Source organism: Phyllostomus hastatus, unplaced genomic scaffold (genome assembly GCF_019186645.2).
Source record: "Phyllostomus hastatus isolate PE091 unplaced genomic scaffold, TTU_PhHast_1.1 phas_contig_137, whole genome shotgun sequence".
Lineage (NCBI taxonomy): Eukaryota > Metazoa > Chordata > Mammalia > Chiroptera > Phyllostomidae > Phyllostomus > Phyllostomus hastatus.
In genome coordinates, this window is record NW_025333583.1 from 152,666 (window position 1) to 279,539 (window position 126,874).

The window sequence follows — 126,874 nt, forward strand, 5'->3', positions numbered from 1 at the left end:
TTAAAGGACTTCTACAAGCAGGATGCAGTCCACCCAGTCCTGAGTTCTGGGTGCTAAAAGGCTCCCCTTTGCTCACATTTCTATTAGTCATCTAGTAGCGAGAAATCACCTAGCTTTTTGCTTAAGCCAGACTGCTGAATCACATGGACATGGAATGGGGATTACAACCTTTGCCTCCTTAAATCTTTGCAGGTGGCGCCAACCTATATCATTCCCTCCTTTTCCAGGGAGTACGATATTGCCTTCAACTTACTATTTTCACCAAAGAAAACTTCAGTTTCAGAGCCTTCCCTAGGACAGTTGTTATTTACTAGGTTAAGAAATGATAGGGTGAAAAACCAGGTTGGCCAACTGCTATGTGTGTCCTGATTATACATTTGAAATCATGGGAGATGACTGCTGGGTGGTTCCATGGATTGAGTGGACTCACTGTTAGATGGACATCACCTTACTTTCATAAATGTCTTCTAACAGGGGCCGTTATGATGTTTTGGGTTCCTAGATATCAACTGAGACACTCTATTAAAAACTCTTAATATTTCTGTGTATTTTCTTTATCATGCATTTGGCTATTTGAATAATTTGCCATAGGTCTCCTTGCTGGAGAACTCAAGGAAATTGTTACTGTGTACAATCTGCACACTCCTTTCTTGTAAGAACTGCCCTCATTTCCATCCACAGACTATGGGGCAAGTATTGGCCTAGTCCATGCCTAGGACTGGTTTGCTAAGACCACCGTGTTAAGGTGGGCTCCCTAAAAGCAAAGCCTGAGATAAAGTCTCTTGAATAAGTAATTTATTGTGAGAATTCTCTTGGGAGGAAGAGGGTAAGGGAAGCAGGATACCATGGAGGGGAAAGCTAAGTAAGGATGTGCTCACAGCGGGACAATAGCTCTAGCCTGAATCCCTGGGGGCATGGGAACACAATCACTGCACATAGTTGGTTCAACCTTGGGGATGGGGACCAACCCCCAGGTCAAATAAATGTAACTTTCAGGTGATTATGGCTTCATTTGCCCAAAGCAATACCCTGGGGAGAGGTGGCATGGCAGCCAACCCACATAGTTGCCAGGGCATAAGAAATCTGCCTGATGGTGAAAGACAAATACCGTATGATCTCACCTTTAATTGGAACCTAATCAACAAAAAGGAACAAGCAAGCAAAATATAACCAAACGCACTGAAATTGAGAACAGGCTGCCAGTGATCAGAAGGGACAGGGGAAGGGATAATGGGAGAAAAGGGTGAAGGTTTTACAGGAACAACTATAAAGGACACATGGACAATAACAAGGCAGGGTGGAACCAGGGGAAGGAGGTGGGGGGAGCTGGGGGTGGTGGAAAGGGGGTGAGGGCAAGGAAGAAAACTGTACTTGAACAACAATGGAAGAAAAAAAAGAAATCTGCCTGAAAGTAGGACTTTTCAAGATGCGAACAGCATCAACTACATCAGTGCACTGTTCTAATTTGTCTCCTGAATAGCAAACTGTTTTTTTGAAAGTCTTCTTAAAATCATCCTTAGTGAATTCTGCATCATTGCACTGGAAAAAAAAAACAAAGATAATAGCACTCATTATCAGTGTCCTTAGATACCTTGCAACTGACAATGATCGGGACTCTTAACCAGGTTAAGTCTAAAAACACATGCAGCTAAGAGTAACTTGTTTCCTAAGAGCGTGATTACTTCTAGCTGACTAGACAGAAATGGGAAATCATTACTACACTGGAGGACTCTTACTCATTAGGTTTGGGTTGTCTCTTTCAGTGAGAATTAGAAAAGTAATCTAAGATCTTAGTAACAATCAAATATCACAGATGTCTATGTACAACCAGTAACCTTCCTTTCACCTTGTCACTTCTATTCCCCTCTTGAGTCCCCTGTTAAGTATATAGTCCATTCACATGCAAAGGACTCTGCAGTTTGGGATCCCTGAGAGTTCTGAGTGAGTATATTTGGGGAGAGGCAAGAACAACAGAATGACTTTAGGGCAAAATTCTCTCCTTAGGTTTGGAGCAGAAGGAAGTGACTGTTCTCTGTGGGCATCTGTCACCATTTCAGAGGGGAATGAACCCTCAGGGGCTGGGGTTCTGGCTACAGAGAAACCTTCTGACTAACTGTTACTCTCCCTGGTGAGCATAAATCCTGAATTTTAAAACTTACTCACTTCCTAAACCCTTGCTTATATGGCCTTTCATACGATGAGAGAAACTCTAAAATTTCCCAGCACCAGGAAATGAAGGCAGAGTGACTTAATGGGAGGAAAATGAAATGGAAACAAGGGAGCCACTTACCCTGGGGATAGTAAAGAATTCATTCATGGCCAGCACAAAATATCCCACACAGGGCGTAGTCTCCCTTATTTAGTTTCTCCTTGATTTTCGTCCAACTTCCTAAGTTTCTTTAGGCATCGAGAAGCCTCTTCAACCTGGTGAGAAATATATCAATAAGAGAGTTACTGACATAGTGCAATGGCTGCCTATTGCACTGTGAAAGATTCCCATCAAATCCAGCAGAAATCCAAGGTGAAGATACAGGCAGCTCATGCTTTTCTCTCCCAGGGGACTTCAGATCACATATCGCACAAGTGCCCATGTCAAAAGTCAGGTAATATCATGGTGGCCTATATTGATGGTTTGCTGTTGTTACTCACATAATTTTCATGTGGAATATTTGGGAAAACTTTGCTCTCTAAAGGGCCATAGACATTTAAGAGGAGGAATGCACATTTCTGCAAAAGAAAAAAGGCAGTGAATTAAAAACAGCTTGGAGAGAATGAGCCCATAGGCATGTCCAGACACACGCATGCCTACCCCAGTCTTCTGGAAGTTTCCCCAAACTGGTATTGCTCTTGGACACTAACAGGTAATGGCTGAGTATTTTCCTGCAAACAGGTCTGGTGAGTTTGCAGCATGGTTGAGGTGCTATCAGAAAACTAGGTACCACTTGGCATCCACCCCCTCAACCTGTGATTGATGGACTTCTTACATGTGAGGAGAAAGGAGAATGCTTAGGGTTCAAATTCAACTTACCAGCTTCTCTTCAGGCCCCATAACCTTCACCAGGACTTCAGATTCCCTGTAATGTTGCTGTATTGGAGGGTTTCCTATTGTGCAGTATGTGCACTTCCAAGCATTCCTGAGATGTCAGATATAAATGAGCAAGGAAAGGACCAGAAACTGTCACTATCACTATGGCTACCACTGTTCTCCTTTCACGAATGGCCAGTAGGCAAACAAGAAGGATGGATACACTTCTCAGGCTCTCTACAATTTTTATGTGATGACCCTCCTCCCATAGAGGGTAGTCACAGGGGGTAAGTGGGTGGAGGGCAGTTTCAGGGTGAGTGGTGGGTTCTTCTTTCCCCATCTGAGCTGCTGAGAGCACCAGGAACACTACCCACCAGGCCAGAGTGTTTGAAACTGTGCCCTAACTCCTGGAGGCCTCAGGCCTCCATTAGCCTGTTGAGAACATGCACAATGAGGAAACCAGACCATGTATCCTTCCTTTTCTAAATAAACACAAAACACAAAGAGCTGGCATTTCCACTTCTATAAACAGGGGTCTGTGCTGGGAGAGTTCTGGAAAGGACAGTGACATTATGAAGGCAAAGGACCCAGCCATTGGCCTCAGCCTCCCAGAGGCTAGAGAATGTTTCCCTCCTGCTGCCAGCATCTTTCAACAGCTCCTGGGATCATACTGCTGACCCCTGTACCTCCAGCCCAGCTCTGTCCCCATCAGGACACAAGGAAGAATCCCGCAGGGGGGAGTGAGCATTGCAGGAAGAAGGGTCTATAAAATGAGAGAAGGGGTCTGCATCTCACAAACCTTCTAATCTCCACAGGTGGGAGGTGACAGCCCTCATGAAAGACTCTGGGACAAGTACCACAGCCAACGAGCTTTCCTCCATCCTGGCAGATCACACATGTGCCTGAGTTTTCCACCTAGAAGATAAAACAATGACCACATCCCCATGAGCTTCTGACAACCAGCACTGTGGGAATCTAGGACTCATGGCCTTTGTGCGAACCTTCAGGGACTCCTCTGTGTTTCACTGAGCTGTGAAGGAGAGCACAAAATGGGGGTTTCAGAAGAAAGATTCTTGTTCTGCTGTGAAGTTCAAGAGAAGCTTTTGTGACCAGACTGGAGAAGTTTTTTTTCTGTTAAACCAGAGATCCTAACACAGAACCACAGGCAACAAAACAAGAGGATGATTTCATAAGAATCTGAATCATCTCATTACCTTGCAGATAGAACAAGGTTCTGAAATAAAGTGTTAAGTCCATTTGCATACACCACAGTGACTAACATTACTGTTGGAAAAGGGGTATGTTGAGAAACTAGTAAGATGGGATAAACATTTGAGAAAGCACTGCATCCTGTATTCTTGGCTGTAGGCTTCCTTGAGTTGAATGGCCTGTTAGGGCTTCCTGGACTGTAGATTCACTGCCCAGAGGGACCCAGGGCCTGTGGCACTGCCTTTGGGTTGGAAAGACCATGACACAGATGGCCAGGTGGTACCTGGGAGGATGGAGGCCTTTGGCTCTAAAAGCCTGAGGAAGATGCCCCATGACTCAGCTTGGCATGTAAGGTGTGGAGGCTCCATCTCTCTGTGGCCAGGCAGTAACAATTGCATTGTTGCATAAACAATGTGAAGGTCTTCTTCCCCCCACTAAAGTACTCAACTAAAACTGTAGTGTTACCTGTCTCAATATAAATAACTACATTTCATTTTATTTGGAGAAGGTAAAATTTGACAGCATTTGCATCCAAGTCTTGTAGTACAACTCCTTCCCATTAAACCCAATTAAATTTATAGAGCAGATATGAAGATACACTGTATTATATACAAACACGTGTTTTCAAGACAAAGAACTGGCCTGTGGCTGAGCCCTTTGTTAATGAAGGAAGCACAGTGTAAGGACTAATATTAAAGCTCACTGTCAGGTGCTGCTGTGACATCTGGTAACACTGAGATGGTCTTAGAGGGCCGGTCTGCATGTGCCTCTACCCACCCTGCTGTCCTGGACAGGGTCCCACAGCTAAATAATGCTCCTTGTCAAGGGACTACCACTGACCTGCCCATGTTGGAATATCAGGTTTCAGTTCTCTGTCAGCCATGGAATTTTTCACATAGACCAGCCACAGCCTCCTATGGAAACATGGGATCCCCCTCACCCTCCCAGCCCCTGGTTGTCTACTCAGCTATGCAGGGAAACCTTAGTGAGGCCTGTGGGTCTGGCTCTGCCCTTCTTCCTTGGTCTGGGAGTAGACATGACTAATAACACCGGTCAACCCATCTGTGCAGTGACAGATGCCATTACTTCCCATCTCTCAAATGTCTGGTGGACATCCCACCCTCATCAATAGGATGAACAGGAGGTGATTACAACAAAAAAAACACTTTGTAGTACGCTTTTAAAACGAAAAGTCAGTAATTACATATGAGTGTGGATCAATCAGGAACGATATGAGCCCCTTTTGCTTTCTTGGTTCTGCCTTCTGAGAAATTCCAGGTAGTTTGAGAATCACTTGAGGGTTATTCTATCCCAGATGGAAACATCCTATCTATCCCATGGTCTATTGGAGAAATTCCTCCCCTCTTGTAACCATCTGAGGTGACACAAATGAGATTGGTTTGGGGACTGGCCCCTGCATTGATGAGTGCTGGGTGGAGGGAAGTGGGCTATTGAGGAGCAGGAGGAGGCAGGGATGACAACATCCACCCTTGTCTACTGTGACTCCTTCTGCTTTCTCCAAACACATGCATTCTGTGCCATCTTTCTCCTGGGATTACTCCCTCAGACTCACTGCTGTATCACTTTCCCTTCCATCCTTGTCCTCCTCCAACATTTACACAGAATCCCTCAGGTTCCCATCATTGGCCATTCAAATGGCCCCAGATGATCAAATCACTCTCAAAGCTGCAGTTCTATTGCTATGTCTCCAGCTCCCAGCTGTCCAGCCTGTCTCCTGCCTTTGTACACATCCCTGTGTTCACCCAGCATCTTCTCCTGGGCCCTTGGATCACACCCCAAACTCATGCAGTCAAAACTGAATGTATTCTCTTGTCCCCACATCCACTACCTGTTCTTTCTTGATGCTTCCATTTCATAAAACTACAACTTCCACAGAAAACCTGAGAATCCAACCTGGGTCTGTACACTTCTTCTTATTGCAAATAAAAACTATCCCCACTCTTTCTCACAGTAATTTTTAAGCTTCCAGTGTTGGTTCCATTGTCTCTGCAGGGACCATCACAAACAGGGATGCTGAGACCCTAATGAACCAAACAACCACAGTACACAAAGAACAGAAAGGTCCTTCTTGAAGCCAATGGGCAGAGTAAGAGTAATTTGGTACACAGCCATGTTATTTCTCTTAATGTAGGAAGTAATAAAGATAAAAAGCCACTAAGATGTATTTTGAATCTTGTTCAGGGATTTGGGATAAATAGTCTTCACTTGGGGGAATCAGGATTCTGGTCATTTCTTTTAATTTAAAATATATCCAAATATGAGAAAGTGCAAGAACCAAGGATGTTGGGAACTACCCTGCCTGGTTTCAGAAGCTGTAAGCTCCCCATGGCTAAGGCTGAGTGAGTGACCTTTCAGACCATAAGCCACTAAGGAGACAAAGCTTATCTCCCTGGGAGGAGCCCTGCTTCTGCTCCTTTTTCTTTACCCTGCCTGGCGCCCCAATGCTTGGTGGGTTAGGCAATGACAGGGTAAGATTTCCCAAGGGGGCAACGACCTAAGACAGGCACTATCATGGGGAGGACCCAGGGAAGGACTTGGGGGGCTATAGCAAAAGGGGGTGATGAACCCTCACCCCTCGGCTTTCACATAGCCTGAGTCCTCATTCTGTCTGTGAGAAGTACCCTAATCTCTTGGCTGCCTCACTTCCCCTGCCTGACTTAAGCCTGAAACAATGAGAGAGGGTGGTGCCACCCTGTGCTGGAAAGGGCAGGTGAACAAGCCTAAGAAAGAATACATAAAATCCAATGGGAGGGAACTGGGGAGGGTTCGGTGGGTGGGCTGGAATGGGAGTAAAAGGGAGAAAACTGTACTTGAACAATGATTAAAATTTTAAAAAAGAATACAAAAAATCCTGTGAAACCTGCTTTGCTAAGAATGTTCTCAAGTAAATGATACTTGTCTAGGCAGGAAATTATTTTGTTCCCCAAAGTTTTGTAGTCCTTTAGCTAACAGACCCTGACTCAGAATAAACCCTTGTAGTTCTTTGTATGCTATCTGTTGTTTGATCCTTACTGCCTGACAATGATTAATGAACCTTACCTGTATTCTTGTATAAATTGAACCCAATAAAATCTCGTCAAGGCAAGGGTTGGCACACTCTCCTCTTGAGAGAGTAGCCATCCCATCCCTTTTTCTCCACAGGACTCGGGAGTCCATGTGAATTTGTCTCGTATCTCATCCAAACACTGCAGACACTGTGAGCCGGTACATGCGTCACCAAGGGACATCTTGTCAAGAGCTTCCATTCCATGTTCTGGGAGAATCCTGAATCACATGCACAATGGAGACTGAGACTGCTCCAGCATGGAGGCCTGAGACAATTTCCTTCTCTTCACTGTAGGGACTCACAGTCCCTCTCACTCTCCAGAAAGTGGCAACCCTCTTCCCAGAAGGACAAGGAAATAACAAACATAACCAGTGCATAAGAATCTTGCATCCCCAATCTTTTAATCAAGACCAGACTCTTATCCCTTTGGCTCTTTGTTTCTCAGCCCATCTGCACACTTGAATTGTCAGAGGAAAGCATGTAAAGTAATAACGTCCTGGTTCCAATGTCTGAAATTCCGATCAATTGATCTGGGTGGGGCTTAGGCATTGGCACTCTCCTTAAATCATATAACGAGTAGCTTATGTATGAAAATCATCTGGAGACTGTTTAACAATTCTAATGTTTGAGTCATAATTCAGAACAGTTAAATCAACATTTTGTCTAGAGTGGGATTCAGGTAATGTCATTTTCCAAAGGTGACTCTAGTACAGCCTAAATTGAGATTTAGCCTGAGCCACTGTGGTTATTAATGCATGAGAATCTTATAAGTCAGTGTTGAATTGGCCTGTAATATCTATCCTGGGAAACATTATGTTTAACAGGAGTGATGCTACTCTTCCTGGAACAGTTGTTTTCTCCTCCCCACAGACCGTTGGTTACTGGCAGTATGACAGGACCCTCTGGGTCACCATCTCTTATTCAGGGTCCTTGGAACCATGCACATGTCCCAGAGAAAAAATCCACCACCACCTGCCGCTCTTTTAAGCCACCACCCTAATGATAAAATGAGTGCAAGGTCCTCCATACTCTAATTCTTCTTCCAGAAGGTCACACCCCTCTCCATTCATCCAAATTGCAAGATGGAACCTATCTGACTTTTCACAGGAAACCAACCACTGCACACTACACTTGCAGTGCTTTTGTACCTTCAGTAGAATGACATGGCCTCTTTTCCGTCAGGCAGCCTCAGCTTTTATCTCACCCAGGGCAGAGAGGTCACACACTAGTGTGATCCACTGTCAAGTGACCTGAGAAATGATCATGTCACTGCCTGTCTCTTGGGTACTCTAGAGTCCCTGATCCCCAGTACTTATTGTTACATACTAGATAATTGAAGTTGAAACAATCCTCAAGTGCAGGGATATTATTTCTATCTTCTTCATGGACATTGGGCATTTCTATGCACTTCAGTAACTGTATGTTGAAGGAATAAATAAATGAGTATGGTTTCACTTAGGAAAAGAGAACATTTGTTATCTTTTTAGTAAACATTAGCATATAATAAATGGTTGTTCTGGCTGATTATTTCAGATTACATGACAACACACAGCAGCTGTCACCAGAAAGTATAGGTAGCCCTCTGATGACAGGAAGCTGTCATGTGGTGCCAAGATTCACATTGAAATTTCCAGAAACCAGGGTCTCCACCAACAAGAGAAAATCTGGGAGATACAGAGGACCCACCAAGGTAGTAGTGTATCCTGAGATCTGCCAGTTTGAGTCACGTTGGTTCTTGATCAAAAGACAGAAAATATATGAAAAATTGAACCTGGTTGCTACAAAGTGTTGCACCCAGAGATAAGGATAGGACCTGTGTGTTGGAAGTTGCTAGCTCCTTCAGGTAATCCAGATAAAGTAACTCTATACCCATAGAGAATGGTAGAGACTTTACAATAGTCATTGACTAGACCCAACAGTAATTTCTCTTTACTAAACACAGTGGGTGAAATGTCCCAATGGCCAGGTGTTTGAAAGACCCAGAACATCAAATAATGTAAAGTCCTGGACCTCACATTCCCAGTGTTAGATGAAGTCCCAGAGGCCAGCTCTCTGTAAGTTAATGTAGAATTCTGTGAATGTCCTGGGTGGCCATTTCTACCTGAAGAGTGCAAGAAGGCACCTTGCCCCTTCCTCTCCTTCTCAAGTTCTCATTCATACCAGATGTTGTGAAAAGTACCACTTTGTCCTGAATCTACACTGCATATTACATATTTTTGTTGCCTCCACGGTCTTCTTCCACAGAGGGAGAAACCACCTTCACAGATGGAAAGGAAGCCTGCTCAGCCTCTGAGGTGGAGCCAAAGGGGGCATCAAAATAAACAATTTCCAGGTCAGCCCCTCACACAGGCTACATCCACCTCCCAAGAGCTCCCTCCCCAACAGCAACATCCTCATGAAAAATTTGCCAATAATTTCCACTTTAGAAAAGAATTATGTATGTCTATTTGTTCATTTTACTGAAGGATGGAAGAGTATGTAAGTAATCAGAGAAGAAATATGCTCTTAGTTTCCTGTGTCATGAAGTAGTATATGGTTTTGTATCTGTCCCAAGATAGACTATCTACTGGATGGGTTCATCTGGATGATGAGGAGCAAACTTTTTCTTCATTACATTTCATTAAAGTTAGGAAATAGTAACCTTTATCAAAAAAATCTGGGATGGACTTGAAGATGACCCTATGACCTTGTTAAGAAAGGTTTTTATGCATTCCATAATCATGTTTGCTTTTACAACTTTGACAACTTTACAACATCTACATGTATAGCTAAAACTCAGCTATATGAGATCTATTTTAGATGGCTCCTCATCATCCCCATCTGAAATGATTTACAACCCACAGATAACCTTGCATGCAACCTAATGTTCAAAGGAGCAACTCTGAAGGCACACGAAATATGTTCGTATGTATGTATGTATGTACATACATAAATAAATAAAGGCACAGGAGAGGAGAAAAAGAAATAATGTTAACTATGTACTGAGAAACCATAAAAATGATGCAGTACATATAAAATTAGTTATGTAATGAAAACTTGTATAAAGTAATAATTACCTTTTTTGTAATGGGAGGTGGATGGATAAATCCAAGCTGAAAGAAAAAAGATCCAAGTTGATGCTTAGCCTGTGTTTAAGTTTTGTGAGTCTGGCATTCCCACCTCCTTATAAATATTTCTGCACAAATGTCCAACTGTCATCTCAAAGTCCAGGTGTCTCATTGAGGAACCATCTCCCTCTCCTCACCTGTTCTTCTAGGTCCATCCACAGAACCCAGAAATACATCTTTGGAAACTTTTCCCTTGCTTTTGTGCATTTTAAAATAACTTTTCAGAGGTTTTCCTTCACAATCTCTTTGGCACCTCTCACCCCCTCTCCATTCCCACCAGTGCCACTCACACCTGCCTCCTCACACCAGGGCTATTCAACCAACACTTGGGTCCCACACCTACAGAATGTCAGACACCTGGACAATGTTGGGCACATAAAGGACAAACCCCAGAAGGGTCTAGAAAGACAAAAGGAATCCATGGAAAAATAAGAATAAGACAATGTGAGAAGGACCTTACTTGAGAGTTCAGGGGGCCCAGGGAAGGGGTGACCAGGCAGGTCAGCCAGGGAACATTCAGACAGGAGTGACATGGGAGCTGAGCCTTGAAGATTGACTATACATTTATTGGGCTGAAAGACAGTGAAGTCAGTTCAAGTCCCCATGTTGTTTGAGATACTGTTTTACAGATGTCATATCAAAACTCAGGACAATCCCTGGTTCTGCACTGTGTATGTTATGAGTTTAAACTTCTTAGCTTGACATTAAATCTCTCTGCCAACACCAACAATTGATGGATTTTGCTGTATCTCATATAATCTGTCTATATCAACTCAGATCATGTTAATTATGGTTCTGGTTTTACAACACTCTTTCTCTGGAGTGTGTTCTGCCTACTTCTTTGACTGTAGACAGTCCTCTTTCTTTCAGTGCCTAAAGTTATCTGCAAGCACCTGGGTCAGAATGACCTTTCCGTCCTCCAGGCCCCTTCATGCATACCAACAGAGCCCCTTTGACAAATGGATGGGTTCCCTTGTACTGAGGTATGAGTGTGGGGCACCTCTTCCTGTGAAAAAGATAAAGTCTGGGGCCCCAAGGCTGCATCCACAAGTCAACATATATTTGGTGAACAAGTGGTGACCTCCTCTTTGACCACAACAAAGAAAGTCACACCTTCTGTCCCCGTCACTGAAATACCTCTATCAGAAGTCTTAGGGGTTTTCCACCACAGGTCAGGTTGTTCCTCCAGTTATTTGCTGTTCCGTAGCCTCCTCTGATTTCAAACTCCCTGGGGGTGAACCAGTTTCCATCTTCAGTTCTTATGCACTTCCTTGTGGCTCCTGTAAGACCAGGATATATTGATCCTGACACCTCTTTGTCCTCAGTGCTCAGAGGTTGGCCTCCCACCATTTGGATCTGATGTCACCCATCTGGGTTCAAGATCAATAGCAGGAGCTTTTGATCTCCCCTTTCATGCTTCAGGATCCCTAAACACAGCCTGTAAATTGCCTCCAAGGAGACTTGTGGCTTTCAATTAAAATCTCAGTAGGGGCCCTGCAGCTCACAATGGCACTAAGGCAACATCCATGTCCTGTGTTACAACAAGTTTCTTTGACTTTACCATCATTATTGAGCAGATATGTTTCCATCTTTGAAATCATGGGTAGCTGATACTAAAATAATTGTGAAATATTAATCAGTAGAAAGTTTAACTGATATGTAAAAGATATTCACATACTTCATGACATTATCATTAGATAAAAGAAAATTAAACCACAATCAAATTCTACAGTCTAAGCACTAGGGTGGCCACTACAAAAAGACAGACAATAACAAGTGTTGGTGAGAATGCAAAGAAATTGGAACCCTCAGATTTTGTTAATGAGAATTAAACTGGTACAATACCTTTAAAAATTGTTTTTTTCTCAATAAGATAAACAGAGAATTACCATATAATTCTGCAATTCCACACCAGGGTATATACTAAAAAGAATTTTAAAAATATGTTCACAAAAAGCTTTATGTAAAACAGTATTATTCATGATAGCTAAAGAATGAGAAGACCCTAACTGAAGGCTAAATGCAATATTGCATATCCATATTATGGCTCACATAGGACAATAAAAAGAAAGAAGTATAATACATGGTACTGTGTGTATGAACCTTGAAACTTCATGCTAAGTGAAGGAACCAGTGACAGAAAGGCAGATGTTATGTGAGTCAATTGAGATAAAATGCTTAAATAGGTCCATTTATAGGTCAGAACACAGATTAATCAGTGCTTAGGGTGGGCGATGAGCCTGGGGTGGGAAAGGGCACTGACAGCTGAAAGGCATCGGGTTTCCTTTGGTGGGGACTAAAATGTTCTAAAATTAGATTGTGAAGATGGTTTTATAGTCTTGTGAATGAACAAAATTTAAAAAAAAAACAGTAAAATCTATACTCTAAATGGTGAATTATACATGTGTGAGTTATATCGCAGGGAAGCTGTTTCAAAAGTGTTATGATACAAACATTTATTTATATTAGTGTTCTCATACCCATATTAAAAATAATCTGATATGAAGTTCATCATATATACAATTAGTAAAAACTTTTATAATGTTAAAATCACAAAACACTTTACATTCATCTGTAAACAAAATCTCAAAGTCACAGCAGGAGGCAGGCTTGTAATTATTTTCCATTTCTTAGATGGGAAGTTTCAGGCTCCAGAAGGTCCCAGTCTTCACACTGTCACTCTCAGCAGAGCTGAGGCTGGGATCAGGTCTTCTGACTCTAAACTCTGTGGTCTCCTCACTGCATCTAACACCCTGTCCTGGTGGTGATTATCCAGGTGGGATACAGGACATGAACACAGAGACTGAGGACCTCTTCCCTCTTACATCTGACTCAAAGTAAAATGTGCAATATTTTCCACCCAGAGACTGACATTCCTTCACTTGTCTTTGGGCATCCTCACGGGCACTTCCACGTGGGGGTGAGCACTTGATATGCAGCACTGCTTAAAGTGCAAAAACATCATCTTAGGGACCGTTTCCTTCTTCTTTCAAGCCACAGTGAGGCCTCAATTCCTTGAATGACAGGAAATTCACGTGGGTAATTATATTACTGCATGTGATTCCTTCACAGAGGGCCTGCAAATTAAAATAAACCCTGAAACCTACCTCGTTCCAATTTCCTCTTAATTAACAGCCCCATGTTCTCTTTACAAGTCACAGGAAGTATTTCAGCTTGAAAATCCACAGGCACACCTGGCTGCTCTCCTGTCCCTGAAAGAGAAGATACTTCATTCTGTCTCATTTTACAATTGCACATGGAAAACTTCCTGTCATGTAGTTGTTGTTTCTATAAAGTCATAGAGATAGTTGGGGAACTTTATTCCACAAATCTGCAGTTTCAGAGTCTTTCTTTCAGTGACATTTCTTTCATTGACATTGTGGTTTCAGATACACAACCACAGAATGTCAACTTTGATTTCACCTCTCAGAACCCCCACAATCAGAATGTTTTAGCAGAGACAGCAGGAGTCAGTGCAACTGTCTTAGCTCCCCATGCAGTCAGCCCCCTGATACTTATGTGACAGTGGTACGTACAGCTGCTGTCCTGGTAGAAGGGAGCTCTGCAGCTTGGCGACTTCCCTGCACATAGGTCACTGGAGACCAAGTCCAAGACTGTACCTGTCTCTTCCTGTGTGAGCTCTGACTCTGGAGCAGAGGGGACAGTGATGGTGTGACCTAATGGAGATGGTGTCTACCTGCTGTTTGTGTTCACTGCTTTGCCTCATTTCTCCCCCAAATCAGCTTTCTCCAAAGCTGAAAGGGGAACCCAAGGAACTCTAGACAACTGCAAATTGCATGGCTAACTGGACCATTCACCACCTGACAATGTTGTGCCCTTTGTTAAAAGCCACAATCAATGCTCTGATCATCTAACTTTGTGATCTCCTCTCCTCCTGTCCACACACTTCTCTCTTAGGGCTCTTTGGTCACCAAAGGCAGCTGTCCCTAAAGAAGGCAGAAAGGGAACAGCTCCTTCCTTCATTGTGATCAGGACAAATGTGGTGGGCAATCAATGGGGTTACAGAGACCAATTCTGAAAATTCTAGATTGTGTTCTGAACCTTCCTGGGAATGATGCCTTGTTCTTTCCCCAATCAGCCTGTGGAGCACCTTCTTTGGTGTCCCTTGAGGATTCTGACTTAATTTTTGTTATATTTTTGAAAATCCCTGTTCCCTGCTTGCATGTGATCCTTCTGAATGGAAAGTCAAAGTGACAACAGGAGATTACTGGAAAGGAAGACAAAGTTAGAGACAGTGGAATAGTACATACAGGTTTCATGTCAGTGAAGGAAGAGCACAGACCCAGGCACCTGAGGACAAAACACCTGGGAGGTAGAGGACGTGGAGAGGCATTAATGATATTTGTCTTCTGGATCTGCCCTGAGTCCTCATTCCAGAAGGAAACCACCAGGTCCAGCTCTTTCACCATATGGTTGCTGAGTCTGCCACTCAGCATCAGATATGAAGAGTCCAGGGCTGCTGCTAACACCTGTCATCCCAAGTATAATGACTCTGGACAATGACCCCACACTGATTCTTAGTCATTCTCCAGAATGTTATCAGAGAACAAATGGTATCTGGCTGGTGTCAGGGACATAGGGGACAGATTGGATACACTTTCCTTAGGCTGTGTCCTTCCCCTCATCCTGCCCCTTCAAGGGCTAGAAACGATGAACAGAAGCAAAACCTGTAAGACCTATAGCTGAGAAACGGGCCAGGCTGGAGGCCATGTCCATCTTCTCTCTGACTGATGTACATACATCTCCTCATAGACCTCCACAGTGGCGAATACATTTTGCTCAGGGCACCACGTTCACATGCCTCTCTGATACAAACACAGTGACTTGCACCATAGGAGTGATCACAGGAGCCTAAAACAATTATGGTTTAGATTTGTTGAATGGTGCAGGAACCAAATCAACTGGATTGGATCTCAGCCTCCTTTGGTGATATTAATCAGATTGACTAGTGAAGTAGTATCCTCTTGGGGACACTGCCAGGTTCCACTATGTGTGGTGAGCTTGTTGGGAGGCAATTTTCTGAGGCATTTCCATGTACCTCATGGTATCTTTTCAAGGATTTTTGAATGACAAAGAGCCTTGGAAATTAGAGTCAATGTAGTGAACATTGTAAAAAATAAACAATTGCTGATTTAACAGATATAAACTAATCATATAAAGACAAAATATTCTTTTTTGTTGTTATTCTTTTTTGACTGTATGGAAGTTGGTAGATTTCTGTTGTGGCTGTAATAGATTCACATAAACTTTGCAGCTTAAAGCAAGTCAAATTTTTACCTTATACTTCTAAAGGTCAGAAATCTGATGCAAGTCTCACTGGCCTGAAGTAAAACTGCCCTCAGGGCCTTGTTCTTTTCTGAAAGCTGTAAGAAGGAGTTTATTTTTATGCTTTTCCAGCTGTAAGGGCTGCCCACATTTCTTGAGTCACTGCTTTCTGCTCTCGTCTCCAGTGACAGCCAGGTCCTACATTTCCGATCGTTCTTCCACAGGCATAAAACACTCTGCACAGCTGGAAAGTTACTGATTTTTAAGGACCTATCTAATTTGATTAGGCCCACCCAGATTATCCAAGATAATCTCCCCATCTCAAGACCATTAAGTTAATCACATTTTCAAACTCTCTGGTTGTAGAGAAACAAAGTATGGGTTCCATGGATTACACATAAACAGCCCTGTTTCTGTTGGTATAAAATTCTCAAGAACCAAATAGGTCTCCCATGTATGTCATGGGGATTTGCTGTGTTAGACAAAAGATTCCTCCACGGATCTTCCCTACATAATCACATACCTATTTCTGGCTTCTGCTGAGATAGCTGAGGGGATCTATGAGTCACACACAAAATCTCATCAAAGAACCTTCCTGCCCCTGAATACTCGGATCTTTCAATACTTCTGGGGCTCTAACAAAACATCATTGAACCACACTCTCAGTCATTCTGTAGAGTACACCTGCTTGATGGTGAATATTAATTTTAGCATCTTTTTCAACCCAAGTAAGCTGAGAATAACCCAAATCATCAAGTCCTGATGCCTTTTGGTTGAGCAGTTCTCCCCTCAGTTTATCCCATTTTCTTCTCACATTTTACTGTAAGCAGCAACAACAAAAAGACAGCTGCATCTTCTTCACCTAGAGATCACCTTAGTGTATATCCAGAAAGTTCTCCTTCCCACATATCTGCAGGAAAGGATTTTGGCTAACCTTTCTGTCTGTATATCATGAAGGATCCTCTTTCTCCAGTTTCCAAAAACATATTCCTATTTTCCTTCTGAGCCCTCGGCAGTCACACCATTAACCTGCATAGTCCTACACGTTTGTGCTGTTCAGGCTGATTTATGTATTCTCTGAGACAGCACAGGTTTTCTTTCCCACAGCCTTCCCTCCTCCTGAGTCCTCCGTAGGTCTTCAGCATCCACATTTCCACTCACAAACTGCTCAGTCTAGGCTTTTTCTATCATCCTACTTAAAATACTCCAGTGGCTCTGGCCACCACCCAAAGCCACTGCCACATTTTTAGGACTGTTTCACAGCTGTATCCCACTATTAAGAACCAAATGTATCCATGTGTATTATTTACATATGGATGCCTTAACAATTTACTACAAATAGTATCTTACAACAACAGAAATTTATTATCTAATTAGTATCATTTAATATTCTGACATGGCCCAACCGGGTGTGGGGTAACACAGAACATGGTCCCTCCACAACCTCAAAGAACAGATAGCTGCCTGGCCAGCAGCCACAAGGAACAAGAAAATGAAAACTCCGTATCTGGATGCCCCAGCCCTCTCAAGGCTCCTGTGTTAATCGTAACAAGGTAGAGCTTTCATTGCCATTACCACGTCACCAACCCTATGAGAAATGCCAAAGCCTGAGGCTGGGTGCAGCCTCTGTTGCCCTATCCACCACCATCAGTGCACTCCCCTGTAATGTGAGTAACAAATGGCATGTTCTCATGTGCTGGTCTCCAGGTGGTTCTTCCCCGAATATCACCAATACAAGTGCAGCTCCCCTGCTTGCAGCTCCTAAATTATACAAGGCTAAAATCAAGTTTTTAGCAGAACTTCATTGCTTTCTGGAGGCTGTAGGGCATAATCTGCTTCCTTGATTTTTCCTGCTTCTTAAGGTCACCCACATTCCCTAGTCTCCCGTGCATCTGAAGAGCCAGTGATATTGTACCTCTCTGATTGTTCCTCCAGAGTCACTTCTTCCTCTCTCCACAGCCAAGAAAGCTTCTCTACTTTTTAAGGGCTATCGAGTATATTTGGGCCACCCAGATAATCCAGGAAAATCTGCCCCATCTCAAAGTCCCTAGTTTAATTACACCTATAAAGTCTACTTGCCATGTAAAACAAGAGATTACAGGTTCCAGGGATTACAACATGGACACCTTTGAGAAGCCATCTCTTCAAAGATGTATTGTATCTACTACAATATTGTAAATAATAATGATGATGAAATTCTGGTATTTAAAAACTCATTTCTCATATTAAAAACAAGTAAAATCCACAGTGAAGATGGAGGCATAGGTGGACATACTTTGCCTCTTCCCACAACCAAAGAAGAAATTACAACTAGACCTCAAAACAAAACGCATGCAGAACCATCAGAAAATGGAGCTCGATGGAAGTCCAACAACCAAGGATTTAAAGAAGCCTCGTTCATTCAGACAGGTAGGAGGGGCGAAGACGTGGAGACAGGAGGAGAGGGGGTGAAACAGTCAGTCCCACATTCATTTGCAGTGAATAAAAATTGGGAGGGATACCTTGGGAGTGAGGGACCCCAACTCCAGACCAGACCACACAACCCAGGGTTCCAACACCAGGAAGTTAGATCCCCAGAACTTCTGGCTAAGAAAACCACTGGGGGTTGGGGAAGCAGAAGAAACTGCAGATTTGCAGGAAGATCTGCTTAAAGGGCCTGCATGGACTTGGAACATTCGCATACTCACCCACTCCAGGATTCACCACCAGGGCAACAGCTGGAAGGGTGTCAGTTACATGCAGGGAGTGGGTGAAGTGACTAGAAATGGGGCGAGTGCCAGGCAAACCTCCAGAAACGAGGCAACAACATTGTCCCCTCTCTCAGCCCTCCCCACACACAGAGCCACAAAGCAGTGAAATGAGTGGCCCCACCCTGGTGACTACCTAAGGCTCCACCCCACACAACTTACAGGTGCCTTTTGGACAGCAGGCCACAGTACTAAGGCTGGGAGTCAAAGCAGCTCTACCTAATACACAGAAACAAACACAGGGAGGCAGCCAAAATGAGGAGACCAAGAAATATGTCCCAAGTGAAAGAACAGAACAAAACTCCAGAAAAAGAACTAAACAAAAATGAAGATAACCAACCCACAAGATGCAGAGTTTAAAACACCGGTGATCAGAATGCTCAAAGAACTCATTGAGTATGGCAACAATATAAAAAGGAAGAAAGAAATCTTACAGTAAGTGAAATAAAGAAAAATCTACAGGGAACCAACAGTAGAGGGGAGGAAGCTAGGATTCAAATCAACAATTCGAACATAAGGAAGAAATAGGCATTCAACCAGAACACCAAGAAGAAAAAAGAATTCAAAAAAACAAGGATAGTATAAGGAGCCTCTAGCACATCTGTAAACACACCAACATCCAAATCATAGGGATGTCATAAGGAGGAGAGGAAGAGAAAGAAATGTGAAATATATTTGAAAAAATAATGAAAGACAACTTCCTTAATTTGGTGAAGGAAACAGACATACAAGTCCAGGAAGCACAGAGAGTCTCTAACAAATTGTACCCAAAGAGGGCCACACCAAGACACATCCTCATTAAAATGTCAAAAGTTAAAAAAGGGAGAGAGAATCTTAAAGAAAAATGAAGACAGTTACCTGCAAAGGAGTTCCCATAAGACTATCAGCTGATTTCTCAAAAGAAACTTTGCAGACTAAAAGGGACTGGCAAGAAGTATTCAAAGTGGTGAGAAGCAAGGACCTACCACTTGATTACTCTATCCAGAAAAACTATCATTTAGAATGGAAGGACAGATAAAGTGCTTCCCAGACAAGGTAAAGCTAAAGGAGTTCACCATCACCAAGCCATTATTACATGAAATATTAAAGGGACTTATCTAAAAAAGAAGAATATCAAAACTATGAACATTAAAAGACAACAAATTCACAATTATCAACAACTGAATCTAAAAAAAAAAAAAAAAAGCTAAGTGAACAACCAGAACAGGATCAAAATCATAGATAGGGAGATCATTTGGAGGGTTATCAGCTTGGAGAGAGAAAGGGGAGAATGGGGGGAAAGGTTAACAAACACAATTAGTAGATAAAAAATAGACAGGTGGATTTTTTGAGTAGTATAGGAAATGGGGAAGCCAAAGAATTTATATGCATGATCCTTGGATGTGAGCTAATTGGGGGACTCCTGGAGGGAAGGGGGGTGCCAGGTGGAAGGGGGAAAAAATTGAAATTGTAATAAAATTATCAATAAAATACACTTTAAAAATTCTTAAAAGTCACATCGGTAACCCAGTATCTCCCAAGTTTGTTTCTCAAAACTTTAGCTCCTTTAACTCTACAAAATAGTCATTGTCATTGTTTTGTAGTCACTATTCCTTTAATAAAATACATTTATAACTCCTGACTGCTGTGGCTCTCTGGGTCAGGCACCATCCCACTGACCAAAAGGTCGCTGGTGTGATGCCCAGTCAGGGCCATGTTTGGGTTGCAGGCCAGGTCTATGGTTGGGGACGAGCAAGAGGCAACTTATTCTCTCATGCATCAATGTTTCTCTCCCTTTTTCTCCCACCCTTCCCCTCTCTGAAAAATAAATAAATATATAAATAAAAATCTTTTAAAAAATTAAAAATAAATAAAAATAACAAAAAGTACAATCTTGTCCACTCTTACATGTTTTTTTCTTGGCTTCTTGTGGAGTAGACGTTTCTCTAAGATCCACAGTACCTAGAAAATAACAGGTGGTGGTGAGAATAGTGAAATGAAAAAATAAAGGTGCAGATCTTTGGATGATTCACACTGTAGAAGGCTTGAGTTTACATGGTGTTTGATTTATTGTTTCTCTCTTCCTTCTAAAGGATCCTAAAAACCTACTGAATTGAGAAGTAAGAGTCCAGGGCATTAAAAAAACACCTTAAATATCTTCATATTTCATATTATAAAGGGATAAGAATAGATATCCTGTCCTGCCTCAGTTTAAGGTTTTTGTTAGATGTCAGAGCATCCTCAGTTGGGTGTTCAAAGAGCAGTGGAGTTACACTAATTGCTTTCCATATCAACAGTCTTTGGAAGCAAAAGAAAACACAGCTGTTAACGTATATGAGTTGTGATTCTTCTAACTCTGTACATTGAAGAAAGATTTAGAACAAAAGGCATGATGATGATCATTTCTGCCTCTTCTCATCTTAAGGAAAGATATCACCACTGAATGAAGCAAACCACAATCTTTAGCCCATATGCAGAACCAAAGAAGTTTTGAAAACCAACATTTTTTCATTGGTTTGCAGCTAACTGATTTGGAAGGGAATCTGGACTTAGCTGCCATGAGTGCATGTAAAATTTTTATTTATCACACTTGATGTGAATTCACACAATTTCCAGAAGCATTAATATTTGAGAATGAGATTCTGCTCTAGACCCCTTTGTGGCCTTTTATAACAAACAGAATATAAAACATAGTGTCATTCTTTTCTTCTCATTTAAACTTTATTTTATTATTTTATTACTTTACTTTATTTATTTTATGTTATTTCATTTCTTTTCATTTTATTTTATTTTATTTTATTTTACTGTTGCTCAAGTACAGTTGCCTGCATTTTCCCCTCACCACTCCCCCAAACCCCAGTCAGGGGAGGGAGGTGGGGATGGCATAGTGTCTTTCTGAAACAATAAAACATTATTATTATTTTACATGTGGCTTCAGAAGTTTTGAATAGAGGATTTTGGATGTTTGCTAGGAGTCCAGGCTATTATTTCAGCCTCTTCTGGTAACTCTTCATGTGATGGGTAAAGATCCTGAAAAACGTGTAGATACAGAGAGCAAACTGATAGCTGCCCAACTGTGGGGGAAAAACAGTTATCTCTGGCCTCACTTTCCGGTCGTTGTAAACATAAACTGATACTGCAGTTTGCAAAGGCATGTTCCAATGTCACTATATAGGACAATGTTGTGGTGGGGGTCATCTGTCAAAATCTATAAATGGAATTTGATAGTAATGATGGGGCTCAGCCAGTGAAACAACAGTTTATAATGCCTCTTGCTCACTCCTATTTTCAAATTAATTAGATGAAATTAAATGATCAAAGTGGTTCCCTAGAAGTAATCGAATCTATATATATGGAAAATATCAGCATAAGATTCATCAGGAATACAAAGTTCCACATTTAGAGTCGGGATTTTTGTTTTCCAGGAATACAATCCTAAAATTCTTCTTTAGTGCAATTCAGATTCATGAACAGGTGGCTTCTTGGGTCTCTCCTCCTTTGCTTGATTCTAAGGAGTCAGGTTATTGATCACTGCATGTAAGCACAGGGTTCTTCAGGTGTTTCAGTGTATGCCCAAGAAACCGACTCAGTAGGAAATTCCTTGATAAAACCTGCAAACATCTTGAAAACCCATGTATATCATGGCCTGTACATAGGCCACCTAGACTGCCTTGTAAGTCACCTTCTTTGCAGGTTAGTGATGTGCCATTTACTGTCCCCAGAGCAGAGACCAGTCCCTGGCAAGGGGCCCCTCTGCTCTGTTTGGGCCTTACCTACCTACACTTGTCTCTCTTTCCTGTCTTACCCCTTCTATTGTCATTTCACACTTCCTTCATCTGCTGTTTCTTTGTGGGCAGACCTTGGAAATCCCCTCCTCCTGCCCCCTGCTGTGCCTTGAAATCATCTTCTCTTGTGTCTGAGCCATAGATCTATTTTGAAATCACTTTTAGAGTAGTTTGCCTACATTGAGACAGAAGTCAGACTGTGCACTCTCTAAAAACAGCAGCAAACTTTCATTTTACATGGATAGACATAGTGAGCTATTAGAACAAACGTATTACTTACAATATTGCTCTTTTGTAACATCAAGATCATGTCACATTTTTATTTGTTTGTAGGTCTTTTCCTAGAATGTTTTCCTAAATAGGCATGTTTCCAATATCTGCTGAGAAAGTAGAAAGGGACACCAACCACCAGTCTGTGCACCAAAGAGCTAGAGAGTGTATCATCACTCTTGCTGCCCAAGGTTTAGGAGACAACATTTTGGTAACCATGTCAAACTGCAGCTTTACCAAGGAAATGATGCAGAATCAAGAAAGCTATTATCTCCAGGAGACTTTCTGGAAGACCTGGAAACATTTCTGTGATTGTGTTTCCTCATCTAGAAACCAGAGTAACACTGTCCATCCTGCTTACCCCTCAGAGTTGCTGTGAAGGAAAAAGTAAGACACTTTTGCAAAGGTCCTTTGAAAAGTCACTATAACACTTGCTGAAAAACCCTGTAGAAATAATACTTTGGGTTTCAAAATACCTTCTCCATTTCTGCTAACACTAGCTAGCTGGAGGAACTGACCCTTGATACTATTCAAGGTTTGTGATCAGATGACAATGTGACCTTCCAACAAAGAAATATTTAGCTTTCCTTTCTCTATAGAAATCACTGTGTAAATCCAACACTTTATAGTCATAGAATTAGTTTTCAAACAAATTTATTACTTTGCTAGCCTATTTCTACTATAAAATCAATAGATGATGCATAGGTAGATTAACAGGACCTGTAAATTAATAGGCCTCATCTTCAAAAAATGTAAATATAATGATTTCTTATTACTTTGCACATCCCCAAAAGATCAAGATAAATAAATGCAGAGAATGGGCAGGATAAACTGGATCAATGGTGCAGAATGAACTCAGAACAGATGCGTCGGGAAAGAGTAGGCCTTGGTTCAGTTTCCTGCAGCCCAGGCCTTGAGCTCCCACCTCCTTACCAGGTTTCATTTTCGGTGCTGAGGTAGCAAACACTTTCCTAAAATTCTGCTCAAATTCCTCCGCCAGGTCGATTCCCATTAAGTACAAGGCATGATTCTGAAAAACATGACAAAAATAATGACTTCATTATCACTGTCATTAGATACTTTGTGATTGGGAATGATCACAACTCTTGCCTAAAACACTTAAATTGCATTAACCAGGTTAAGATTAAAAACTCATGTGGCTAAGAGTATTTTCTGTGTCCTAAGTGAACAATTATTTACTACTAACTAGGCAAAAATGGAAAATCATTACCATGCTTGGGGACTCTTATTCATTTGGTTTAGGTTCTTTACTTTAGTGATAATCTAAAAAGTAATCCAAAGTCTTTGTAATCATAAAATATTACAGACGTCTAAGTACAATCAGTGATATTTCTTTCAAATTGTCACTTGTATTTCTCTCTGGTGACTCCTCTTAACTATATGGGTCGTTTACATACCAAGCAACCTGGAGTCTGAAATTTCTGAGAAGTTGAATTAATAATATTTGGGGGACGATAAGAAGGGTAATATGACTTTAGGACACAATTCTGTTCTCACTTTGTTCGGAGCAGGGAAGACACACTATTTTCAGTGGGCACCTCTTGCCTTTGAAGAGAGGAAAGAGCTCTTAGCGTTCTGAAATTTTGGTTGCAGGGACTCCTAGGGACTCACTGCCATGCTCTATCTTGAGTTTTAAAAGTCCCTCGCTTTTCGATATCTTGCTTGTATAGGCTTGTTAGAGGGTGAGATAAACTGTAAAACTTCCGTACACCAAAAAATGAGGGCAGAGCAACTTAATGGAGAAAACAAGGAAATGGAAGCAGGAGAGACACTTACTTTATTAAATGCCCTGTGATTCTGAAAGATGAGGCGCATGTCCTTCATAAAGCTGCCCACTTTGGGGTAATGCCGCTCATTTAGATTCTTCTTTATCTTATGCAGCAGCATAAAATTATCCATGCCTCGATAAGCCTCCACACTCTGGTGAAAAGTAAATAATGAGAGAATTTCTGATACGGCACAGTGTCTGCCTTCTGTGCATTCCTGAAAAATCCAGCCAAAGTGCCAGGCAATGATAACAGCAGCTCATGCTCTCACTCCCATGGGTTTCAGAGCACAAATCCCACAAGAGCACATGCCAAGACCAGGCAACACCTTGGCAACCTATAATCACAGTTTGTTATCATTACTTACATGCGTATCTTGTTCCATTTGCTCAAGAGAGATATTGTCTGAGTGGCAGTAGATCTCCAAGAGGAGGAACTCACATTTCTGCAAGAGAAGGAGGATTTGAATGAAAAGTAACTCAGAGTGAATGATCCCATATGTATGCCCAGGCAGAGGCGTGGCCACACCAGTTTTCCGGCAGTTTCCTCAAACAGGTAGAGATCTGGGAATCAGACATGTAATTCCAGAGCTATTTTTTCTGCAAGTCCTAGTGAGATTTCAATGTGGTTGAGACCTGGTAAGAAATGCAGACAGCTCTTGGTGCTCTTTCCTTCCCCCTTTTTCTGTTTGACTTCTCACATGTGAGTGGGAGAAAGAAGTTTTGGGGTCAAATTCAAATTACCAGCTGCTCCTTAGGCCCCATCGTCATTGCCAGGACTTCCCATTCCCCATGAGATTGCTGACTTCCTGAAGACTCCTTTATCCTGCAGAAGGTGCAACTCCATGGGCTCCTGGGAGGCCTGCAATAAGTGAGTAAGGCAAAGTCTCAGAAACAGCCACCGTTCCTATGGCTGCCACTGTTCTCCTTTCAGGAAAGGCTGATGGACACAGACTGAGAACGAAGGGGTCACTCCCCAGTCCCCAGGTCCCCCATGTAGGGCCTGAGACAATGATAACAGCAAGGGTGCCAACTGGGGGTCAGTAGGTGGAGATTGGCATCAAGATGAGTGGTGGGCTGTCCTTTCCCCACTTGAGTTGCTGGGAGCACAAAGAGTCCTGCCTACTGGGCCTGAGTGCTAGAGACTGGACCTTAACCCCTAGGGGCCTAGGCTCTCAATCAACCAATTGAGAACATGGCAAGAAGTTTGTGTTTCTCAATAAGCGCAGAACACAAGCAGCTGGCGTCCACCACTGTGACCAGGAGTCCATGCTTAGAAAGCTCTGGAATGGACAGCAGCAGTTTGTCAGCAAAGGACTCAGCTACCAGCCTCAGCCTCCCAGAGGAGAGAGGAGAACAGACACCCCCTGCTGCCAGCGTCTTTCAACAGCTCCTGTGATCACACTGCTGGACCACATACCTCTGTCCCTGCTGTGTCCCCATCAGGACACAAGGAGGAACCCCACAGGGGGATGGTGCAGGGCAGGAGGAAGGACCCTTTAAAGAAGACAGGGGGCTGCATCTCACAAACCTCTCATTCTGCACGGGTGGGATGTGACAGTCCCCATGAAAGAATCTTGAACAAGTATCACAGCCGAAGAGATCTTCTCCATTGTGGCAGACCTCACATGCCTGTGGCTTTTCAAGCTAGAAGGTAAATCAATGTACCCACAGTGAGACCACAGAAGGCCACCACTATTAGATTCTAGAATGCACAGCCTTTTGTGAATCTGGAAGGAAAGTGATGTTCTTCTGAGTGGAGATTTCAGAGGAAGAATGATTTTTCTCAGTGAAGTTTAGAGGAGGGACCTGTGTGCCAGACCAGAAAAGTTTTTCCTATAAACCAAGTGATTCTAAACAAAACAAAACAATGATGTTAACAGAAAGTGAATCATTTTATAACCTTGTAGATAAACCAAGTTTCTGCCATAAAGTGTTAAATCCATTTGCCTACAACACAATGACTAAAATGATCCCTACGAAGGTGGTACATTGAGAAATTAATAAAATGGAAAAAACTTCTAAGAAAAGCTTGTCATCCTGTTTGTTTGTTTTTTGGCTGAAGTTTCCCCATGAGTTGAAGGGCCTGGCAGGGGCTCCTGGACATGGATTCTGGGCCTGGGGAGTCCCTGGACCTGTGACAGTGCCTCAAGTTTAAAAAACCCTGGAAAAAATGACCAGGTGATGGAAAGAAGGACGGAGCTCTTTAGATCCAGAAGCTGCAGAAAGATGCCCCATGACTCAGCTTGGTATGTAAAATGTGGAGGCTCTGTCTCTGAACACCCAAGAAGCGTGGCAACTGCTTTGTTTAGTAAACAGAATGGTGAGTCCCCCATCCCACAATCAATGAAGCTGGATTTCTTACCAGTCTCAATCTGTGGCCTTAAACTACATTTAATTTAATTTACAGAAGAGGAAATTTGACAGTATTTGCATCCAAGTCTTGTAGCATAACTCCTACTCATTAAACCCAAATAAATTTATAGAGAAGATATGAATATACATTGTGTTATATATAAACACATGTATTCATGATAAGAAACTGGCCTGTGACTGAGCCCTTTGTTAATGAAGGAAACACAATGTAAGGACTAATATTAAAGTTCAATGTCAGGTGCTGCTGTGGCATCTGGTAACACTGAGATGGCCTCAGACAACCTATGTGCATGTGCTCCTCCCCACCTTGCTCTCCCAGATAAGGTCCCACAGCTAAACAATGCTCCTAGTCCAGGGACCACCAGTAACCCTGCCCATCCTGGAATGTCAGGTTTCAGTTCTCTGTCAGCCATGGAATCTTTCACACAAGCCAGACACAACCTCCCACAGAAACCAGAGGGCCACCCTGCATTCCCCAGCACCTGGTTTTCAGTTGGTTCCAGAGGGCAACCTTGATGAGGCCTGCAGGAGGGGCACTGCCTTCCTTCCTCAGTCATGGAATGTATGAGAATAATAAACACCTGTCCATCCATCTGTCCAGTGACAGATGCCATTACTTGCCATCCCCCAGACTGTCCATTTGACATCCCTCCCTCATCAATGGGATGAAAAGGAGGTGATTAAAACAGGAAGTCAGTCCCTGAAGTCACAGGAAGCCATACAATAGGGAACTCCAACTGTGAAAACTGTGTGAAGCATTCTCTAACACGACCAAAACATAGGCCAGTTCAAAACAATGGGTGGTCCTCAAAATTGCAGGTATGGAAATATTAAAGGACCTCAGAAAAAGGAAGAATAACTGGGAAAAAATTAAAAATTTAAAAAATAAATAAAACACAATGTCACATTTTTTAAAAGATAATTAGTATTTACATAAATTAGGAACTATTAGGAAGTATATCTGCCCCTGGTTGCTTTCCTGGATCTGCCTGGTGTGAGGATCCAGTTTGAGAACCACTTGGGGGTAGTTCTATCCCAGACACAAACATCCTGACAATCGCCTGGTATTCCAGAAATGCCTACCCTCTTGTGACCATCTGAGGTGACAGAAATGAGAATGGCTTGGGGACTGGCACACACATTGACAAGTGCTGGATGGGAGGGAAGTGGACCATCGAGGAACATGAGGAAACAGGGATGACAGTGTCCAACTTTTTCTACTGTGAATATTTCTGGTTATTCTGAACACAAGTGGTGTCCCACTGTTACTGTAAAACAGTCAGTAGGAGTGCCAGAGAGCCTCCCACATTGGCCAAGATGGTGGGAGTGGGAGATTCTTACACTGAGCATAGAAACAGTTAGCCAGATAATTGGATAGAGAAAAGCCCTCTCCCCAGCATTTACCCCTAATCTTGTACTAGATTGGGGTGGCACCAGGCAAAGGCAGACCCATATACCATAGTAGCTTAAATGGTGCAGGGGAAGGTGCTAGACCAAAGAGACATGTCAGTCTAACCTGGGGAAAGAAGGGATTGATTCGAAATGAACCCTCCCAAGGTGCATAAAAGTTTGGGAATTTTATTTGTCATTTTGAGAAAGCACCTGGTCTGTCCTACACCCTAGCTAATCTAATCCCAAGGAACAAGCTCTCTCTCTCTTTCTCTGGATGTGCACTCACAGATTGGATTTTCCTGTTCTCTCTGAGGTCATGTGGCCTTAGCAGCCACATTCCCCATGGCCTCCATGAGGAAGTCAGTCTCCCTCTTATTCATTCTCTGTCTCTGTCTCTGTCTCTTTCTCTGTCTCTCTCTCTCTCTGTCTCTCTCTCTGTCTGTCTCTCTCTCTCTCTCTCTCTCTCTCTCTCTCTCTCTCTCTCTCTCTCTTCTCCACCTGGTGGTACACTCACCAGTGTGTTCGCATACTCTCCTCCAGAACTGCCTGCCCAAGCAGCCCTAGTAGCCACATAACCCATGGCCATGTGGGCTCTACTCACAGGCTATAGGTGGGAGCAGCTGGGAACATGCTAAACTGCTTGGGACTAAGACCACTTATCAGCCACCTGAGGGCTCCAATAAAATGTACTTGAAAACAGAGCAGGTATTCTGGACACTGGCTTTTGCATTGGCCTTGCTCAGGACAATTTCTTGCATGGAAGAAAGAGATGGTCGATTACAAAGGAGCCCACCATTCTCCAAGGTGATATAGCACCTGAAGAAATCCTGTGCCTTTTGCACCAGCATCTGCCTCATTAGTTTTGCCTTTGTAGCAACATGCAGCTGAACCTCTGTTTTTGTTCAGTTACTCCATCATTCTCCTGGATTTACTCCATCAGCCTCACCATTCCATCTCTTTTCTTTCCAGTCCTTCTTTTTGTCCATTTTGAGAGAATCCCCCAGGTTTCCATCTTTGGCTATTTAGTTGGCCCTAGGTGATCAAATCACTCTGAAATCCACAGTTACCTTTCTATATCCACAGCTCTCAAATATCCAGCCTGTCTCCTGCCTTCCTGCACATCCCTGTGCTCACCCAGCATCTCCTATCAGATCTTTAAAGCACACACCAAACTCATGCAGCCAAATCTTGTCCTAACGCCCACTACATGTTCTTTCTTGGTGCTCCCATTTCCTAAAATGTACAATATTGACCACAAGCCTGAGAATCCATTCTGTGTCTATTGTCTTACTCATGTTCCAAATCCTATCTGTCCCTATGCCACACAGTAATTTGTAAGCTTCTTTTGATTGCTCCATCATCCATGTAGTGTCCACTGCATGCAGAGATGTTGAGACCCTGGTGAGTATTTCCACCCTAATACATAAAGAAAAGTGGTTGGTTTCTCCAAGTCTATCCTATATCTTGGTTGAGTACACAAAGATCAGAAATATGCCTCTTGAAGCAAATGGGAAGAGGAATTTGGATCATAGCTATGTCATCTCAGTGCAGAAAGGAATTAAAGATGAAAAGTCACTAACTAATAATTATTTTGAATCTTCTTCTTCACTTTTCAGTGAAAATTCTTGTGTTGGGCAAATTTAGATTCAGGTCATTGCTTTTGCTTTTTGAAATATTTGTAAAACATAAGATGAAGACCCAAGAACCATCTTGCCATAGCTCCCATTCAGTTTTCTGGTTGAATCTTGAATCACACTCCCAAATGGGATGGAAACTGCTCCAGCACAGAGGCCTGGGGATAGTTTCCTTCTCTTCACTGTGGGGACTCACAGATTACCATCATCATTCTCCAGGTCATGATAGCCCTCTTCCCAGAAGAACAAGGAGATAAAAACTGTAACCAATGCATAATAATGTTTCATCCTTGATCCTTAATCAACTTAAGGCTCTTTTCTCTTTGTCTCTTTGCTTCTTATGCCAGCTGCACATATGATAGTATGTGAAATGCTAGAGTTCTGGTCCTAATGGAAGAGATTCTGATCAATTGGTCTGCATTGAGGCACAGGCATTGGTACTCTTATTAAGTCATAGACTGAGTAACTCGTGTAACAGAATTATCTATAAAGTTTTTAAATTGGCTGTCAGGCACAGTGGCCAAGTGGTAAGGAGTCAGTCTCATACAAAGTTTTAAACAATCATCATGTGCAAGTAATAGTTTAGACTGATTAAGTTACAATCTCATAGAGGGAGGGATCCAGGCAATGCTACTTTACAAAGGTCTTCAGGTGATTCTAGGGCAGCCTAAGTGGAGATTAGGCCTGAGCCAGTGTGGTTAGTAATGCATGAAAATATTATAAGGCGATGTCTATATGCCTGTAACATCTGTCCCAGGAAAGATTATTATTAACATGAGTGAAGGCATTCTTGTTGGAACAGTTGCCTTCTCCTTCCCATGGGCTTGTGGGTACTGGTAGTATGACAGGACCCCCTGGGTCTCCATCTATCACTCAGGGTCCTGGGAACCACACAAGTGTCCAGAGAAGATATCTACCACCTCCTGAAGCTCTTCTAGGGCATCACACTAAAAATAAAAGGAATCCAATATCTTTGGTACTGTAATTTTTCTTCCAGAAAGTCACCTTTATCTGGCTTCCATCCAAATCCCAAGAAGGCACCTGTCTGACTTTTCATAGGAAATGGACTACTGTGCGCTACACTCACATTGTTTGGGTATGTTCAGTGAAATGTCTTGGCCTCCTTCCCTTGAGGCAGCCTCAGCTTATATCTCCAGCCAAGGCAAAGATGTCATACACAGATGTAATCTACTATAAAGTGACCTGAGAACGGGCCATGTCACTGCCTGCCACTTGGGCACCCTACAATCCTTGCTTTCAGTAATACTTCTATAGTAGACAATGAAGGTGACACAATCCTTGAGGTCAGGGATATTATTTCAATCTTCCTTATGGGCATCTAGCATTTTCATGCACTCAACTGTATGTTGAATGAGGAAATAAATGAGTATCATACCCCTTGGAAAAAAGGGATTACATGCTATTCTTAAGCAAATGTTAGCATATAATAAATGATTATTTTGGTTGAGTAGATAAGATTATTTGAGAACACAGCTGCTGTCACCAGAAAGCATCAGTGGCCCTCATCAAGAGATAAAAAACTGTCATGTGGTACCAAGTGCCACCCCATGAACTGGGGTTTCCATCAGCAAGAGAATTTTAGGGAGGCAAGAGGAATCACCAGGTAGTAATGTGTGTTGAGATTTACCACTTTGAGTCTCCTCATGGAAAATTGTTCCCTGTTGCTACAAAGTGTTGGAACCATGGAAAAGGATAGACCCACTGTGGGAAGTTGTTAGCTCTTTTAGGTAATCCAGATAAAGTAACTTTAGACACATGGAGAATAGTAGAGATGTTGCTTTTCAAAGTACTCACTGAATAAAGTATGTTAAATATATTTCATCTCAGTAAACTCAGTGGATGGAAAGTCCCAAAGACTAGTTCCCAATTTGCAGATCATCTGATAATGTCAAGGCCTGGACCTCACATTCCCAGTGCTAGATGGAGTCCCAGTGGCCAGCTCTGTGTAAGCTAATGTAGAATTCTGTGAATGACCTGGGGGGCCATTTCTACCTGTAGTGTGTGTGAATGGCACCTCACACCTTCCCCTCCTTCTCAAGTTCTCATTCATACCCAAACTTGAAAATACTATCATTTTGTCCTGAAACTACGCTTCATATTATGTGTTTGTTCAGTCTTCTTCCACAGAGGGAGAAACCACTTTCACAGATAGAAAGGAGGCCTGCTCAGCCCCTGAGGTGGACTCAAAGGGGTGACATCAAAGTAAACAATTTTCCAGGTCAGGCTCTCACCTAAACTACATCCATCTCCCAAGAGTTCCCTCCCCAACTGCACCATCCTTATGAAAAATTTGCCAATAATTTCTGCTTGAAAAAGAATTCTGTATGCTTCTGTATACATTTTATTGAAGGATGAAAGAGTATGTAGGTAATCAGAAAAGAAATATGCTCTTAGTTTCCTCTCTTATGAAGTAGTATATGCTTTCATATCTGTCCCAAAATACATTGTCTACTATACAGGTTCATCTGGATGATGGGGAGCAAACTTTACTCCATCGGACTTCATTAAATTTAGGAAATAGTAACCATTATCAAAGAAATCTGGGATTGAGTTGAAGAGGACCTTGTGACCTGATTAGAAAAAGTGTTTTTGTGCATTCCATAATCATGTTAACATTACATTTCACACCCTAACAATACCTTTAACTACAAGAGTCTTTTTTGATGGTTCCTTATTTGAACATCTAGTGGTTTAGCATTCACAGGTAACATTGCATACAAACTAATGTTCAATGCAGCAACTCTGAAAAATGCAAAATAAATAAATGAAATAAAGGTAGGAGAGACAAAAAGAGGAAACAATGATAATCACTCAATTGAGAAACCATAAAAAATGTGCAGTACCTATAAAATGAGTTAGGTATTAAGAACTAGTATAAAAGGATAATCACCTTTTTTTTCTTGCTGTACATTGTTGGTGGTATAGGTAGCTTTCCCTCCTGAAAAATAAGAAGATACAAGTATATGCTTAGCCTATGATAATATTCTGTGAGTCTGGTATTAACCTCCTTGTAAAAATTTCTTCTGGACATCATACTATCAGCTCAATGGCAAAAATCTCTCTCTCCTCACTTGTACTTATTCTAGAATTCATCCATAGAACCCAGAAAACCATTTTCAGAATGTGTTTCCTTGCTTGTCTGTTTTTTCCCTAAATTTTCAAAGATTTTCCTTCACAATCTCTTTGACACCTTTCCCCTCCTTTCCATTCCCATCAGTACCACTCAGACCTGCCTCTTCACACCAGGACTGTTCAACTGACATACACATGCCCCACACCTACATGGTGTCAGACACATGGATAGTTTTGGGCAGACAAAAAAGGACAAACCCTAGGAGTGTCCAAAGAGACAAAGGGAATGCATGGAAGGATAAGAGTAAGACAGTGTGAGAAGGGCCTCAATAGTGAGTTCAGGGGGCCCAGGGAAGGGATGACCAGGGTGGATCAGTCAGGGAATACTCAGACAGGAGTGACATGGGAGCTCAGCCTTGCAGGTTGACTATACGTTTCTTGGGCTGAAAGACAGTGAAGTCATTTCAAATCCCCACGTTGTCTGAGATACTGTTTTAAATATGCCATTTCACACCTCAGGAGACCTCCGTGGTTCTCTGCATTATATGAATTTAAACTTTCTAGCCTGACATTAAATTACACTGCATACAACCCCAGTTTGATGGATTTGGTCAAAGCATACACAATCCATCTACCTCAACCCACAGAACTAAGTTGATCATGGTTATGGTTTCTATGCCATTTTTTCCCCAAAGTGCCTTCTGCCCACTTGTTTGAATGCAGACAGTCCTCTTTACTTCAGTGCCTAAAATTGTCTGCAAGCACCAGAGTCTGTATGACCTTTCCCTCCTCGAGCTCCTGAACCTACCCGGAAAGAGCCCCTTTGACAACTGATATACTGCCTTGTACTGAGGTGTGAGGGTCAGGCAACTCTCCCCTAGGAAACCATAAAGTCAGGGGCCTCAGGGCTCTACAGATAGCTCAACCCATGTATTGGGTAGTCGATAGGTGACCTTATGTTGGACCACAACAAGAGACGTTACACCTCCTGCCCATCACTCAAATACCTCCATCAGCCGTTTTAGGGTTTTCCCACCACAGCGCACAGTGTTCTTCCAATTTCTTGAACTTTTATAGTTCCCTGCAGCTTCAAATTCCTGGGGGGTGAACCAGTTTCCATCCTCTGTCTTTATGCACTTCACCGTGGATCCTGTAAGACCGGGACAAGTTGATCCTAGCACCTCTTTGTCCTCAGAGCTCAGACACTGGCCTCCCACCACCCCGGATCTGAAGTTACCCAATTTGGGCTGAGGATCAATATTAGGAGAGTCTGACCTTCCCTTTTATACACCAGAATTCCCAAACCCCATCTATATATCCCCTTTAAGATTTCCTGATTTGTGCATACATATCTTTGACCTTTATGAAACAACAACAAAAGTGATCATTAGGAGCTACTTAACATCATGCAAGTATTCTAAAATTACCTACAAGGAAAAGAATGTGACTCTGCAAAACAAGACAATTTCAATTTGCTATTGAATTCTGGAGACAGAGAACAGGCCAGACTCTCTGGTGGCTGTGGGGCAGTGTGCAGGCAGAACCTCAGCGTGAACCAAGACCTCAGGTGGGAGCCCTGCTGCTCAGAATGGCACCCGGGCAACACCTGTGCCCTCCATTACAGCAGCTTCCCCATCTAAGTTTAATGGCATTACTGAGCAGTGAGTTTCCATCCCTAAAATCACAGGTAGCTAACATTAAGTAATTGGGAAATAGTACTCAGTGGAAAATTTAAGTTAGATATAATAGAAAGTCATGATAACATTAGTCATTAGAAAAAGGAAAGTCAAATCCACAATGAGATACTACATTATAAGCACTAGGATGGCCATAATGAGAAAGACAGACAATAATAAGTGTTGGTGAGAATGTAGAGAAATTGGAGCCCTGAGACTGCCGGTGGGAACATAAACTGGTGCAATGCTGTAGAAGATAGTTTAATTTTTCCTCAGTAAGTTCCACAGAGAAGTACCATGTAACCCAGAAATTCCACTGCTGGGTATATACCTGAAAGAATTTTTAAAAATATGTTCACACAAATAGGTTATGAGAATGTTCAAAACAGCACCTTTCATAATAGCCAAAGAGTGGGAAAACTCCAACAAATGGATAGATAAGCAAAATATGGCACATGCATACATGAAATTATATGTTATTTGGCATCAAGAAGAAGGAAATATATAATACATGCTACACATGGGTGAACCATGAAAACATTACACTGTGTGAAAGAACCAATCACAGAAAGGCACATGTTATATGAGTAATTGATATGAAATGCCTAGATAGATCAGTTTATAGGGCAGAAAATAAATTAGTGGTTGCTTAGGTTTGGGCAGTGGTGTGAGATGGGAGTTGACACTGACTACTGAGAGGCATGAGTTTAGTGGAGGACAAAAATGTTTTAAAATTAGATTGTGATGATGGTTACACAACCTTATGAACTTATAAAAGAAACAAAAAAACAAAAACCCAACAGTGAATTCTACACACTAAGTCACAGGTGGCAAACACAAGGTCTGCGGGTTGAATCCAACCCTCCACCTTGTTTTATCCAGCCCAGAGACTTGTTTCTGCTCAGCGGCAGCACTAAACTCTCACTTAACCATTAAAGGAGCAATTACATTTATACAGTCCTAACATTACATCCGGCCCTTTGAAGGCAACTGCGAGGCTGATGTGGCCCCCAGTGAAAATGAGTTTGACACCCCTGATCTAAGTGGTGAATTGTATGAGATATATCTCAGTAAAGCTGTTTAAAAACCTAGTTATGATGCAGACAATTATATTAATTGGTTTTCACTATCCATTTTAAGAGAAATTTCCTAGTAAGTTCATCACAATAGACAATTATTGACAAGCTTTCTAACGTTAAAATCGCAAAACATGTTATATTCATTACGTAAACTAACTCTCAAAGTCACAGCAGGAGGCAGACTTGTAATAGTTTTCCATTTCTTAGAAGGGACGTTTCAGGCTCAGGAAGGTCCCAGTCTTCACACTGTCACTCTCAGCAGGGCTGAGGCTGGGATCAGGTTTTCTGACTCTAAACTCTGTGGTCTCCTCACTGCATCTAACACCCTGTCCTGGTGGTGATTACCCAGATGGGATACAGGAGATGAACTTGCAGGCTTAGGGCCTCTTCCCAGTTATATCTGATTCAAAGTAGAAAATGCACTATTTTCCGCCCATAGACTGACAATCCTCTTTGATTCTCTGGACATCCTCATGGGCACTTCCACGTGGGGGTGAGAACTTAATATGCACCACTGCTTACAATGTAAAAATATCATCTTAAGGATCCCTTCCTTCTTCTTTCAAGCCACAGTGGGGCCTCAATTTCTTGAATGATGGGTAATTCACATGAGTAATTCCATCAATTCTTATGATTCCTTTACAAAAGTATTACAAATTAAAGTACACCATTAAACCCACCTTCTTCCAACTTTTTCTTATGTAACATGCCTTTCATGTCTCCACAGGTCACAGGAAGTATTTCAGAGCGAAAATCCACAAATTCTCCTTCATGCTTTTTTAGCCCTGAAAGAGAAGAGTTTTTCATTCTGTCTCATTTCACAACCACACATGTACAACTTTCTCCCGTGTTAAAGTCATGTCTATAAAGTCATAAGGGTACTTAGAAAACTTTATTCCACATATCTCCCGAGTTTCAGTCTTTCAGTGGTATTTTTGATACATAACCAAGAATGTCTACCTTCATTACACCTCTCAAACCCCCCACAATCAGAAAGCTTTAGCAGAGACACCAGGCATCAGTACACCTGTCTTAGCTCCCCATGTAGTCAGCTGCCTTACTCTTAAGTGACGGTGACACATGCAGCTGCTGCCCTGGCAAAGATATTTCACTCTCAGTAGGCTCCTCTGCATTCTCTTGGCTCTCCACATTCTGCACTGCATTCTCTTTTTCCTTTACAGGTAGCTTTATACATTTGTGCCATTCAGATGATTTACGTATTCTCTGAGACAGCACAGGTTTTCTCTCCCACAGTCTTCCCTCCTCCTGAGTCCTCCCTAGGTTCTCAGCTTCCACATTTCCACTCACAAGCAGCTCGAGGCAATCTAGGCTTTTTCTTAAAATCATCCTCCTTAAAATACTCCAGTGGCTCTGGCCACTGCCCAAAGGCACTGCCACATTTTTACTGATGTTTTATAGCCATAAGACACTTACAAGAACCAAAGTCTCTATTATTTCCATATGTTGCCCTATTTACTATAAATAATGGCTTAAAACAACATGTATTTATTATCTAATCAATTTCAGTTAGAATTCTAGCACTGCCTTGGGGTGCTAAAATCAAGTTTTTAGCAGACTTGCTTGCATTCCTTTCTGGAGGCTGTAGGGGACAATCTGCTTCCTTGATTTTTCCTGCTTCTTAAGGTCCCCCACATTCCCTCATTGCCCCTCCATCTGCAGAGCCAGCGATATTGCACCTCTCTGTTCCTCCAGAGTCACTTCTTCCTCTCTCCACAGCCAAGAAAGGCTCTCCACTTTTTAAGGCCTATGGGAGTGTATTGGGGCCATCCAGGTAATCCAAGATAATCTCCCCCATCTCAAGGTCCCTAGTTTAATCACATCTGTAAACTTCATTTGCCATGTGAGATAACAGATTACAGGTTCCAGGGATTATGACATAGACGATTTTGAGGAGACTTCGTTCCACCTACGACAGCACTGTAAATAATAATAATGATGAAACTCTGGTATTTAAAACTCATTTCTCACACTAAAAGCAAGTAAAACCTTATTCACTCTTACATCTTTTTTTCTTGGCTTTTGGTGAAGTAGGGGATTTTCCAAGATCCAAAGGACCTAGAAAATAACAAGTGGTAGTGAGAAAACAGAAATGAATAAGTAAAAGTTACACATTTAGGATAATTAATAAATACTGCAGGACACTTGAGTTTATAGGATATTTGATTTCTCGTTTCTCTCTTCCTTCTAAAGGAAACTAAAAACCTACTTATTTGAGAAGGAGTCCAGAACTTTAAAAAACACCTTAAATACCTCTGTACTTCAGTTCATGCAGGAATAGTAACAGGTTTTCCATCCTGTGCAGGTTTTAAGATTTTTGTGAGATGTCACCTGAGTCCCCAAAGAGGAGAGAAACTACATTAATTGTTTTCAATGTCTGCAGGATTTGGAAGCAAAGGAAAATGCAGCCAGTAATCTATAACCAATCAACTTGTAAAGCTTATAACTCCTCACATTGTTAAAGGATTTAGAACATAAAGACGTGGTGATGATCATTTCTGTCTCTTCTCATCTGAAGGAAAGAGATCATTATGAAATGAAGCAAAGACCCACAGTCCTTTAGCTCATATGCAGAATCTAAAAAGTTTTGAAAACAAACATTATTTTCATAGGTTTGCAGCTAACTAACTTGGAAGTGAATTGGCACTTAGCTGTCATGAGTCCATGTAAAATTTTTATGTATCACACCTGGTGTGAACTCACATATTTTACAGAAACATTAATGTATTTGAGAATGAGGTTCTGCCCTAGACCTTGTTGGGGTCTTTTGTAACACACAGGACATAAACCACAGCATCTTTCTAAAACAATAAAACATTATTTGACTTGTGGTTTCAGAGGTTTTGAATAAAGGATGTTGGGTGTTTCCTAGGAGTCCAGGCTGCTATTTCTGCCTCTTCTGGTAAATTTACACGTGATGCATAAAGATCCTTAAAAATTCATAGATACAGCAAGAAAACTGATGGTTCCCCAGCAGTTATCTGGCCCAACTTTTAGGTTGTTATACACATAACTAAATACATCTATCTATCTATCTATCTATATAGATATAGATATAGATATAGATATAGATACACACACACACACACACACATACATATATATATTTGCAAAGCCATGTTCAAATATCACTGTATTGGCCAGCATCATGTTGAGGGTCATCTGTCAAAATCTATAAATGGAATTTGATAGTCATAACCAAAGGCTTTTCCTTATGTTAATAACAAAAAAATAGAGTCTGTTGAATTTTGAACAGGTTTGTGACAAATTGAGCAATAGCTGACTGTCCAAATGTCCTCTGTTCTGGACAGATCAGGTGCTGAGTGCGTGACCATCTCTATGTGGTCCAGTACTTGGGGGATGATGTCTCTGAGCATGTAGTCAGTAAGGAGGCACTGCTGTCCTGCCAGAGCCATCTTGTTAAGCCTGAACTTAAGTGATTTCTTTCTTTGCAGTTTTATTTATTTCTATTTATTTTTTTTTATTTTTATTGAAGTATGCAGGTGACATTGGTTGATAAAATTGTAGAGGTTTCAGGTGTGCAATTCTATAACACATCGTCTGCATATTGATATTGTATTGTGTGTTCACACCCCAAGTCAAGTCTCCTTCCGTCACTATTTATCCCCCCTTTACCTTCTTTTACCTCTCCAGCCTACTTTCCCTCATACTGTTGTCTGTGTCTACATACGAGTTTTTTTTATTAATCCCTTTCCCCAGCCCCCTCCCCCCTCCCCTCTGACATCTTTCAGTCTATTCTCTGTATCTATGAGTCTGTGTCTATTTTGTTTGTTAGTTTATTTTGTTCTTTGCAGTCTTCACAGTGGCCACATGAGAGCAAGGCAGGACTGGGCTCCCGCATGTGAGGTGTGCTCAGAGGAACAGGAGCCCTGACCTCAGGCTCCTGCTGTCCTGGAGCCCAGCCATGGTGACCCTTACCCTGCTGGTCAGCACCACCTCTCACTGCAGAGCTCCCGGCTTCTGGGCGCTTCTCCTGTGCACTGAACCCTGAAGACCCTTCAGGACTTCTCACTGCAGAAGGAGCAAATGTTCCTTGAAGGTCTCAGTGTGTGACAAGGAACTCAGGAAAAAGTTGGGAAGCTCTGAAAACCCAGGGCTAGCTTGTCCCCTCCCTCAGTCCCCCCATGATCTGTCTTTTGTATTCACGTGACCTGTAGGTCAGAACTTTATCATCCCTGTCCCCTGGGCCTGGGGTGGAGATATCTCTCTCTCACTGGACTCCTCTGCATTCTCTTGGCCCTCTGCATTCTGCACTGCACTCTCTTTCTTCCTTTCCATGTAGCTTTATGGATTTGTGTTTGTGTCTATAATTGTGTTCATTATTAGCTATGCTTCTGTCCCAAGGTGGTCTTACAAATTTGGCATTGAAGGAGGCAGACCTGTCACTTGGCTGCTTCCCAGGATGACTTTGTGAAATAGAGCCCTGCTCTCTTCTAAATTCTATTGTGTTCAAGTCATTGACCTCTCTGGGTTTATTTGGCACAGGCATTAGCCTAACTAACACAAAAGTTAAAATATGAATGATCTTAAATTAAAGCAAATTTGCGTTTTACTATAAAGGATACAGGAAAGAATTAGGGGAAACCTTTTGTAGAAAACACTGTTGATCTATAACCATGAAAAGTTCTTATTTGCTCTTACCTCTTTTGAAACGTATGTTTCCAGATGTAGGTGATTTTCTTAAATCCATAGACTCTATAAAGTAAGAGGGAGAAAGCAGTTATTTGTTTGCAACAGTCTTAGAAATTCTATGTCAAGTCACACAGCAGATAGGGTTTGTGATCATCTCAATGCTGAGATGAGCATTTTCCTCTTTTCTTCAACTGAACCCAGTTCTGGTGCCCAGGGTCACAATGCTAGGATCCTGTCCTGCTCTGTTTGCTTTCCATGTGAGTTTGTAAATGAATTACTTCAAACATTACCATCTCTAGTGTCCTAATCTATAATGCTGGGATAACCTAGGTACCTTACCACCCTGCTAAGGTTTTTGTGAAAACAAAAATGAACCTTTATTTACAAATCCCTGTAAAAAATCAAAATGTAAGCCAATAGTTTAAGTATCATTTGTATTTGAGAGTGTTGATCTGAGCCAATTTTTCCATTAATAATTGAATTTCAGCACAAATTATTCTGTCAAGATATTTTAAGTTTAGTACTAATGACATATTATCAGAAAATACAGGAATTCTGTGCTCACTCTGCTCTACAGAATATGAAGCATGTTTGTAGAGACTAAGCATATTATTCCAACTCTTTAACATTAATACATATGACAATGTGTAGTAAGACTGCCATTTACTAGTGTAGTGTATTATGGCTGCATTTTTAATGTATCAATTGATTGGGCTCATCTAATTAAATAACAGTTTATAATGCCTCTTGCTTACTCCTATTTTCCAATAGAACCAAAGAAGTTAGATGCTCAAAATGCCCTAGAAGTAATCAAATCAATGTACATAAAGACTGTCAGAGTAACATTCATCAGGAATACAGAGCTCTGAATTTAGACTCTGGATTTTTGTTGTCCGGAAATACAATCTTAGTATTCTCGTCTGGTGCAGTTCAGGATCCTAAATAGGTGGCTTTTTGAGTCTCTTCTTTATGTGATTCTAAGGAGTCAAGGTTATTGATCATTGCACAAAGACAGTATTCTTCAGGTATCTCAGAGAGTGACCAAGGAACCAATCCAGCAGGAAATTCCCTAATAAAACTTGGAAACATCTTTCTTGGAGACCCAAGTACATCATAACCTGTACATAGGCCACCTGGTCTGCCCTCTAAGTCACCTGCTTGGTAGGTTAGTGGTCCTTTCCCTGTCCCGAGAGCAAAGACCAGTCACCAGCAAGGGGCCCTTCTGCTCTGTTTGAGCCTTACCTTCCTAAGCTTGTCTCTCTTCTACTTCTTACCCCTTCTATTGCCATCAATATGTCAACAGGTCTTAATTCAGCAGCAGAATTAAGTTCATATTCCTGCAGCCCAAGCCTTGAGCCCCAACCTCCTTACCAGGTTCCCTTGTCAGTGCTGAGGTAGAGGCTTGGGGGAGGGCAAGCTTGTCTCCATCACCAAATTTTGCGGAGGCCTCAATGCTGATCACTACACAGAGAAGCAAAGCTTTTAGTGTTTCAGGGTGGCACCAAGGAGCCCACAGACAGAAAACCCCCTTAAAGACAGTACTAGGAAGACCTAGAAGCTACTGAGATTCCTGGGGTCTGTGCTTTAAGGTGTGTGACCTGCAGGTTGCTCCAGGTCCTACCCAGAAGGTGGTGAGAGGGCAGCTGTGCCCATCCTGCAGCTCCTGTCAACCCCACAGTCACTCTGCCTCCCACCTCCATCCTCACTCTACCTCTTATCCCCTCCCCCATTCTTCTTTTCTCCACTCTCCTTCTGTTACCTCGTACCTCATTCTACCTTTCATCTTTTATCATTCCAACATATCTAAATATCTATTAAGCTGGAAAGATGGATCAGAAAGAAGTATACGTAAAGCCTAATTTTAAAAATGGAATCAATCAAATTATATATATTTTAATATTATTTATTATTTTTTAACTATTTTTTTAAGTTTTTATTTATTTATTTTTAGAGAGAGAAGGGACCGAGATAGAGAGAGAGAAACATCAATGTGTGGTTGCTGGGGGTTATGGCCTGCAACCCAAGAATGTACCCTGGCTGGGAATCAAACCTGCGACACTTCAGTTCGCAGCCCACGCTCAATCCACTGAGCTACGCCAGCCAGGGCCCAATATTATTTATTATTTTTAAATGGATTTATTGGGTTGATGTTTTTTCACAAAACTATGCTGCTTGCAAGTGTGCAACCCAACAAAACATCATCTGAGCACTACCCTGTGCACCCACCACCCCAAGCAAAGGCTCTTTCTTCACTTTCCACTTGGTTCAGCCCGATTTTGCTAGTTGTGCCTGTTTCTGGTGAAGGTGAAATTATCTCTTTATATTTCTCCTTGTCTTCATGTTTAGCTTTTCATGAATCCCCTTTCATGAATACCTTGGATGTCTGAATTATTTCCCTTTTCTTTAAATCTTACCCTAATACCTTCCTGTCTCTGAATACAGAAATATAATCTATGACATCAATATGTTACCTGCTCTGTTTTAGATATTTGTGAACTATAAGGGACATTGTTCTGCGCATTCCCTCCCATTCCTATTTGTAACCAAGGCCAGTAGGACTGCCTCCATGGGCCCTATGATGTGTCCCAGACCCTCGCCTGTACTGAGACTCACATCACACACTCTTTCAGTCAGCCTTATCTATTATGTCAGATGCCTGGTTATATTCAGTCCTTGCTTGGGCTTCCCATTCATGTCCTGAATTTTAAAAATATCATGAAAAATATAATGAAGGCTTTTCCTTCATTATATCCACTGGATCTGCAGAGCAAGAACTGATTTGGTTTCCATGGTGGGGTAGCTCTGCTCCTGGAGCACATAACAATTCATGAAGAATTTCATTGTCTCCCCAAAGGGAGTGAACACCCTTGCTGCAATTATGCCCTTCTCCCTGTAATCCCACTGCAGGGAGGGCTCCCTAACCCTCACCTTTCCTGCTGCTCAGTTCTGTCCTTCCTTGGAGCCTCTTTTAACCCCAGGTTTTTGTGCTTATTTTGGATCTACTTTTCAGAAGACAGGCTTATTTCCCTGGGGCATTTGATGTTGTGGACACCTTACTTTCTCAATGGTATTAGGATCAGCCCTTTGTGCTTTCTTTGTGGAGACTGTCTCCTCTAATCAATGTTTAGTCCTCTATCAGTTCTTCATTCATTGTTCTTTACTCATCCTTGACATAGTTCTCTTTGTGTCCCCCTATTTTTTCTATTTATTGGTGTTTATTTCCTTCTGTATCTTGCTATATTTGTACTTACTTCTCTTCATATTTATCATGGTTACTCAGGCTCAGCGGAGTCTAGTGTGAAACAGAGGAGGTGCCCTGGACACAAGGAGGTGCTGAGAGGGAGCTCTTCCTTAAGTGTGTCCCAGGGTCACCCTGCCTCACCCCAGACCTGGCCCTGCTGGCTCACCTGATTTTTCACCTTTTCCATTCTCTATTATGTTTCTTATTTTATCCTATCCTATTTCTGTTTCTTAATCATGTTTGTGACATGAATGCCTCTTCTCTATTGATTTTGTCATTCTTTATATTTTCTTCATTTCTAGCACTCCAGTCATCACTGCAGTCTCCCCTGAGCCTTTACTCACAATGTGGGGTTCCTCCACTTGCCAGTTCCCCTCCACACTCATCAGACTCAGCCACTCTGTCTACCTGCTGGCCCAGACTCTTGGACACATTGTTCATTTGCTTGTTGGCTATCTCGTGCACTGCTGTTGTCACGGGTTATGTGTTTTCTCTTCATATTTATCTGTTCTGTTTCAGAGAGGTGCTCTGAGAGTTCATTTTCAAGTGGGGCTGTACCTAAACCACATTATGACTCATAGATATTTTATTCACTCTCTGCATCAATCAGGGTACAACAGGAAAATACAAAGTTTATAAGCTTTTAGAGCCTAGGTCATTTAATCCAAGGAATTAGTTATACAGTTCATGGAAGAGCTGAGAAGTCGAAATGGAAGAATGCAGCAACTCAAAGATGGTCAACAGGAAGCCATGGGAGGGACCAAGGGTGAGGTCATGTGTCAAGATTAGTGGGTAAGTACAAACTGGAGCAAGTCTGCTCTGCTTGGTGGGAGGTACAGTCATAGGAGATGCTCTACTGCCAGAATTGCTGCCCAAGACAGTGAATGGGAAACATCAGGTTTCTCTTTTGCTTCCACTCTACAACCTCTTGCTAGGGTCTCCCAGGCTAGGAACCCAGCAGGAAGCAGTACAAGAGAGCTGGCAAGCAAGTCTGCAGTGGTCTGTGGTCAGGGTTAGAGAGCAGAGCAGAGTAGGAAATAATAAGGAATGAATCCCTGAGTAAATCACCCAGGACCTGTGCACCCAACTTCCCCACAGTGAACCTTCTCTGCTCATTATTGATTCCACTGACCCATCCCACTCTGCTCCCACCAACCTCAACAGTGTATAAATGGAAGAATATTTTTTCAGTGCCTTTGCATTTTTTCATTTACTTCCTTTTTCTAAGCAAAGTAATTTATGTAATGATGATTTTAAAATTAATTCCCTCAATTTTAAAATATAACATATGCTGGGGTACATAATTTGTGTCACATCTACAGTTCCTTGGGGCCTCTTCTTGGGTAGGGGTGGGGCATTAGACACAGCCTTTTCCACTCCTGTGCATGTCACAGTCAACTGTCCCTGCAGTCAGACCCTTGGACATATCCATTGGTGGTTTGTTATGCATTGTTTGGGTTATGTCATTGCCCCCTACCCACCACCCCACCCCACACACACTCATTGAATCCCTTCTCTGCTCATTACTAGTCACAGTTCCTTCCTCTCAACCCTCCCTGCTCCCACCAGAAGCACTGGTGATGAACTGCTAAGAGTATGGATTGATGCATGTTGGATGCATGTTAAATGTTACCTTTTTGTCTAACGTGATTTGCCAAAAGTATGGTGGTGCTTTCAAAAATCACTCTGTAAGGCATTTTTCTTTTATAAAAATGGGATACTTTAGAACATTCTATATTAAATACCACACCCCACAGAAGATACAGATTACACCTTCCATGGTGCAAAAGTTTCCAGAATCTTCTCATGTCACTCATTTGCAAAGTAGAGTCAGTAAGTAAAGACTTGACATTTATTATACACTAGTGTGATATAAGGTGAGGAACCTATGTCTCTCAATTTATTTTCCTGGGCCTGAGGTTGGTATGGCTTTAATCACTGCTCCACAGCCTGGGGGATAATTAAATTCACCAGGGACATCAGTGAGAAGGGAAAATCTCACCGTTTGCTACAGTGGTGAATAGCTTAGACTTTGGCCCAGATACAAATGATAATTATCAGTGTAACACTGATGAAGTACCAGGCATGGCTGTGAATGCGTTATAACATAACTTGTTTAAAATCCATCCATCACACTGTGAAGGAGGCACTATTATCTCCTCCACTTTATATATGATAATACTGCAGGACAAAGAGGGTAAGTCACTTCCCCCAAGGTCTCAGAGCAGAATTGGAAGCCAGCTGTGGGTCACGACACCTCCTGCTCTGACACTGCCCCATGGCAGATTTCAATTCCCAGTTTCAGTGGCTAAACTTGCACAATTAGCCCAAGTCTCCAAAATGATTTTTTCCCCTCTGAAAAACCCAGATGACATACCATTGTTTTAAGTGTTTGAGAAGATTATATAAAATATTGCCTATATTACTGTGAGTAATATGATGACTGATAGAAAAAAATAACTTTTCAGGATTCATGTCTTAAGTTTATTCTATTTTAAATATTTTAATTAGTATGGAAAGGTCAAGAATTGTAAATAGTGGTTATTAGTTGCTAAAGTACCAAAGTGTTTGTTCAGAGGCCCATCTTGTGTTTTTAGAGCAACTCCTGGCCCAGCCACTCTGAGGATGATGGAAGAGGGTTAGCATGGGAGGCCCATAGTCCTACGTAAAGGATTCAACAGGAAATGGACTCTGTCCCCAAGGAACACAGTCATCACTGCTAACCTGTCTCCTGCAATGCTGGCCACCACTGGATGTGATGTCAAACAGCTGAGGCCACAGCCTATTTCAAGCAAGACAGATGCAGAGGCCATGAAGCCTGGCACATGGACAATAGGTTCAGAGCTGTCAACAGTTGGCAGCAAACACACGTGAGAATGAGAGAACAAACCGTCCCAGGCAACTCAGTATATGAAGACTGTTTCCTAAATCTTGGGAGACAGCACATGCCAAGATGGACAATTCTGGGTACTCTGTACTACAAAAAAGCAGCCTTCCCACCACAGCCCATGCCAGAATGGAACAAGAACAGCCAGAAAGAACAGACCTGTACAACTGGACAGATCCGGGAAGAGCCAGGACAGACTTGAGGATGAGTTTTCACCAGTTCCTAAAGGAAGAAATTAGAACTTCATTTCAGAAATGGAACTATAGGCTGTGCCATTCTCCTCCAGTCCCATTTTAATAACAATATTTATAATGTAGGACTTGACAACCTTTTCCCCCAAGTATCAATACAGAGCTATGCCCCAGCGTCAGTCAGGCATCTCACTATGTCATCCATGAGCCACTTGGTAACTAGTGATGGCTTTTATTGTCACCTATGGCCACAAGGATGTGCTTTTGTCCCCAGTGCTACCCCTGACAGGAGGCCTTACCTGACTTGTCCACTTCTTTCACACACACCCTCCCTCTGCACATCTGCTCGTTCTGCTTTATTGGTCTTTTCATTGGGATTCAGTGTCTGATTTTCCATCACTTCCTCCAACTCTTGGTACTCTCCTTTCTGTATCTTTCTTTCTGCATATATTTCTCTATTTTTGTCTCAAGTTTCTGTCCTTTCCATGAGACTATCTGGGCATGTACAGGGTTTAGAACATGGACTCTGGGTTCACAATGCCTGTGTTAATCCTCCCTATTTGACCCAAGCCAACTGTATACATGGACTCTTTAGATTTCCCTTTCTTTTTCTGCAAATGATCAGATAGTGTTACCACCAACCAAGGGTGTCTGTGAGCACTAACCACAACTACCAGAGTAAATGTTCAATAAGTGAGTTCCTAATAATATGGTTGCTTATTGTGTCCTTTATCCTTTTCTCCTACTTTTCCCCCCTCCCTTTTCTTCAAAATACAACCATCCCCTCCTTCACATCTTACCACTTCCTGTCTTCTTTCCTTTTGTGACTGCCTATGTCCTTTAATGTTTCTGCTCTTAAACAACATCTCTGACCATTAATCAGTTCCTTAATCTCTCATCATTAAAGGTCTAATCTTTGCTACTAAGGTCTAATCCTTGGACTCATAGACTCGAATCTTTCACAACTTCACACTGATCATTTCCTACATGGGTCTTTGTTAATCCCAGTTACTTCCAGGTCAGCATTGTCTTTAAGTCTAGTTTACTAACACACTGGGTTCCTAACCTTTGTCTTGGTTATTGGGCCAATGGTGTCATGTCAGAATCACTACTCAAGGATCAGCTTCTGGTCAGACTCCCATATGAACACCCCTTCCTGCCTTCTCTAGCCTCCTCAGGAGTTCTCCCCTGAGTCCCCAAATCTTCTCAGGACTCAGGGCCCACCTGCCTTTCTCCTTTCCTCTTAGGAGATGAAAATGGGTTTTTATTTGGTTTCATTCACCTTGTACAAGCTTTAGTTGGATATTAGGGTTGTCTGCACTCTTTCCTTCATCACTTTCTTGGTGAAAAATTTTCTTTTGGATCTCTAAAGAGAGAGACAAAAGAAATTAGGAATCTCTATCACAGCCTGAGGATATCACATCATATTTGCACATTTAAAGATTTCCAGTCAAGATGGAGGTCTAGGTAAATGAGGCTTACCTCCTGACACAACTACGCCAAAATTACTATAAAACAACCATCACTCAGAACTGTCCTAAAACAAGTTGAATGAAAGCCTGACAACTCCAAAACAAAAGAAACAATAGCCATCCATATTGGTAGGAGGTATGGAGATGTGGAGATGTGGAATAGGCTGGACTCACACCCATGTGTTATGCATAAAAATTTGGGAGGGATATCTGTGGAGCAAAGGGTACCAGCCCCACATCAGGCCCTAAGCCTAGTGTTTCAGTGCCAGGAAGATAAGTCCCCATAACTTCTTGCTGCAAAAACCAGAGGGAATTAAGTTGATGAAAGAAAATGCTGGATTCCCAAGCAGTACCTCTTAATGAATCTGCACATGGACTTATTCATAGTCACTGCCTGTGAGCTCCAACACTGGGGTAGCAAGTTGAAAAGCACTAGTGGCATGAGGAAGGAGCTGAAGTGTCTGGCATCAAGGTGAGCTGGGAGACTCTGGGAGCTATTTCCCAGGCAGAAAGGCAGGAAGAAGTCATTGTTAATTTTCTAAACCCTCCCCCACAAAGCCACAGAGCCAGCAGGTGGGTGCCATATCTGAGATTCCAACAGCCTGGCTCCATCCTGGTAATATCCTGAGGCACTGCTCCACTCAACTTATGGGCCCAACCAAGCTGTTAACAATGGCTTTTCCATATAAATGGCTGGTCTTGGCTTATGCTTCACAACTTCCTAAATCCTCTCAAACAAGCCACAGCTGGCCTCAGCAAGCTGCTAGCTCCCATGCCTCTGGTTAAGTGGCCCCAGGCCTGGTACTGTCAGCAGCCAGCCTGCTTTCATAACTTGTCTTCACCAGAATCTCTAAGCCAAGCACAAGTAGCAGCCATCTCAGATTGCTTTGTAGCTCCTGCAGGGTGGCCCCAAGAAGACCATAGGTGGTAGCTGACCTTGGCCTGCACAATCCAGGAATCCCCCAACCTGTGTACCTAGTGGACAGCTACAGACCACATCGGAACACCTCCATGTTATATTTGCACAGCTAATCTTCCACAGAGGGCAGAGTTTGGTGGTTAATGGTCATGGCCAGTCCTTGCAGCTGAATGGCCTGGGTAAAACTCTCCCATTGGCCTGCCAACAGCAATCAAAGGTCAACTACAAGAGAAGGCTCTACTCAACCTATGTAGCCTTACATCTAAATACCCAACATGGGTGATAACGGAGGCTGCACCACTGGAACCTACAGGACACCTACTACATTAGGCCATGCTACAAAGATTGGGAGTCATAGCAGTCCTAACTAATACATAGAAACAAACACAGGGAGGCTTCCAAAATGAGGAGACAAAAAAACATGGCCCAAGTGAAAGAGCATATCAAAACTCTAGAAAAGGAACTAAACAAATGGAGTTAAGCAATCTATCAGATGCAGAATTCAAAACACTGGTTATAACAATGCTCAAGGAACTTAGTGAGGACCTGAACAGTATAAAAAATATTCAGTCAGAAATAAAGGATACACTTATCGAACTAAAGAACAATTTACAGGGAAACAACAGTAAAGTGGATGAAGCTGAGTATCAAATCAGTGATTTGGAAAATAAGGAAGCAAAAAACAACCAATCAAACTATAAGACAAAAAAAAATCCAAAAAAATAAGGATAGTGTAAGGAGCCTCTGAGACTACTTGAGGTGTTCCAACATTTGCATCATAGGGGTGCCAGAAGGAGAAGAGAAAGAGCAAGAAATTTGAAGTATATTTGAAAAAACAATGAAAAAAAAACTTCCCTAATTTGGTGAAGGATATAGACACGCAACACCAGGAAGCACAGATAGTCCCAAACAAGATGGGTGCAAAGAGGCTCACTCGAAGTCACATCATATTTAAAATGCCAAAGATTAAAGAGGAAATCTTAAAAGCAGCAAAAGAAAAGCAGTTGGTTACCTACAGGGGTGTTGCCACAAGACTGTCAGCTGATTTCTCAAAAGAAACTTTGCAGGCTACAAGGGATTGGCAAGAAATATTCAAAGTCATGAAAAGCAGGGACCTACAGCCAAGATTGCTCTACCCAGCAAAGTTATGATTTAAAATCAAAGGGAAGATAAAGAGCTTCTCAGGAAAAAAAAAACTCTAGAAGTTCATCATCACCCAACCATTATATGAAATGTTAAAGGGACTTACTTAAGAAAAGGAAGATCAAAACTATGAATGATAAAATAACAATAAATACATATTTATCAACAACTGAATCTAAAACACAAATTAAGTGAACAAGAAGGACAGAGACAGAACCATGGATATATAGAAAGTTTTGATGGTTACCAGATGGGAGGGAGTTGTGGGGAATGGTGAAGAGGTGAGGGGATTAAGAAGTACACATTTGTAGTCACCAAATAGCCATGGAGATGTAAAGAACAGAATAGGAAGTTGAGTAGCCAAAGAACTATACACATGACCTATGGACAAGAATGGGGGTGGGAGGATTGCCTACAGAAGTTGGGATGCTGGGGGGATGGAGACAAAGGGGGAAAAATTGGGACCAGTGTAATATCATAATTAATAAAATATAAATTTAAACAATTTGCCCATTTAGGAATTTTTAGCCTACTGATCACTCAGAAAGCAATTCCCTCCAGGTCAGTTTTGGCAATATCCCTGGGACATAAATGAGAATCCTGAACAAGGGAACCTTTACATTTCCAACACAGAAAGGAGCCCCTCCAGTGTCAGGATAAAGCACTCTGGAAATACCACGAGCTTCTCATTATTTTTTTAATTAAAGATGGCTGGAAAAGCATATATCAAATAAAAATGGCAGTGAAATATGTTCTCTGACTACTGAAACTGTAAGGAAAAAACAGCTTTTCATTGAGAGGACCAGTACCTTATAAGTGACTGCATGTATTTTTAAAAAGCACATAAATTTTTAACTAAAAGGCTGTACAAGATAAGAGTAGAGTTTATTGGATTGGGAGGACGATCACTTCCCAAAGACACATCAGAGGACACAGGAAGAACTAGAAAGACCTCCAGGGGACCCAGGTCCCTGGACAAAGGAAGGACACCCTTTGAAGCTGCCAGAAGTGAGTGAATATTGTGGCACTAGAGGATGTCCTAAGAGCCCCAGCAAACAATGGACCATGGCCCAGGAGGCTCCCAGAAAGCAATGCCCAGTTCACCAGGCAAAAATTCCCTGCATATAGGTGACCCAGAAAAGTAACAGGAAGGAAACAATCCAAGAAATTCAGGGTTGGTATCTGTAGGGCATCAAGGCAGAAGGAGTCTAGGAAAGATGTGGGTCCATTCTTCCCAGCTCTGATGGCAAGTCAATCTTCTGGAGCAATAAGCCTGTACTTATAACCTATAAGGCTATAGTATCTCTTTAATGTGTAACAAGTAAACTGCAAATTCCTTAGCTCAGATGTCTAACCTTCCAAAATCTTTTTCAAATTTATCCCCTTTGAATCGACTCCCACAATCTGCTTCTCACTCTCCAATTGAGAGAAATCTAATTTCTCCTTGTTTTGCAGATACTAAGGATGCTTTCACACTCTATACTGTACCCAGATCATCTACTCTCCTCAGTTCACATAATTCTCCTGTGAATTCTCCATTGGTATTTGGAGATCCTGGTTGATACTAGATGGCGGTGATATTTTTCCAGCAAGAAAAAAAAACAAAAGGATTGGAGGAACAAAATATAACCAGGACAACCACCCAAAAATTATTGGAGGTACAGTTTCAACCACAGATTCAGGCTACAGTGAAAAATTATAAATTGTGAGTCTCAGGAAAAAAGTGGTGAATCAATCACTTTGGTGAAGCATCAAACATAGTTTCTGTCAGAGCAATTGACTTTGAGGTTCTTTGATTAATACTTGTTTCACCCCTTGTGGAGAAAGAGCTAATACAACCATTATCCTTGCTTAAGGGAAAATTTGACTTGGGTTAATTTTCCTGCTCATTACTCAAGACACCTGATGAAGGTGGTCTCTCTTTTCTGTATTACCAGATCAATGCCAGGTTTAGGGTGAAAAATAATCTATGACTGGACTCAGAAGGACTCCATGTAAACTATAAATTATAGCAGGTCTTCCTCCAGTATGGTGACTCTTGTAACTCAGTTGTCCCTCATGGGGTCCCTGAAAGTAATGACTACAGAGTTGTTACATGAGACATTGAGTCCCCTGGTTATGGCGCTGCTAAGCCAGGTGGATCCTGCACCCCCAACTAAGATGTCACTTAAGATGGGTAGTGGTCAACTTGGTGGATTGTTGTGTGGCACCTGCGAAAAGAGCAGCAACTGGTGGTGCCTTACTCAGATGCAGTGGTTCTTGGCATTTGTTTTTCCAAGTAAATCTGATGCAACTGGGAATCTAATTGTTCTGGGAGTTTAAATCAATGCCTAGTTAAGCAGACCTCCACGTTTGTGTTTGGCTGGACTCATTAGACCAAAAATTCTGAGAAGTCTCATGATATGTCTGTTTTCTTAAATGCTATATTGTCACTGACCAGCATCATGTGTGACACATGGTAGATGCTCAGTATATATTGGCCAAAAATAAATTGGACAGCAAAAGGTAGACTATAAATCTAATTACCATCTCTGAAGCCTTTGTGAATGCCATTTAAATCTGGGTAGCTGTTCATGATGACCTTGTTGAACAAGATTTCCAGAAGTGGCAGGTGATATTTCTCTTCCAGTTCACTGAAAACATCATACACCACCTTCGGTACAGGTACCTGGTTTTTGCAAGATTTTCTAGACTCCTTAAAAAACAGTGAATGGGGAAATATATAAGTAAAGAATTCCAAGTTACAGAAGAGCCCTAAGAAGTGATATCATTTCTAATGTGTTACAGTTTCCCCACATAGGTATTTTCTCATGTTCAGTTTTAGAATCTCTCTATGTTTGTATGGCTACTAAGTGAAATAAGTAAACTTTTCCTCATAAAAATACCCATTTGTGAATCTCATCTCCTCACTCTCATTTACATTACATGGAAGGAGGAACAATTTTGAAGAACAAGAATGGGTTCAAAGTTAGATGATGTGTAGCCCTTTCAGAACCTGGCCAAATGTTTTAACAATCAACTTAGCAGGTGATGGGCTGATGTTCCATTGACTAGACAGCCCTGTCCCTTCTGCAGCAATGAATTGGCCTGCAAGGGATCAGGGAAACCAGGTGGTGATTTTCCCTTCCTGTGAACTTTGCTATGAATTAAGCCTATTCATGGGGAAAGAGAAGACTTGCATCTCTGTATCTTCACCTACATCTTTTGCTAAAATTAACCTAAATTCCAAGATTCCATCAATACCAAAAGAAAACTTAAAACTGTTGAAGAGAGAATAACAAGCATCTACTTTCAAATTTGTGCTAACAAGACATCAGTTCCCTGTGGATTTTAATGTTCTCAAATCTAAGTATTTAAATTGATGTTCATTGAAATGAAAGGCTGTGTAAATTAGTCCATTAAATCAATTCATTAAGTTTATTCATCCATTCAATAAAATTACTTTGAATTACTAGTTTATGCCAGATTGTATATATAACTCCTACAAGGTATTATATTGTACATCTGTGGAGCCCACAGGCTTCAGATCCAGCCTATCTCTGGCGTTATTCACTTCGACACTAGGGGGACCACGGATCTCCATTCCTTCATTCAGAAAGAGGACTGTCTCTAGGGATACCTGCTTCTCTTCTCCCTTTTTACATTACAGGAACACTTAGAGAAGTCCTTGAGAAGGCCCCCACTCATAGCAGACTCCTCACTTCCCTAGTGGAGCCCTGACATTTGATCCTAAATCAAAACATGTCTAATTTGGGGCTGCTCTACCAGATTGACATAATAAACCTCACTTACTTCATACTTTTCATTGGTGATCAATCCACAGTCACGAAGCTTCTCAAAGAAAGGAAATATTGTTTTTATTGCATGTGAAATATCGACTTTATGTTCCTTGAAGAGTTTTAATGCAATCTCACACATAAGTCTCCGGTCTTCTGCAGACATCCTAGGGAGAAAGGATACCATGATAAAATGGTCATCAAGATTTGAGATGCTTGTGGTGGGTTTAACACTGTATATATGAAGGATAGAATGTGAAGAACCAACATGTATAGAAACAGTGGTCTTGACTAGAGACGAGGACAAATGGCATTGATGCAGTCAACAAATACATAATAGAAGGAAGCCTGGAGGATCAGCAAGACATACAGATGATTGAAAATGTCCAGACTCTTCAAATCAAAGACACTGTGAACACATCTTCTTCTAAATATATCTGTAATATTTTTTATTAAAAACTTCTATTTGACATAGTATTGGAATTTCTTGCCACAGCAATGAGAAACATCAAAAGAATAAAAGACATACTGGCAAAGGAAGAAGTAAAACTTTTGTTATTGGCACATGACAAGTATTATATTAGAAAACTCTAAAAACACTACCAAAAAACTATTAGAACTAATAAATGATGTCAATGCAGTTGAAGGATATGAAGTCAATATACAGAAATCTGGTGTGTTTCTATAACAAATGATCATAAGAAGAGATTAAAAAATAGCCCCTTTACAACCACATCAAAAAGGATAAAAGAGGAGCCACGTGCCAACTGGGAACGTAAGATGGCAGAGTAGCTAAGCATAGTGGTTGGTACTGAGTCTCTGGGCTGACTTTGGTTGGGGCCTTGGCAGCAGCAGTTATCACTGAGCAAAGAGGGCCTAGGGTAGTTGGCCAAGATGCCAAATATCAAAATCTTGAGTGGCAGCTCCAATCAGGACTTGTCCCAGAAATTTTGCTGATTGCCTGGGCCTGGAGCTAGGCAAGGTGGCAACTAAGAAATTCAGCAACCAGGAGACCTGTGTTGAAGTTGGTGAAAGCATTGCAAGTTCGATTCCCAGTCAGGGCACATGCCTGGGTTGCAGGCCACAGCCCCCAGCAACCACACACTGATGTTTCTCTCTCTCTCTCTTTCTCCCTCCCTTCCCTCTCTAAAAATAAAATTAAAATAAAATCTTTTAAAAAGAGAAATTTGTGAAAGGGTACATGGAGGGGATGTCTACATTGTTCAGAGTGGCTGTGGCATATTAACAACAAATCTAATGGAGCTTTTGATCATGATTAATGTCTGTAAGTTGCTTCAGCTAGCCGGTTACTGCAGTCATCCAGTGCTTTCCTTATGCCCAGCAGAATAGGAATGATAAGATCCAGGCTCCAATCTCAGCCAAGCTTGTTGCAAATATGCTGTCTATAGCAGGTGCAGGATCATATTATCACCATGGTCCTTCATGCTTCTCAAACTCAGGGATTTTTTGATATCCCTGTGGACAATTTGTATGCAGAGCCAGCTGTCCTAAAGTGGACAGAGAACATATCTGAGTAGAGGAACTGCATTATTGCCTCAGCTGATTCTGGGGGAGCTAAGAGAGTTACTTCTATTGCAGACTGGTTGAATGTTGACTTTGCCTTGACTCACAAAGCACAGAAGAAAGCCAATGAAGTAGGCCACATGGGGCTGGTGGGAGACGTGAAGGATCAAGTGGCCATTCTAGTGGATGACATGGCTGACACTTGTGGCTAAATCTGCCATGCAACTGACAAATTCCTTTCAGCTGAAGCCACCAGAGTTTATGCTATCTTGACTCACAGAATCTTTTCTGGCCCGGCCATCTCTCGCATTAACAATACATGCTTCGAAGCAGTAGTGGTCACCAATACCATACCTCAGAAGAATAAGATGAAGCATTGCTCCAAAATACAGGTGATCTACATCTCCATAATCCCTGCAGAAGCCATCAGGAGCACTCAAAATGGGGAATCTGCTTCCTACCTGTTTAGCCAGTCCTATAGTGTCCATTTATAATAGGATAACTTCTGAGGCTTTTAAAAAATAAAGTGAACCCCAATCCTTGTTAAAAAAAAAAAAAGAAGAAAATACATGGAGATAAATCTAACCAAAGAGGTCAAATACCTTTATTCTGAAAATTGTAAGTCATGATGAAAGATGCTGATGATACAAATAAATGAAAAAATATGCCATGCTCATGAATTGAGAGGATTAATATTGTTAAAATGTTCTTACTACCTGAAGTAATATACAGATTCAGTGCAATCTCTATTAAAATACATTCTTCTAAGAATTAGAACTAATCCTAAAATTTATATGGCAGTCCAAAGACCCTAAAATGCCAAAAAAAATCTGAAGAAGGAACAAAGTAAGAAGTATCACAGGCCCTGATATCAAACTAGACTACAAAGCTATAATAATCAAAACAGTATAGGACTGGCAATGAACAGATACAAAAATGAATGGAATAGAATAGAGTGCCCAGAAATAAATCCCCACTTACATGGCTAATTAATCTAAGCCAAAGGAGTCAAAGATATACAATGGGTAAAAAGAGTCTATTTAATAAGTGGTGTTGGCAAAATTGGATAGATACACATATAAAATTTGAAATTTTACCAGTTTTTATACCATATACAAAAATAAACTCAAAATAGATTAAAGACTTCACTCTCAGACTAGAAACCATAAAACTTGTAGAAGAAAATATAGGCAGTAAACCTTTTAACATCACTCTTAGCAACATCTTTTTGCATATATTTCTTCAAGCAAGGGAAAGAAAAAAATAAAGGAATGAGACTACATCAAACTAAACAGTTTTTTCAGAGAGAAGGAAATCATTAACAAAATGAAAAGACAACCTACTGAATGAAAGAAGACATTTGCAAATGATACGTCTGATAAAGGATTAATATTTAAAGTACATCAAGAACTCATATGAGTTAACACCAAAGAAACAAACAATCCAACTTATAATGGGCAAAGAATGTTTAAAAAGCTATCTCTCCAAAGAGGACATACAGATGGGCAACAGACAAGAAAAGGGGCTCAACATCATTAATCATAAAAGAAATTTAAATTCAAACCACAGGGAGATATCACCTCACACGTGTTAGAATGGCTATCATCAATAAATCAACATGTATGCAAATCCTGGCCAGGGTACAGAGGAAAGGGAACTCTTGTAATCTGTTAGTGGCATTGTAAATTAGTGCAATGACTATGAAAAGCAGTATGGACACTCCTCAAAAAATTAAAAATACAGCTGCCATATGATTCAGCAATTCCACTTCTTGACATTTATCTAAAGAAAATAACACTCGATGAAAAGATATATGTTACTCCTATGTTCATTGCAACATTATTAGTAACAGCTGAGATATGGAAGCAACCTAGATGTCCATCCATAGAGAAATGGATAAAGAAGATGTGACATATGGGCATATAATAATACATGCATATACAATGGATTGTTATTCAGCAATAAAAAAGAATGAAAGTTTGCCATTTGTGAAAACATGGATGGACCTAAAGTGTATTATACTAGGTGAATTAAGTCAGACAGAGAAAAACAGATACTGTATGATATCATTCATAGGTTAAATAAAATAAAACAAAATAAATGAATGAACCAACAAAACAGAGTCCTAGAATGTACACAAACCCACCCACCCAGGAATCGGCTCCAGAAGGACCCAATTTGCTTGAGGATAGAGAAGGAAGTGACTGGAAGTCAGCCGACAGCTGAGCAAGCAGCACTGTTCTCTCTGAGACCCCTTCTACATAGACAGCGCCACAATGCAGCGATGTGGGTTGTCCCACCCTGGCATATACCTAAGGCTCCACCCCTTACTACATCACACACATGCCCAGACAATAAAAAAAAAAAGGCCCAAATGAAAGAACAGATAAAAGCTACAGAAAAAATACAACTAAGCAAAGAAGAGATAGCCAACTTCTCAGATGCACAATTAAAAACACTGGTAATCAGGATGCTCACAGAATTGGTTGAGTATGATTGCAAAATAGAGGGGAAAAGTGAAGGCTATGAAAAGTGAAATAAAGGCAAATGTACAGGGAACCAACAGTGACAGGAAGGAAACCAGGACTCAAATCAACAGCTTGGACCGGAAGGAAGAAATAAAAAGTCAACTAGAACAGAATGAAGAAATAAGAATTCAAAAAAATGAGGAAAGGCTTAGGAACCCCCAGGACAACTTTAAATGTTCCAGCATCTGAATCATAGGGGTGCCAGAAGGAGAAGAGGAAGAGCAAGAAATTGAAAACTTATTTGAAAAAATAATTAAGGAGAATTTCCCCAATCTGGCAAAGGAAATAGACTTTCAGGAAGTCCAGGAAACTTAGAATCTCAAACAAGTTGCACCCAAGGAAGCACACACCAAGGCACATCATAATTACATTACCCAAGGTTAAAGATAATGAGAGAATTGTAAAAGCAGCAAAAGAAAAGGAGACAGTTGCCTATAAAGGAGTTACCATAAGACTATCAGCTGATTTCTCAAAAAGAAACCTTGCAAACAAGAAGGGGTTGGAAGGAAGTATTCCAAGTCATGAAAGGTAAGGACCTACATCCAAGCTTACTTTATCCAACAAAGCTCTCATTTAGAATGGGAGGGCAGATAAAGTGCTTCCCAGATAAGGTCAAGTTAAAGGAGTTCATCATCACCAAGCCCTTATTATATGAAATGTTAAATGTTATATGACTTATCTAAGAAAAAGAAGATGATCAAAACTATGAACAGTAAAATGGCAACAAACTTGCAACTATCAACAGCCAAACCTAAAAAAAAAAAAAAAATACCTAAGCAAACAACTAGAACAGGAACAGAATCACAGAAATGGAGATTACACGGAGGGTTATGAGTGGGGAAGGGAAGGGGGGAAAGTTACAGAGAATAAGAAGCATAAATGGTAGGTAGGAAATAGGGAGAGGATAAGAATAGTGTAGGGAATGTAGAAACCAAAGAACTTATATGTACAACCCATGGACATGAACTAAGGGGTGGGGGGAATGTGGATGGAAGGGGGTGTGCAGGGTAGAAGGGAATAAAGTGGGGGGAATGGGACAACTGTAATAGCATAATTAATAAAATATATTTTAAAATATAAGTAAATAAAGAACAGTGATACCATTACCACCATACACACACAAACGCACACGCGCACACACACACACACTATATATATAATATTAGCTAACGCATTAGGACAGGAAAAAGAATTCAATGGTAAAACACTAAAATAAGATACAATATTATACGATGTAAGAATATAGATGGAGAAACAAAACAGACCTAACTAAATTCCCTGACTAGAAAAAAAATTTTCCAAGAAGCATGAATTGTTAAAAGGTACAGAAAATTAACAAATTGTATTTGCAACAATGTCCATTGAAAAGAGCCTTAAAATGATGCTCAAACACACTCATATTGATAAACATCTAAAAGTTCTGAACCTATAATATAAAAGAAGCTATGATGTTTTACTGAAGAAAATTAAACAAGATCTAAATAAACGGAGATGAGAAAGTGCCTCCAATTAGGAAAACATAGCAATTTTAAAATGTCAATCCTTCTGAAATTATTGTAAAAGGGTGGTACGCTTGCAATTTGTAATCCAATTGAACCTAGATAATGAAATTTAAAAATTTATATGACAGAAGAAATACCTGAGTCAAGCAAAGAGAAGTATAAAAAAGAAAGTTTGTGGGGAAGACAATGGGTTCAAATGTTAGAAATATAGTAAGATAGTAAAAGAATATAGAAAAATATTTTCAGCACATAGGTCTAAGGGGTAATGTATCTGATATACAAAGACTTCAGTCTATTAACAAAAAACAAACAAACAATCAAAAACCATGACATAAAATCCCAAAGAAAATGGACCTGAACAGTCACTTACAGAAAAGAGAATATAGCGGTTCAGCCACTAAGAAGGCAATTTGGTAGAATCTATACACAATTAAATATTAGGACCATTTGCCTCAATAAATATAACTTCTGGCTTTTAACACAAGACAAATACTTGTATATATGCAAAAACATAAAGAAATATATGATATTTTGTTATGTAAATATATGTTATATTAACGATAAATATATTGTTATTATTGCAATTTGTTGGTAACACTAAACAATTAAAAATGATATAAATTATTTAAATGGAACAAATTTTAAAATTATGGTGTATTGATTCCATGGAGTAGTACGCAGCTTTAATAAGAATGATGGTGGACCCATAGGTTTATTAATGTGAAAAAGTACCCCTAAAAATTTTAATATTAAAATTTTGAAAATGTAAAATCCAGAATGATATATACAATATAATCTCATCCATTAAAAAACAAGACAGAAATTACACATTTAGGAAAACAAGTCATGTGTGTAAATGCGCAGGAGGGACATAAAAGGCTGTGCCCACAGCCCTCAGCAGGCCCAGAGGGAAGCTGCAAGGGATGGGTGCTGAATAGGACTGCTTCATTCTGTATATGTCCCTGTCATTTACAATTTTATGACCAACAATGTATAATGTATTTTTGTATTAGAAAACCAAACAATGAAACATATCAATGCTGCTATTTCTGGCCCATTACTAAAGGTAGAATTTCTAGCCTTTTCTTTGTCAGAGGTAGCATCCATCCAGAGCAGAAAATGGAAGCACAAACGAAACACTCAGCCTGTACCGATCTTTGGCATTTTGGTCCTCCCTCTTCCTTTGACTTCCTTAGATCAAGGAGGAAGGAAGGAAGAACCAGACCCCCAGCCAGAGACCAGAGTAGGCCCTGTGCTGAACCGTCCCCAGGTCAAGTAGGAGACCAAGGCACCCAGATTTGAAAAGTCAGAGGTTTACCCTGAATTTGATATTTTCTAAAGTACTGTCTTTGAATCGATCTAGGTGAAGGTAGAGGGGCCCTAGGGGAACTAGAGAGCACAGAGGTCATGAGAGAATAACAAATCGCTGCCTCAAAACCTCAGGAAGTACAACCCACTCGAGATGGCTCCACAGCGGAGCAGTAGGTATAAGATGAGAGCCCTGTGGGCTGTGGCAGCTATGCTCACACCAGCGGCTGTCCTTCTGGAGTTTGAAGATCCGATTTCCTCACTACATATTCCTGCATTCCACTGCACTGCACGTGAGTGTACGTGTAAAGCAGGACTAAGGTCAAGGGTTAGTTCAGTGTCTAATGACAGACACTAAAGCAGCAGTGCTGCCAGAGAGGAAGTTAGAGGAAGGTAGATAAAGACTAACCTGGTGCTGAGATCACTGCCCCCACTGGCCACTGTCCTGCCGTGGGCCCTGCCGGGTCCCTTGATCCTTTCTGAGCCCCCAGCCTGGTTTCAGCGTGGCTGTCCAGCCCTAAGCAGGAATTCTGTGAATTGACTCAGCCAGGGAGAGCTCCACCCGGATGGGGGAAATAAAAGTGAAAGTAACTTTTCCAGTGCTGTCTCCTTCCTCCTGCAGATCCAGGGTAGTTCATAGCCATCAGGACCTGTGGCAAAAGAAATGGAGTTCAAGGAGGGACCCTCAGGACCTGGAGGCCAGGGGAGGGGACCTCCAAGAGGACTCCAGTCCTCAGGATTCCCTTTGTTTGTGCAAAAACAACAAAAAATTCTGTGAATTGCCCTGTCCTCGCTGCTCCAGCTTTCTGAGAGGGTGCAGAGGAACAGTTAGGTCTCTGTGTTCAGACACAGGGCTGGAGAAACACCATTCTCACAGCGATGGTTTCTACGTTTGTTCCCTGAGTCCGACTTCCCCCAGCTGCGCCTAAGGGTTCTCACCCAATTACATTTAAGATACAGGGGAAGTGTCTACCTACTCTCCACCTCTGTTCTTTCTTTTCTCCCAAAGAAGTATACTGGAAACATCTCATTTTGGCTGCTTGTGAGATTTTAATTCCCTGCAAAGTTACCCTGTGTTCACTTTCCTGAAGACTAAAGCATTGTTCTCTAAATATTGCTCAGAGTTTCTAGCTGTTTTCTTCAAAAGTATGGCTTGTTGGGGACTCTCTCCTGCAGATCAGAAGCAGAACTCTCTGTGCTAGCCTGTAAGCAGCAGACCACCCATCCCTGCCACTCCCAGGTCCAGCCCTCTTCTGGCTTCTGGAGACCCTGTTGGGTCCAGTGCCTCCAAACCCCCCGCGCATCAAGAAGGAGAGATGCTGCTGTGTTGAGCATCAGAGGAACATATTTGTTAGGAGACACAAACCAGATGAGATACACTTTGTACTTCTGTGTTCACAGAAGCACAAACACACACCTATTTAGAGTGGTCTTCTTTCACAAGCAAAATAATCAGCAAATGATATGCCTGGAGAAAAAAACATGGATTACCACAGAATTTCTGCTGGAATTAATACTTACAAACCATCTATACATATGAAACATATAAGTTGTTGCCAAAAAGCTTAAGAATATATAATACATATAAGTTCTGTCCAGATAAAATCCAGCCATTGTTACTAAAACGAGAATGGTTTGCACGACATCAGTGCAACCTGGCAGCCAAGGGGAGTGGACTGGAATGCATATGTGTGAACAATGATGGCTTTACTGTACTAGTCAGTGGGGACAGTAGACATCATTCAGTGAGCATGTGTACTGTGTGGCTGTCGCATTCAAAATGACCGAGCGAGTAGATCAATGAATCTGCATCAAATTTTGTATTAAGCTTGAACATTCCTCCATGGAAACTATTCAGATGATTCAGAAGGCCACAGCTATGGACATTGGTGATTGGCAGCTTTATCACAGCAATGTGCCCCCTCATGCATCATGTCTCGTGCAGAATTTTTTAGAGAAACATCAAACCACCCAAGTGACTCAGTCCCCCTACAGCCCAAATGTGGTGCCCTGTGACTTCCGGTTTTCCCAACACTAAAATCACCTTTGAAAGGGAAGATATTTCTGACCATCAATTAGATTAAGGAAATACGACAGAGCAGCTGATGGCAATTGGATGAACCTTACTTTGAAGGGGACTGAGGCATCATTGTCCTCTGTACAATGTTTCTTGTATCTTATATCTTCAATAAGTGTCTCTACTTTTCATATTATATGCCTGGATAGTTTCTAAACAGACCTCGTACATGTATTGTTGTTGTTGTTATTGTTAAAGGAGAAGACTGAGTTATGGTCATTGAATCTGCATTTTGTTTCAAGAATTTATATGCAGCCATCTTTTTCCAAGAGATTTGGGCTCAGTCTTCCCTCTGTCTCCTTCTTGCTCTACATTCCTTGTGCATGTAACAATAGGAGAAAGAGCACCCAACTATATGTAGTTGAGAGTTCAGGTTATGTTTTTACAATATTAATTACATGCTCCTTATTTTAGCTTGAAGAACATCTTTTAGCATTTTTTAAAAAGGCAGTTCTAGTGTGATGAACTCCCTCTGCTTTTGTTTGTTTGGGAAAGTCTATTTTTTCTTTATTTCTGAAGGACTGCTTTGCTGGACACTAATCTTGGTTAACAGGCTTTTTTATTTCAATATTTTGAATATACCATCCCACTTTTTCTTGACCTGCAAAACTATCTGTTCAGCAATTTGTTGGTAGTCTAATGGGGGCTCCATTGTATGTGACAAGTCACTTTTCTCTTGCTGCTTTCAAAATTCTGTTTGTCCTCGTATTTTGACAATTTACTTATAAAGTATGTCAATGTAGCCCTATTCAGATTTAACCTATTGGGTCCTTTGAGCTTTACAAATATGAATGTTCATTTCTCTCCCCAAATTTGGAAGTTTTCAATCATCATTGTTTTAGATAGACTTTCTGTCCTTTTCTTTTTCTTTTCACCTTCTAGGAGTACCGTGATCTTATATATTTTTCTTGATAATGTCTCCTAAATCCTATGGGCATCCTTCACTCATTTTCATTCTTCCTTTGTTCCTCTGTCTGGATAATTTCAAATACTTGTACTTTAGTTCACTGATTTTTTTCTTCTACTTGATTGACTATTGAAGCTCTCTGTTGAGAATTCCTCAGTACAGCTATTGTCTTCTTTAGTTCTAGCATGTCTGTTTGACTTTTTTAAGATTTTATTTCTTTATTTTTAGAGAGGGAAGGAAGGAAGAAAGAGAAAGAGAAACATCAATGTGCGGTTGCTGGGGGTCATGGCCTGCAACCCAGGCATGTACCCTGACTGGGAATCGAACCTGTGACACTTCGGTTCACAGCCTGTGCTCAATCCACTGAGCTATGCCAGCCAGGGCCTGTTTGATCTTTTGATAGCTTCCTTTTCTTTGTTGAACTTCTATTTTTTGTTCATGTATGATTTCCTCATTTAATTTAGTTGTCTGTGTGTTCTTGTAGTTCACTTAAATTCTCTAAGAGGATAATCCTGAACTTTTTTGTTAGACAGTTTATAGATCTTCATTTTTATAGTAACAGTTATTAGAATTTATTAGTTTCCTTAGGTGGTTTCATGTCTGCCTGATTCTTCATAATTCTTTTTTAAAGGTTTTATTTATTTTTTTAGAGAAGGGAAGGAGAAAGAGAGGGAGAGAAACATCAATGTATGGTTGCCTCTCACATGTCCCCTACTGGGGACCTGGCCCACAACCCAGGCATGTGCCCTGACTTGGAATCAAACCCATAACCGTTTTGTTTGCAGTCCAGCACTCAATCCAATGAGCCACACCAGCTAGGGGTGGTTCTTCATAATTCTTGATTCCATGTGTTGGTATCAGCACATTTGAGTAAGCACTCTTTTCTTCCAGAATTTATAGCTTCACTTCAGCAGGGAAAGACCTTTATCAGTCAGCTCAGGCTGTAGATGGAAGAGCTGGTGGTGTTTATGTGCAGGTGAGGCATATTATGAACATCTCCATTGGCCAAGGCCACTTCCATACTCTGAGATTGAGGGGTAGATGCTGGTTGAGTTTTATGGTTGGCTGGGCTCCCTGACTGAGTAGTGCTGCTAGGTGTGCACTGCATTCAGAGTGGCTCACTTGCTTGACTTTGAAATCACCTGTTGTCTGGTGAGACTACAATGATGGAGCCACTGGTTAGACTCCATGATTGGACAATGCTACAGGGTGGACCTTGCAATGGCTCCTGTTTCAGTGAAGTTTCAAGCTATGTTCCTCAGCCTAATTTTAAGTAGGCTGTGCTCCACGTTTAGGAGGGGCAACGTGCAGGACTTCACTGTCAGATCTGACCCCATGCTATGGTCTGTTATAAGGCACAGCAGAAGCCTGTTCCCTGAATTAAGAAGGGCCATGGGTTGGCAACACAATCAATAAGGCTGCTTGCTGTGCTCTGCTGTTCAGCATGGTTTGGCCACACTGAATTTGGGATGGGTCTCCAGCTATATTTTGCAGTTGGTGGGGCTAATGACTCCATTGTTGGGCCAGATTAACCAGGCTCCTTCATTGGGTGGGGCTTAAACTAGGCTTTATGAGTGAGTGAACTCACTGGCTAGGCTGCTGTATCAGTGAGGTCACAGGTTGTTTTGACAATTGGGCAGGGCCATAGGCTGGGCTCTGCTGTTGGACAGAGCTATCGACTGGGTTCCATGGCTTACCGGTATAATAGCCTTGTCCATTTGGCTTCTGAGTTCTCTGGCCAAATTTACTGAATGGTCAGGACTGAGAACTACTTTCAAAAGGTGAGCAGAGTTGGAAAGTTGCTTTACCACTTGGGTGGGATAGTAGAATGGGCTCCATAGCTGCTATTACCTGACTGGGGACACAAATCAGGTAGAACTGTCAACTAAGTTTCCTTGCCATATGGGACCCACTGGCTCAGCTCTGCAGAAGAGGAGAGCCACTAGCTGGGATATCTGCTCAGATACCACTACACACAGGAATGTGGCCCTCCAAGGTCTATGTGCTGGTTGCCGTAAGTCCCACACCTGCTTAAGTTTCTATTAGTCATCTAATAGACATGAATCACCTAGCTTTTCTAGAAGCCAAACTACTGAATAAATGAAGATGTAATAAGGATGGATTACTGCTCATGCATATTTAAATATTTGCAGGTGGCACTAATCTGTCATTCCCTCCTTCTCCAGGAATATGATATTGCTTTCAAATTACTATTTTTACCATAGAAAACATTAGTTTCAGGCCTTCGGCTTGACCTTTCCTGAAATAGCCATTGCTATTTTGTGGGTTTATGAATGGTAGGTTAAAGAACCAGTTTGGTTAACGACTATGTGAGTCCTGATTATACATTTGGGATCTTGGGAAATGACTGCTGAGTGGCCCCACGGATTGAGTGGACTCACCATAGATGAATATTACCTTACCTCTATACATTCTGCTCTAACAGGGGTCATGATGGTGCTTTGGGTCTGTAGGTATTAGGATCAGTTCAGATACTGTATCAACAAAACTTAATACTTGGTTATATTTGGTTTTTTCCCTTCTTTTCTGGTTTTTTTTTGGGGGGGGAGGGTCTGGTACATGGATACTTGAATAAATGGCCATGAGTCCTCTCAGTGAAGAACTCAGAGAATCACTACTATGTACATTTGCTCATTTCTGTCATCAGGTTCTAGGTCCAAAAATTTGCTCGGGCCTGGAAACTGAGCATAACATTTTGACTTTCTATTGGCATAGCTGACATCAGCCATCTACTTTTACTTAGTATTGATTGTGTGTGTGTGTGTGTGTGTGTGTGTGTGTGTGTGTGTGTGTTCTTGTGGCTATACTTCCATCTTGTCTTAACAAAACCATGTCCTATTAGCTATCTCTATCTATCTCTATAGATATCCATAAGCCACCACCTCATGGTCTTATTCTCACCTTGCAGCTTACAACAGATTACTTCACTTAGCTCTGAAATTTAAATTCTGCCACATGATTCTATTATTCTTAAATATAATTGTTTTGTTTACTACCCAGGAATCCAGCTGTGTGAAGCACTCCTACATTATTTTAACCCACAGAAAACAGCCCTGCTGAGCATCTCAAGGATGCTGGTGCCCCCTCAGAAGTGTGTTCCTTGTTACCTTGTTCCTTTAGTGTCTCTGAGGCCTCCTGAAGACACACTCACATGACGGATGGGTTTTCCAGTTGTGGAGTGTAAGGCTATGCCATCTTCCCTATGACTTTGGATCCCCCTTTTCCATAGTCAGCCCTGGCAAGTCAGGTATTTCTTCCTCCACTTCCTCTAGTATGAACCTTGCCTTTGAACAAGCCTCTAGGACACAAGTGGCAAACACAAGGGCCCTTCACCTTGTTTTATCCAGCCCAGCACCTTGTTTCTACTTGGCGGCAGTGCCGAACTCTTGCTTAATTGTTAAAGAGTAGTTACATTTATACAGTCCTAACATTACATTCCTCCCTTTGAAGGCAACCATGAGGCTGATGTGGCCCCTGGTGAAAGTGAGTTTGACACCCCTGCTCTAAGAGCTCCCCAGGAGCATAATAGAATCATCACCTTGGTCTTTTACAGGCCAGTTACACTCTCTGACACAGGAGGGTGCACCTGTATCAACAATTTTTCCTTTTTAGTTTCATATTCCCTTTTCTTCATTCAGAATCCACTCCCAGACTCAGTCCTCTGGTACCTGTAGGTATATGTTGGTCAGCCTGGAGTTCCATTGGAATAGAAACCCTCTCCTCACCTAGTCACTCCACCCAGGACTTGCCAATTGAGTCATGCTGAAAGGACTCTGCATATTTTTTATTCAAGTAAGGAGGGAGATTGGGTAGAGGGTCTGTCTTCCAACAAGGGGCAGAAGATTCTTCTGCAGACCAGTGGATGTAGGGAACCTGGAGTTCAGAGTTCTCATGTAAAACTACCTAGAAATCCCCATTCTTGATAGAAAACTACCAGGACCCCCTACTATATAAGGGTCTTGATTTTGGCACAAGAGGCCAAACTGAGCCTAGAATTCTGCTTTTTCTAAAGTTTTGCATTCTTAACATTAGAACCTGTTTCAGGCCTTTCTACTGTCTGTCTTTCAACTACAGGCATGAGCGTCTCTTTGCTTTAGGTGGTGACTATAAATTTAAGCCTGTCATGTACGCTTTTTGACACATTTGTCACACTTAGCAAGCGCCACCAAAATCCACAGTTCTTATAGCTACTATTTCTCCCTTTGTAAATGCCAGAAAGTTGTACCAGCTAGGACCTCTTCCCCTCTGCTCATCCGGTTTCCTACAGGTGAACTTTTGTCAGTGACACTGTTGTAGCATCCAGGCACTATCAATATTCTGCCTGTCACTGCCTGGCTAGACAGTGATCCAACCCAAGTATCCCATCCTTAGGGCCTGATTGCTACTACCATTTTCTTGTGATCCCTCAAAGAAGAGCCTGACATGAAGTCCCTTCAGTCAGTCGTTTATTGTGAGAAATCTCTCAGGAGAAGGAGCGGTCAGGGGAGCAGGATGGCATGGTGGAAAGCTAAGCGAGGATCTGGTCACAGCTGGGACTAGCTCCAGCCTGAGCTGGGTAGGGAGCATGAGTCATGCCACTCAGAGGTAGATTGGCAGCCAACCCTCACAGCAGCCACAGAATGACAAGTCGGTCCCCAAGGGTGATTTCCTGCAGTACCAGCAGCATTCAGTATACCGGTGAACTGCTTCCATTTGTTTCCTGAATAGCAAACACTTCCTTGAAAGTCTTCTCAAATTCCGCCTCCAGTCTAAGGCCCATTAAGCCAAAGTCATTGTACTAGAAAAAAAGATAAATAACAACAAAAGTAATGCCACTCATCCTCAGTGTTTAGAAACACTGCATTTGAGAATCATTGCTTTAATCACCAAAGTTACATTAACCAGGTTAAGACAAAAAATTCATGTGGCTAAGAGTAACTTCTGAGTCCAAGTGCACAACTGATTCATGTTAACTAGGCAAAAATGGGAAATGATGACCACATGTGGGGACTCTTTTTTTTTTAATTGCTTTGTGAAGCTTCTGGGTTATTCATTTATTTTTTATTCTTCTTTAATCTATTATCGTCCTCATTGGCTTGGCTTGTTTATTTTAGCAACAGAAGAATAATAATACATGCTCTTCGCAACAATCCAATATTAAATGCAACCAGTGACCTTCCTTTCACAGTGTCACATTATTCCCCCCTGCTGACCCCTGTTAACTATATGGACATTCACACGCAAAGGACTCTGCAGTTGGGGATCTCTGAGAGGTCTGACTGAATATATTTGAGGAGAGACAAGAACAACAACATGACTTTAGGGCACAATCTTTTCCTGAGGTTTGGAGCAAGGAAGATGTGACTGTTCCAAACAGGTGCCTGTCACCTTTCCCAAGGAGAATGAACTCTCAGGGCCCTGGGGTTCTGGCTGCAGGGACACCTCCTGACTCACTGTTACTCCGCCCAGGGAGCTTAAATCCTGAGTTTTAAAAGTGACTCACTTCCTGAACTCTTGCTGGTACAGGCTCATCATAAAGGATGCATTATTTCCTGGATACCAAAATTTCCCAGCACCAGGAAATGAGGGCAGAGTAAGTCTACAGAAAGAAAATTAAACTGAAGCAGGAGAGACACTTACCTTGTACGATGCCCTGTGGTTCTGAAAGATGAGGCGCATGTCCCGCACAAACTCCTCCACTTTGCAGTAACACCTCTTACTTAGCCTCTTCTTGATTTTGTCCAACCACATAGGTTCCCTTAGGTTTTGAGAAACTTCTTTGATCTGGTGGAGGAAAATATCATTGAGAGAATTACTGGCATAGTTCAATGTCTGCCTTCTGTGAATTCCCAGCACACCCAACAGAAATCCAAGGTGAACATAAAGACAGTTTGTGTCTCCTTCCCAGGGGCTGGAGATCTCAAATCCCACAACAGCCAGTGTCAAGGTCAGGTAACATCATGGCAGCTTGCATTCATGATCTATTATTGTTACTCACATAATAATAATATGGAATCTTCGCAAAAAATGTGCTCTCTGTATGGCAATATACTTTCAAGAGGAGGAACTCACATTTCTACAAAAGAAGGAAGATGTGAATGAAAAGCAACTTGGAAAGAATGAGTCCATATATGTGCAGGCATGCCCATACGAGTCTTCTGGAAGTTTCTCCAAACAGCTTTTGCTCTAAGACAGTCATGTTGGCTGAATGATTCTTTTCTGCAAACAGTTTCTGGGGAGTTTTCAGAGTGGCTGAAGTGTAATCAGAGGAGCAGGAGGGCTCTGATACCCTTTCTCTAACTCTACAACTGTTTGACTTCTCACATTGAGCAGAAAGGAGGAGACTCGGCATTTGGATTTGACTCACCAGCTGTTCCTCAGGCCCCATTGGCCTCGCCAGGACCTCAGATTCCCTGATGCACTGCTGACTTCCTGAAAACTCCTTTATCCTGCAGAAGATGCAACTCCACGGGCTCCTGAGAGGTCAGGTAAAATGAATAAGACAAAGTCTCAGAAACAAGCACCATTCCTATGGCTGCCTCAGTTCTTCTTTTAGAAATGGCTGATGGGAACAGCAGGTGCATGAAGTGAATACCTCCCAGAAGCTGTAAGACCCTTGTATCCATCAAAAGTAAAAGCAGGGGGTGAGTGTGTGGAGGGCTTTGTCAGTGTAAGTGGTGGGCTCTCCTTTCCCCATCTGAACTGCTGGGAGCACAGGGAGCCCTGTCCCCCAGGCCTGAGTGTCAGAGACAGGACCTTAACTTAACCCTGGGGACCTTAGGCCTTCATCAGCCAGTTGGGAAGGTGGTGAATTCAGGAAACTAGTCCATGTTTTCTGCCTTTTCTGGGTAAGCACAGAACACAAACAACTGGCATTTCCACTCCTATAAACAGTAGTCTCTGCTGGGAAAGTTCTGGAAAGGACAGTAGTAGCACTATGAAAGCAAAAGATGCAGCCACTGGCCTCCACCTCCCAGAGGAGAGAGGGGAGCATTACCCTCCTGCTGCCAGCATCTTTCAACAGCTCCCAGGATCATACTGCTGGACTTGCACATCCAGCACCATTCTGTCCCCATCGGGTCACAAGGAGGAGTTCAGCAGGGGGAGTGTGCATGGAAGGAGGAAGGGTCTATAAAAGGAGACAGGGGGCTGCATCTCACAAACCTCTCAGTCTCCACAGGAGGAAAGTGACAGTCCTCATGAAAGGATCTGGAACATGTGTCACAGCAGAAGAGTGTTCCTCCATCCAGGCAGATCTCACATATGTCTGAATTTCCCACCTGGAAGGTAAAACAATGACCACATCCCCAAGGGCCCCTGACCACCAGTGCTGTGGGAATCCAGGACCCATGGCCTTTGTGTGAACCTGCAGGGATGCCTGTGTGCTTCTCTGAACTCTGAAGGGACAGCACAGAGTGGATGTTTAGAAGAATTCTTTGTCTGCAGTGAATTTCAGGAGTGCCTGTGTGACCAGACCAGAGAAGTTTTGCCTATGAAACCAGAGATCCTAACACAGAAAGGCAGGCCAGAAAAGAGGATGATCTCATGAAAATCTGAATAATGTTATTCCCATGCAGACAAAATGAGTTCCTGAAATAGTGTTAAAAACCCATTTGTCTACACCACAATGGCATAATTTATTGGGTGGGCAGTGGAAATGGGAGATGTATTGAGAATTTGATACGATGGAAAAGACTTCTTAATGTAGAAAGTAATAAAAGATAAAAAGACAATAATTCACAATTACTTTGAGTCTTTTTTGTGGGTTCTGTGTTGAAAATAGTTGGGTTGGCTGGATTGGGATTCTGGCCATTTCTTTTGTTATCAAAAATGGTCGTATATGAGGGAGTGTAACCCCAAAAATGTCCTGCAAAGACCTCCCATTCAGTGTACTGGGGGGTTCAGACGCATATTGCCGGTGGGCTCTTAGATTCTCTGTCAGCCAGATGTGGCCAATATTTCATCCTGTGAGTATAGACACTCACAGATACCAGCATCATTCTCCAAAACTGATAATCCCTCTCTCCAAAAAACCAAAAGAACAACAACAACAAAAAAGAAAATGACAAACATAACCAGTTGTTAAGAATCTCACTTATATAATAATCTTTACAGGTGTGTCTCTCTGAATCTTTGCCCAGCTACACAATAGAGTCTTCCAAGGAGACTGTATAAGATACTAGTGTCCTAGTCTTGGCACTAGACATTGTGAATTACCTGGTCTGGATGGGGTGCAGGCATTGATATTCTTCATTGAGTCATAAAAGGGGTAATTTTGTGTATTGGAATCATCCAGGGGCTTTTAAATAACCCTAATATACAAGTTATAGCACAGGGTGATTAAAACAGATTTTTCTCTAGGGGGTAATCTAGATCTTCAGATGACCCCAGTGTGCAACCTAATGGAGATTTAGACTGAGCAGAGGCTGGTCAATAAGGCAGAGGGATATTATAAGTCCATGTTGAACTGGCCTGTAATGTCAATTCTAGGAAAGAGACTGACAGGAGTGTGGGTACTCTTGCCATCTCCTCCTCCTTCAGCCCTGGGCAGTGAGACCCAGTCTTCTCTGTCTACACCAATCAAAAACAAGCCTCACAAACACTGGACTCCTCTTGAGATGACTGAGGATTCCCTAAGTTGGCTGAAGGTCAAAATCCATGGGAATAACATCTACATCCTATCAGGGGATTGCTTGGAGGTAAAGTCTATGGAGAACTATTTGACTGACCCTCCATTGTGGATGTCATGTATCAATATTACTGCATCACATCCTATGGAGTGCTGTCCCCTGGAGTTGTGCAAAGGTGACTCTGCTTAAAATGTGCATCACTTTGTCACAATGAAAGAAATCAATGTATGATTTAGCTTAGACAGTGGAATCTTCCCTGGGTTTGGCAGACCTCAAAACAGGCAGCCATATGGTATCAGTGTGAGTAAAGATGCCCAGATTTGCTATGTGGTGGTGGTTTGATTCCTAACCTCCAGCTCAGCACCTTGATGGTTCCCTTGAGGTTGGATGCAGGGCCCCAGTAAAGGACCCAGCTGCCCTGCATGCATGTCTCAGTGGGTCTCATCTCTGCAAGTACATCTTGAACTTGGCTGCATGGTCTGGCCAGTGCCTTCTGCCTGATGCATGAAACCATCTTAGCTCTGCCTGCATGGTGGGGTGAATACTTGGCATGTTCCTCCCTTCCCTTCTGCTTTCTTAAAAATGCTGCTAACCACTCAAATTTGTACCTTACCTCTAATCTGCAGGCCTGCCCTGTCTATTTCTACTTCAAGTCCCATCTCTAAGCAACCCAGTGGACTAGAGTTCTGCCTCCCATACTAACAGGGAATCAAGAAGGTTTCCACCAAACAAATGCAAAGGATGCTTTAATACTGAGACACCCAACTCCAGAACCATCTACCTGACGTGGATGATGCATTTCCTATTCTCTGCTCAAAATACACAGCAGCATGTTCCAGCTGAGTGTGAGCGCACTTCAGAGAAAGGTGACAACGAGACAGGTAAAATACCAAGGGAAAAGGCTAGATTATTTGGGGATTTAGTACTTACACACAGGTCAGCTAAGATACTATTGTGAGAGTTTGATATTCTCCGCTGAAAAAAGAGAAAGAGTGACAATAATGAATGGGATATTTGCACCCATCATTTATTTATACAGCCATCTTTGAGGGATTGCATTCACAATCTATCCATTATTTCATACATACTTTTATGAAACCTATATATCTACAAAGAGAATTAAAAGTGCTAAAGTAGTACTGTTTGGCCCAATCTAGTTACGTGCCCTGGCTCTCAGACCCAAGGTGGGCCTATGTGAAGTCATGCAGGGAGAGTGGCCCAGCTTTCACTAAAGTAACTGGAGGAACCCTTCTGGTTCTCCCACTTTAAGGGACCCTCAAGCTTTCTTCTCTGTATCCCACCAGAGTAGCTGCAATGAGAGGATCAAGCTGAGGACTCATCATCCACAGCCTCCAGCAATCACAGACCCCAGATTCCTGCAATCCATGCCAGTGTCCCAGAGAAGAATTCCATCACCCTCTGAAGCTCTTCTAGGGTGTAGCTTCAAAGATAAATGAGTTCAAGGACTGCAGTGTTGCCATTCTTCTTCCAGAATGTCACCCACTTTTCTTCTCCATTCAAATCCCAGATATCAGTTAGGTGGCATTTCAGAGGTAACTGACTGCCACTCACTAGACCTATATTGCTCATGCACATTCAGTAGAATGACTTCCCCTCTAGATTCAAACAGCCTCAACCTTACTCTCCAGCCCAGGGCAGAGAGGTCATAGACAAGTGTCATCCACTGGACAATCACCTGAGAGGTGGCCATGTCACTGCCCACCTCCTTGTGTGGCCTAGATTCCCCCAGCCCTACCCATTATTCATTCTTCCATATTTGACAATAAATTTGAAAAATCCTTGAAGTTAAGGATATTGTTTGAATCTTCTTTAATGGATATTGGGCATTTAGTATGAACTCAACAATTTTATGTTCAACAAGAGAATGAATGAGTATTGTGTCACTTAAAATAGATTACTTGCTACTTCTTAAGCAAACATTAGCATACATTGTTCTTGAGGAATGTATTATTTCACAAAACAGAATGCATAAACCTGGACCTCACATCCCCAGTGGAAGATGAAGTCCCATTGGCCGGCTCTATATGACCTATTTTAGGATGATTCTGAGAATGTCTTAGATGGCCATTTCTACCTGAAGTACATAAAAAGAGTATTTCTTTCCTCTCCAAAGTACATAAGAAGAGTATTTCTTTCCTCTCCCACTACCTTAAGTTCTCATTCATACCCAGTCTTAGAAAAGCCATCACTTTGTCCTCCCTCTACACTACACATTATGTATTTGTTTGTTGCCTCCATAGTCTTTTTCCATAGAAGGAGAAATACTTTCACAGATAGAAAGGAGGCCTGACCACTCTTCTGCTGGAGACAAAGGGGCAGCATCAAAGTAAACAATTTTCTGGGCCAGGCCCTCCTATATACAGGGATCTCCCAAAATCTTCTTCCCCACAAGCAGCATTCTCATGAAGGCAAATAGTTTACCCCCTGAAAAGAATTCTGTGTGACTCTGTGCACATTTTACTGAGGATGTAAGAAGATGTAGAGTATCAGAAAAGAAACCTGTATTTTTGTTGCCTATCTCATGAAATGGTATATGGTTTCATATATGTCACAAGATAGAGTAGCTACTACACAGGGTTCATCCCAGCGATGGTGAGCAAACTTTACTCCATCAGATTTCAATACGCTTTGAAAGTAATAAACTTTTTTCTTTTTTTAAATTATTTTATCGTTGTTCAATTACAGTTGTCTGCATTTCCCCCACCCCAACCACACCCACCTCCTTCCTTTGCTTCCACCCTCCTACTTGGTTTTGTCCGTGTGTCCTTTTCAGTAGTTCCTGAAAACCCTTCCTGCCATTACTCCCTCCCACCTCCCCTCTGGTTACTCTCAGATTATTCTTGATTTCGATGTCTCTGGTTATATATTTCTTGCTTTTCTCTTTTGTTGAATAACCTTGATTTTAAAAATATCTAGGTTTTAGGTGAAGATGACCTTGTGATTTTATTATGAAATGTTTTTATGTATTGCATAAATATGTTTGCTTTTACAAATTTGACAACCTTATAATATCTGAATCTAGATAAACCTCATCTATGAGATCTACTTTAAAACCCCTTTATCATCTCTGTCTCAAATGGTTTGCTATTCAAAGAAGACTTTGCATACAACATAATGTTCAAGGTAACAACTCTGAAGGCACATGCAAAAAAGGATACTTAATTAAAATTATTGAATTGAGAAACCATAAAATAGTATATTTTATATGTAAAATCAGTTATGTGATAAAAATTTAAGAAAGTTATATAATTATTACCTTTTTTCTCCTTCCATATATTCTTGGAGGATTATAGAGAAATCCTTTCTGAAAAATAAAAATATCCAAGGATATGGTCAGCCTTGTTCCTTTGTGTGGGACTCTGGCATTTCTAACCTCCTCCCAGATATTTCTAACTTATGTCCCACTGTCCGCTCAAAGCCCAGGAAATGAGACACCATCTACCTCACCTGTTCTCTTCTCACCTGTTCTTCTTCTAGAATTCATCCATGGAACCCAGAAAATCCTCTTTAGAACCATTTTCCTTGCTCTTGTGCTTTTTCCTAAGTTATCAGAGATTTTCCTTCACAATCTCTGGGACACCTCTCACCCTCTCTCCAGTCCCACCAGTGCCACTCACACCTGCCTCCTCACATCAAGGCTATTCATTCAACTGAAACACACGTGTCTCACATCTACAGGGTGTCACACACTCTGGACAATGTTGGGCACATAATCATGGACAAACCCAAGAGGGGTCTAGAGAGACAAAAGGAATGCATAGAATGATAAGAATCATACAGTGGGAGAGGGGCCTCAATAGTGAGTTCAGGGTGCCCTGGGAAGGGGTGGCCAGGGAAGGTCAGTCAGGGAACATTCAGACAGGAGTGACATGGGAGCTGAGCCTTGCAGGTTGACTACAGGTTTCTTGGGCTGAAAGACAATGAAGTCATTTCAAGGCCCCACATTGTCTGAGATACTGTTTAAATATGTCATGTCACACCTCAGGAGACTCCCTGGTTCTGCACTGTCTATGTTATGAGTTTAAACTTCTTAGTCTGGCATTAATTTCCTACAAAAAACCCCAATTGGTGAATTATGCCATATCACCCACAATCCACCTACCTCATCCCACAGACTCACATTTATTGTAGTTCTGGCTTTTATATCACTCTATCCCTAAATTACTTCTGCCCACTTCTTTGACTCTGGTCCTTCTACTCTCTTTCAGTGCTGAAAGTTGTCTGCAAGCACCTGGGTCAGAATGACCTTTCCTTTCTCCAAGCCCCTGCATCCACCCTGACAGAGACCCTTTGACAAATGGATGGGTTCCCTTGTATAGAGATATGAGTGTAGGGAGCCTCCCCCTGGGGAAAGGATAAAGTCAGGGATTTGGGGTTATAAGTATAACTCAGCATATATTTGTGAACAAAAAGTGATGTTATCTTAGGGTGCAACCAGGAAAATCACATCAAAGCCTCCTGTCACTACAATACCTCCATCAGCCATCCTAGGGTTCTCCTGCCGCAGTACAAACTTCTCCTCCAGGCCTTCCATCTTTCACAGCCTCCTTTGACTTCAAATTCTCTGGGAGTGAACCAATGCCCATCCTCACTCTGTATGCACTTCCTCATGACTCCTGTAAGACCAGGGTAAGTTGACCTTGGGCCTTCCATCCTCACAGCTTAGACACAGGCCTCACAACACAATGGATGTGGAGTCACCCCACTGGGGCTCAAGACCACTAGAGCAGGAGTGTCTGGCCTCCCCTCTCAGACATCAGAATCCCCAAAAACAGCCTATAAATCCCCTCCAAGGAGATTGCCTGTTTTGTACACACATTTCTTTGACCTTTTGCAAAAAAAAGAAGTAATCATTACCATCAAAATCAACATTCTAAAAGTATTCCAAAATCACCTAAAAGGAGTGCTCCAAGAATCCTCTCTTTCTGAACAATGAGAGAATTTAAATTTGCTATTGAATTCTGGAGGCAGAGAACAGGCCAGACTCTCTGGAGGCCCAGGGGCAGTGTGCAGGCAGAGCTTCAAGCTGGACTGAGATGTCAGGTGGGGACCCCGCTGCTCAGAATGGCCCCATGGCCCCATTGGTGCCCTCCCTTACAGCATGTTCCATCCAGTTTAGTGGCATGACTGAGCAGTGATTTTTTCCTTTATTCCTGAATTCACAGACAGTCTGTAGTAAACATAATTGTGAAATGTAGCCAGTGGAAAATTTAAGTTATATATAAAAGATAATCATATGCTAAACATTATTAGTCATTAAAGAAATGCAAGTCAAAACCACAGTGAGATCACTTCACAACCACTAGCATGGCTATCATTTAAAATATCAGACAATTACAAGTGCTGGCCAGGAGAGAGAGAAATTGGAGCCCTCACACATTGTTGGTGGAAATACAAAATAGTGCAGCCAGTATGAAAAATATTTTGGTGTTTTATCAAAAGTTAAAAATAAACTTACCATATGAACAAGCAATTTCGCTCCTCTGTATATACACCCCAAAATTTGAACGTGCATTCAAATAAAAATTTGCACACAAATATTCAAAAGAACATTATTTGTAATCCCAAAGAGTGGAAATATCACAAACTGATAAAGAGATAAACAAAATGTAGTATATTCATACCATAGAATATTATATTACTTGATACTAAAAAGGAATGAAGTACTAACATATACTATTACATGGGTGAACCTTGAAAACATCACGCTAAGGGAAAGAACCAGTCACAGAACAGCTCACACTATATGATTCCATTTACGTAAAATACCTAGACTGGGCTGCATTGCTTCAGGCTGGGCAGGGGGGTGAGGTGGTAGTTGGCACTGACTACTGAGAGACATGGGGTTTCCTTTGGTGGGGGACAAGGAATGTTCTAAAATTAGATTGTCAATTCACAATCCTGTGAACATACAAACAAAACTCAACAATGAATCATGCACTCTAAGTGGTGACTTGTATGATTTGTGAGTTATATCTCGGGAAAGCTGTTTAAATATTATACATCAATTACATAAATTAATTCCTTACAGCTATACCATGAGGCATATTTTAATCATCATCTCTTTTTTAGATGAAGAATTTCTTCTCTTGAAGAGTCAAGAGAAGTACCATTTTACTCAGGTGAATCAGTCACTCTTGGCACAGCTGAGGCTGGGACTCAGGATTTCTAATTCTAAATTCTGTGATCTTCTCACCACTTCTAACACCCCGTCCTAGTAATAATGATTCAGAAGTGAGGAGATAGGAAAGCAGAGGCTGAGGGCCCCTTCCCATTTACTTCTGATTCACTTCTTGATTGGTTCTTTGGGTATTTCTGTGGTTACTTCCATGTGGTAGTGAGCATCTAATATGTACAGTGTCTTAAAGTATGAAAATATCATCTCGAGGTTCCCTTGCTGCATCTCTCAAGTGGAAATACAACCTCGAGTCCTTGAATGATGTATAATTCACATGGGTAATTCTGGACTTCTTGTCATTCCTTCACATAAGAGCTGCAAATTAGACCGTGAAACCCACCTTGTTTCAATTTCTTCTTATATAACATCCCTTTCACATGTCCACAGGTCACAGGAAGTATTTCAGAGTGAAAATCCACAGTGTTATCTCTGTACTTTCTTGACCCTGAAACAGAAGATTTCTTCAATTTGTATCATTTTACAATTGCACATGTACCCTTCCCCCCATGTTGAGTTTGTTCCTATGAAGTCATAGGGGTGCTTAGGAAACTTCATTCCACAAATCTCCAGAGTTTCAGAGCTTTTCAGTGGCATTTTTGATATTTAATGACAGAATGTCAACTTTCATAACACCTCTCAACCCCGCTACAACCAGCATGCTTTAGCAGAGACACCAGGCGTCAGCACAACTGCCTTAGCTCCCCATGCAGTCAGTCCCCTGATTCTTATGGGACAGTGACACATGCAGCTGCTGCCCTGGTAGAAGGGAGCTCTGCAGCTGGGCTATTTCCCTGCACTTAGGTCGCTGGGGACCAAGTCCGAGACTGTACCTGTCTCTTCCTGTGTGAGCTCTGACTCAGGAGCAGAGGGGACAGTGATGGTGTGACCTAATGGAGATGGTGTCTGCCTGCTGTTTGTGTTCACTGCTTTGCCTCACTTCTCCCCCACAGGATCCTGCCCTCTCCGCCAAGTTTTAGAGCCATGGTGGGAGAAGAGGGCTGTCAGTAATAGGAGGGCCCAAGAAGGGTGGTTGGCTTGATTCTCTCTCCTGCTTTACAGGTGAGGAAACTGAGGCAAAAGTGGTTAAGTGACTGACACAAGCCCAGACAGTCAAGAGACGGAAAGTCTTCTGACTACCATTCTGGGTCACAGAATAGTCAGCTAAATCATTTGTGGGCTTGTGTCCCATATATACCCTTTATATGGCAACCGTCGAGGCCCAACATGAAAGTTATCAGTTCAGTAGAGACAACAGCACCACAGTGCACCCTGAATCCCTGGGGTCTGGTTTAGATTTGACGCCAAGTAAATGGTCGGTCAGATTATCTTCCTTCTGCCCCTGACACATTTTGAAAACAGACAAAGTCGTATGCTTTTCTTAACAGTCAATAAAGCTACATGAAGCAATTAGGGAAAAGGATTTATTACTAAGAACACAGACTAGAGCACAAGAAATTAGGTGAATAATTATTGAAAATATATTCCCTTACTTTTCTTGCGTCTTGACAGGATTCTCTTCCTTAGGGTTCTGTTGGTACTATTTAAGTGGATTCTACGTCTGCCTCTCTTTTTCCCTGACAAAAATGAGAAAATATAATCACAATTACAGTCATGCTTTTTTTTTACAGATATTACTGTTTTTCTAAATTTCCATTTAAATGTAACTTCATCAAAGCCTGACTAAAGCATAAAGAACAATATATAATCCCTAGTCTTTAAACTACCAAAAATTAACCTTAGGCTCATCATCTATTTTATTTTTCATAACCCTGAAATATTAAACAAACAATTGAAATCAGCAGTTTACTTATAGCCCATGCAGCCATGTAATATGTGTTTAACAGATGCCAATCATGTATCTACTAATTTATTTATTGATACTCTTTCCAAAAAATACATGAGATCAAGATGATGATTACTCCCATTACAGAAACTAAATTGTTCTGAGAAAATTGAGGCAAAATTACCAAAAAAGTAAAGACATTTAAGGATTCTTTTTGGTGGAGAGATAGGAAAAAAATAGAAATTCTGTGCATCAAGGAAAACCCTGTGGTGGGCTTGCGGGTGAGAAGCACATTACACACATTATCTTGAATAAATATATTTGTACATTTGTGCAAAAAATGATGTGAAAGCAAAGTAACTGTGACCAAGGGCTTTGTCCACCTTGGTTTGAACAGATATTATAATCAGAGAATCTACCAGAAGATGACTAACCAAGAGAAATGGGTAGAATTGAGTCTTACAAAACCTTAGTTTCAAGCAGTAACTAAGGATTGGCTTAAAAGGCGTTACAGCAGAGAATGTTCCTCTATTTGTAACAAGTTAATTGGCTATGACTATGCATCTCAATGTTTGCTATCACTCAAATGTGTCATTTTTTATAAAAACTAGAGACATTTATTGAAGATACAAGATACAAGAAACATTGTACATAGGACAATGATACCTCAGTCCTCTTCAAAGTAGAGACCTTGAGACCTCACACAGTTCTCTCAATCACCATCAGCTGCCCTGTCGTATTTTTCTGGATCTCAATGATGGTCTGAAATCTCTTCCCATTCAAAGATGATTTTAGTTTTGAGTAAAGTTAGAAGTCACAAGGCACCAAATTTGGGCTATAGAGGGGCTGGGTCACCTGGGTGATCTGATGTTTCACCACAAGATGTGATGCATCAGCAGGCATGTTGTCATGATGAAGCTGCCAGTCACTACTTGCCTATAGCTGCGGCCTTCTGAATCATCTGAATAGTTTCCATGGAGGAATGTTATTCAAGCTTAATGCAAGATTTGTTGCTCTACTCACTCAGTCATTTGGAATATGACAGCCACACAGTATACAGCTCATTCAATGGCATCTACCGCCCCCACTGACTAGTACAGTGAAGTGTTCATTATTCTTGTGTGTGCATCTCAGTCCACTCTCCTTGACTGCCAGGTTACATCGATGTCATGCAAACCATTCTCGTTATAGTAAGAATGGCTGGACTTTTTCTGGACAGACTAATATAGATATACTTGATAAGACACTCAAGTTCTATCACCTCTTCAGCAACAGAGCATCTATAGTACATAATGATATTTTATTTGTTTGGTTTTTTAGTCATTACTCAGGATCAAAATACTGTACAACTCCATAGGTCACCAATTACATTATAGTTTGTAAGTTTAAGTGATCAAGACATAGGTATCTTTAGAGTCAACAGTCACAAGATAAAAGATTTTACCAAAAAAAGAAGTCCAAAAAGGACTTCCAGTTACAAATGGGGTTTTTTTTCATCCCGTTCCCATGAAGATCACACTGCAGAAATGAATTTACTAAACTACTGAGGTGTCACATGTAGTCATTGTTGAATCTCTTTCCTACACTGGGACTGCAATGATGCTACCTGCTGTTGGATAAGGGCCTTGTCACAGGTCTTGTAGGTCAGTCTATAACAGAGACTGGCCTGTTCAGTCTGGGCATGCTGAAAATGACTAAGAAATTGTATGGATGCGATAGTGACCTGGGCCACTGCTCAGGCCACAGAGTGAAACCTTAGTTCATTAAATCCTTTCTTTTCATCTAACCAAAAACTAATAGTATCATGCACATGGCTTAGGGGATATAGGGAATAGCTTTTAAAGGACTCTATTATTCCACAGACAAAATTCTTCAGGAAACATTTATCAAAGATCCTCCAGTCAGAGATACCCCAGACAAGCATGACTAAGAGGTCCAAATTTTTAGACACAAACACGAAACACTGATCCGCATGTACAATGCTCGGAGCAGATGCGGTAACAGACCCAATAATCAGATCCTTGGCACAATCTGAGTTAAAATTGTGAGACTTCACATTAACCATATAATCTTTCCCATTTGGTTGAAAAATGAATTCTACTGGACTTCTCAGTTTATAGCCCTCCAGCAATGTCTGAGTCAGAAGGCTATGCAGAGTGCCCTTCAGGAGGTCCAGTAGTAACTGCAGACAGCCATCCTTCAGATTTTGATTCAACCCAAGGATAAACAGTCTTGTGAAATGCTGGCATTGTGAAAGGTGAGATCGGGCACTTCTGAAAGACAGGTCCACCCTCACTGTTTCAGAAAAAAGAATTCTGTAAATCACTACTAAAATTTAAAAAATGTCAGCAGTCTAACTACAAATATATACCCACAACTAACTTGATCATATATATCCTCCTAGGCTTTTCTCTTTGCAAATGTTAGTATTTAAATAATATTTTTTATTACAAAAGTTGAATGTGTTTACTATTTTCATATGTACACATATACCTATAAAACACAAATAAAAATATAAACATCACCAATGACCACATACAACCACTGCATATATTTTTATGGATGAACTGCCATTAATTTTTCTATATATCCATATCTATATCATTGTACATAGAGAGACAGGTAAATATGTGTAAGCAAACATTTAATTATATAAAAACATATTTGCACAAATACATATGTTTATACACACACACACATATATATATTTCTACCACATGTACATATGCAACCTGCTTTCTTCATGTGCCTTCTTTGGAACATCTTTCTAAATTAATTAATAAGTATTCTTGACCCAGTAAAGAAACCATGTACTGAGGATGGCAGTGTCTCCCTATCAGCCTGGATCATTTAGCTCTGGGTGATTATGTGTGTGAGACATAAACCATTTTGATGAAGCCACTGTATTTTCAGGCCTCTCTATTACAGCATCTTAGCCTATATTCTACCTGACGTAGTAGTGGGGAAACCATCAGGGCCCACAGGTGACTACGGGCCACAAGGGCACAAGAAGCAGTGCCGTCCTAAACTCCAAAGGTGTGACTGCTTCACTTTGCCTGCTTACCTCCTTGATATATGATTCTCTGCCATCTCTTTTTATATCTTGTCCAGGCATGTCCTCTCTTTTTTCCTTCAAGAAAAGAAGAGAATAAAGTTAATTATTCAATGTATAAAGGACCCATGGACAAAGTCAAAGAGGGGAAGGACTGCGGGTGGGAAATACGGGTGGGTGGTGTGGGGAAAAAGTGGGCAAAATTCTTAACTACCAGTGTAGCAGCATGAGGTTGCTTATACAGTCATATTTTGCTGTGTGTGCACTTGGAAGACTATAGGAAATGACATTTCTTTGAAATTTTTTTTAAAAACACATGTAAGCATGTGTTTATTTCTGGAATCTCTATGCTGTTTCATTCATCTCTGTGCCTGTTTTGGTGCTAGTGCCATATTGTTTTGATTACGATAGCTTTGTAGTCCAGTTTGAAGTCAGGGCACATTATACCTCCAACTTTGTTTTCTTCTTTCTCGAGATTGCTTTGTCTACCCAAGGTCTTTTTGGTTTCATAAATTTTAGTATTATTCATCCTAGTTGTATGAAATATGCCACGGGCATTTTGATAAGGATTGCACTGAATCTGTACATTGCTTGGATAGAAATAAACCCAAAATTTCATGGTCAATTAAATTATGACAAAGGAGGTAAAATATACAATTGGAAAAAACAGTATCCTCAATAAAAGGTGATACAGATACTGTATAAGATACATGCAGAGGCAATTCTCTATGACATTTCCACATGCATCAAAGTATCTTTTCAAGGCTATTTCAAGGCCTTTATTCCTTCCTGGAGACTGTGGGGCAGAAGTTTTTTCCATGACTTTTCCAAATTCTACAGTTAACCCATATCATTGTTCATTTTCTCCATCTTCAAAGCCACCAATTGTGTGTTTTTCTGCATTTCCCAAAGCCACTTCCCCCTGTCTCCACAGCCAGAAACTGTTCTCCAGTTTTCAGTGCCAATTGATCATGTCAGTGGTACACAGATGTCTAAAATAAACTCCCCTTTCCAGATCCCTAGCTTTATTATATCTGTAGAATCCCTTTTGCCACCAAAGAAAATGCATTATAGGTTCCAGTGATTAGGATATGGATATTTTTTGTGGGATCATCATATTATTTTTACTTATTATTATAATAATGAAACTCAAGTATTAATAACCTTATTTTAACACCAAAAACAAGTAAAATCTTTTGCACTCTTACTTCTTTTCCTCTTGTGTTTTCCCAAAGTAGAGTTGTTTCCATTATGCACAGTATCTAGGAAAAGAGGTAGATATGAGGAAATAGAAATTAATAGCTAAAAGTTACCAATCCTAGGATGATTCATACTACAGAAGGAGTGAGTTTAGTTATTTGTTTATCATTATTCTCTTTTTTCTGAAGGAACTAAAATTCTCCTGAATGAAGAGGTAGGAGTCCAGGATGAGCCCTGGGTATCCCCCCCTACACCCCCTTTTTTTTATGGTTTCACTCAATGGAACTTAAAAAAAAACTCCTAAATACCTACTTATTTCAAGTTACTCACAGATAGGAATAGGTGCCCAATCCTGTCTAGGTCTTAAAATTTTTGTAGGAATTAAATAGCATCTTATGGCAAAAAGTTGATAATAAAATGCTACATAAATTAGACATATGCGGAGTATATCCATCAGAAATTTGTGCTGGGTTAAGAATAATTGATTGGAAGTCTCCCCTACTGACAATTAAGTAGCATGACCAGTTGTCCTTAAAGTCTTTGTAAGGTTGTGAAAAATGACACTATTGTCTTACTAGGAGAAGTGCCAGTACATCTTGTTTCCTTGGGTTCCATAGATTTTAGGTGTGACAGCGATGGAAATAACTGCATAAAATTAAGGTGTCATTACTAATATAGTAATGCAGCAAACTAGATGTTGCCATTTTAAGTTGTATTTCTACAATATCCATATATAATCCACAGTGCTCATTCTGTGGAACATGACTTTATAATTATCTCTTAACACCCTGCTGTTCCTTAAAGGGTCAGGTCAAGAAAAGGCAGAGAATGGCATAGAGAGATGGACTGGACCTCCTGTCACACTCCACCTGGGGTCCCGGGTAACTATGAACTCACCCTCATGCCATGACCTTCATGCAGCATCTTACCTTGACTCCTTCCACTGCTTGGCTCCTGACCTCCTGGCACATCTTTTGAGAAGCACATAACACAGGAACACTGGTCACTTCCATGTGCTGGTAGCTCTGAATCTGGGCAAAATCGTAATTTATGAAAACTCTTATCAGATGCCCCAGTGACCCTATTTTTGGTACCCTTGTGGATTTTTGTTTTGCTACTTCTTCCTCTGAAATACAATATTAATCCTCTCTATATCTGAGTCTTCCTTTAATTCTCCTTTTTTTCTTCTCTTGTCTTTTTATCTTATCTCTGTTTCTTTAAAATATGTTTATCTTGTTCATCACAGGGTAATAGACTAAAGATAAGCTCTTCAGATCTCCTTCTCTACCCATTTGGGGAGCTTCTAGTTCACAAGAAATTAAAGAGAAACAAGAAAGTTACTGTCCACAGATCCTGAGACAGTGACTAGGGAAGAATTTCTGGTGCTCCTGTGTGGCACACTGATATTCTGAACTAAGGTGAACTGCATCCCTGGAAAAAGTACACCTGCTCCAATAATCACACCTGGGCTCTGACAGAGCCGTGTTATTCCCATTCTTCGCACCCAATTCTACTTCCTCTACTTTTATTTTTCTATTTGTAGCCATAAGGATAAAATTAGAAGACTACATTTTTCCAGCAAAAGAGAAACTAACAGTTCTTTGAAAATTATAAAAGTAGCCCTGGCTGGTGTGGTTCAGTGAATTGAGCTCTGACCTGTGAACCAAAGGGTCACTAGTTCAATTCCCAGTCAGGACACATGCCTGGGTTGCAGGCTAGTTCCCCAGTAGGGAACATAAGACAGGCAACCAGTGCTGTTTCTCTCCCTCTTGTTCTCCCTCCCTTCACCTCTCTCTAAAAATAAATAAGTAAAATCTTTAAAAAACAAAAAGAAAATTATAAAAGTAACTACCAGACCACTTTTAAATTCATCCCAATTGGCCAATGACTACTTATATTACCAACCACATTTAAAGTCAGCTAGTCAGTTGCAGCCATACACTTCTCAAAGTCAGCCAATCAGCAACAACCACATTCCAGAAAGCCCACACCTATGGCTAAATTTAACCTGTTCAGAATCATTCCTGTTTCTGAAAGTCCTCAGTCCCTGAAACACATACTTCCCAAAACTCTTTACAAAGTCAGCAGTTTCTGGGGTTTTTTTTTTAAATTGTGTCCAGTAAGTACACTGTCTCCTCCCACCATGCACCTTGCTTAGTGAGCAATGAATCCCGCTTTTAGCTTCAGATATTGCATAAGGGCTATCCCTTTAAAATGGAGTTCCCACCAAGGTCATCTTGAAGACTCTTGCTGGACTGTCCTGTGGGACCCTTGGACCAACGGGGATAATTCTCCAGCCTCTTGTGCCCACTTCAGGTTATGTTCCTGACCCACTGCCAAGTGAACTGTCTTAACAACTACTTGACCTTTGGCATGTTTCATAAATTGTTATTCCTGAATTTTCTTATCATTTAAACATGTGTGTGCAGTCAGGTACAAAATAGACATTTCGTTGGGAAGTACACCATTTAGCAAATATTGTGTGAACGTGTTTATACTTTTACTGCTTCACTTAATCTCCCTCTGTTGTCTATTATAAAATGTCCTATATCACACATGCTTGTTCCTCATTTTCCTGTGCTTCTTGAATGTTAAAAGAAAGTCATCCAAAGCAAATGGATGGAGACATAGACTGGATATGACCCCTATATAAGCCAGTTCCAAAGACTAACTAATGGATGAGACAATAGCCAATTTGTGCAAAGATTTTTGGTCACACTTAGTCATGAATTCCTCACCAAAATTTTCATGAAGGCACTTGACATCTTTTCAATTTGTGAAAAAAAAAACATTTTGTTTAACACATAACCTGAGGTCAAATATTACTATGTAATTGATCATTTGTCCCCTTTTTTGTCTCTGTTTGGTGAATAAACTCCATGACCCACTCACATGCAGGACACCATTCACACTTATGACTGAATGTTGTGGCCACGGCTGTTTGTCCTGAGCCTGTCTTTGCCAAAGCTTTTGGAGGACTGGTTCTACCAGTTCTCCACTGGTAGAACTCCACTTCCTGTTAGTGCTCTCACTGCGATCCTACCTGTTGCACGTATCGTAATAAATGACAAAGCTTCACAGGTGACGACTTTGGGTTTCGATGGGGAATTTGTGACACATCAAAAGTACAAAATTCACATCATAATATTTCCCTAAGAGAGTAAAATATCTAAAAGTCCCCATTTCCCAATCACTAAATATTACTTTCAGACCATTACCTAAAAAAACACCTTTTCGGAGTTCAGAAGATGGCAGTGAAGTAGATGGGACCTAAGCCCATTTATTCGTGCACCCAACTGGGACGCTTAGCCAATCTTCCAAAAAACAGTGTGAACAGACAACAGAATCTTAGCTGATAAGAAGTTTGGAAGCCGAAGTATGCAGAGGACATTTCACAGCTGGTGGTAAAGAGGTTTTATAGGCTGGTGGGGCAATCCCTTGGGCCTGTTGCCAGAAACTGCAGCTACCTTGGGAACATTGGAGGGGAGCCAGGTGAGTGATAGCAGCCTAGTGGCTCCTTGCAGGGACCTCTCGTGCCTTTGTTGGCAGCAGCTTGGCCAACAAAGAAGGAAGAGTGTGGCTCCATTTGCTCCCACTCAGTGCATCTCATGAATTGATCAAAGGGGTGCAAAGCGAGGTGCCTTATCTGCTCCAGCCTGGCACAGCTGTGCAGAGCGGAGAGTGCAGGCCACACAGTGCTCTGAGGGTGTAGGCTGGACACTGGGCACCTGTGATTATTGTAGCCCAGACTGAGCCCTCATCCCTGCTGACCCACTGGGAAGGAAAAATGGAGCTGAGCCCCACCGCCTCTGCCAGCAAGAACCAGGAGGATCTGCAAAACTGGCTTGACAGGCTTTTTTTTTCAAATGTAAGACAGCAAAAGACCTGGGGCTGAGAGAAAACCAGAGACAGATCCAGAAAAAAGTCAGAAGGTGAACAGCAATGGCTGAGAAAAATTTTACTTTGCTTTTCATCAGAATTTGTATATTTTTTATTTCTCTTCCTTCTTTCTTTCTATTTATTTATTTATTTATTTCTTCTGTTCCAAGTTATTTGTTTTTATTGTTTGTTTTGCTTTTTATTCCCCCTTCTATATTGCACTTTAACCTTTCTTCTTTCACTACACTTGTATTCCAAATAACTCACTACTCTTGGTCTTTTACTTTTTGTTCTTTTTATTCAGATTATACATTTCTAATCATGCTATTATTATTCCAAATCCCACACATCGCCCTCCCCTGGTGTCAATCCATTTTGCCATCCTCCTGAGCTTTATTATGGCTGGTATAAACTTTATTTTATCTCACACTGCACCAAGTTTCTATCCCTTACTCTCACTATTTCTCCTCCATCTAACCTCGCAAAAATGCCCTTCTTTCTTAAGTCAGCTCACATGCTTTTTCCCCTCTTATGAGTCTTATTTCTTTTCCACCTTTTACCAACAGTGGCTTGTTGAGTGAAATACCATGGTTATTTCTGTACTTCTCCAAAGGAACTTCTGTTTGTACACTATTTGTTTCTGCTTTAAATCCCATAGAATACTCCCCACTATCTTACTCCATTTCACCTTTCCCCTGCCCCTGATCTGTTTTGGGTGCTGCTGATGAAGAATTTTATTTCATTGTTCTCTCTCTCTTTCTTTTTTTTTTCTTTCCCCCTCTCTCAACCTGGGTGTTACTCCTTACTCTTATGGGTTTTCTTCCACCACCCTCTCAAAATCATTTTTCTTTACTGTAGATATCTTATTCACTTTTCACTTTGCTACAATATTCTTATATCCATTTACCTTTATTAAACTTCATTCAGCTGTCCTTGCTATCGACCCTGCTGTGTTTTTTCTGCAATTCTGCTCCTGTTGGTCCAGTGCCTTTTCAATTTTACTTCAAACCTCATAGTATATGCTTCCCTTTTCTTACCCCATTGTTCCCATCAACGTTTTCATGTTTTACTTACATTTAAAATTTTGTTCTCTCCCTTTCTTCACCTCAGTTCTATCCCAACTCTTGTCAATTCTCCTCCCTCTTATTACTCAATAACATTTTCCCCTCTTTTAGTCATCTCACATTCCCTTTGTCATCTCATATCCCCTTTGTTATAATATCTGCAGTCTCTCTTCACCTTTAATAATTTTTACTCAATTTTGGTTGAGATTGCTGCTGTGGGAGGGGTTTCTTTTTTATGGCATATGTTTTATTGTCTGGTAATACAACTGTGTTAACCAACACCTGTACAAAGCATACAAGACAACGTAGGAGCTGTCACTACCAGAAAGCCCACTGCAGGAAGAACCCACCAACAAAGAAGCCACCTAAGTAAAGCCCTAGCACAACAAGAGAGCCTTCACAAATGAAAGAAAGGGCAACACTAGAGTATCCAGACAAAGAGGACAAAGAGAATGCACCACTGAGCCCCACAGAACCCCTACCACAGAAATTCCCTCCCCTGAAGAGAGCTGGCAAAGCAGAGCATCCAGAAATGCAGAAACAAACAAAAAGAGTCAACTAAAATGGGGAGAAAAAGAAAGAACCCACAAGTGAAAGGAATGGAAGTATCCCCAGTAAAAGAGCTAAATGAAATGGAGGTAAGCAAACCAGCAGAATGTAGAATTCAAAATAATGGTTATGAAGATGTTCAAAGAACTCACAGACAACTACAAAGAACTCAGTGGACTACAACAGCATAAAAAAGAAAAGAGAAAATATACACAAGAACTAGGAAGGAATGAAGAATACAATATCTGATATTAAAAGAAAAAAAAACTAGAAGGAATTACAATCAGGCTGGATGAAGCTGAGGACCAAGATAGTGAGCTGGAAGACAAGGTAGAAAAAATAACTAGGTAGAGCAACAGCAAGAAAAAAGACTAAAAAAATATGAGGATATCTTAAGGGAACTTGAGAACGACATGAACCACAACAACATTCAAATCATAGGAATACCAGAGGGAGAAGAAAAGGAGCAAAGGATAAAAACTGGTTTGAAAAAATAATGACAAAAAACTTCCTTAGCCTGGAAAGGAGAAAAGCCATAGAAATTCAGGAATCACAGAAGGTCCCAATCAAGATGAACCCAAAGAGGCCCACTCCAAGACACATCAAAATTAAAATGGCAAAAAATCAAAGACAAGAGAGAATCTTAAAGGCAGCAAGGGAGAAACAGGAGGTAACATACAAGGGAGCCCTGATGAATCTAGCAGCTGACTTCTCAGTGGAAATGCACCAAGCTAGAAAGGAATGGCAAGAAATGTTCTAAGTAATGAAAATCAGAGGCCTGCAACCAAGACTACTTTATCCAGCAAGGCTCTCAATTAAAATGAAAGGCAAAATAAGGAGTTTCCCAGACAAAAGAAAGCTAAAAGAATACACTGGTTTGGTTCCTCCACCAAATCAGCATTGCAAGATATGCTAAAGAGACCAGAAATGCAGAAACAAACAAAAAGAGTCAACTAAAATGGGGAGAAAAAGAAAGAACCCACAAGTGAAAAGAATGGAAGTGTCCCCAGTAAAAGAGCTAAATGAAATGGAGGTAAGCAAACTGCTTTAAGAAGATGAAGAAAGAGTGAGAGACAGAGGAACACAGGCACAAAGGAGGAAAACATGAATAAGTACCTATCAATAATAACCATAAATTTTAAATAGATTAAATGCTCTAATCAAAAGACATAGGGTAGCTGAATGGATAAGAAAACATGACCCACACATATGCTGCCTACAGGAGACTCATCTCAGAACAAAAGACCTACACAGACTGAAAGTGAAGGGCTAGAAAAAAATATTCTGAAAAAAAAACAGGAAAAAAAAAGCTGGAGTAGCAATACATATATCAGATGAAATAGACTTCAAAACAAAAGCCATAAAAAGACACTGAAGGATACTTCATAATATTCAAGGGAAGAATCCATCAAGAAGACATAAACATTGTAAACATATGCACTCAATATAGGAGTACTCAAATATATAAGGAAAACCTTAGAGGACTTCAAAAAGGAGACAGACTGCAACACACTTATACTAGGGGATTTTAACACCCCACTGTCAAAAATGAGTAGATCTTCCAAACAAAATATCAACAAGGATATTGTGGCATTGAACAATGCCCTAGATCAAATGGACTTAACTGATATATATAGAGCCTTTCATTCCAAAGAAACAAAGTATTCATTCTTTTCAAATGCACATGGAAAATTTTCAAAGATAGAACATATAAAGGGACACAAAACCATAATGGAACTCAACAAATTCAAGAAAATTGAAATCATATCAAGCATTTTCTCAGACCACAAGGGACTGAAACTGGAAAAAAACTCAAAAACACTCAAATTCATTGAGACTGAATAACATGCTATTAAACAATGAATAGGTTAGTAATAAGATCAAGGAAGAAATAAAATTGTTTCTGGAAACAAATGAAAATTAACTCACAACAGCCCAAAAGCAATGGCACACAGCAAAGGCTGTCCTGGGAGGGAAGTTCATAACGATACAGGCCTATCTAAAAAGGATAGAAACATTACAAATAATAAACCTAACACTATAACTACATGAACTGGAGGAACAACAACAAACAAAGCCCAGAGGGACTAGAAGGAAAGAAATAACCAAGATCAGAGCAGAATTAAATGACATATAGACTAAAAGCACAATTCTAAGGATCAATAAATCCAGGAGCTGGTTCTTTGAAAAGATAAACAAAATTGACAAGCCTTTAAGCAAATTCATCCAGAAAAAAAAAAAGAGAGGACCCAAATAAACAAGTAAGAAATGAAAGAAGAGATTGCAAATGATACCACAGAGATACAAAGGATTGTAAGAAATTACTCTAAACAGGACTTCCAGACAAATGGATGCATAGGTAGACACACTGTGCCTCCTCGCATAACCAAAAGAAGGACAACCAATTTAAAAACAAAAAACAACCAAAACTGACAGAAAATCGAACTGTATGGAAGTCCAACAATCAAGGAATTAAAGAACAAATATTCATCCAGACTGGTAGGAGGAGCTGGCACAGGCAGCTGGGTGGAGAGGACTCATGGCAAGGCAGGGACTGGAGGATGGGGGCGGGCCAGGTGCAGTTGGCAGACCAGGTGAGGTGGTGGCTGGCAGAGTGTGCAGTCCCACATTTGCATGCAGATAAACCAGGAGGAACAACTGGGAAGCAAGACAGACTGAGCAACCCAGAGTTCCAGTGCAGGGAAAAAAGCCTCAAAACCTCTGAAAAACCTGTGAGGGTTGGGGTGGCAGGAGACAATCCCAGCCTCACAGGAGAGTTCATTGGAGAGACCCACAGGGTATTAAAACATGCACAACCCCCCACCCAGGAACCACCACCAGAAGAGCCCAATTTGCTTTTGGATAGCAGGTGAAGTGACTGAAAACCAGCAGACAGATGAACAAGTGGCATTGTTCCCTCTCAGACCCCTCCCCCCACATACAGCAACAACAATGCCGCAACCTGGGCTGCCCCACCCTGGGGAATACCTAAGGCTTCACCCCCTTACTATGTAACAGGTGTGCCCAGACCAGAAAAAAAAATGATCCAAATGAAAGAACATATCAAAGCTCCAGAAAAAAAAATACAACTAAGCAAAGAAGAGATAGCCAGCCTATCAGACACATAGTTCAAAACACTGGTGATCAGGATGTTCACAGAATTGATTGAGTATGGTCACAAAATAGAGGAAAAAGTGAAGGCTATGAAAAGTGAAATAAAGGAAAATGCACAGGGAACCAATAGTGATGGAAAAGAAACCAGGACCAAATCAATGGTTTAGACCAGAAGGAAGAAATAAACAGCCAACAAGGACAGAATGAGAAACAGGAATTGAATTCCTGAAAAAATGAGGAGAGGCTTAGGAACCTATGGGACAATTTTAAATGTTCCAACATCTGAATCATAGGGGTGCCAGAGGAGAAGAGGAAGAACAAGAAATTGAAAACTTATTTGAAAAAATAATGTAGAACTTCCCCAGTCTAGCAAAGGAAATAGACTCCCAGGAAGTCCAGGAAGCTCACAGAGTCCCAAAGAAGTTGCACCCAAGTAAGCACACACTAAGGCACATCATAATTACATTACCCAAGATTAAAGAGAAGGAGAAAGAGAGAATCTTAAAAGCAGCAAGAAAAAAGGAGAAAGTTACCTATAAAAGAGTTCCCATTAGACTATCAGATGATTTCTCAAAAGAAACCTTGCAGGCAAGAAGAGGTTGGAAAGAAATATTCAAAGTCATGAAAAGCAAGGACATACACCCAATATTACTCTATCCAGAAAAGCTCTCATTTAGAATGAAAGGGCAGATAAAGTGCTTCCCAGGTAAGATCAAGTTCAAGGAGTTCATCATTACCAACCCTTATTACATGAAATCTTAAAGGGACTTATCTAAGAAAAAGAAGATGATCAAAACTATGGACGGTATAATGACAACAAACTCACAACTATGAACAACCAAACCTAAAAGAAAACAAAAACAAACTAAGCAAACAACTAAAACAGGAACAGAATCACAGAAATGGAGATCACATGGAGGGTTATCAGCAGGGGAGGTGGAGATGGAGAAAGGGTAAAAAGTTACAGGGAATAAGTAGCATAAATGGTAGGGAGAAAATAGACAAGGGGAGGTTAAGAATAGTATGAGGTGTAGAAGCCAAAGAACTTATATGTATGACCCATGGACAGGAACTACAGGCTGGGGGGGAATGCAGGTGGGAGGAGGTATACAGAGTGGAGGGGAATAAAGTGCAGAAAATGGGACAACTGTATTAGCACAATTAATAAAATGTATTTAGAAAATTTAAAAAAGAAAAGTGAAAAAAAATGGAACTGTATTTTGACCCAAAAATTCCAGTGCAGGGATTATACCCTAAAAATCCTGAAACACCAATTCAAAAGAACCTATGCACTCCAATGTTTGCAGCAACACAAATTACAAATGCCAAGTACTGGAAAGAACATAAGTGCCCATTAGTAAATGAGTGGATCAAAAAACTATGGTGCATTTACACAGTTGACAGCATGGATGCACCTGGAGAGCATTATGCTAAGTGAAATAAGCCAGGCAGTGAAAGACAAATACCATGTGATCTCACCTATAAGTGGAACCTAATTAACAAAACAAACAGGTGAGCAAAATAGAACCAGAAACATGGAAATAAAGAACAAACCAAAAGTGACCAGACTGGGGAGGGAAAGGGGAACACAGGGGAAAGGAGAGGCTGGTTCATCAAGGAACATGTATAAAGGACCCATAGACAAAGACAGTGGGGGTGGAGGATTGAGTGTGAGATGCGGGGATTGGTAGGGCAAGGGAGAGTAATGGGGGCGGGGGGCAATGGGGATAACTATAATTGAAAAACAATTAAAAAAACACTTTTATTTTAACCCTTTCTATGTATTAAATCAATAGGGATCTAGTATGCAAAGGAAATGAACAGATTTAATTATCTAAAGAAGAAATAACTTTAGAATTCCTGGAAAAATTCCTTTACACATGATCAATATATAGTTAATCTAAATATTAGCATAATTCCAGTATGCATAAATCAATGTCTTTGCTAACAAATAGGGATACCTTACTTCTCTTTAGTACCTAACTCAATTACTATATTCTCTTACATAAACAAATCATCATTAGTACATAGAGATCAGCTTTGTTTAATGTCCCAGTTTATAACTACCAGTGTAGAAGTGTGAGGTTGATTACAGTTATATTTTACTATGTGTGTATGTGGCACACTGTAAGAAATTACCTTTCTTTATATCTTTTTTTAAACACATATGTTAATTCCTGGAATCTCTATGCTGTTCCATTGATCTATGTGTCTGTTTTGGTGCTAGTACCATACTGTTTTGATTGCTATATCTTTGTAGTACAATTTAAAAGCAGCTTTTATACTGCTATACAAGGCACATTATACTTCCAACTTTATTTTCTTTCTCAAGATTCTCAAGTTTCTCTCTGTGCTAAAACAAAGGTTGCACTAGGCCTTTATTCCTTCCTGGAGACTGTAGAGGAGAAGCTATTTCTGTAACTTCTCCAAATTTTACAATTTACCCATATCTTTGTTCATTTTCTCCATCTTCAAAGCCACCAATTTTGTATTTCTATGTATCTCTCACAGTCACTTCTCCTCTCCATAGCCAGAAACTGTTCTCCAGTTTTTAATGCCAATTGATTATATTGATGGCACACAGATGTCTAAAATAACCACCCTTTCAGGTCTTTAGTTTTATTATATCTGTGAAATCCCTTTTGCCATGGAAGAAAATGCATTATAGCTTCCAGTGATTAGGATATGGATATTTTTTGTGGGACCATATTATTTTCACTTATTATTATGATCATGAAACCCAGGCATTAATAACTTCATTTTAACATCAAAAAAACAAGTAAAATTTATGTACTCTTACTTCTTTTCCTCTTGTGTTTTCCCAAAGTAGAATTGTTTCCAAGACCTGCATTATCTAGAAAAAGAGGTAGATGTAAGGAAACAGAAATTAATAGCTAAAAGTTACCAATCCTAGGATGATTCATAATACAAAAGGAGTGAATTTAGTTGTTTGTTTATCATCATTCTCTTTTTTCTGAAGGAACTAAAAATCTCCTGAATTAAGAAATAGGAGTCCAAGGTGAGCCCTGGGCATTCCTCTTTTTTTTTTAACTCAATGGAACTTTTAAAAAAAGCTCAAATACCTACATACTTCATTTCACTTATGGATAGGAACAAGTGCCCTATCCTGTCTAGGTCTTAAAATTTTTGTGAGAATTAAATAACATCTAGTGGCAAAAATACTACAAAAATACTACAAAATATTTTGTGGGAAAATACTACATAAATTAGTGACATGCAGAGAACACGTCACTAATACACCAAATAGATATGCTGGGTTAAGAGCAGTTGATTGGAAGTCTCCCCTCCTGACAATTAAGTGGCAGGATCAGTTGTCTCTAAGGTCTTGGTAAGGTTGTGAGAAAATGATACATCTACTAACAGAGGTACACCTTGTTTTCTTGGATTATTGGGTGTGACACCCATGGAAATGACTGCATAAATTCAAGGTGTGTTATTACTAATATACCAACGTAATGAACTAGATATTGCCATTTAAGATTGTATTTCCACTACATCATCCATGTATAATCAACAGGTCCCATCCTGTTAAACATAACTTTATAATGATCGCTTAACTCCCTGCTTCTCCCAAAAAGGCCACATCAAGGAAAAGGCAGAGAACAGTATAATGGAATGGCTCGACTGCCAGTCACGCTCCACCTGGGGTCCTGGGTAACTATGGACCTGCCCTCATGCCATGACCCTCATACAGCATCTTACCTTGACTCCTTTCAGTCCGTGGCTCCACACCTCCTGGCACATCTTTTGAGAAGCACATAACACAGGAACACTGGTCACTTCCATGTGCTGGTAGCTCTGATTCCGGGCAAAATCATAACTTATGAAAACTCTTATCATATGCCCCAGTGACCCTATTTTTGGTACCCTTGTGGATTTTGTTTTGCTACTTCTTCCTCTGAAATATAATATTAATCCTCTCTATATCTGAGTCTTCCTTTAATTCTTTTTTTTTTCTTCTCTCTTCTCATTATCTTAACTCTGTTTCTTTAAGACATGCTCACCTTGTTGATCACAGGGCAGTAGGCTACAGGTAAGCTCTTCAGATTCTTCTTCTCTACCCATTTGGGGAGCTTCTAGTTCACAAGAAATTAAAGAGAAACAAGAAAGTTACTGTCCACAGATCCTGAAACAGTGATTGGGGAAGAATTCCCAGTGCTCCTGTGTGGCACACTGATATTCTGAACTAAGGCGAACTGCTTCCTTGGAAAAAAGTATACCTGCTCCAATAATCACACTTTGGCTCTGACAGAGCCATGTTATACCCATTCTTTGCACCCAATTAAACTTCTTCTACTTTTATTTTTCTATTTGTTGCCATAGGGTTAAAATTAAAGGATTGAATTTTTCCAGAAAATGAGAAACTTACTGTTCCTTGAAAATTATAAAAGTAAGTACAAGATCACATTTAAATGCATCCCAATTGGCTAATGCCTACTTACATCTCCAACCACATTTAAAGCTGGCTAATCAGTTGCAGCTGTACATTTCTGAAAATCAGCCAATCAGCAACAACCACATTCCAGAAAGCCTGCATCTATGGCTAAATTTAACCTGTTCAGAATCACTCCTGTTTCTGAAGGCCTGCTACCTGAAACACATACTTCCCAAAACTCTTTACAAAGTCAGCAACTTCTGATTTAAAAAAACATTGTGCCCAGTAAATACAGTGTCTCCACCCACCATGTACCTTGCTTAGTGAGCAATAAATCCCTCTTTTAGCTTCATATCTTGCATGTGGGCTATCCCTTTAAAATGGAGTTCCCACCAAGGTCATCTTGAACACTCTTGCTGGAGTGTCCTGTGGGACCCTTGGACCAACGGGTATAATTCTCCAGCCTCTTGTGCCCACTTCAGGTTATCTTCCTGACCCACTGCCAAGTGAACTGTCGTAACAACTACTTGAGCTTTGGTACGTTTCATGAGTTCTTATTCCTGAATTTATCTTATTATTTAAATATATGTTTGGAGTTAGGTATAAAATAGACATTGTCTTAGGAGGTGCAGCATTTAGCAAATATTCTGTGAATGTGCTTATTTTACAATTTCACTTACTGACTCTCTTATCTATCATAAAACATCCCAGCTCATGTGTGCTTCTTCCTGATTTTCCTATGTTTCTTGAATGTTAGAAGAAAGTGATCCAAAGGAAATGGAAGGAGGTAAGTTCCATATCCAAGTTAGTCCCAAAGACTATAATGAATTTAGGTCCATTAGACAATAACCCATTTGTGCAGGGATATTTGGTCACACTTAGTCATGAATTCCACTCCAAAAACTTCATGAAGACACTTAATATCTTGTCACTTTGAAAAAGAAAACCATTTTTTACTACCTAACCTGAGGTCAATTATTACCATGTAATTGACCATATGTCCCCTTTTTAGTTTCTGCTTGGTGCTTGAATCCCATACTTCGTTCACATGCAGGACACCATTCACACTTATGACTGAATGTTGTGGCCTCTTCACTTTTTGTCATGAGCCTGTCTTTGCCAAAGCTGCACTCCCCCACTGGCAGAACTCCATTTCCACTTTGTGCTGTCACTGCAACTCTAACTGTTGCACATATCTTAATATATCATGAAGCTTCACAGATGATGACTCTGGGTTTCGATAGGGAACTTGTAACATATCAAAGTAAACCATACATTTGATAATATTTCTACAAGAGAGTAAAATATCTAAAAGTTCCTGTGTCTCAATCACTAAATGTTACTTTCAGATCATTATCTAAAAAACTTCTTTATTTCCTTTTATTTCCTTTCCTTTGCTTTGCTTGCTTTTAAACCCCCTTATGTATTAAATCAGTAGAGATCTATTATGCAAATGAACAGATTCAATGTTCTCAGAAGGAATAATTTAGAATTCCTGGAAAATTCTTTTACACATAATCAACTTATAGTTATTTTAAACATTAGTATACTTAGAGTCTGATCGTAAGTCAAGATCTATACGATGATAAACAAAATAGGAATCCCTCACTTTCTTGTAGTGCCTAACCCATTTACTACTTATATATAACAAAATCTTTAGTACATTTATACTAAGTTCATAAGGATAGCCTATATTATTTTTGGGAAAAGTCAATAGCTCATTAGGACTGTTATTTTCTAGGGATTTACTTAAACCTCATTGTGGTAGGCAGAATTCTGAAATGACCCTCTCAGATTTCCTTTCTGACCCCCAAGGACTGTAAATATCATGAAATGTCCCCCAGTTTTTAGGTTATGTTATAATGCAGAAGTGACGTTAAGATAAAGAGGTTATCAAAACAAGAGATAAATAATGCTGGTGAGGATGTGGATAAAAGGGAACCATTGAGGACTGTAAGTGGGATTGTAAATTGGTAGACCCACTGTAGAACACAGTAAGTCAGTTCCTCAAAAAATTAAAAATAGAACCACCATATGATGCATTTATCCAAAGAAAACAAAATAGAACTATTATATGATGTATTTATCCAAAGAAAACAAAATAACTATGTCTAGGAGATAAAGCACCCCCATGTTCAGTGAAGCATTGTTTACAACAGCCAACAAATAGAAAAAAAAACTATGTGTCCATCAACAAATTTATGTTTAAAGAAAATGTGATACTCACACACATACATGCACCCACACACTGAAATGCATTTCATCCATAAAGAAAAAAGAAAATCATGCCATTTTGAGAGGGGGATGAACTTCAAAGTCATTAAGCTAAGTGAAATAAGTCAGAGAAAGACAAATACTATATGACCTCACTTAAATGTGGAGTCTCAAAAAAACAAACCAGCCAAAAGGTAAAACTCATAGAAAAAGAGGTCAAATTTGTTGTTACCAGAAGTGGGGAATGTGGGGTAGGGGGTAGATATTGAAATAAGCCTGTGAAAAGCTAAAAACTTCCAGTTATAAGATAAATAAGTACTAGAAATGTAATATACAACATGATGACTGTAGTTAACACTGCTGTACAATATGTTTGCTGAGAGAGTGAATACAAAACATCTCATCACAAGGAAAAAACTTTTTTCCCTTTTTTTCAGTGTCTATATGAGATGATGGGTGTTAACTCAATTTATTGTAGATATCACTCCATAATATATGTAAGTTAAGTCATTATGCAGTACACCTTAAAATTATGTAGTGTTATGTCTCAGTTATATCTCAATAAAACTGAAAGGACTAAAAGAATTTAGTGAGCATCAAATAATAAAATGCAATTAAATTAAATTAAATTTTTAAAGAAATGTTTATCTTGGTGGGCCCAATCTAATTATATAAGCCCCTTAAAAGTAGAGAGTTTTCTCTACTTGGTGTCTTAATTGGATGCCAGAGATTCGAAGATTAAAAAGAATTGAGAAGAACTCTACAGGCTATCACTGGATTGAATGTGTGGGGAGCCATATATCCAGGAGAATGAGTGGCCTTCAGGAGCTAAGAATGATCTCTGGCCAACAATCAGCAACAAAACTGGGACCTCAGTCCTACAGCCTCAAGGATCTAGATTCTGTCAACAACTTGGATAAATCCTCCCACAATCTTCAAATAGAGTAGAGACTGGTGGACAGCTTAATTTTAGTTTTGTGAGACTTTAAGCAAGAGCTGTATTATACCTGTCCAGACTTGCAATCCACAGAACTGTGAGACAATAAGTTGGTTTTGTGTCCAGACACTAAGTTTTTGGGAATTTGTTATGTAGCTTTGGTAAAGTAAGACAAACAACCTCTGCCAAGTCTTAAATGAGACCTAAGGGATATAAAGTTCATTTGTGCATCTTTGATGCAATATATAGATTCCCTCCTCCTATACTCTATAGATCTAGATAATTCTTAGCCTACTCACTGAGCTGTCCAAATAAAACAAAGTGTAACCATACAAAACTGCTAAGTAAAAACTCCAAGTTTGTAAAACAACAGGCTATTGTCTCAGTCAATCTATTGGCTAAAGAAAAACATTGTGTAAAGAAATGTATCCCCATTTGGATACAGAGTATCCAAAATTACTCAAGACCAATTACTAAAAGATAAGAGGATATATAGAATTAACTGAGTGTTAAAGATAATGGATGTCAAACTTTTCTGTAATAGCCTTCCCACATTTTACTACATTAAATATCTTAGAGCCACCCTCATGGAATGAACAAATTGCAGAGGTATTCATGATCTGAAAGTATTCTCTCAACAGCCATCTATCATATTATCATAATCCTTTTATTTTATACATACATAAGAAAATAGGCCATGCTCTATGGGTATTAGTTCAATACATGATAGACATCAACAGTCCATTTCTAGTAGCCACAGATTATCCTGGTTGCCTCAAGGCAATCGCAGATGGCCATTGGTTTAAGCTTCTTGAGAGTCTGGGCTTGAATCACATTTACACATGATGGATTATGTACTGTACAGCTCTGTTGTTAATTGAAAGCATTCTACAGGTTTCTGCCATTCAATGAACTATTTATGAATTATCACAAATATCGAAGTATGGGCTGTGCCATTCTCCTCTAATCCCATTTTAATCTCTATAAAGTAGGACTTGAAGATCCCCTCACCCCAGGTATTAATATATAGGCCATCTGGACCTGGAGGATCCCACCTGACTTTTGCCATCAGCTGCATCCTTGATGCCAGTCAGGACATCTTACTGAAATGAGCCACTCGGTACTGGAGATAGCTTTTCAGTTCAACCCTGGGCATAGTGAATCTATTTTTGTCCTTAGAGATGCCTTTGAATGATGGCCTTACCTTACTTCCTATTAAATCATGTCTGCTAACCCCACCCCAATTCATACCACACCCTCCCTCTTCACGTGTGTTTACTGTCTTCTCAGCCTTTCCATGAGAATTAAGTGTATGGGTTAAGAACATAGGACCTGGGTTCAGAGAGCCTGGGTTCATCCTGCTCATTTGACCCTGAGCCACCTGCATACATAGTCTCTCTAGATTTCAGTCTCCCTTTCTGCAAATGGGAAGAGAGTGATACCATCGCCTGAAGGGCAGCTGTGAGCACCAAGCCCACAACTGCCAGAGTAAATATTCAATAAGTGAGCTCAAAATATGGTTGTTTCATTGTGTCCTTTACCCCTTTCTCTTGTCTTTCATTTCCTGTCTTTTTCTCTCTCGAAATACAACCATCCTCTCCTGCACATCTTATCACTTCCCTTCTTCTCTCCTTATATGACTGCCCATATTCTTCAATGTTTCTGCTCTTGAACAGCACGCCCCACATTTAAACAAGTTCCTTCTTCTGGCATTATCAAGGATTTCCTCTCATATCTGACCTTGTGCCCACAGTTCTTAGCCCATCACAGCTTCCCACTGATCTTCTCCTACTGGGTCTTTCTATTTCATAATTACTTCCAGGTCACAATTCTTTTTAAATGTGGTTTCCTGACCCACTGGGTTTATGTTTCTTTGTCCTGGGTATTGAGCCTTTGGTCTCAGCACAACTACTACTCCAGGATAGGTTTCTGGTCAGATTCTCATATGAACACCCCTCCCTGACTTCTCCAGGCTCCTCAGCATTTCTCCCCCTGATTCCTCAAAACAACTCAGGACTCAGGGCCCACCTCCCTCTCTCCTTTCTTCTTAGCAGATGATAACCAGTCTTTGCAATCACCTTGTTCAAGGCTTAGTTGGGTGTTGGGGTTCGCTGTAAGCTTTTTCCCATCACTTGCTTGGTGATAAATTTTCTGCTGGATACCTGAAGAGAGAGAGAAGAAAAATTAGAGATCTCCATCACAGCGTCATCTCAAATTTGCACATTTAGGAATTTTCAGCCTTCCAGTTACTCAAAATTCAGGGTCCTCACCCTGATAGGAAAATGCACATCATCCCTGGGACAGAAAAGAGAACCCTCAACAAGGGAGCCCTTATGTTTCCCATACAAAGGAGCGACTCCCAAACGTCAGGATAAAAGAGTCATGAAAACATCGTGAGCCAGTTATTTATGTAAAAAACATTTACAGATGGCTTAGAAAGTATATAACACTTCCAAACTGTAAGGAAAAATCAGGAATTTCCTCAGAATAGAACTAAGATCCTATAAGTGGCTACATATATAAAAGAGAAAGTTCAAGAGCTTTAAAATTTTGGCTGGGCAAGAGAAAGGTGTAATTAATTGGGTCATGTGGATGCACTTCCCAAAGAGGCATCAGAGCTCACAGTTTTTTTCAGTAGAATCAGATAGAAAAAACATCCTGGGGCATGGGGCAGATCTCAGGAATAAAGGTAGAACATCCTCTGAAGCTACAAGCAAGGAATGCACATTGCAATGCTGAAGGACGTCCCCAAGATGCCTAGACCAGGGACCCAGAAGGCTGCTAAAGAGAAGAGGTCAGGACACCAGCCAAGGAGCCCTATAAGGAGGTGACCCAGCAAGTATAAGGAGGAACAGAATAACCCAAAAATCCCAGTGGTGGGTATATTAGAACAAAGAAACTAGGTTGCTGGTGGCCCCCCACTGCCCAGGGATGGACAGGGTTACCTACTGGGGTAATACACCTGTACTTATAAAACTATAAATCTGTAGCATCTCTTTCTTTTTTAAAACTTTTTTTACTGTTGTTCAGGTACAGTGGTCTCCATTTTCCCCCACCCTTCCTGTTGACCCCAGCCATTCCCACTTTCCACCATTTATCTTACCACCATTTGGTTTTGTCCATATGTCCTTTATAGATGTTGCTGAAAACCCTTCCCCATTTTTCCCTCATTATCCCCTCCCACCTCCCTCTGGTTACTCTCAGTTTGCTCTTAATTTCAGTGTCTCTGGTTATAGTTTGCTTGCTTGTTTGTTCTGTTGATTAGGTTCCACTTACAGGTGAGATCATATGGTATATGTCTTTCATAACCTGTCTTATTTCACTAAGCATAATGCTCTCCAGTTCCATCCATGCTGTCACAAAGGGTAGGAGCTCCTTCTTTCTTTGTGCTGCATAGGATTCCATTGTGTAACTGTACCATAGTTTTTTGATCCATTCATTTACTGATGGGCACTTAGGCTGCTTCCAGCACTTGGCTATTGTAAATTGTGCTGCTCTGAACATTGGGGTGTATAGGTTCTTTTGGATTGGTGTTTCAGGGGTCTTAGGGTGTCATCCCAGCAGTGGAATTGTCAGATCAAAAGACAATTCCATTTTTAGTTTTCTGGGGAAATTCCATACTGTTTTTCACAGTGGCTGCACCAGTTTGCATTCCCACAAACCGTGCACTAGAGCTCCCTTTTCTCCATATCCTCTCCAACACTTGTTATTTGTTTATTTGTTTATGATGGCCATTCTCACTGTGTGAAGTGGTATCTTATTGTGGTTTTAATTTGCATCTCTCTGATGGCTAGCGATGCTCAGCATCTTTTCATATGTCTCTGGGCCCTCTGTATGTCCTCCTTGGAGAAGTGTCTGTTCAAGTCCTTTACCAATTTTTTAATTGAGTTGTTTGTCTTCCTGGAGCAGAGTTGTGTGAGTCCTTTACATATTTGCAAGATCAAATCCATGTCCAAGGTATCATAGGTAAATATGTTTTCCCATATGACTGGTTCTCTTTTCATTTTAATGCCTTTTCTTTAGCCATGCAGAAGCTTTTTATTTTGACAAGGTCCAAATTTGTTTATTCTTTCCTTTAGGTCCCTTGCTCCAGGGGACATATCGGTGAAAATATTGCTGCATGGAATACCTGAGTTTTCCTCTCTATGTTCTCCTCTAGGACTTTTATGGTGTCATGACTTATATTTAAGCCTTTTTATCTACCTTCAATTTATTTTTGTGTATGGTGTAAGTTGGTGCTTGAGTTTCTTTTTTTTCTTTTTCTTTTCTTTTTTGCATTCCCAACACTATTTGCTGAAGAGGCTACTTTTACTCCATTTTATTCTTCTGCCCGCTTTGTCAAATATTAATTGACCATAGAAACTTGGGTTTATTTCTGGGCCTTTGAATCTGTTCCATTAGTCTATGTGTCTGTTGTTATGCCAGTACCAAGCTGTTTTGATTACAGTTGCCTTGTAATACAGTTTGATATCAGGTATTGTGAGCCCTCCTACTTTGCTCTTCTTTCTCAAAATTGCAGTAGCTATTTGAGGTTGTTTATGGTTCCTTATAAATTTTTGAAATATTTGTTTCATATCTGTGAAATATGTCATTGGTACTTTAATAGTGATTGCATTGAATCTATAAATTGCTTTGGGTAGTATGGACATTTTGATGATGTTAATTCTTCCCATCCATGAACATGGTACATGCTTCCATTTTTTTGTGTCTTCCTTAATTTCTTTCCCCGATGTTGTGTAGTTTTCTGAGTACAGGTCTTTTACCTCCTTGGTTAGATTTATTCCTAGGTACTTTATTTTTCTTTTTGCTATAGAAAATGGGTTTTTATTCCTGATTTCTGTTTCTGATATTTCATTGTTGGCACACAAAAATGCCTTTGATTTCTGAATATTGACTTTGTATCCCACTGTTTTGCCAAATTCACTTATTAGGTTGAGTACGTTTTTGGTGGCATCTATAGGATTTTTCTATGTAGATGATCATGTCATCTGCAAACAATGAGTTTTGCTTCCTCCTTTCCAATTTGGATGCTGTTTATTTCTTTTTCTTGTCTGATTTCTATGGCTAAGACTCCCAATACTATGTTGAATAGAAGTATTGAAAGCAAATATCATGTTCCTGATCTTCGTGGGAAAACTTTTAGTTTTTGCCTATTGAGTATGATGTTGGCTAAAGGTCTTTCCTATATGGCCTTTATTATGTTAAGAAATGTTCCCTCAACTCCCACTTTATTGAGTGTTTTATCTTAAATGGGTGCTGTACCTTATCAAATGCTTTTTCTGCATCTATTGACATAATCATGTGGCTTTTGTCTTTCATTTTGTTTATGTGATGTATTACATTTATTGATTTATGAATATTGTACCAACCTTGCATCCCTGAGATGAATCCCAACTGGTCATGGTGTATGATTTTTTTAATGTATTGCTGGATGCAGTTTGCCAATATTTTGTTGAGGATTTTAGCATCTATGTTCATCAGCGATATTGGCCTGTAGTTTTCTTCCTTGTTGTGTCTTTATCAGGTTTTGGGATTAGGATGATGCTGGCTTCATAAAAAGAGTTTTGGAGTCTTCCATATTCTTGCATTTTTTGGAACAGTCTTTGAAATATAGGGGTTAGCTCTTCCTTAAATGCTTTGTAAAATTCTCCTGTGAAACCATCTGGTCCAGGGGTTTTGTGTGCTGGGAGTTTTTTGAGTACCACTCTGATTTCATCAGCTGTTGTTCTGTTCAGGCTTCCTGCTTCTTCTTCATTGTGTTTTGGAAGATTATATTTTTCTAGAAATTTGTCTATTTCCCCTAGGTTTTCAAATTTTCTTAGCATATAGTTTTTCATAGTGATTTCTTACTATTCCTTTGTATTTCTATGGCATCAGTTGTAATCTCTCCTCTTTCATTCCTGATTTTATTTGGGTCCTCTCTCTCTTTTTTTCTGGAAAGTCTGCTTAAAGGCTTGTCGATTTTGTTTATCTTTTCAAAGAACCAGCTGCTGTATTTATTGATCCTTAGGATTGTTCTTTAGTCTCTATGTCATTTAATCCTGCTCTTATCTTGGTTATTTCCTTCCTTCTACTTGCTCTGGGCTGTCGTTGTTGTTCCTCCAGTTCTTATAGATGTAGGGTTAGGTTGTTTACTTGAAATGTTTCTACCTTTTTAGGTAGGCCTGTTTCGCTATGAACTTCCTTCTCAGGATTGCCTTTACTGTGCCCCATAAGTTTTGTATTGTTATGAATTCATTTTCATTTGTTTCCAGAAATTTTTTTATTTCTTCCTTGATCTCATTCTTGACCCATTCATTATTTAACAGCATTTTATTCAATCTCCATGAATTTGAGTGTTTTTGAGGTTTTTCCTTGAGGTTGGGTTCTAATTTCAGTCCTTTGTGGTCTTAGAAAATTCTTGATATGCTTTCAGTTTTCTTGAATTTGTTGAGGCTTGTTTTGTGTCCTATTATGTGGTCTGTCTTTGAAAATGTTCCATGTGCATTTGAAAAGAATGTGTATTTTGCTTCTGAGATGAAAGGTTCTATATATATTTCAGTTAAGTCCATTTGATCTAGGACTTTGTTCAATGTTGCAATATCTTTGTTGATATTTTGTTTAGAAGATCTACCCATTTTTGACAGTGAGGTGTTAAAATCCCCTAGTATAAGTGTATTTCTGTCAATATCTTTCTTGAAGTCCTCCAAAATTTTCCTTATATTTTTGGGTACTCCTATGTTTGGTTCATATATGTTTATAATGTTTATGTCTTCTTGATGTATTCTTCCCTTGAGTATTATGAAGTGTCCTTCTGTGTTTCTTTTTGGTCCTTGCTTTGAAGTCTATTTTGTCTGATATGAGTACTGCTACCCTTTTTGGGTACTTTTTGGCTACTTGGGTAGCAATACTGTTATGAGTATTGCTAACTTCTTTTTCCTGTCCATTACTTGGAATATTTTTTCCAGCCCTTCAGTTTCAGTCTGTGTAGGTCTTTTGTTCTGAGATGGGTCTCCTGTAGGCAGCATATGTGTGGGTCATCATTTTCTTATCCATTCAACTACTCTATGTCTTTTGATTGGGACATTAATCCATTTACGTTTAAGGTTATTATTGATAGGTACTTATTCATTGCCATTTTACTTCCTTTGTACCTGTGTTCCTCTCTCTCTCATTCCCTTTTTTTTTTCCTTTTCTTTAAGCAGACCCTTTAGCATCCCTTGAAGAGCTTGTTTGGTGCCGGTGTATTCTTTCAGCCTCCTTTGTCTGGGAAACTCCTTATTTCACCTTCCATTTTAATTGAGAGCCTTGCTGGATAAAGTAGTCTTGTTTGCAGGCCTTTCGTTTTCGTTACTTTGAATATTTCTTGCCATTCCCTTCTGGCTTGTGCATTTCCTTTGAGAAGTCAGCTGCTAGCCTTATTGGGGCTCCCTTGTATGTTACTTCCTGCTTCTCCCTTGCTGCCTTTAAGATTCTCTCTTTGTCTTGGAATGTTGCCATTTTAATTATGATGTGTCTTAGAGTGAGCATCTTTGGGTTCCTCCTGATTGAGACTCTCTGTGTTTCCTGGATTTGTGTGACTTTTCCTCACATCAAATTTGGGAAGTTTTCCATCATTAGTTTTTCAAACAGGTTTTTTATCCCTTGCTCTTCTTCTTTTCCTTCTGGTATCCCTACTATATGGATATTATTACATTTCATGTTGTCCTACAGTTCCCTTAACACCTCTTCAGTCTTTCTCAATCTTTTTCACTTTTCTTGCTCTTTCTGGAACTTTTTTCTGCTGTGTCCTGTAGCTCAGTGATTCAATAATCTGCCTCAAATGAACTCTTTTTGATTCCTTCTACTTGTTCTTCAGTTCAGAAATTGTATTCTTCATTTCTTCTTGGCTCTTGTTAATAGTTTCTTTTTCATGTTTCATGTTGATATAGTTTTCAGTGAGTTCATTGTAGTTTCTTTGTAGTTTTTGGTAATCCTCTGTGAGCTCATTGAGCTTCCTGATAACCATTGCTTTGAACTTAATATCTGATAGTTGATTTGCCTCTATTTCATTTAGCATTTTTTCTGAGGTTTCCTCCTTTTCTGTCATTTGGGGTTTGTTTCTTTGTTTTCCCATTGTTTGTGAGACTCTTCTTGTCAGCTTCTGCTTCTAAATTGATTTGTTCTGACTCCCTGAGTTTGTGGTTTGAACTCCTATGGTAGGAGACCCATGAGGTTCTCAATGGTGCAGTCTCCTTGATCTCCTGAACTTGCTGCTCTTGGGATGCCATTTATGTTGGCTTTCTGGATGTATTTGTGTTTTGATTATTGTTGGGTCATTCTTTGGTGGGTCCTTCCCACCAAAGAGGGTCACTCCACTCACCACATCTTGTATGCTGTTGTGCAGGTGTAGATGGGTTGTGCCGAAACTGGTTCTTCTGTCTGTCTGAAGTTATAATACTTCTCTCTCCTTATTGTTCAGTCATTCATTCTGGGTAATTTCTTTACAATTTCGTTGTATTTCCAGATTGGTTCTGGGAGCAGGTTAGTATGACTTCCACTCATTCCACCATCTTGCCAACCCTTGTAGCATGTCTTTAATGTCCAGTAAATAAACTTCAGATACCTTAGCCTTAGGTGCCATACCTTCCAAAATCTTTTTCAAATTTATCTCGTTTGAATCAACTCCCACAATCTGCTACCCATTCCATGAGAAATCTCATTGTCCATGTGGTACTAGCACATGGGGGGCCCTTTCATACTGTAAGACTTTTCCTGTAGCATCTGCTTTCCTCAGCTCATATAATCATTTTTTCTTGTGAATTCTCCATTGTTATTTGAAGATCATAGTTGATACCTAACTGTGTTACAATAAAAGTCAAAACAAAAATTATTGGAGGACATTTTCTTTCCTGACTACCAATTGGAAAGTATAAACTATAAGTCTCAGGAAAAAGTGGTGACTCAGTCACTTTTGTATAGTGTTAAAAACAGTCTCTGGTAGTTGAGGAAGGAATTGGTTCAGGGATTCAGGGATTGGTTCAGGGATTTTTTGATAAATGTTTGTTTCACCCCTTGTGGAGAAAAAGCTAATACAACCATGTCCTTCTTTAAAAGCAAGTTTTCCCTTGAGTTAACTTTCTTACTCATTATTCTGGAAACCTAATGAAGGTAGCCTCTCTTGCATGTTGCTAGGCCAAGCCTTGCTTAGGGTGAAAAATGACTTGTGACTGTATATAGGTACTTGCATGTGGCCTGGGAGAGACTCTACATGAACTATGAGACATATTTGTTCTTCCTTCAACATGGTGACTCTTGTACCTTGACTGCTCCTCATGGGGTCTCTGAAAGCTATGACTATAGAGTTGTTACATGAAACATTGACTCTCTTGAGCATGGTGCTGCTGAGCCAATGTGGATTTTGCACCCACTGCTAAACTTTCACTTGAGGCAGGTAGTAGTCAGCCTGGTGGACTACTGTGTGGAGCACTGCAAGGGGTCCCGCAGAGGAGTAGCAACTGATGCTGCCTGTTGGGATGCTATGTTTCCTGACATTTATCCTTCTCACTAAATCTGATGTCACTGTGATTCTGGTTGTCCTGTGAGTCTAGACGCCTGTTTAAGAAGACCCCAGGTGGGTGTTGCACTGTATTATATCATAAGCTTTGATAAGCTCATATGTCTGTTTTCTTAACTGCTATAACCCCACTGCCCAGCACTGTATGTGACACATGGTAGGGACTCAATACATACTTGTTTAAAAAATTGGCAATGAGCATCAAAGGGTAGATAATAAGCCTAATTACCATTTTCAAAGTATGTACGCATGTGAGTTAAATCAGGGTATTCCTTCATGTTGACCTCGCTGAACACTGCTTCCAGTACTGACATGTCAAATTTCTTCTCCAGTTCACTAAGAACATTGTACACCACTCTCCATAAAGGAACCAGATTTCTATGCGATTCTTGATAATCCTTAAAGAACATCAAAGGGAGAAAAATATAAATACAACCTTCTAAGTTACAGAAGAGGCACAGAAAGTGATTTTGAATATAATATGTTACAATTTCCCTACATAGGTATTTTCTCACATAGGGTTTTAAATTTCTATGTTTTTGTATGGTTACTAAGTGAATCAAGATATCCTTCCTCCTTGAAAATATCCATCTGTAAACCCAATCTGATCTCGTCACCCTCATTTACATTAGATGGAGGGAGGAGTTATTTTGAAGAATAAAGGTGGCTTCAAAGTTAAACAATGTGTGGCCCTTAAAAAGCCTGGACTAATAATGTTTTAGGAACAGACAGCAGGTGATGAGCTTCTGTTCCATAGAGCAGACAACCCTGTCCCTTCCCCAGAACTAATTTGTCCTGGCAGGACTCAAAGAAGCCAGTAACAGTTCTTTCTTTTTGTGAACTTGACCATTGAGAAAGCCTAAACATAGGGAAAGAGATTTGTGTCTCTGTATCTCCACTTATGTATTTTGCTAAAATTAACCTAAATTCCAAGTCTCTAGAAATACCCTCCCCAAAGGAAATAAAAACAAAAACTTTGGAGAAAGAGCAAGCATGTGCTTACAAATTTATCCAACATGACATTAATTCTCTGTGGATTTCAGTCTTCTCAGATCTAATTATTTACATTATGTTCATTGAAATGAAATGTGTCAATTATTATTTCATTAAAATAAATCATTAAACTTATTCATCCATTCATTAAAATTCCTTTTAATTTCTAGTTTATGCTATATTCCTACAAGCCATTATACGTCTATGGAGCCCACCAACTTCAGATTAGACCATCTCCAGGGCTACTCTATTACTCCAGGAAGCACCATGGAGCAGTTTCTTCAGTTAGGAGCTGAACTGTCTTTGGTGATGCTCTGCTTCTCTTCTCCCTTTTCACCTTATAGGAACACTTAACAGCAATATGTGAGAAGGTCCTCACGCATAAGAGACTCCTCACATGGCTAGTGGTTCCCTGATATTTGGTTCCAGGATATCAAAGTGTAATTGTTGGTGTGCATTTACCAAGTTATGACATAATAAACCTCACTTACTTCATACATTTTATCGGTGATGAGTCCATGGTCACGAAGGAGTTCAAGGAACGGGAATGACTTATTTATTGCTTTTGAAATCTCAAGCTTATGTGTTTTGAAGTGTTTGAATGCAGTTTCATAGATAGGACTGTTTTTTATGTTCTGGTCTTCTGCACACATCCTAGGAGAAAAGATACTGTGATAAAATGGTCATCAAGATTCTGGGATCCTTGTGGAGGCTGTAACACTTTATATACAAAGGACAGGCTGTGAAGAACCAATGTATGTAAAATAAGTGGTCCTGAGTAGAGAACTGAATAAATGGAATTGAAGCAATAGACACAAATATAATTGAAGGAAGCATGGAGAAACAGAAAGAGAAGCACAGGATTGGAAAAGTTCATTCCAGTCTGTCCTTATCAAATCCATTATCAAGGCATCTTACCATATTTGAAATATTCTTAATTAAAAAATTTAAATTCATGTAAAATCAAAATGAACACAGGAATGGAAAATAAAAAACTGAAAATCTAACTTTGAAAATGCTTCTTAATTAACAGCTAAGAGAAAGTAAGTCTCAGAAAGATCAAAGCTAGGTGTCTACTCTCTGATATAACACTATTCAGAGAAATATATGCATATAAAATTAACTTATAATAGATAAGATATGGTTTAATAATGGTCTGATAACATATAAAGTAGTGTAACAGGGTGCAGCCAAGAGGGAAGCCCCAAATAGGGATTTGTAATAGGGCCCAGAAGAGCTTGGAGATAATTGGCTCCACACCACCGGGCCACACCTCCCCAGAATGCTGGCAGCTGTGGCCAATTACAAGAAGAGCTGGAAATGGAACTGCAGAGGAAGATTGGCGCTGGAATTTAAACGGGGGCATGGCAGCCATTGGGTGTCTCTCTTTTCGGGACCATGCATCTGTTTAGGGCCACGCGGCTTTGGTGTCTTGGTTGGGACCATGCAGCTTGGGTGAGAGTCAGGACCATGAGGCTTTGGAAGTGCTCCCTTTTGCCATGTGGAGGGTGTCTGGAGGACTGTGTGCATTTGTGGGGAACTTTAGTTTGTATTATTTCAAATAAATAATAAATTCTTTTCCTTTTCACTGATCTCTGGTATTAAGAGACATCTTTCCTCAGGCGGCGGGCAAAATGAACCCAGTAGGTGGGGAGGAACCCCTGGAGAAAAAGGGGCGTCTTTTATACCATTCAGCCCCCTCCTTTCTGTTACACTAGGGTTTCCACAAGAATATCGATAATTTTCCCTGGCTGGTGTGGCTCAATGAACTGAGCACCAGACTGCAAACCGAAGAGTTTCTGGATTGAAAGCCAGTCAGGGCACATGTCTGTGTTGCAGGCCAGGTTCCCGGTAGGAGACGTGTGAGAGGCAACCACACATTGATAGTTCTATCCCTTTCTCCCATTCTTCCCCTCTCTAAAGAAAGAAGGCGCTCCTACCCTTTGTGACAGTTTGGATGGAACCAGAGAGCATTATGCTAAGTGAAATAAGCCAGTCGGTGAAAGACATATACCATACAATCTTACCTATAAGTAGAATCTAATAAAAAAAAAACAAGCAAAATATAACCAGAGACATTGAAATTAAGAACAAACTGAGAGTAACCAGAGGGTGTAATGAGGGAAAAGGAGGAAGGGTTTTCAGGAACATCTATAAAGGACACATGGATGAAACTAAACCAGGGGTAGGATCAGGGATGGGAAGTGGGGATGGCTGGGGCCAAGGGCATGGTCAGGGTAAAATAGAGAAACCTGTACTTGAACAACAATAAAAAAAAGTTAAAAATAAAAATTAAAATCAAATAAAATCTTTAAAGAAAAAGAATATTGATCATTTCTCCTGGGGCTTTTATTTTGTGTTAATATAAACCTATCTATGTTATTGTTGCATATAGTAAATATTTATACACACTTAAGTTTCAGAAATTGCTGCTGTTTCCTGTGAAAGTAATTTCAAACCTGAGTCTGTATTCTACTTCTTAATAAGTCACTTTATTGTTCTGACAATAATATTTATTCAATATTTTGCATTTCTAAACATTATAAAGATTCATAAGCTCTATTTTCTCATACCAGAAGATAATCACTGGGACTTCCTACTACCCAACATGCATCAGAAAATAATTTTGTAAAGTTGTGTTCTACTCTGTATTTTTATTATTTTAAAGTATATTTTATTGATTATGCTATTACAGTGGTCCAATTTTATCTCCCTTTTATTTTTCTCCCCTCCACCCTAAACACCCACTCCCACCTACATTCTGCCTCACTTAGTTCATGTCCATGGGTCATACATATAAGTTCTTTGACTTTTCCATTTCCCATACTATTCTTAACTTCCCCCTGTCTAATTTTTACCTACCATTTGTGCTTCTTATTCCCTGTACTTTTCCCCCATTCACCTCCTTACCCTTCCCCAGTGATAACCCTCCATGTGATCTCTATTTCTGTGAATCTGTTTCTGTCCTAGTTGTTTGCTTAGTTTGTTTTTGTTCTTCTTTTTTTAGGTTCAGTTGTTGATAGTTGTGAGTTTATTGTTTTACTGTTCATATTTTTTATTATCTTCTTTTTCTTAGATAAGCCCTTTAACATTTCATAAAATAAGGGCTTGGTGATGATGAATTCCTAGAACTTTACCTTTTCTGGGAAGCATTTTATCTTCCCTTCCATTCTAAATGAGAGCTTTAAAACTGTACTTCAACAATTAAATTTTTAAAAAATAAATAAATAAATGAGAGCTTTGCTGGATAGAGTAATCTTGGATGTAGGTCCTGGCCTTTCATGACTTTGAATACATCTTTCCAGCCCCTTTTTGCCTGCAAGATTTCTTTAGAGAAATCAGCTGATGGTCTTATGGGAACTCCTTTGTAGGTAACTGCCTCCTTTTCTCTTGCTGCTTTTAAGATTCTCTCCTCTTTAATCTTGGGTAATGTAATTATGATGTGCCTTGGTGTGTGCTTCCTTAGATTCAACTTTTCTGGAACTCTGTGAGCTTCCTGAACTTCCTGGAAGTCTATTTTATTCGCTAGACTGGGGAAGATTTCCTTCCTTATGTTTTCAAATTAAGTTTTCAATTTATTGTTTTTTCTCTTCTCCTTCTGGCACCCCTATGATTCAGATGTTTGAACATTTAAAGTCATTCCAGAGGTTTCTAAGCCTCTCATCATTGTTTTGATTTTTTTTTTCTATTCTGCTCTGGGTGCATGTATATTACTTCCTTCTGGTCCAAACTGTTGATTTGTGTCCCAGTTTCCCTCCCATCACTGTTGGTTTCCTGTACAATTTCCTTTATTTCACTTTTCATAACCTTCACTTTTCCCCCTATTATGTGACCATACTCAACCACTTCTGTGAACATCCTGATTTCCAGTGTTTGAACTGTGTGTCTGATAGGTTGGCTATCTCTTCTTCACTTAGTTGTATTTTTTCCTGGAGCTTTGATCTGTTATTTCATTTGGGTCATATTTTTTTTGTCTTAGCACACCTGTTACTTAGTAAGGGGTGGAGCCTTAGGTATTTGCCAGGGCAGTGCAACCCACATTGCTACATTGTGCAACTGTATATGGAAACCTCTGAAAATACTGAGAGAAGGGCCTGGAAAGAAGAGTTCAAAGCCATGAAAGGCAAGGACCTGCATCCAAGATTACTTTATCCAGCAAAGCTCTCATTTAGAATGGAAGGGCAGATAAAATACTTCCCAGGAAAAGTAAAGTTAAAGGAGTTCATCATCACCAAGCCCTTATTACATGAAATGTTAAAGGGACTTATCTAAGAAAAGGAAGAAGATCAAAAACATGAACAGTAAAATTACAACAAACTCACAACTATCAACAACTGAACCTAAAAAAAAACAAAAACAAAAATGAACTAAGCAAACAACTAGGATAGAAACAGATTCACAGAAATAGAGATCACATGGAGAGTTATCAATGAGGAGGTAGAGGGGGGAGAATGGGGAACAGGTACAGGGAATAAGAAACATAAATGATAGGTACAAAATAGACAGGGGGAGGTTAAGTATCGTATGGGAAATGGTGAAGCCAAAGAACTTACATATACAACCCATGGACATGAACTAAGTTGGGGGAATGATGGTGGGAGGGGAGTACAGAGTGGAGAGGAATAAAGTGGAGAAAAAATAGGACAATTGTAATAGCATAATCAATAAAATATATTTCTAAAAATTAGGGAAATATTGTCTTGGGTTTTCTAAGTCCTAAGCTTTCCACATCTCTTTTATAATCAGTTTGTCAATTTCTACATGAAAAGTTTTTGGAGTGTTTATCGGGTATACATTTAGCTGATAAGAACTGATATGTTAATAATACTGGCTTTACAATCCTTTAACACTCCATTTACTCAGCTTTCTTTCATTTTGCCTATCAGTGTTTATAGTTTTCAGTACAGAAGTCACCCACATTGTCATGAAAACTACCACTAGTTATGTTTTTCCTGCTCTAAATGGTATTGCTTTTTAAATTGCTTGCTATTCTTGTTAATCATTAGAATTGGTTCTGAAAAGCATTAACCATGTATACACAACTTTCCTAAATTATCTTACTAGTTCTAATAAAATATTGTAGGTTCTTTTTGGATTTTATAGAAAATATTCACGTCATTGCCAGATAAAACTCTTACTTATTCCTTTCCAGCAAAATTATTTCTTTTTCTTCTCTTATTACAGTGGTTAGGAGTTTAAATATAACGTTGAAGAGAAGTAGTAAGAGTAACCTTCTTTATCTTGTTTTCAATCTCAGAGAAAAAGCATTCAGTATCACCATTAAGTATGACATATTCTGTACATTTTTGTACATATATATGTATAACAGAATAGTTATGTTTCTTCCTAGTTTGCTGAGAGTTTTATTATTAAGTATTATCAAATGCATCTACTGAGCTATTCACATGGTTTTTCATCTTTATTCTCTTTAATATTTAATTCATATTGATTGATTTTTAGACCCTCTCTTAAGTAGGTACTTAACTAGAGGTTAACTAGAGATCAACACTAATTTGAGGAAATTCCACAATAAACTAAAGAAAGAATAACATTAAAAAGAGAAAGAAGTTACCCCAGGAGAAACAATGATATTGTTGTAAGCAAGAGAAAGATTTTAAAAACTCTAATATTTTTAGAGTTTTGAGAATACATACTGTACCACAAGATGCAGGAGAAAAAAAAACATAACTGAGAAGAAAGTAGTGGTTAGATATTTTTAAACTAATTTTTAAATATTTTCTTAAATGTACTAAAATGGTTGTAAAACAGCTGAGATTTCCTAGAGTATAAATAAACAAGTTAAAAGGGGGAAAAGTAAATCTGAGGGAAAATATAAGAGGGTTAGAATTCATGTAGGTGGTATTAGAGCTACCTACTTTGACTCAAGAAACCAGTATGAGAAAACCACAGAGGAGGAGCATATCAAGGGAATTATTTAAGGAGATACCAGAGTAGAAGGGCATGATTTTTTAAAGGGCACAGATGGATATTTAGAAAAAAAATTTTTTAAAGAACTAAGCCAAAGCACATCATTTTTTAAATAACAATACCTAAAGAACAAAGAGAAATATTTAAGAAGTTTCCAAAAAATTTAAAAACTGGCCTCCTATGGGATAATGATGGCAAAAACAGCTAGAGACATCTGTCCAGACACAGAGCTTGTAGAGGCAACCTTCGAATTCTCAGAGTGAATCAGGATGTGTAAGACTGAGACATTTTATTTTGCAAACTTCCATTTTGGGTATGCTTTCAAACATTTTAAATTTTTCTTTATGTGCATGCTAATACATATACACAAATTTCTGAAATGCAGCTTTATATATGTTCTTAAATTTTTATGCAGTTGCTATTTTAATTTTATGTTTTGCTTGTTTTCAACCACATCTCTTTGTTCTCATGTGCTTTGCCGCCTTCAGGCCTCTGGCATAATCCATTCTAATAACCTTGCATGTCTACTTCCCTAAATGGTCTCTAAGCATATAACTTTCTCTACTGAAAACTATAACCTACCAGTATGTTACAAGGATTTTTAAAATCACTTATTATATTATGGTTTTCTTTCTCTGCATCATACATTGTTATGTTACATCAAATTTGTTTTGTACATTAATACCTCACAAAAAATTCTCTATAAGTGTGACTTGTTTATATATTTATTTAATGTTCAATACTGTGCAACACATTCCCATTTTTAGAAAAACTCAATAGGTGGATTACAAAATCACAGAAAAGTAACCCAGTAATGAGAAAGGTGTGAAAATGAGAAGGCAATGAATCCAATCCTGGAGACATTAAAGAGAAATTCAGGAAGGCAGTCCAGCAGCAGACAGAAAACCCAGACATCTCGAGAGACTGAAACTGGTGGTGATGACAGCATGTAGATAAGTGCAACAAATGACAGCAATGTCATGAGGAATGGAAGGAAGGATTTGGTAATATTCTGTTTATTTTAAGGTGCCTGCACTACAGGTGAAGTGGCATAAATTGTATAGCATGAACTCCAGACAGCTACTAAAAACATTTTAAAAGAAGTCCACCTCACACCTGTTAGAATGGCTATTACCAAAAAGACAAGAAACAATAAGCATAGATGAGGATGAAAGAGAAAACAGAATCATAGTGTTGTTAGAGGAAATGTAAATTGGTGCAGATGCTAGGAAAAACAATATGGGGTTTCCTCCAAAAATTAAAAATAGAACTACCATGTAATCCAGCAGTTCCACTTCTGGGTATTTTTTGAAGAAAATGGAAACATTGCCTTGAAGAGATGCAGTACCTCTGTGTTCACTGTAGCATTATTTAAAGTAGCCAAGATATGGAAACAAACCAAATGTTCATGGATGTGTGAACAGATAAAGAAAATGTTGTGTATGTATACAGTAGAATATTATTCAGCTGTAAAAATGAATGAATACATGGTCATTCACAACAATAAGAAAGAACTACAAGAACATTATGGTAAGTGAAATAAGTCAGACAGAGGAGAAAAATGCATGTGATCTCACTACGTGTGGAATCTAAAACAAAATTTAACAAGCAAAAGGGAAGCACATAGTTACAGAGAGCAGATTTGTGGTTGCCAAAAGTACAGAGTTGGGGGTGGGGAAAATTGGTAAGGTTGGTAAAAAGGTGCACACTGCCAGTTATAAAATACATAAGTCATGGTAATGACATGGCAGCATAGAAACTATACGTAATAATACTGAATTACGTATTTGAAAGTTGCTAAGAGAATAAATCTTATAGGTTCTAATCACAAAAAAAATATTTGTGTAACTGTGTGACGATGGATATTGACTTACTGTGTTGATCATTTTGCAATAGAAACAGATATTGAATTATTACGTTTTTGTAGCACCCAAAATTAGTATGTTATGTGTCTATTACACTTCAATAAGAAAAGGAAAAGTTAAGGATCGTATTAAGGGGAAATTAATCATTGTGAGTCCAGGGTAATTACAGGGACTTCATAAGTTGAAGAGGGAGGCAGAAAAGTTAAAGTCAGAAAGAAATTTGAAGATGCTGTGTTGCTGGCCTTGAAGGTGGAGGAAGGGGCCATGAGCCAAGAATGCTGATGGCTTCTAAGGCCTAGGAAAGGCAAGAAAAGGAGTCTCCCCTTATGAGCCTCCTGAAAGAATTCAACCCAGACAATTCCTCAGGTTAGCCCAGAAACTGGTAGATCAGACCTCAGAAACTGTCAAAAGATAATTTTGTGTCGAGAAAATGTTTGTCACAAATTCAATGTAAAAGTTGAATTAATATGCTAGCAAAAGCATAGTAATAAAATGTTATTATAACCCGAGAGGGAAGAAAAAGAGGAGAAGATAGAAGAAATACAATGAATAAGGAGTCCTTAGAAACATACATAGTACATATTACTCCAACGTCAACAGAATAACATTGGCAATAAATGAGCAAGCATTTCATAGAAAAGGCCATTTTAATGGCCAATAAAGATGAAAAATATTCAACCCCCCCATGTAATCAGGAAAATGTGACTTAAAACAAGATGTGACTTTTTACCCACCACCTCTGCAGGGTTTGGGTGTGGGGAGATGGCATGATTCACTTGTTCTGATGTGAGGATGTATCGGTTCAGCTACACTGAAAGGCAAATTGGCAGGATCTATGAAAAGCAAATATTACACCCCTTGTTTCAAACACTCCAACTTTTGGGGTTTGACACGAGCCAAAGGCTTATATATATACATGCAAATTATATATACTAGCTGTTTACACAGCTTCTTGACAAAAGAGAACAATTGAAAAACAACTAAATATCAGTCAATGGAAGGCAAAATTGCTTAGAAAACATGGCACAACATGCCTTTGGAATAGTGTGTATCTGATCAAAACAATGAGGAGGACCTATATGTTTATTAGAGTTAAAAGATGTCTAAGATATTTAATATTAAAATAAGTGAAAATGTAAAATACAGAATGGCATATATAACATTATGCCATTTATTAAAAAGCAAGACACAGTTATGTATTTAGGAAGATAAATTATATGTGTCAATGTACAGGAAAAGTTCTGGGAGGCTGTGGTCCACAACCCGAACAGGACCAGGGTTGGAAGCAGCAGGGGGTGGGCGGTGAATAGCACTTTTTCCCTTTACATACATCCATGTCATTTGAAATTTATAATGCATATCTTTTTTATTAAAAGTTCTTAATTAAGCCCTGGCTGGTTTATCCAGCTCAATCCAGCTCAGTGGATTGAGCACGGGCTGTGAACCGAAGTGTCGCAGGTTCGATTCCTAGTCAGGGTACATGCCTGGGTTGCAGGCCATGACCCCCAGCAACCGCACATTGATGTTTCTCTCTCACTCTCTTTCTCCCTCCCTTCCCTCTCTAAAAATAAATAAAAATAAAATCTTTAAAAAAAAAGTTCTTAATTAAATGTATTAAGTAATATTGTTTCTGAACCTATTACTAGAGAAAAAATGGGTTTCTAGCATTTTCCTTCTAGAGGTCCATTCACATGTCAGATAAGTGACCACACTTACTGGTGATTGAAAATAAGTCCAGTGGATACCCTGAATTTTATAGGTTTTAAACTATTGTATTTAAAATAACCAAGAGGAGGCCTGGGAAAAATGAGAGTGTACAGAAGTTATGAGAAAATAACAAATCCCTTTCTCAAATCAGCAGGAAGCACAGCGGAGCTCAGGTGGCTCCACAGCAACGCGGTAGGTGTAAGAGTCCTGTGGGCTGCGGCCACTGCACTCACACCAGAGGCTGCCCCTCTGCAGTTTAAAGACCCAATTTTCTCACTACACATTCCTGCATTCCACTACACTGCACATGAGTGTACATGTAAAGCAGGACTAAGGTCCAGGTCTCGCTGAGTGTCTAACGACAGGCACTAAAGCAGCAGCACAGCCAGAGAGGAAATTAAAGGAAGGTACACAGAGACTGACCTGATGCTGAGGTTACTGCCCCCACTGGCCATCTTCTCGCCCCAGGTCCTGCCTGGGTCTCATCCCTCGGAGTCCTCAGCCTGATCCCAGTGTGGCTGTCTAGACCTGACCCGGAAAAGTGTGAATCACCCAGAGAGGGCTCCACCCAAAATAGAAAAACAAAAGTGAAAGTAACTTTCTAAGTGTTGTCAGACGTCTCCCTCCTCCTGCGCCCCAGTCATCAGGACACATGAGGAAATAGAGGAAAAGGAGGGACAGTCAGGACTGGGCAGGTCAGAGGAGAAGGACCTCCAGGGGGAGAAGGATCAGCTCCCAGGGGTCCACTCGTTTGTCAAAGACACTAAAAACAACCTGTGAACCCACTGTCCTCAGCTGCCCCAACCTGCTAAAGGGTACAGAGCTTACATGGGGAGGGAATGAACCCATGTTGCCCTTCATCCACGTGGAGATGGCTCTAGGGAGAAAGGGAAATACGGAAACTTCAGATCGTCACTCAGGCTGGTGAAGAGCTTGGCCCCAAGTGAGCTGGTCCCAGTGTTTGGACACAGGGCTGGAGAAGCACCATCCCTAGAGGAATGGTTTCCACATTTGATCCCTGAGTCCATCTTCCTCCGGATGGGACTAAGGGTTTTCGCCCAATTACATGTAAGATACAGGGGAAGGTTCCACCCTCTCTCCACATTTGTTCTTTCTTTCCCCCAAAGGAGTGAATATTGATTACACTGGAACAGATTCCAGGACACAGAGGAGGACCTCTACTAGTGGGCAGGGTCTCAGTGTGTCTCGGGTGCTGCACACACAGGGATCCCCTCACCCTCCAGACTAGTAAGCTGAGCCTCTAGAGCACTTGGCTATCCTGTGCTCCCACTCCAAGGGACTCATGGCCCAGACATAGTCTGACACAGATGACTCCTGCCTTTCCAGTGTTCCCCGGCCCCTCTGTCCCCCTGAGCAGTAGGCAGAATAAGCCCCCACTGTGCTGGGTGTTGGCATAAATGTGCCAGCTTTTCCCTGAGTCTGCTTAGAGTCACCAAATCACCATGTGAATGAGAGGCGGATAGCAGTTGGCTGGGTGGGAGGTCCACAGCTGCCCACCTCCTAGGTGGACATGTTACAGAACAAACAAGGGGGGCCTGGGACAATATACTATTATTGAAAGAAGGCTCCGGGTCCGTTATGTCTGCTGCCAGAGGAAAGACGTCTCTCAATGCCAGAGATTTGTGAAAAGGAAAGGAAATGTTTATTTAATGCTATACAAACTTAACATAGTGACCTAATGTCTTTATCAAAAATCCTGAAGTCCCTTAAAGCACCCACAAACAGACAGTCCTTCCTTCCTTCCCCCTTTGCCCAGTCCAGAGTACCGTATCTCAGGAAAGGAAATAGAAGCCCATGGCTCAGGCAGTCCTCTGGTTATTCCCAGTTAGGACTCTGTCTTGACTGGGAGACCTCCCTGGGTTCCTGGCACCCTCAGCTGTGTGGCCGGGATCTCTGCTAAAACCAGGTGGTGGTTCCCCCTTCTAAAGCTGCGGGGGTCCCCACTCTGGCAAAGGCACATGGTCCTCTCTCCCAGGGCCATGGGAGTCCCCACTCAGCCAAAACCGCATGCTTCTCCCCTCAATGGCTGCAGGCGGAGAGGGGCGGGGGAGTCGCCACTCTGCCAAAGCCGAGTGGCAGTTCTCTGCTAAAGCCACATGGTGATTCTCTTTCCCAGGGCTGCGGGAGTCTCCACTCTGTCAAGGCCACGTGGTTCTCTCTCCCTCAATGGCTGCTGCATCTCGATTTAAATCCCCCACGCCAATCTTCCTCTGCAGCCGCATTTCCGACTCCTCCTACAATCGGCTACACATGCCAGCACTCATACCCTTCCAGCTTCACTGGACTGCCATCATGAGTCTGGGCAGGTGTGGCCCCGTGTGATGGAGCCAATCATCTCCAAGCTCCCACGCAGGGGCTGTAACTCGGGGGACCTGCCCCCCACTTATGTCTTAGTAAGAAAGTTACTTCTATTCCCCTGGCTCAGAGCATGGCCACAGCTATTTAACATATCTAAGCGACCAGCCAAAGGCTATAGATATGTTAAATGACCATGCCAGAGGTTAGCTGCAAGGCTGTTGCTATGCGGAAACAGCTCTCAAAGGCCCTGCTCCACTTGTCCCTTCCCCCAACCCACACCCAGGGGTGTGGGGGTGAGGACATCCTAAAATCTCCTAGACACCTTGAGTTCTGGACCCCATTTCAAATGCCTATTTGGGGTCCCCTCTCTTGGCTACACCCTGTAACAGACACTCCCACACTGGGGCTGCCCTGACTGAAGGGAAAAAGACTCTTTCCTGGAGCCAGAGAAAGTTGGGCATGCACCCCACTCAGTGAACAGCGGTGGTTTCTGTGGGATCAGGGGGCCTCTGTGCAGAAAGCAAATTTGTGATCCAGAAAACAAGATCAGACGCACCTGAGTTAGGAACCACATAAGACCATCTTCAGGGGCAGGAGGACCCCCAAACAGTCCTGCTGGACTGATGTGAAGGGAAGAAGGCAGTGCCTGGGCATTTTCCCTGGAGGCAAGGAGCACTGACTACAGGGACCACTGCTGTTTTCAGGGAATTCGCCTGACCTACACGGCCTGGAAACCTGCAAAGGAGGAGAGGCAATGACTGAGGAGGGACATGGGGCTGAAGACACAGAGAGGGAAGGGGCTTCCTTAGCTTCACCAGGAGCAGCTTCCAATCAGACGTCAGTACTGGGCTGAGTCTCCAGCCTGGGAGACCCTGTGGGGACAGAGGTTTGTCCCTGAGATGAGGAAGGGAATCCAGACCTGAGAATTCATGGGCAGGAGGAAGAAATCAGCGGCAACAGCTGCCACTGGGCTGAGGATGGAGACCTGAGGCACCTCTGTGGATGTGGGCATGGAGAGGGAGGGGCACCTGGGCCTAAGTGGGAACACTCAGCCCTGCTTCAATGTCCCCTTCTAGGAGGTGACCCATCAAATTACCAGGGCTCCTGGTCCCCCTGCCATCCCTTCTTTCTGGGGACACACTCAGGCTGGGAGTCCTGTGAAAGGTGAGTCTGCTCCCTAGTGGGTCTCCCTGGGCTCATCCTGTGGAGAGGCCTGGGTTTTGTGTTCCTCCAAGCTCAAGTGCACAGGGACAGTGGCCTCGGGAGGATTCTCTGTGTGTGTGGTTGATTTGAGCCTTTGGAAGCTGTGTGAATAAATCCAATTCAGATTTAGAGATCCTTCTTTGGCACACATGTATACCACATCTCTGATCCAGCTTTTACCAGGAAGAAAGCTGGTATTTTTAAGGCCCTCCCTGTAACACATTTTCCCTGTTAGTTGCTTTGGAACTCAGGTTGGAGAGACTTGGGGAGAGTTTATACACAGAATCTGAGGTTCTATAGAAAGCAGTATGGAACTTCCTCAGAAAACTAAAAATGGATCTGCCTTTCCAGTGCTGGGACTATATCCTAAGAACACTAAAACACCAATCCAAAAGAACCTTTGCACCCCAATGTTCATAGCAGCACAATTTACAATAGCTAGGTGCTGGAAGCAACCAAGATGCCCATGTGTAAATGAATGGATCAAAAAACTATGGTACATTTACACAAGGGAATTCTATGCAGCAGAAAGAAAGAAGGAGCTCCTATCCTTTGCAACAGCTTGGATGGAGCTGGAAAGCATTATGCTAAGTGAAATAAGCCAGGCAGTGAAAGACAAACACCATATGATCTCACCTTTAACAGGAACCTAAACAACAAAACAGAGAAACAAGCAAAATATAACCAAAGACACTGAAATAGGGGACAGACTGACAGTGACCAGAGGGGAGAGAAGAGGGAATTTCAGGGGACAATGGGAAGGGTTTACAGGAACAAATTTAAAGGACACATGGACAAAAACTAGGGGGAGGGTGGTAATGGGAGAAAAGTGGGGAGGGTTGGGTGGGTGGGCTGGAATGGGAGTAAAAGGGAGAAAACTGTACTTGACCAATGATTAAAATAAAATTTAAAAAAAATAAATTTAATTTAAAAAAAAAAGAATCTGAGGTTCTTCCTGTGATTTTCTTCTTGGAATTTCCCCTCTCTCCCCAGAAAGCCTGGATGTCCTGGGCTTCTTCACTGGCTCAGCTGACTAAGAAGAAAGTGGACTTGCTTACCAAATTTTAACCACCCCATGCAAGCTTGTGGCTGCTCTCCGAGCCGGGTGACAATAAACAGGAAATATCTGATGCCGCCTGCTTGTGAGATTTGACTTGCCTTCAAAATGGACTGCCCTTGTTCACTTTCCATAACCCTCAGCCAGCTGTTCTGCCAATATTGTGTTCACAAAGATGTCTCCCCACCCAATTTACACAGAGAGAGTGGGAGAACCCCTGTCCCCTCCTCTCAGAGAGAGGCTCTTCTCTCTAGCAAAGTGGAGCAGGGTATGGCTGATGCCCAGAGGAGCCTCTCTGGGAGGCCTGGGTGATGGGTGGTTAGCAAGAGCCCCATGACATCAGGAGCTCCAGGTCTTCCTGCAGCCACACACGCACACCCCACCCCAGGTAAGACCACAGCTAAGCTCCCAGCATCATAGGAAACAGCTAGCATCTGAGTCCAGGTAAACAGGACTTAAGGAACAACAGGTTTAGTGGCCTTCCTTGTTCTTGACTGTCCAGTGTTTTGGGGTGGACATTCTCCCTTCTAGCAGGATGACCACCTCAGCCTGTATCTCCACAGCACAGGGCAATGGGACCACAGTCAACCTGCTCCATTAAAAAAGGCCCAGGCTCTGCAACCCCGCTGACTGACCAGGATTGTCCCATTCTTCCTGTGAGACAGCATGACCCACCTCTTTGGTCTTCTGGGTGGGTTCTGTCAGTCACTCATGTTTTCCTTGGCCACCCAGCCTCCTTCCCTTCCCTATCAGCACCCAGCTCCCATTCAGGGGACAACGTCTCCTCATTGTGTACACAACTGGAGGGACTATTGATAAAGATGTTGGCACTCAGCCAGCCTGGGCAGTAGGACTCTCTGTGGGGAGATGGGCTCTGAGTGCAGTTCATTACAGAATTGAAGGGATAGTTGGAAAACATCATTCTGCAGCAGTCCTTAACCAGATGGCCCAGATGTCTGGTGCTCAATTCCAGGGGCTACTCTGGTTCCCGCCTTCATTCTCAGATGGCTGTAGGCTCAGCGCCCAACCTTCTTGCCCTTTCTGTGAGCCATTGAACATCTCATCAGTGAGGACCCTTTTTGTCTCACCTAGACAACATTGGTGTTGCAGGCAAGTGCCCTAACCGATACTAGGTGTTTGTATTCTGTCTTAGTTTCTTATTGCTTTCAGGGTCAGGTGCTTTCTCAGTGCATGGCAAACTTTAACTCATTTATCCTCCCAGTGACCCAGTGAGCTATGCACTAATAGTATCTGCACTGGAAGATCCCACAGGTGCATGGGAGGGTAAGTAACTTGCCTGAGGATACCCCGCCAAAATGCGGAGGAGTGCCCTCCAGCATGCCTGCCGCTGCTGCCTCTTCATGCAGATTAGCATTGGTCACAACAACAAACACCACCAACAAGAGCCAACTGCAGTCGAGGCTTGATGAAAACTAAAAGCTATGATGAAGAGACATATAACACTGCATTTATTGACAGATAATAATGCCATGTGAAAAACATTGATGAGAACACACCTTGTGATGATTATTAACATAAAAAAACCCCAACACACACAATCCAAAGCCTAAAATAACTGTCAGAAAATTGTCA

At 40.7% G+C, this 126,874-nt stretch overlaps 2 protein-coding genes and 1 pseudogene across 5 annotated transcripts; 1 reads left to right on the forward strand and 2 right to left on the reverse strand.

Annotated features, from left to right (window-relative positions):
- Positions 1-2,379: 2,379 nt before the first annotated feature.
- Positions 2,380-61,243, reverse strand: LOC123827770 (nuclear body protein SP140-like protein; the record flags this gene model as incomplete). The annotated part of the gene is made up of 25 exons (XM_045852216.1): positions 61,083-61,243; positions 53,828-53,978; positions 52,562-52,730; positions 47,784-47,867; positions 46,470-46,532; positions 41,554-41,643; positions 40,192-40,245; positions 39,469-39,561; positions 37,534-37,587; positions 36,192-36,296; positions 33,764-33,906; positions 32,575-32,622; positions 25,793-25,908; positions 25,006-25,123; positions 24,630-24,707; positions 24,273-24,416; positions 23,409-23,505; positions 20,329-20,382; positions 13,516-13,620; positions 11,546-11,688; positions 10,358-10,393; positions 3,825-3,940; positions 3,029-3,134; positions 2,650-2,727; positions 2,380-2,424 (listed from the first exon to the last, which is right to left on the reverse strand). Coding segments are annotated over exons 2-25 (2,289 nt in total), but the record flags the coding sequence as incomplete, so codon positions are not given.
- On the forward strand, positions 54,706-55,829 carry LOC123827774 (annotated as a pseudogene).
- A 6,863-nt stretch (positions 61,244-68,106) lies between the features above and the next one.
- On the reverse strand, positions 68,107-121,259 carry LOC123828251 (nuclear body protein SP140-like). 4 transcript variants are annotated; one of them, XM_045853076.1, is made up of 20 exons: positions 121,126-121,259; positions 111,694-111,856; positions 110,439-110,607; positions 102,753-102,836; positions 97,153-97,221; positions 96,851-96,892; positions 95,928-95,981; positions 85,451-85,552; positions 84,530-84,583; positions 83,334-83,399; positions 79,977-80,060; positions 78,827-78,931; positions 76,782-76,924; positions 75,565-75,612; positions 73,218-73,262; positions 70,822-70,937; positions 70,025-70,133; positions 69,656-69,733; positions 69,298-69,441; positions 68,107-68,455 (listed from the first exon to the last, which is right to left on the reverse strand). In XM_045853076.1, the coding sequence occupies exons 1-20, from the start codon at positions 121,155-121,157 to the stop codon at positions 68,345-68,347; spliced, it is 1,818 nt and encodes a 605-aa protein (XP_045709032.1). In that variant the 5' UTR covers positions 121,158-121,259; the 3' UTR covers positions 68,107-68,344. The 4 variants fall into 4 exon arrangements, with proteins under 4 accessions (XP_045709032.1, XP_045709014.1, XP_045709023.1 ...); XM_045853058.1 differs by having other exon boundaries at positions 96,851-96,946; XM_045853067.1 differs by having other exon boundaries at positions 97,153-97,224.
- Between the last annotated feature and the right edge of the window lie 5,615 nt (positions 121,260-126,874).

Bases quoted from the DNA above. Each gene is read 5' to 3' on its own strand.
- LOC123828251 (XM_045853048.1), bottom strand. From the start codon at position 121,157: ATGGCCAGTGGGGGCAGTAACCTCAGCATCAG. The intron at 75,613-76,781 runs GTATTGTAGTGA...TTTATTTTTCAG, and splicing joins CCCTAGGATGGCTGATGGAG to AAAGGATTTCTCTATAATCC. The intron at 69,442-69,655 runs GTGAGTAACAAT...TTCCTCCACCAG, and splicing joins AGATTCCATATTATTATTAT to ATCAAAGAAGTTTCTCAAAA.